Source organism: Echeneis naucrates, chromosome 4 (genome assembly GCF_900963305.1).
Source record: "Echeneis naucrates chromosome 4, fEcheNa1.1, whole genome shotgun sequence".
NCBI classification, from domain to species: Eukaryota; Metazoa; Chordata; class Actinopteri; order Carangiformes; family Echeneidae; genus Echeneis; species Echeneis naucrates.
Window position 1 is genome coordinate 1323158 of NC_042514.1, and position 143800 is coordinate 1466957.

The window sequence follows — 143800 nt, forward strand, 5'->3', positions numbered from 1 at the left end:
TACATCACGCCTTTAGAGAAATCACTATAAGTTTAATGTTTGTCCTCCCTCTCTTTGGACATAACCCCATGTGTCCACATTAACCATAAATAGGATTTAAATATTGATTACTTATCATAAATTATTAATTTTTATACTCACTCTTTGGCGACACAATCTGGGCAGAGCAAGAAAAAACTTTACTTTTATTGAATAAGACATAAATTGTATTATTTTCCACCCTTTGAGTGCAACATGGGAACAACTTTGTTTTTTGAGTGCACTTTTTAACATTTACCAGGTCAGACTGACCCTAATCGTTTCACTTGCCACAGTCAGGGCCATCAATAATATTAGGTCCAGATGACAGGATTTTTACTGCCTTGCCTGTAGACATAAAATCAGTGACAACTTGAACAAACTGTTTTGGAACCCCTGCTGAAGTGTAAATCACAGATGACACATTGGAAGTGATTACAAGACAAAAGACAACCTGTCTCCACTGAATAATGAGCACTAAAGCTGGTTTTTCTCTTACAGTAATACAAACAGTACTGTCTGCAACTGCTTCAGATTCAGAAGGCTGAATTAGATGGTAGCTCAGCAGCCAAATAATTCCAGCAAACTGATCTCACACTCTAATCTGACATCTTTTTAAATAAATGCCTCACTAATAATATAGCAGGTGCTTATACTGTAACGCAGCCAATGTGATGGCTGGTTGCACAGTAAGACTGCGGCCATCACTCCAGCTCACATTTACAGACATCTGAGGTCACTCAGACATCAGATGCTGAACGCCCTCACAGCTAGAGGGCTTAGCTTACTGGTCATCGTGCATATCAATGAATAAGCCGCGATAAAGTCTTCCCTTACCACACAGACACACATTTCCTGCTCTAATGACAGTGGAGGACTGAAAGATGTGGTCCTTCAGTGTACTCTGGTTTACTTGGGCTTTCAGTAAAAATAGCAATTTAACCTTTCCTCTTTGTGTGGGGAAGGAAACGGGCAGTGTTCACCTAATAGCAAGCACAGAGACTGTCGTCATGGGAGTATGAGCAGGGAATTTGTGTCACCATTCCCTTCCTGTTGCTCGGGCCAAGAGCAGACCTTAAATCCAAAGATAAGAACTCTAACCAGCCCCAGTTTGACTTCATTGCTGCAACTTCATGCAAAAAACGAAACATTTATCTGGACCATTGTGCACTCGTGGTACCCAGGCAGCTGGCCATTTCGCCTCTACCAAACGGCATCAACAACAAGTGACAGGATCAGAAGTTTCAGAGGAAATTCCTGGAAGGTTTGCCAAGGGGAGAGCCTCGGTCTGTTTTAAATTACGGATGTCTCCTGTGTGTTGGCATTTGACAACAGCAAAGAAGGAAGAAGAGACAAATAGTGACTTGGGATTCCAAAACAAAGGGGGTATACCCAACGTTCCATTGTGAGCAGGAGGGTTGATTATCTCATAGGTTTATGTTTGCTGCAAAAGTTCACCACATCTTGAGCCTCTTTGGTGAGTCATCAGTTACTCAGTGGATGGCAAAAAATGGTAACCATAAACAGATGCACGCTGTTTGGGTTCGGTCGGCGCATTCTTTTGTCACTGCTCCTAAATAACTGTACACAATCCTTATTTGATTGATAGTTGACAGTTTAGACACATTTGTGTGCATTAAACAGGGACAATGACAACATAGGAAAAATATTATGAGACACAATGTCACCAAAAAAAAAAAAAAAAAATCTAAACATGGAGAGTGGCCATGCATTGCAACGCTGCAATTCTTATAATCTTTCAACATATGGAAAATAAATATGTGGTGGATATATTAATATTCTCCTTTCTAATTAGATGCATTTACATAGCTAAGAAATAGCTATCCAATATTCTAAAAACTTGTGTAATATATATAGAATGTCTTAGTTTGTGTTTGCTGCTCTGTGTGTGATCTACAGCACAGGAATTATAGGAATAACTTCTCTGGGTCACCCAGCATTTCTGGCTCATTCCCAGCGGAGCACATTACATCAACAGGCACGGCAAATCTTGATTTTGAGTGATCAGGGTTAATGCTGATTAACTTTTCCTACGTAAAACTGAAATCTGGATTTGAGATTACAGGGGAGGAGTGTCCGCCACTTCCAAGTCTCAAGAGGACAAATGTGTAGAGTTAAAGAGCATGACTTCCAAAAGGGAAAATCTGATCAGATCCCCGACTTTGATTGGTTGCATACTAAGTATTAAAACCTACGTGGAGTTTTTATTTTGCATCTACCAATTCATGTAAATGAGGTGAGTTCTTAGAAGAGATTTAAAAGAAATTTCCAGACAGACCAGAGTCAGGGGGACCGATGACTGGGAACAGCGTGAAGGATCTAAGACTGTGTTTAGGCTCATACAAGGTTTATAATTCTGTCATGTAACTTGGAGCTCTGATCAGATGTGCTTTAAAAGTGATTAGTAAGCTTTTAAAATCAATTCTCAGACATACAAGGCACCAATTAAGGGATGCAAGGATTAAGGTGACGTGATGCTAAGGTGAAGCTAATAAATAAATAAAAAATAAAATAAATAAATGAATACAGCCTTCCAGTTTTGAGAAATTTAAGACATGAATGACTGATCATGGGGCAGATTGTGAACATAATTTAACGTTTGCTCTTATCTAATTATCTACCAATGTGAAGGATTGAAAACCATAAAAACATGGGCATACACATTAATGCAGAATTCACCAGTCAATATTACGTTGCACACAGGCTAAAGTTTAAACAACCACAATAATATTCATGAATAGTACTGGAACAGGTAGAATAACAAATCAATTATTTGAGTGTAAAGATTTGAAAAAAATAATTCAAGACTTAATTCAAGATTAAATGTATTCTTCAGTTAGCTGTTGTGAATTATGCAAGAACAAATAGCCAGTGCTATTAACTAGAATGGCAGCTGACTGATGTGAGATATTCCCTCTGAACACAATCAGAAGAGGGAAAACCTAAAAAGCAATGAGTCTGAGTTAAATTTTAAGTGGCTGGTGAATGTTGCCCAATGTGGTCTGCCGCATGTGTTTTAATATGGAGCTCTGAGGTCGAGAACAGCACACCTGGGACACAGCACACACACTGCTGGAGGAAGTGGTCCTCCGCCAAAGAAAGCAATAGAAATTTCCAACTAATTCACCAGTCTGTTGAGACCCCCCCACCCCCGCCCCTCCCTCCTTTAAAGCCTTTCCTTTGTAAAGCATGAAAACAATGTTCCTAATTCAACATATTTTTGATACCATTTTGATACAGGATAAAATCTGCATTTGCTTCTCTCATACAAGTTTGTTTGTGTTACTCTTGTGCTACACTGTGTGTTTTTGAAAAAAAAAAAAAAGTATATATATATATATATATTATAAAATGAAATCTGCACAATGTATATTTATCTGTGATCTTAAATCTTTAAAACACTAAAAAGTGTTTGGAAGTTTTGTGGGAATATTTAATTTTGTTATTTTCCAGTTTTCTCCTTCGGTCTTCAGATTTTGCCAAATAAGTCTTATGTGGCATAGAACAAGGAAAACCCCTTTTGGCTGTCACTTTGTGTTGCATTTGCTTTTTTACAAGTTTTTGGACCACATTTCCAACATCCAGCAAATGTGGGTGAAGTTGCTTAAAGATACTTTTTTGGATATATTTTGCATCTAAAAATAAACTATCCTGATTAACTTGTCATACATAGCACATTAAACGGCACGAAATGCACAACATAGTAGTAGTATAACTAGTGAGAGTCCTGTTTTAGTGACTAAATAGCTCCAGTAATTTGTTACATGTACACTGCAAGATTACAATTATGTCATACTTGTTTAAAAGGCAGAACAAACTGTGCAGCATCTGCAACTTAGATCGAGTAATCAAAAATGACCATTATAATGTGACTTGCAAAAAGCTCCATTTCATTGTTTTTCCAATATTCAGTGTCAAGCCACAGGAGAATGAACTCCAAGTGAACACTGGCTATTACGCTGCATTCATAGGGAAGGGGAGAAAAAATATTACGTCTCTTTGGCTTTTCTCATAGGAGTCCAAAGTCAGCACAGGCAGGTTAGTGAGACCTGCACTCCTCCCTGTGATTCCTTTAAAACATCTCATCTCCGAGACAGATTCTATCTCGTATAGTCCAGTTCCTTATGGCGACGCCTGCACCCACACGTAGTAACATTCACGTGTGATAACATAAACCCACAGGTTGAATTCTGAGTGAGTGCCAATGCTTTTAATGACACATATTTTGTTTTTATTGGTGGAATTCTAATATTGTTTAATGTCGTGGATGTGTAACCCCTCCACCCTAAAGATTTGCCAATTTAGCAGCATTAAGCTTCATTTCGCCATGAATGGTGTTTTGATATGGATTCTATTCTTTGTAAAGCGTGGTTTGTGTACGTGTCAGTTTGTTTCACTTCTTCAGAGGTTTGACATGTAAACATGCAGACACACCCAAAAATGGAACAACATGTATACTGCACATGGGTTTTGGTTGGTTTGACACATTTAGACTCGACCTGCGTTGTTACACTGAGTTTGGTTTCGACCTTAATATTTTTTCCTCCTAAGATATAAAGTTAATAACTTGTATAACAAACTTTTGACTAACTCTTATCGAATAACTGAAGAAAACAAGGAGGGGCAGGCTGAGGAAAAGGGTTATTCATCTTGGTAGGACTTATCAAAGAGGTCCAGGGTTCTCCACCTCCCCACCATTGTTATGGTTCCTTGTGTGTAAGGTTTTGGTGGAGTTTTTCCTGCACTATATCTTTTAAGGGAAACTATGCTGATTTCCTCTTACTCGGGCTTTACTCAGCAGACGGTCATCAAGGGCCTCTAAGTGGGATTCCAGGAACCCTTAACATTGATAACTGCAATGCACAAAAATATCAGAAGACCTTCGTATCATGGCGAGATGAATTCTAAATTTGAAGTAGACACTAACATCCGCATTGTTTGTCATTGCGAAGACAATAAATAAATGATAATATGGGCATTTATAAAGTCAAAAGCTAATTACAATCACATTTATCCTAAAATATATGACCTTAATAGATAAACACAGCTGTTTCCTCTGAAGCAAAACAATCAACCTCTTGAAGTGAAAAAGTGTGAGTGAATATTCAGCTATAGGGCTTTCTGTACAGGAAGCTGCTCATGCTGACATTTCCCTTCCACTTCTGCTTCATTTAAGACTTAACAGGAACACATGTCATGGTCTTTGTCTCTGAAATCAAATCCTCGCCACTCCCAGTGAGAGAGCTGTCACTTATCTTTGGTTTAAAAGTTTACCTCAGTTTCTATTTACAGACCAGTACGCCATTCCCCTGTAATCTTCAGTAATAACATGAAACATAATACTCTTTATTTGCGTCAGTATCATTTATTGTTTATTTATTACAAAACTGTTCAATAATATGAAGTGCAATAAAATTTGGCTTATTTACAGAAGTTATCCTTTTGCCTTAGGATAGCTTGTATATGATTCCAGTGCATGTTGCCAAGACATAAATTAAACCAAGATAATAGCATTGACAATGAGGGGGACAGGATGGTGGTTTTTGGGGAAAAAAAAGTACATTTTTAAGTGACAATAAACTAAGTAAGAAAGCACTAACCCTTCTGAAAGGGTATCACTTATGCCACCATTTGAAATTGCATGAATTTGAACTTACTGAGAAAGTTACCCATGAACTCTCAAAAACAGCCAGACAAGTAATCCTCTACCACATCAGTACCATCAGTGTGTGTGAAGGTGGAGTGTGGGGGTTGAATACAAGTATAATTGGAGCCGAGTACAGTTCTCTGAAGCACATTAGCACAGAGCCCACAGTGTACCAGGTTCCACAGAGGACAACACAGCTGCACAAAAACAGGTATGTGGAAAACCAAGCTGACAGAAAGCAGAAACGTCTGAAAAGAACATGGGGGGGTTCCCCATCTGTGAACGGGGACCACCATATATTGGATCCTGTTACGGCATGCAAGTAGAAAGCAAAAGATCCATCTTGACTCAGCGTTTGATTCAGTTGTCTTTGCCTGAAGAGCGTGCTGAGTGTCGCCATGAAAATCAGCCCCGGTTTGACCCTTAGTGTTCGCTTTTAAAAGATGGATAAGTTGAGTAGTGTAGAATAGTGTCCCATAAGAAAACGCTGCACAGATCAGTCCCAATCACTCCGTTATGACGAAGCCTTCAGTCCTGACTCTACAGATCCAGCAACAAATTGTTGTAAGCTGCGTCTGAAATCTGCATGGCCTGTCTACGAACAGCCAAACAATATGACGTGTCCATGTATGACTGAAGGGGCATTCACTGTTTGGACACTGTAAGGCTCCTACGACTGGGGACGTCATTTCCCGGAGACAGAAGCATGGCATCAGACATGAAAAAAAGTGAGCTGTCCACATAGCTTCTCAGATTATTGGGCTAATATACAGCTTTATTAGTTACTGATTAGTTAGGTTAAAAAAATACATCTCCAGATGTTACATGAATAAGACCTGCTGTTTTTTTGATACTTAAATTACAGAATCGGATTTGTCAGACTTTGTGTGTGACAACGACTTCAATAGATAAACTCAGATTTGGATCAGTCAGAAATACTTAAAATTTACTTCTGGGATGAAGGAACGGAAAAGTTTTAATGAGGTTCTAAAAGAGTTAAAGAACCCAAGTTGACTGTCAGAAGGCAACAAATCCTGAGATTTGTTGGTATATTCAGCTTTACAAGGGCTTCGTGGCTCATCACCCAACTTCTCTGCTTCAGACGGGCCACAGTCCAGCCTCTCGAGGCTCTTTGTCACCTGATCATAAAAAAAAATGTTGTTTTTGGACATTCACTGAAATGACTGATGCTGTTCCACTCCAGGCTTGAAATCATATTAGAACACTGAATGCCTCTCCAAATACTTCAGCTGTAGCCTAACACCTTAATCTACATAAATTTACATTCCTCTTATTCAGCCAGCGTCATTAAAGCCTCTTGATTTGTTGTTCTTAAAAATCAGCATGTGGTAGGTGTTTAAAGATGAATCATGTGGTGCAGTGGAAGCGATGTTCATGTTTCTGGCAGTGGTGGTTTCTTCTGAATAAACAGAAGAATATATAAAAAATAGAAGACCCACGGCTCTGCAGATCTATAGCCACCTACAGAAGCTACACTGGCATCACCAGAGAAGCTGAGGAAAAGACAACACAGCACAAGCCACATTGTTTGATTGACAAGTGAACTCTGGGAAGTACAGCACAGAAACACCGCAGCAATGAACGCTTCACACCAACGATGCTGCCAGCATGACAAAATAAGGCTCTTGTGGATTACCACTTGAACTTTTAACCAGATGAGCACAAACAGACACAAAAACCAAATGAAGTGCAGTTCTTTCAGCATGTTATATCATCATCACTGCCATAACCATATGGTCATGAAACCAGAGTGCAGCTACACATTTTGTGATTTAACACATATGGTAGCAATTAAGCTCATGCCAGTCTGGCTCGCCTCCTGTGGCTAGACCTCGTGGTAGTCACACCAGTTTCACAGAAGTCATAGTGCCAAGTACGGTTAGTGTCACAGCAGATGATTTGAACCTGACACAGCCATGTCTTCACAGGACGAGTGCTGAAGCCGTCTGGTAAACTGTACGCTTGTGCCGGATGACAGCGAAGTCGGATTAGTCTAATATCATTGTCTGAGTAACAGTTTCCAAAGATGTTGAGAGCAGCTTGATGAGCTTTTTCCTGCTGTCCGTTTTCCGGTCTAAAGGTTGTGGTTCACCACAGAGGGCGGGACCAGAGAGTTTGATTTCTTTGCGACAGGCACTGAGTCAAGTGAATTGATGCAGGCTGGCATACTCATCCAAGAGTGCGGTGGCTGGATACATGCTGATTTACAGAGGCACACTAACATTTCCCCTCCTAAAATAGCCTCTTTCAGAAAAAATTTACAGTCTTTCTTTCCCGATCAGTTTCAGTAAGAACCAGCACAGCAATGACCATAAAACACATTGATATTGAGTACACTTCGCCTCAGAATATGCTCTCGAAACAAAACAGGGAAGGCCATCTAAGCTGCCAGCAGGTTTTGTAAAGTTGAGACCTGAAGGAAACATTCGACTGAAATTGATTTACGGGTCATACCCACAGACCAGTGGTTCCCAGTGACAGTTTGGCAGACACTAGGTAGAGCTTAGGGGTAGCAATGATTATTACCTTGAAACCTTGAAATGTTTTACTCTGCTATCCGTAATTTATTGTATTATTTATCATATGTTAATTTATATTTTCATTACTCTCAAAAATGTCTACAGCAACCTTTTTTTCCCTCATTGTGTCGACATGTGTGTGTTTCATGTTCTATACTGTTGATTATAATTAAATTTATTAATTCTATTGTTGCAAATGTCGCTACAGCCCCTTAGATTTTTAATATTGTTTGACAGTGGTCTGTGCTTAATGTAGTGACAGCTTAGATATTTGCCTTCTTGCGGTTTCTCCTCTTCCAATAAATCCCCTCCCCCCTCTCAAATGAGTGTGGAAAATGATGAAATAACTAGAATATGGAGACAAAAGAAGCAGGTATCCTAAAAACAGGAAAAGGTGTCACCCTAATTAAAGACGTGTGGATTGATAATGACATTTTAAAACAGCAGGAGCTGGGTGCCAAAGTGCTTCGTTTAAGGCCCCTTCAACAGCTCAGGTAAACTGCATTACCTGACTCATGGTTTTGTGAGGCAATTTTCAGTAAAACAAACCTCAAACATTCTCCTTTTAAAGAAATAGAAAAGTAATGGAAAGAGCAGGGAAGAATTAAGTTTAATTAAACCTAGAACAAACCTGACAACAAAACAAACGGCTAAGAGAGAACATTTCCTGTGTCCAAACTAATCTTTCAGCTCCATGCCACAAACTTCCAGTGTCAGCTGCTGAAACACAGAATTGCTTTTGATGCTCTGTCATCTCACTCGTTCTTGTTGACTCATGCTGAAATTACTCAGCTGTAAAATATTCCAACATGCCCCAAGACACCTCTCTAAATGGCCCATTTGTTTCTTTTTGTTCTTGTGTGAAGTGGCATGATCGGATTTCTTTAACTTTTGTATTCAAAGCCCAAACAAGAATATTTGGTCCAAAATTAGATAATAGCAGTCTGAGCCTTTTTTCTTTTCATTGAATTGACTTACTAACAGGGACTGACCACTGTGGGTTTATCAGGGCCAATAATGGTGGCAATTATTCACAATCATGCAGACTGACAAATGATGAATGGAACCAAAATGCTTTTTCAGTAAAAATACTGCAAACTTTATCTTTTTGCAATCAAGATTCAGAGAAAAAGAATTACCTGCGAGCAAGAAGTAGCTTCATGTTACCACATCAAGGACCGTGTTCTATCCGTGTTCTTCTTTTATCATTGTTATTATAATTAATGCAATTGATATAACGTCTCATACTCTTCTCTTCACGTGATAGATTTTATTATATCTATTTAACTTCATTCTCACGTAATTTGTCTGTCAGCCATCTTGGAGGATTGATGGGTGGATCTTAGCTGCTCTGCACTCAATCTTTACCCTCAAGTGGAAATGAAAAAGTTCGCCATGTGCACTGGCATTTTCCTGATAAACTGATTATTTCCTTCAGACACCTTTAGATATTTTTCCTTTTGCTCATAACATAACATAACATTTTTTACTGTTTCCTGTTTTCAATTTCTTTTCTTTTTATTTAATCTTTTCTCACCTTTTTCTCTTTCGTTCTACATAAATTACGTGTCCTTACTGTGTGTCTGCACATCTATCACCAGATATAACGAGTAAATTTAAGTGGAGAGTTGATGCATTATGAAATTACTTTTGTTCGTCTATCATAGCACACCACTAACAATACCAACTGTACAACAAACCCCTCTATTTGCCGCGTACTGGTATTAATCAAAACTCTGGCAGTAATAATTTATTAATCAAAAATGCCCTTAAGATTAATGTTAATGCAGAGCGCTCCAGAATTACATTATCCAAACTACCAGTTGTGCTTTTAATCACACAAAACTTTTTATTCTGTGCCAAATTACACTAGTCAAATGTCTTTCGGGTGTTTCTTCCTACTCTTGGATTTACAGCCCTTTATTTAGTTCAAATCAACATCCCCACCCAGAACAAATGGCCTACCTCAAATGACTCTCAAAACAGATCACACAGGATGAGCCCAGGTCTCCCACTGTGTTTCCTATAACCTTTTACAGCCCTCGGAGGAGCCTCTCCTTGTCAAGTCAAAGGCAGATCAAATACTCTTCTGTTGTTCTTTGCTGCATGCTTCCTGTCCAGTCAGTTGACCAAATCACTTTGAATCAAAATGAGTGAAAATGGTAAATGAAATAATAGTAACACGCTTGGCACCAGAAAACAGGAAGTTCAGCAAATCCACATCCAAAGTTAACAGGTACACCCTGGTTTTTTTAAACGTAGGTAAACTCTAATAAAAACTGACTGACCCCTTTTCCACGGCCAGTCAAGTTTGTGTTTCTGCTTAGACTGACAACACACATCTGCAAGAAGCAACATAATCAGAACACACACACACAGACACAGGAAAGGCAGTGGACTACGAACTGCTATGCAAACTGGTGTAAACAGATCTGTCACGTCTCATCTCCCAGTTAGTGCTCAGAGTCTGTGAAATGCTTTGATCGGCGACAATGTGTTTTTTAGGTTATTTTGGCGCTCCAGCTCTGCCTCAGAGGAAAGTGTTTCTGGTTTAACAGCACCTGGACAGGTGACAGAGTGTGTCTGTGCTCTGAGATGTTGCAGCAGGGGAAGGAGCGAAAATGTTGTGTTTAAGGGGGTTAAAGGGGCTTTAGTAGTACTAAGAGTTGTAAAAGCAGCTTTTTATTTGTTGATGGAATGCCATCAGAAAATGGTTTTAGTTACACTAACATTTCTGTGACGCAAAACTGGAGCCTGCCATAATCTCTCTGGGTGAATTAAACCTTGAAAACACAGCAGGCAGAGACAGGGAACTAAAGTCAGCCAGAGCATTGACTACATGAATGAAGGTGACCTAACTTGATTCATGCAGTCAGGTCAGGTTGAAACTCAGGCAATGCATTGCCTTTCTCTTCTTCTCCTTTGTGCAGGGCTCACTGGACACTAATCTGACATTACTTAGCCAAAGATGTTTGCATCTATAACTCATAGAGAAACTGAGAGAGAGACAGACAGAGAGAGAGAGAGAGAGGGAAAGGAGTGGGGAGGAGGTAGGAGAATCTCCCCCAAGGAGGAAAGGAGGATACAGCAGGGCAGGAGACAACATGGCAAAGGCAGCAGGAGCGCTCCAAGCAGATGGCCGACTGCCAAGAGTAGTTTGGTGGACCTCGGCTGACACAGCACTTCACTGCAGCGGCCACACAAGCTCTCTTTGGTTAAGGCTCACAGGGCTTTGCGCTGAAACAATCTGCTCCTGTGTATGTAAACAGTGTGTGCAGATTAAGATCGGATGCAGTCCCACATGACAATGCTCTTATAAAACCAATACGTGCACACTTGAGAGGCCTATATTAAGCTTTTAAAGCACCATGCAAACACAAGGATCGTTGCCAGATAAACTAAATCCACGCCAGAACAGAACGTATTACACAGACCACACAAATACACAAAGAGCACACCCAGACTCATGATCTTGTCAGGATTTTTATGGACTGCATTCAGTCTCCAACTTCTAAAATTTCCCCTGACTCTTAATGAACCCAACCAGACCATCTTCAAAAAAAAAAAAAAAAAAAACTGTGTATAGACTACTGAAATAATGCTATGTCTATAATGTCTAGAACTAGTACAACAGGTCCAGTGTGTCCCAGTACAGGAAATCTACTGCTGTTATAGTCGGGCCTTTTCAATGAGTATGACAAGATGAGACAAACAGTTTGAATATATAAATCAAGTCTTAATCTCCATGTTTGAAGTTTGATGCCTGGCAGTTTATGCTGTCAGTGTTCGTAAACGAGGTTAAGTAATAGGGAATACTTGTGATGACAACCATAATTCCTCTGTGATAAGTGGTTATTAACAGGAACATTTACGAGGCCTCTGGTGACTAATTGTTCTGTTACTTCAGCTAACCTCCTAAAATGTACTTTATGTAAAAATGCACAAAAGAGAGGCTATTTGTTACTCCAGGTCAAATAACAAGGAAAAGTATATGAAAAATAATAACTGGACAGATACTCAACATTTTAAAAATCACCAATATTGTTATTCTTTATCAATAACTGATTAGTAGACAAAATAACCAAAACACAACTGTCCATGGGACTTCGTGCAGCAACATTAAACCACCTTTTCTTTCTCTCCACCCTCTGCATAAACTGAAGAAAATATACTTTACTGTAAATATTCGTTGATTACGAATAATTGGTAAGAGTCTTGCTATTAAAATGTATGGTTGTCAGCAGGTTTCAAAGTAATATGTGTCAACACTGTCGGTGTGAAGTTAAGCCCAATGACACATCAGGAGTCCAATGATTGATTGAGTTATTGAAGATCCCAGGCTGTTAGGTAACTAGGCCTTGAGGGTGGAAAACGATTGTTGCCGGTTCTTTTAATCGAAACAAAAGATGAATATGAACTGTATTACTTCTAATAAATCATTGGATCATCAAGATTAAAAAAAAAATGAACTTAACTAATAATCTCTGGAGTAAAGCAAGTTTAAGGAACAAAGCACTCACATTAATCAGACAACCTCTGCCAGGAGCCCGAAGTTGCTGCCAGGACATTAAAGGCCTGAGCTCACTCCCTTATATAACTTCATCGGCCGCTCAAACTTCCTGTTTCTACTGAGGCAACTCCTGCCCAAGACCTGCTCAAATCAGCATCAGTTCTGAAAAACAAAACCCAAACATGTAGGTCAAAATAACCCAAATAAAAAATAAAAAAATAAAAAAATAACAAGCCAAATAATGAAATTTTACTGGCTTACCTACATAAAACATGTGTTGTGACTTTAGCTGTGGAAGAAATGCACTCTCAGATTTTCCGAAAATGTATTGAAAATGTATCAAAAATCTTAAATGAATTAAAGCAACAGTGTTGAAGAAGTGTTTTTAGATCACTGATTGCAATGGCAACAACACTGACATGAATTTTAAAGAAGCCATATAAAAACACATCCGATGTCGATGAAACAAAGTTTCCTTTGGCGTTACGATCTGTTTATTGTCTTCTTTGCAGCAGAGTATTTTGAGATTGGATTATTACACAAAATAAAAAAAAGGGGGCTACACTGATGACTACTCAGGTTTTGCAAGTTTTTCAATATTGACTTAGAGACAGAGGTTAAAACTGCACAGCAAAACAAGATATATCTGAAATAATAGAGAATATATAAGTTCCTTACCAACAGGAAACCATCACACGGTAGATGGTGGACACAGACTTTTGTTACGTTAACGTGAACTCAAAAAGAGGTGAGATGGTGAATTTGCCAGTGAAGTAATGTAAGCCAATATTAGCTCACAGTGACAAAAGAGCAATGCTGTCACCAAACTGCTTCAAGGCTAATGACATGCCAAAAGAGCCTCGCCACTTCGGTGTTTGACAGAACCATCCGGCTCTGTGCTGTTTTAGGAAACAAACGTCCACTTCCAATGTTCTCTGCCAGCTGGTGGTGCAGCGACAAATGATGGCCATAATTTAGGAAAAGCTCCTCCCAGATGTGAGGGCAGCTTTGGGTCTTATAAAATGAATAAGGCTTGCTTTTACAGCCTCCCACTCAGCGTCTGTCCAAAGGTTCCGTTCTCCAAGTATACTGCTTATTTGGCAAACCTTATAACGATTATTCAAGGTGGCAGGTTTGCCCGGTGGTTGCAGTGATCGTCCCATCATGTAGGGGACAAGAGTTCAATTGCAGCAGCAGCCGTACATTCCTGGCCAAAAGCCCCTGTGCACGATGCTGCAAGCACTCGCTCAGTCACTGAAAGTCACTCTGGGTACGACTGCTCGCCACATGTTAACACACTCTGAATTAAGTGGTGTGTTTTTGATATTTTCACATTCAAACGTTAGGCCCTAAAGAAACACTGTGACTCATGGAGCACATAAACATGCAGAAAAGAATTTATCGCAACATGTGCTTTCACATAAGATTAATACCACATCTCATCGATGAGAAAGACACACTTTGTGGAATCAGAGTTCAGTTGTGAAGTAGGGGAAGGAATAAGAAAAACCATGTAGACATGAGTTTGAAAGGAATATGATAATGTCTTTATAATATGTGGCATAGCTCACCAAAAGTAATTAAAACAGGCAAGTTTTTGCTTTGCACTTAATGTAAATGCTGCTCATGTCTGAGTGAAAATTTTGATTTTCTTTAGTGAGCACAGGATACAACTATTTCACACAATCATTCTGGTGTCAATAGCTGTCATCTCTAATTACAGTAATGTAAAATGCATACTGTAAGTTATGGTCCAATTATGTAACAACAAGAGAGGTTGTTACTATCTGAACAGTCTGCTTGAAAGACAGAGGAGGAGACACTCCACTAATTTAGCAATGTCTGGAAGATAGTCACACTACTTCAGAGTCAGAACTTGGAAGTTTGTATAGAAAGAACGGCTCCCCTTTGCATTGTGAAAAAGGCCATAGTAGAGGCACCGTGATCAATCAGCATGCTGCTGCCTCTTTCACTAACTTTATCACCCAGTCATTCTCTGACTCCCACCATGATACATTGTAAAACAAAGTGGGAAAGTCCTTTTGACTGCAGGCAGACAGCCCACGTGGGCTGCACAAATCATCTAAATACAATCAAATATGGCCTACAGAGATGCACCAGCCTAAAGTTAAAATTTTCCAGATGTAAGGGAAAACATTTGATTAGTTTAGCCCCAAAAAATATTCTTTTTTTTTTATAAAAATATATCTTATATACAAAAAATAATAATAATAATTTCAATTGAGACTGTATCACAATCGCCAGAAAAATAATGCGCAGTCCTTTGGCAAACCTTTTCACCTGCCACCCTAAATATCGATGCAGGACTGGACCACAGGAGCGGAGCAATGCCACATTAATAACTGTCTTTTGCACCATTCATCCGCCCATTATCTATACTACTTACATGAGCAGTGTCGGGAGGGCGGGGGGGCTGGAACCACTCCCAGCTGACGTTGGGTGAGGCCGGGCTACACCCTGGACAGGTTGCCAGTCTATACATTCACCTGTGGGAGAATGGAGACAGCATACCCAGAGGGAAACCCAAACATGCCAAGTTCTCACAAAAAGGCAGCAGCTCTTGTGTTCAAAGCCATGTGAGGCAACAGCGCGAACCACTGCATCACCGAGCAGGTCTATTATGAACCTTTTGGCCACACATGACATGGAAATTATCTTGTACCACTCTAAAAATCTAGACGCTCACTAAACCTGAACAAATCAAGACAACCATCTAAAACTACGTTGGAGATCTGATTACCACTAATTATTAGCCTCTATTTTTCTCAATATTATTGCAAATTAATAAAACCTCCATGATCTTTGATGCTTATATAAATAAATGAGATATTCGCTCATGTGCCTTAGATCCTCCAACTCAAACTTTTCTTTGTGAGCTATCAGACAAGATCACCATTAATTACTTTTTATTAGCCTTCCTAACCTAGATTCCTATCAAGTGAAACTGTTAAACCATTCCCTTGTGCATGTATCATTTATTAAGTGTGATGTAAGTGTAATGTCCCAGTAAGAACTGGAAGAATGAGTGTTTGATTGCAGCATAAGTGTCGGGACTTTGCGGCTACTGCTGTACTGCCTTTAGGAAAGCATGTAGACTGAGCAATCAAAGCAGGGAGACTTGCTTAACTGCTATAACAAAGTAAACAGAGATCATATCTGCTGTTATTTCCAAGGGAATTCTGCAAGTCAGAATACGTGAAAGCCTAAACTAGACTGACAGGTGTTGAGCAAGAAAGTAATCATTATGGCGCTGATCTTACACATCAAAAGCCAGGCAAAGGAGTGTGGAGTACATCGCGCCAGCAAAATGCCACAATATAATTTCAAAGCCTAAGGGTCCCACAGAAAAGAAGAAAAAAAAATTATAGAAAAAAAGAGCTTTCACTATTTCATAAGCAGGAGCCTGGAAACATTTCAAAATTGTCTCTTTTTCATAATTGATATTTGAAGCAAACAATAATTCAGTGTTCACATGCCCAGTGGAGAGGGTACATAAGGATAAACTAACCAACCGTAATCACAGTTAACAGTTGATAATTCGTAATTGCATGGTGGCCATAGTTTACATATTAAAACTGTTTCAAATGCTCCCACATGGTTATTCTTGTACGAGGTGCCTACAATTGTTATAATGAAAGCAATGAATCAGCTACTGATGTTTGGAAGTGGACAAAGACAGCGGGATCCCCCACAACAAAAAAGGACATCCAACTTGAATCACATCAACATAGGACATTATTAGATTTTACGAAAAACAGCAAACATGAGGTCCATTCACGGAGGAAGAAGCATGACGTATGAGCTGGCCAATTATGAACATACTGTTGATTTGTGGAACATCACTCTGTCCCTCTGATTTGTGCTTTTTTATGTTACAAATCCTCCAGATTAGTTTTTAATGAATAAAAGCTGAAAACCCGCTCAGAAAGGGGGACCCAAGGAAATGCAAATGGGAAATGTGAGGCGGGCCCACGCCCCTGAGTATAATGCCTCAGACATGGACTTTATGGCCATTACAAGTCCCTAATTTGATTCAGCCTTACAATCCGGAACAATGAGGAACAAGCTTTTCTTTAAGGATGCCGGCTGGGTAAAACCCAGCCAACGGAAAGGTCAATCTGCATAGCAACATGGAGAAGATGCAAAAAACAAGCTACCTCAGACCCCTTGTGTGTCAGCTGAGAAAGAAAACATGACAATGCACACACCTATAGCCACTAGAATGGAAAAAGGACAGAAAAAATGTAGACCCAACTTTTAACCAGCCACTAAAAAACCCACTACATCACAATTAATGGGGCTATCTCACAGTGGAGGAGTCTATATAGAAGTGTAATATGTGAATCTCTTTGTAGCTAGTTAGAACATGATGGAAACTTGTTCCTCATCCTCACTACCAGGGCCATTTTAACAGCTTTTCCATGGGAACGCTCCCCAGTATACCCCAGCTGCAGGAAAGGAGCCAAGAGATGCAGGGTTTGAACGTGGGCTAGGGCGAGCCTCCATTAAACTGGTGATCCCAGCATGGCGGTAAACCTCTGTGTGTTTCACTCCTTCCTACTGTAAAAGCCTGGTTAAGGCGTCAGGCCTGGCTAGAAAAGAGACAGTCCCCTGCCCCTCCCTGGCTAAATACTGGACCTCCAACCTGATGTTACAGCAGCAAATGTTTCATTTTCATCCCAGTGCAAATGCTGGAACCATTAGGATCCTCAAAGACTTCTCACTCATACTGTTCATTCATTTCTCAAATGTAATTATAATGGATGTAATTGCATTTCACCCTGCACAGACTACCTCTATCAACAGCAAATGGTGCCTACCTTTCATTTTCTGTCATTACTTTGTCGACAGCACTGCTGAAAGCCACATCTGTGATGTCAGTCAAGTTTCAGACATTACGTCGTCGGAGTCGACCTGAGAGATAATGTTACACATGACAAAATGTTATTTTCCAGGGAGGTTCTTCTTTAATGATGAAATGTTTTTGATCTATCTATTCACAAATTCGTTTGTGAATTCGTTCTGTTTATAGACTGAGGAGACCTATTGTTTGTGTTCTCTAACTAGTTTCTACTTAAATATTTCAAGATAGTATTACAGAAAAGGTTGGCACTATGTGTTTAAAATCTACATCCTTATTTTATTTAAGTATAAGATAATCTAAGTGATGTTGTATAGCTTGTTTTTTGTCTCACCGGCAGTTTGGTGTCTCTGCAGCCGAAGGTTGGTCAGCAAGTTGGTTTCAAACACTGCACCCTCAAACTATTAACTGAACACATAACGATTAGTGCAAAATATAGTGCAGAATTTTATCGCAGTATATCCAGTTTCAGGAAATAAAGTCCAGGCTAACTTGCACATTTGATGATGTTGGATTAACTTTGTCAGTTTTATTTAATGGAAAATAAAATCTTGTTATGTCATGTTTGCAGTGTTTTCCTCCAGATTAAACAGTTCTGCAGATGGAAATATATGTTCAGGGCAGAAACGGATGAAACTTTATGTTCAACAACTTTTGGGATTTTTTTTATCATATAATACTTACCAAATCAGCAGCAGAGGACAGAGGACACGCTTTCTTTTCTGAAATTCCCCATTGAGATCTATTATATAGCAGAGTTTGTGCTGTCAAAGCCTCGGTGTTGTTTACCTTTGAAAGGCTGGCTGATCTTCTGGAAGGTTCTGGAAGGCGAAGCACTGCTAAAAGCTAACCGCTTCTTTCTAAAAGCTAACCGCTACCTTTTAAATGCTAACCGCTAGTTTGTGAATGCTAACCGCTAGTTTGTGAATGCTAACCGCTACTTTGTAAATGCTAACCGCTACTTTCTAAATGCTAACCGCTACTTTTTAAATGCTAACCGTTACTTTCTAAAAGCTAGCCGCTACTTTCTAAAAGCTAACCGCTACTTTTTAAATGCTAACCGTTACTTTCTAAAAGCTAACCGCTACTTTCTAAAAGCTAACCGTTTCTTTCTAAATGCTAACCGCTACTTTCTAAAAGCTCAGCGCTACTTTTTAAATGCTAGCCGCTTCTTTCTAAAAGCTAACCGCTACTTTCTAAAGGCTAACCGCTTCTTTCTAAATGCTAGCCGCTACTTTCTAAAAGCTAACCGCTACTTTCTAAAGGCTAACCGCTTCTTTCTAAAAGCTAGCCGCTACTTTCTAAAAGCTAACCGCTTCTTTCTAAAAGCTAACCGCTTCTTCCTAAAAGCTAGCCGCTACTTTCTAAAAGCTAACCGCTTCTTTCTAAAAGCTAACCGTTTCTTTCTAATAGCTAACCGCTACTTGCTAGCTGCGAACTGCTAACTTCGAACTTCAAGCTGATGACCATATTTGAGCTCATTCTGGTCATTTTGGTTTAATTTACAGAAATCTGCTCTGAGACCAGATACACAAGAGAGACGTCTCGTTCTGGTTTTCCTGGTTTTGGCCAATCCGTGGGACAGGGCCTCCTGCAGCTCACCTGTTGGGATAACTTCACCTGGACTTTCCTCCAAAACTCTGACTGTGACTCCATGTCAGAGTACTTACTCCACTCTTCTTTACGCATTTCACCCCCGTTCACCTCCACGGTGTCAGCCCTGCACACGTCCAGGAGGTGGATGAATTAAAGCAAGAAGAAACAAGCTAAATGCATCACATTACCAAGAAGGAAAGTCACACAACACAACTCAAAGGAATAAAGATGACCACATCTGCTGGGCTGTCCTCCCCGCTGCACCTTTACACTCCAGCTCACCTACTACACTTTATGGTGTGTTTGTGCTCATTATTATTCATTGTTATCATTATGAGTCAGATGAAATAACTTAACCTGTACGACCCCTCTGTGAGCTGGGACTTATAATGGAGGTCATTCACAGCCAGCATGTGACTTTGAGTTTTCTTTTTCTGTAGCAAATCGGATGCCGTTTCATGGCGCTTGGGTTTCTGCCTCCGTTGCTTCAGGCCCGGAAATGGAGGCGTATTTGGTGAAAAAAGATCTGTATTGAATTAGCTCCTTACTGTAAAGTCGACTGCCATTGAGCCGGAGACTCGTCAGGTCTCAGGCCAGCATGGTTTTTTCTCATCGGGTACAGATCCCAGACCTCGACCTCGACCTCATTGTTGTGCGGCCCCCTTTGTGTCACAGAAAGGTAAGCAAGGCATTCGCTTAGGGAAATCATGCAATTACATCAAACACGCAAGATTAAACGATGTTACGTCTGCAAGATTAAATCCATGCACATGAAATGAAACCTGAGATAAATGAGTTTATGAGCAGAATGCAGATTCCTAAACATTTTTAATGTGTTGTACTCATCAACACAACCACTTGTTCCACAAAAGAACACATAATTTAGAGAATATGCAAATTGAGCACATGATGTAAATGTTAAAATTCTGTATTTTGCTCTGCACTAACTTGTTCATTATAGACCTGTGTGGCCTTTGCGCAGGTCCACCTTACTTGACGTCAGAGATCACTTACTAAATAGGCAGCACATGGAGGTTTGGAGTGAGTGTTACTTGGCTAGGTTCGTCTGATTCGGGTTAGACCTCACGTTGTCAACCAGGTTTGAAATTATGCTGGTGTGCAAGTGGCGATCACAGTTCCAAGTGGCAGCTAGACTCCTAAATGCAGGTTTCAGTGAAAGGCAAAGCCACAATGGCACCTCATGCCCAGTCAGCCAGACCATTCCCTCACTTTTCCAACTTTTTTTTTTTTTTTTACTGAGAGAATCTGGCAGTGTAGGTTATGGTGACATGAAGAAAAATCTCCCAGTGGTATTATAAACAAAAAAATTAACTCTTCTGTTTTAACAACTGTGCAGTGAATGTAGCCTCAGAAGTTAAAAGTTAACAAGGAACATTTTTACACAATTTTCAGCATATATGATATCTGATAGTGGAGGTAAAGCCTAAAAGTGTGCATCTCCAAAACGGAACTGATGATATACAGATGCTTTATTTATGAAATAATACAGTTCCTCCAGGATATAAATATGTCCACCACACTTTTTTACTCAAACACACAGCACAAATGTATATTATCTGAGAGTTAAGAGCACAGGACTCTCCATTTGTAGCTTGAGCAGGTGCAAAATTGTGCAAAAAAAGTGTCTTCATTCAGAGTAGGTCAGCTAAAATAATTAAACCTGTAGCTCTTGGACTAGCTCAGATTTGAGTTAATATGGTTTTTTATTTCCAGTCAAAGACGGCAGAGCTAACTTGCAAAAGTGCCAAACTCTCTTATTTCAGTTTCTAAAAGAGGAACAGTTCCAGTTCTGTATTTGTCTTACAAGGCAGAAAAATCTACATGGTTTGTGCTGTTGCTTCACAGCAAGAAGGTTCTGGGTTTGAACTCTGGGCCTTGGCAAGTTTGCATTTTCCCCCTGTGCCTGTCGTAACTCTAAATTATCTCTATACGTCTCTGTAATTTGTAAATTAATTGATGGGTTTCAGACTCATGGAGGAAAAAATAACTTGTGCTGTTTGCTCTGTCTCTGTTTTCGAAAACATTGTGTCACAGTTCCAAAATGGTAAATAGGATTAAATGGGAGGAATAACTGATAAGATTCTTGTTACTCTCACAACTGGATGAGATCTTTACAGATCATTGATCAGGCAATAAAAGCCCTCTCAGGTGCACCTGTGACTACATGCACGCTCCAAATGTCAACCCACTGCGACCCCACCCTGCTGTTTGAGAGCTGCCATTCTGACACCTCCAGGTTGTCACTTGTCTGTCGGCCATCTTGGCTTTTGGAAACTAGCCGAAACTATATTGGAGCTGAGGAGTAGTTTCTCAGACTTCTTTTTACCACCAATCCAGTTGCCCCCTAATGGTCAGTAGGTCGAACTGAGGTTTAAGGATCTTAACATTGGATTCACTTTACAGCCCTGAAGCTCTGTCTCTGTCCACTGAGATGTAAAACTCTTATTTCCACTTTTAAGCTGCGGAGCTAAGTTTCAGCAAATGAGCCTTCAAGGTCATTGATTGTATGACTGAAATGGGCCTGAGCTCAGTTCGAACACCCATCCTTATATTTTAATTCCTTTATCGGTGCACAAGAATGAATTGTAACATGTGTTTGTCATTATTCAGTAAAAAACAATGGTTGATGAATCATTTCAAGGTGTCTGCTGGTAAGGAGTTTCAGTTTGATGCCCTAAAACTTCTTCCCTTTGAATTTCCTTTGTGGTCGCGCTGACACACATCCCTCAAGCACTGCACAGCGGTGACCTCACGTGAAGCGTCCCCAGCTTTGTATTTAAAGTTCAGCTGATGTCAGGTTACATCCCTCCCAAACACGCATGCAGTTTGACAGCCGACGTTAGTCAAGTAATTGTATCATCTGTGTCTCTCTGGATTTGATTTACACAAATTCAATGTGCAACGAATGTCAAAATTCACATCATTTGAACATTTAAAGATGACCCACGTAAACAGTTTGATATCAGGCAACACTCGCTTCGTATCAGTCAATAAAGGTGGTGTTTCAGAATAATTGCGTGATTCACTTACAGCAGCAGGTTGGATTTTGTCAAGTCCTGAAAATGACTATTAAAACTTGCAAAACCATAAATGACATATTTTACATCCTCATGACTCACTGCAACTTTTATAAGTAATTACTCATAAATTAGATATTGGGGAAACACTGTCTTCTAATAAAAAATATAATAAGGGAAACAGTGTGTTACAGTGTGTTTGTGCTGCAGCGTTCCTCAAGCAAAGAGGACACTTCATTTACAGTTGAGCAAATTATTTGGAGCCTTGAGCCAAGATTATATATCTGCGATGAAATGTCCTGTTTCCATGTGGTTTTGTCGCAGCTTGTGCCACCCAAACCCCAAACACGCATTTTTCCACATGGCTTGAGAAACACAAGTGACACACCAGTGTGAGAGTGGCTTAGAAAAACATCTCTGCCACCAAGTATGTGTGGCAGTGCTGTGAACACTGGAATAAATGCCCCTCAGAGGGTGTACTCTCCATAATAACGGCTCTGACGGTCGCATCAATAACAAAGAGGGTGATTTTAAAATTCAGATAATTACTATGATGATTGTTGTTATCTGCTAAAATGAAGCCAGCAGGAGAAACAAGCTGCCACATCGATTTCATTGGCTCAATATTTAGTGATGATGGCAAATTGTGTACGTGCCATTACAGCCGTTTCAACTGCTCAACAAAAACCCAGCGAAGTAAGAACCAGACAGCATCTCTTGTGGTCCAGAAAACAAAATATGTACAGAAATAGCTCCTGACCTAAGAGCGTCTTTCATATGTTCATTGGAATGGTTTTCCAGCTGAGACAATATGCCAAGAGAGCAATAAATTACACACGGGAAACAATCTGTGGAGCTTTTCTGTTCAATATACAAACGGCAGTGACGTGTGTTCACACATAGTGCAGCGTTGTTTAAACTGAAATCTCATCAGAGAAGAGTCATCTGTGTCCATGCCACCGTTTTTTGATGCTTGGAATCTCGGCTGTGATTTAATGATATCATGAAATGTCATGAGATGTTTCTGGAGATGACTCAACTTTTTCCACTTCTCAGTCATTTCAGTGTCTCCTCAGAAATCCTCTCACTACATTTTGGTTATGGAATTACAATAAAGTAAAAAAATACGTAAAAAAAATGCAAGTGCATGTTTTGGACTGGGCAATAAAACATTATTGTTCGTATGATATTCTACTTGTGGTCTCCTCGTCCTTTGTCTTTGGCTCAATGCATGACAGAGAGCTGAACAAAACAACAAAATTCTGACGCTCTGAGGAGAAAGTTATCCGTCACTCTGTTGCACCTGCATGACTTGATCCTCACGTGCTTCAAAAACACATACAGTGTGACGTATACTGGTTTTATAACGGGGATTCATCTGATATTTGAACTCCAATCCTGAAAACAGCGATTGGACGAACATAAATGATGATGTCACAGTCTTTGTCACATATCAATTCTTCTTCACTGCTCAGGAAACTGCACAGCAAGCTGAATTTAGAGCACTGATTTCACTAAATCATGGCTGCAGTTTAGATTTATTTAAGGCTATTTATATTTATTCCTAGATGCATTTTTAATGACCAACAAATTAGTTAAATACGAGAAACATTCTATGTGTTAGTTTACAGCTAGCACTGAAACTGAAGAAATCTGTCACTGTGTTTAAAATGAAAAATGATTCAGAAATAAAAAAAAATCTATCATTATGGAAATAAAATGGAAATTGAACTCTACTCACAAACCAGTTTTACTCTTGAGAAATCCTGCTAGTTTTCTTATATGTAAGTCAAATATTCTCATTCCAGTTAAATTTCATGGCTCGTTAAATCTGCCACCTAAATAAATTGGCCACAAAACTTAAAATGAAGAGGTCAGAGCTGACAGAACTTCCGGGGTAAAGTTCAGTGATGATCCTGGCGAGTGTGTACACGAGTCCTGACTAACGGTCGCTCTCCACCGAAGGTAAGCCTGTTATTGGCAGATGCGAAAGCCTTCAGAGCACTTATGTAAAAAGCATTAAAATTCCCCTCGCAATAAAACCGTTATTTATAGGACCATAACAGCCTTGTAGTTTGTCTTACGAAAACCCCAGAGGAGGAACCAAGACACTCAATCCTCCCATAGACACTCACTGCAAAGGCTACTGCAAACACATGGCCGCTCTGCTGCTTTGTATGATGTCCTGATGCAAACCAGTCAACTTGCTTCATTTGTTCTTTTTTTTTAGCCACATGAAAGCTACAAGAGCCATTGAAAATTAAGTGGATAAGACTTTGCGGCGAAGGCAGAGTGAGAAAAGGGAGGGAACAAAAGGATGGAGAAAATAGGTGCTCTCACTAACCCGTGTGATGTCATCGGGAAAAGCGTGTAACATTGTTAAACTATACAAAAAAAGACAAACTTGTGACACAACACTTGCGGCATTAAGGAAGAATGTGCCACTTCCTCGTTAAAATTCAAAATAAAGGAATTAGCAGTCAGAGAAAAATGTTTGTCGCGGACACAAAGTCGACAGAGTTCACCAGCTTGGTTGACATGTGAAGCGGCGCTCCCATGAGCCCCAGCATCCTCAGCTCCCACTCATTACAGGTACCTCAGAGTGTGAGTGGGATTTTCCAGTCCCAGTTGCTGAAAGGGGCAAACCCTCAATTAGTTCATATAAAGAGCTCAATGAGACTTCCTCTCGTCTTAAGTATGGGAAACAAAAGCATCTCTTCTGACGATAGCTGGCGTTGCGGCACCCCGCTGCCACAAAAAGCTGCAAAAGAGCACCAAGTCTGTTGTTTTTGGACACAATCTTGATGACAGGGCAAGCCCAGGTCTGGAAACTTGCACTTGAACGTATCAGAATTTTTTCATGGGCCTGCACACTCTGGGCGAGTGTCAGTAAGTGCATCAGATTTACAGGCGTCTCATGTGGAGGCTGATATTCTGTCCATTTTCAGCACGTTGTCATCACAGACGGACAGGTGATGTCACAGCTTCAGTTCCCGGTTTGTTCATTCGTTGGAAAGACGCCGGACTCTTCAAAGAGCTGAATAAACTAATATATGGATACAGTTTGACATCTCTGTCCCTGCTTCACAGGTCGGACAAGGTCGGGTCTAATGATTGGACGGGCAGAGTCAGCTGACTCAGTTCACCTGGCCCTCACTCGCTCTTCTACCTGCTGATTTTGTTATCACATCAACTTCTGCACATATTCCATTTATCCATGCACTTTATTTCCCAACGTTGCTGATTTCATTGTTCTCTTGTTTATCTATCTTATTTTTTATTTTTGAGAAATCACTGTCCTCTTTGTGACTTTTCATGGAATCGCTTCTTGTCGATTTCGCATGAAGAGACAAACAACGTTTCACATTTGGCCTGATAGTCAAAGGTGACTCCAGTATTCACACACTGATTCCACTTTTCTCAAAGTAAGAGCCGTAAAGGTCAAATCAAAAGAAGTGACATCTTCAGATCAAGAAGAGAGAAGAAGAAGGAAATTGTAATGCCCGCTGATGGTCAAAATGACCACGTCATCCTGAGGATGGAGTTCTGGATTGTGTCAAACTGTTAAAAGAGGAAAATGAATGGTTTAAAAAATGTGCATGTTCAGTCATCATCAGTAAATTCAGCTCCAATTTGCTCCTTTTTTGGAGTTTTGGAGGTTTAAATTTCCTTCACACTCTGTATTCTTTCTCTATCAGTCTGGTTTGCTCCGTAGCCTCCTGCTGTTGCTGGCTGATATAACACAATAGTATTTCCCAGTTCTTGAGAGGTTTTGAGTCTGTTGTTGTAGTGTCTGGTTGCTCTTTCCTGGGAAAATTCTGCATAGCAATTCCTCTATTTATTCCTGGGCATACAGGAATGAATAGAAGAGCTGGGTAATGATAATCACCGCGGCTAAGCAGAGGCAGAAGAAACGAGCACAAGCCCCGAGAGCTCAGACAAGCAGGGCGGCACAACAGTTCAATCAGGAGTGACGTCTTGGAGCCGCAGTGCAGAAACACCGACGGCTGGAACGCAACGATGAAGAGCTCAGACGAGAAAACAGCCGAGACAATAACGGGATTAGATTCCTACCACCAAAATAAAGACCTTACAGATCCCACTTATCGACGCTGTAGGATCTGCTATGCCTCAACCTGAATCCAAGTCTGACTTTTGGCTCTTGCGGCTTTAGTTTTTGTGACAGTGGTGCAGTGGTTAATGCGGCATGATGTTTTTGGCATTTCCCTGAGTTCCTCCCCAGCTTCCCTCCCCAGTCCTGAGACACGTGCATCAGGTCAGCTTTGGACTCTAAGGTGCCCGAATGTGTCCCTGTATACCAGATCAGACTGAGGACGTGTCCAGGATGTAACTCCCTCTCTGACCCTGCACTGAAGTCAGTTTGAGGGACTCTGGATTCTCTGGATCTAGGGAGGTGGTTAGCTCTGTCCTCAGTGGACACTGTGGCCTCATGCACTCTGGGTTACCTGGTGATTCTAAACTATCCACTGTCCAATGTCTCGAGATGTCCGCCCCTTGAAAAATAAGTCACCCGTCCAGGCTGAACCCTCCAATGGATTGAAAAATAAGTTCTTCCAAGTTACAGGCGACCCTTTGTGCTCTGTATCTGTGTTTCTGTCCTCCCGCTAACGTCAGCTGTGATTGGCTGCAGCACAATGAAGGATGGATGGATGCCTTTTTGCTGGATTTACAGTGTCAACATTTGTCAGTTGTGAAGCAGCTTTATACTCTTTGTTTGTCACAGTCATTCCCTGATGTGCGACCAAAGACAAAGAGCAATGCATGACTTCATTATGAAGTGCCAACATGAAGGGCAATGTCATATAAACTCCACCTTTGTTGCACAGTAAGAATTCACTGTAGAGTTATTGACTTTTGTTTTTATCCCATCGCACAGATCCTGCTCTGCTCCACACAGACACACACTTCTCCTCTGGATGGTATCGATCCAGTAAACATGGACGACGGCCTGATGGGGTATTCACTTTTCGGCACAGCAAATACTGCCACTCTGTGTTCCAAAACAGACGGTGCTGCCTGAGATCTAACAGTGTAGCTCTGCTCTTGGAGGAACCTGACGACTGCACACAATCATTCCACACAGAATAAAAAAAAAAAAAAAACTACTTTTGTTTCACATTAAAGTCTCTAGATCATTCCCGTTACACACTCAGTGGATCCTCAGTAAGGTGTCAAACACCACACCAGTCAAATAATTATATCAGCTGCAACCTGTTTTGACATAGTGTAATATAATTACACTGCAGCCTTTAAGGTTCTTCTGGACTGGACCTCTTTATTAGGGATTTTCTGAAACGCTTCATTTAACTTGAAAAGTGATACAGTCTTATACAGTGATATAATCTTTTTATATTTATATATTATATATATATATATATATATATTGTTTGAAAGATTATTCCACAAAGAGTAAAACGTGGATTCCTAAATATTCTGGTCTGATATTGTTATCAGACAATATGATCTGTTTGTATGATCTGTTTGGGATTACTTTGACTGGTCAGCCGGTTGCCTGGACTCAACCATCATCAGCTGAGTGGAGCCATGAAGCAGGTCTCAATGTCTCAATGTCAATCTGAACCAGTGCCACCCCCACACTCAGACTCATTAATGATTGTGTCTGAATGGTGGGGGGGGCACTAATTCAGCTGGCTGTGAATGCACCACACTGACACGTGTCACCAAGTCAGTTTTCCACTCATCCCTTTGCGCACAGATGGGTCAATGTGGTGCAGGAGAAGCTTCACCCGAATTTCTATTTGTGAGATTGCATGAAAACGAAATGACACTGATTGATTTGTGGTCCACTCATTCGGTCTGTGTGGAGTTTTTGCCTAATTCTGGAGGAAAAAGCAAAAAATCATCCCTTTTCCAGACATGAAGACGAAGATCAGTGGATCCTTTGAGCTTCACTGAAAGCTAAGTGGGTGTCTTTATTCCAGCTTTGTACAGCTCCATCAGGTCAACACGTCAGTCTCCCTGCAGCAGCGAAATGTGTGACCTGGTTTCTTAGAAGTCATTCATCTGCCAAAGTCGCTCCTCGGCTCTTAACGCGCAGCCTTTGAAAGCACCTTTGATTTCAGCTGCTGTGTCTAAAAAGTCCAAAGAAAGAGAAAAACATTTGGATTTTTGATAGCTCGCAGCTCGTATCTGGTTTCCCCCCAAAGCCCCGCTGACCGGAGCTTGTATCATCCAATTAATCCCTGGCATGACGCGCGCAGAGGCAGGTAGAGAAAACAGGCAGTTGGCGCGGAAGGAGGACCATTACGCAGGTTGTCATGACATCACCATGGGCTGGCTATAAAGCGCTGAGGACTCATACAGAGTTAGAGAAGCACTTGAGGAGCTTTGGAGTAAAGCACGGACTGTTTAACAGCTGACTGGCTGCTGATCCCGCCGAGCGCAGAGGAATCTCTTCCCGAACTCACCCACGCTTGGTCAAAATGAACTTGTCGTACTTGGTGGCGTGTGGACTTATGGTCACCCTGCTTTCTGTGAAGATGGGGGCAAAACCTTTATCTCAGGCACAGCAGAAGGTAAGAACTTATTCTTATGGCGGAGAAGTGAAGGCTGATGGGAGCTGAAGCTGCGTCAGGGATGAACAGCTGTTCTGTGGTTCAGCCGCCCGGGACTGTTTGTTTTACGCGTCATGTTTCATAATTTCAGTCATGCCCAGCATTTTCTTCACTCTCCGAATCTTACACTTCCAAGACATTTTCTAAAGAACATTTTACTCCTGAAGACACAGCATGTGTAGACATCAGCACCGCCCTGGTTTCTGCTCTCCAGCATCATGTCAGGTCTAGATCTTTAGCTCAAATTGAGATTAGGTGACACGAATCCAAAGACACTAAAGAATTAAAAAGCTCTGTTGCTTTTATAAGAAAAGACCTTCCAGGATGAAGATGTCCACGTTCAATCTTTTCCAGTTGTTTTCCAATTTTAACCCCGAGAGCTCAACGTCCTGTGCGTAATTCTCCCATGGAACCAATTGAATGGCACAGAAACACCACCAGCAACAACAATATTGATAATGATAATAATAATGATGATGATGATAATAATTTCACTGATTAGGTCAGGGCCAATGGAAGCACAGGAGTCGGATTCAGGCACCTGTCCTCTGTGGCTCATCTCTGAAACCTGACAATCATCAGAGCTGATGAATAAAAATCAAACTTCTTTTTTTTCTTTGTAGTTTGAATCGTGTTCATTGTTTTTTATTGTTTTCTCTGACCTAAACAACTACCCTGTCCGTCTCGGCCGTGAAGAAGCAGAAATAAACACAAAGAAATCTGGTTTCCTTCCTGGCCAGCGCAAGCGTGATTGGAAATGTTTAATTGCGCGCTAAATAGACGTTTAGTCAAAATCCGACGTCATTGTTCTGCTCAAACATGCACCAAACGTGTATTTCCATCATATCTCTTTTGCCTGAGGGAGACGGTTCTTTCTTTATCTCTGTTCCAGTCTCTTAGAAGTTTGCTGGGGGAGGAGCTGGCGGAGTTTCTGGAGTCGGAGGAGAAGGAGAGGCGGCTGGATGCTGTGCGCTCTCGGATACGGTTACTGAGGGATTTACGCGTGGACACCCGAGCCAAAGGGATGTGGGCTCGTCTCCTCAACGACCAGTCCGTGCCCAGGAAACACAAAACGGGCAACAAGAAAGGGGGCTCCACGCCGCGGAGTGGCTGCTTCGGGCACAAGATGGACAGGATAGGAACCATCAGCGGAATGGGCTGCTAGGCCGCCGGGAAGGTGAGTGTCCTTCACTTACAGCTGGAGCCTGACAGTCGGATACACAAACAGAGACAGGGGAGTGAAACTAAAGGAAGACAGGGTGTGAGGAAATGGATGGAGGGGAGAGAAGGATGGTGCAAAGGAAAGGTGGAACAGAAGGAAGAATGATACAGCCAAAATAAAAAATAAAAAAATTATCTGCAGCCTGAAAAGGACTACAGTGAGAGAAAAAGAAAGCGAGCTGCTTTCTGTGCCATCAAAGGTCTGTAACTTCTCGATGTAAAGATGCAGAGGAAAGAGGGAGGGAAGGAAAGGAGGAAGGAAGGGAGGGAAAGAGACAACAAGCAAGAAGGAAAACACGTTCAAGCAAAATTCCAGTTTTTCTTGGTTTCGGACAGTGATGACTGTCAGGTGAGTCATTCAAAGTCAAATGTCATGAACCACAGCCGCCTGACTCCTCCTCATCACAATACTGGACTGAGATGATTTGGTTGGTTTTCAGGACAGCAGGACAGTCCCACTTAGCCTGATGTTAACTGTTGTTTGGGAAGCAGCAAACAGTGTGTTTAGGAAGTTAACTGTTGTATTAACGTGGATCATCATGAGTGGCAGCATCTGCTCTGTGGAGAGAAAAGGGATATCTTGGGATTAAGGAAGGAGAGGACAGGGAGAGACGGAGGAAGGAAGCAGCACCCTGCGGTGGGCCGTGACCTTTCTGGGAAATCCGCTCTCTGACTTTGCAGAGAGCAGCAAACAGTCTGCGGCTGTGAGTGGAGTAATGAGGAAGCCATAGGTGGTGCACAATTAGTGCTCAGGCTTGAGGCCTTTTGTTGCGGTCGTGGCCAGCCGTGAGTTCCTGATGGGGGAGTGTGATGTTGTGACTAATGTTAATGAGTATGTGTGTTTTTCCTCTGTTGAGTCGGATCATTCCTCCCCGTGGAGCGTATCATAGTTTGTCAGAGGTGAAACGGTCGAGCGAAGAGTCACAGAGCAGAAAACCAACGAGTCCATGTGGAGATTCCCAGAGTGATCTGAGGAGAAGATGATGTGTTTATTGTGTTTTCTCTGAAGGCTCCGTCTAACCTTCCTCCTCCTCCTTGTCCTCATGTCTCTCCCCAGATCTCTGGACGATTGGTTTGGACACCACAAAGTTGTCCTCAACTGAGGAGAGGAAAAAAGAAAAAACTCATCAAGGGACAGATTTTCGGTACGAAAGTCACCATGACCAGCATAAACAAGGACTGAGACGACAACGCTCCAATATATATGTGTGTGTGTATGTATATATATATATATATATATACACACACACACACACACATGTATATATGTGTGTATATATATATATATATATATATATATAACACCACATATACATAAGACATAAGCAGGTATATATACATACATGTATACTTTAGAAAATGGTCAATGGATGCATACGACAAAATGGCAGGCAAAGGTGTAAAAACTACAAACTGCAAAAGCTGTATATTGTTGCTGCTGCTGTACATTCATGTACTTCATCCTCCCCCTGCATAAATGTATTTATGTTTAAAAAAACTATTTATATGTTTATAAAAAAGAGATATTTATAAATATGAGTTTTATTTATGTAACATTTTGAAAATGGACGCAAACTGCAGGTCAATTCTGTTTGTAACTTTTTTTTTTCTTTTGTCTCAAATCGTTGTAAATGTTTTCAAAAATGATAAAAAAGAACTTTCCATGTGCACTTAAATGCGTCTTCTCTGTCTGGGTTTTTATATCTCTGTGGATTTGGTCCCTCTCAGTGACTGAGTGTTTTCTGATGGCTCTCAGGGGAAAAGGAGCTGAAACCATTTCTGCACAGGGCAGGTTTTGAGAGCAAGTAAAGGTTTTACACCACATCTACCCATCCATTATCCATCCTTCTGTGGACTGAGGATCATCTCAGACTAAAACCATCAAGCTGAGGTCTTTTCATACGATACGACTCGGTTGTTCTGGAGAGTTCACTTCTTTTTCCCCAAACTGGACTTGAAGCAGCTGGAGATGGAGCCTGAGGTGAAACGTTTACAGCAATGAGCTTTAATCAACACAAAGTGTCGTACAAACACCACATCCTGCCATCACACTGTGACCTGCAGGGACCAAAGGACGATCACAGGAAGTCCGCGAGTCTCACAAATCAGATGCATGTTCATGTTCATCAGACCCAGAGGAAGAAGCTGAACAGATGAAGAGAGTCTTTGAGAATGGAAGGTTTTCAGATTATTTTGAGCTATTTCAGCAGCTTTACAATACTGATTATTTTGTTGCATGTCTGTACTTATATGGCAGAGTTTCTGAAATGAAAGGCATGAAATAAAACATCATTTAGATAATTAAGTTAATTAGGTTGAAGAACACAACTTTAAAAAGTTTTTTTATGTTGATTAAAATGACTCTTTCTTGTGAACGGGTCAGTGAAAAACCTGACACAGCTAGAGAAGCCAATTAACTGTGGGAGTCCATGATGTGGTGTTAATGGTTATCTGCAACTATTAAAGCTCCGAGCTACATTTACACTCTAAAACACAAAAGCAACACAAACACCTCAAATAGTTGGTGTGACCACTGAACAGTAGTCACAAAGCCCTGACAGGAGAGAGGAGACAGAATGGACAATAATGATAAGACCTGTCAGACTCAAATGAAAAGAGTCCTCCAACGGGAAAGTTGCTAAATGTACCAGAGCGGCACCAGCGCTCCACACTGTGAGCTTCACAAAGTCCATATCTGTTAAATCCATTAAAAGTTAAAGCACCAAAGGGCAGCGAACAAAGTTAAACCACCTTGGGAGAAAACACAAACTCATATAAGAGCTGTAAAGTCTGGCAATTGGTCTGAATGGCTGCATAACAGAAGGGTAACGTGGGTAATATTTTATGGGGCAGGTTTCTCACACACGGTGCAGACACAATAAAACCTTGAGGTTTTATGTCCCTTTCCTGCAAATCTGAAATATCTCCAGTCATAAATGTATTTTAATACCATAAATCTCTTATATGATCATATTGAGTGATTTCTGTGCTTTTACTGCATTTTGTAAATCCAATAGATAATTTTGAGCCCTATTTTTGAAGCGTTAATTGATTTATAAAATGCATGTTATACAAATGTATTATTATTTTAGTGTGTTTAGACTTCCTTTACTTCCCATTCCATGAGTAGATCTGCTACTTTTCTCTTATAGATGGATATTCATGTTTGTTTCTGCTCATCACTTGAGTATGTTCCACTGCTGCTCTTCTTTTAGACTCTCTGAAGCTCAATAAACACACCATAAAAACATTTTAGTAATTACCTCCATTAACAGGGAGGCAGATGCAGTCAAAGGAAGCATCTTCAGAAACATTATTAAGGATTTACCGCTGCGTGTTTAAATATAACAGTGGAACGCTTTGGGTGGTTTTCTTTCAGTAAAAATTGAATTTTCTGATGATAAAGGAAATCCCTTCTGACCTCACATACAATGCATTCATTGTTTTCTATTCATCGGATTCACTCATTTTAATCCAGCAGCAAACGGCAGGTACAGACAAGGCGGGAAGGAGGGGGCGTTCTGAGGAGAGGAATTGGTTTGTTCAGCTTACGAATTCAGCGCAGTTCATTTGAAAAAACAGCGGGATGATAGTATAATTAAATGAACGACTAGAAAAAGGTCTGCTGTCCCAAATGGGTTCATTCTCATATCCAATAAATAATAAAACACACCTGAAATAGGCTAATTTGCTGTACAGAGCACAGTGAATCAGGTACATGACCTCAGGTACGACTCAGGCGGGGTCCGGCTCATCTCTTTTGGGGCTCTGAAAAGATAAGTACACATTAATGGCTGGACAATGGCCTGCACTGTACTTGGGATGTTAAATCTTTTCTTATTTTAACATTGTTTTCTGTGTTGTTGCCTCACTGTAAATTCATTATTTTGTAGTTTCCATCTTTATAACTGTATGAGTATTCAGATCAATACATACTGAAATAATTTTGTGTGCATGTACCTTGTTCCTAGTATATGTTTCCCTGTTAGTGTCCTGTGAGGATGATGAAACGGACCCCTTTTTATTTCTGCTCGAGTGGCTGTCACCTGAAAATGTGCTTGTTGCACCATACAGTCAGATTTGCCCAAAAAGAGCAAGACTTCCTCTCAACACCAGGTTCAATCCACAGCTCAAAGACAGAGATGCTGGAAGAGAACATGATGGAGATGAATGTGCGTCTTCATGCACACGAGTGCTGCTTGGAAGTCTGAAGAGACATTCATTGGAAAGACCTTTCTCACAGCACTTCGAGCAATGACAGGATGTTGAAATGTTTTTTCATCTCTTCTGTCCTCATCATGCATTCACAGATTAAATTATTCAGAGTTCATTTTGAGAGCAATTCCATATTCACCTATCAAAGGAAGTCCCATCCCACCACAGTTCATGATCCACAAAATACTTTATACACCCAACACTTGATTATCAGCAGCATGGAGATCTCCATTGTTATAAATTCAATGAGATTGAACGATATATTTTTTTTTCCAGCTGGTGCCGTTTGAAATAAGTCAGGGATGTAAAATGCAATGCTGCCTCTGTGTGGTGTTGAAGGTTAATTACTTACATGTGCTGCTCAGTGTCTTCTGGGAATCTGCTGATTGGACAAAGCCTTGAGGCCACGCCCTCATATAAATTCAAAAACAGAAAGACTAAATCAGATTAGATTAGATTATGATAGATAGATAAATAAATAAGTAGATACACAAATATAAAACTGTTTGGTATTATGTTTAATGCTTTATGTAAAATTGTACGTAAGGATCACAAAGAGCTACACAAAAATACTAAATGGACGTTGTTATCAAATATTCCAATGTCCATATTAAAACCATTATATTTTAGAAGACAGGTGCTTCTAATGTTCAGGAAACTTGATGTACATCATCATTACTTTTTACTCAATAATGGATAAACATTTTTCATATTTTCCTGGTGTATAAATATTAAAGTTGGATTAGAAGAAAAGGGAATAAAAATGGAAACAAAGTGTGATTGATTGTGCTTATTTGGTGTTATATTACCTGATCTCCATGTCCTCCTGGTTTGGCTGTGCTCCACGTGGTCGTCCGCACACACACGTGGTTGACGGTTGATAGCAACTGGCCCAGACCACGTGGTTCATATAAACAGCTGCATGGAGCATAAAGCCTCCACAGAGAGGGACCAATACAACACACAACACAAAACGTTCAACACGGCCTCGGGTTAAAAACAAAAAATAATAATAGGCCTTTATAAGAGCAGCATTTCTGAAAAAAAGTTATAAATGACAAATCCAGTTTGACATTTTCACGTAAAATTATGGTTAATAGTTCAACAAAAAAAAGAATATTCGAATTAATTCGCGCTAAAGAAAATGTTATTTTATTTTTATTCATTTAAAAAAACCTGTGATTTAAAATAATAATAATTAAAAAAAAAAAAAGTAAAAAGTAAAACTACGTCAGCTGTCCGAGCGAGTGAGCGACGCGCGGGCACGATATTTAAAGACGATAAACTCTCTGGGCTGCGATTGGCCGAGCGCGCCGTGTGGGCGTGTCGGCGTGCACGCGCAGATCGGTGGAGTAAGCGGCGCCTCCCGGCTTCCGTCAGTCTTTCCTGTCCAATGTCCCACCGAGGCGGCCGAGCCACGTGCGTCTGAGAGCCATTTCGACCGTCGTCTGCGAACAGTCCGTTTTCTCTTTGTGCTGAAACACACGGCAGCACCATGGTGAAATTAGCCAAGGTAAGACAACACGTCTATTCCCGCTGCTTGGGGATTTTCTCTGTTTTTTGGAGTGGGGGGGGGGGGGGGTAAAAAAATGGTTTCCAGCCGGAGGCCTCCGCAGATAAGTTGGTGCGTTTGTGGAGGAAAATGAAAAAAATCGAAATGGCTGGGGCGGTGACACCGATACTTAACATCTCCATTTCATACTCAAATTCCCCTTCTCTTAATGGTCATGGTGCTTCTGTGCCGGCGGCCGGCTGGAGGGGGTCGGATCGTCCTCATGAACGTTTCTTCTCCGTGGAGAGCAGCCATGTTGGTGCTGCTGCTCCGGCCTGCTAACGTTAGCTCACTACGCAAGACGGCGTTCAGTCGATTTTCAAGCACGGTGAATAAAGGCAACGTTAACCACAGCTCGATTTGGGAAATTTTAACAGATAGTTATTAAATACAGGACAAGAACCGAAAGGTTTATGTCCACCCCCCCTTCCATCTGTGCTAGCACGTAGTTGGTTAGCCGTTAGCATTAGCACGCTGGTTGACGGTTCGAGTGTAGCTCGAAGCTAATCCCCCTCCGAGCTGTTAGCATGCTAATTAATTAGTTTTTCTTTTCCTCCGCCGGTGTGGAAAGTTGGAGTAGGAGCCTGTTGGTCTGCTCTCGTTAACGTCGTGTTTTAAAATGCTCGAAACGTTAAAAAATTAAAATAAAAAAATAAAATTGACCCCAACGTGTCAGACGTCCACTTCCTGTGCTCCACGTGGGTTGTGCGCCTGCTCCGAGACGCACGAGGTGACAAACCAAAGGCAGGTTAGCGCCATGGCTGTCTTCCTTTAACCTGGTTCCTGCAGCCAACCCTGATCGACTGATAAAATCACCGCAGCCTTCATCTTTCACGGGGCCTTATTTGTTTTGTTTTATTTCTTTTAAGCATCACATGGTGAACCAACCCCCCCCCCCCCCCTTGGGAAAAAAAAAAACGTGAGCCAGCATGCATGGATTGCTTTACATCCAAATCTTATTCAGAGGATAGGCACATGCTTTGAATGTAAATATAATCTTTTTTTATTTTCATATTGCTCCTTTTGTTGCAGGCAGCGAATAAGACTGCAGCCCAGAAGAAAAAGGCCCCACCGCCTAAAGAAGTGGAGGAGGAATCTAGTGAAGAGGAAAGCAGTGAGGAGGAAGAGGTACATTATGTTTGGCTGCAGTCGTTAATCTTTGTGTTTGCTCCCGTTGAGTAGCTTGACAGTATGTTATATCTACGATAGACTCCTCCACCTAAAGCCGTGAAGAAAGCCACACCAGCTAAAGCCGGCCCTGTTAAGAACGGCACTGCTGCCAAGAAAGCAGAAAGTGAAGACGACGATGATGATTCTGGTAAATAATGATTTTGAGATAAGAATTTGTTTTTTTTGTAACAGCTCACAAGTGCTGGTGACACTCAACTATTGCATTTCAACCTCTTACAAAGTCAGATTATTAGGAGGAAAATTGATCAGTGCATGTTTTTGGGGGAAACTGGGTTTGTAGTACTTTTACACGGGTGCTGAACTAGATATGATCACAATTGCTCCACGTTATTGTCTGAAAATGGACTAGTCCACCATTTCATTTTCACTGTGAACAACTGTGTTCAGTGATAGTACAGTGTAAGGATGCAGGGAATCTTTTTTTATCATTGAGGTTTTTGGTTTTGTCACTTGCAGAGGAGGAGTCTGAAGAGGAGGCCCCCCCAGCAAAAAAGACCCCTGCAAAAGCTACACCAGCCAAGGCAGCCCCCGCAAAGACTGAGGAGTCTGACGACGATGAAGATGATGATGATGGTATGACTTGAATATAGAAAACTTTTGTGGTACTGGATTTTTGTTTGCATTAAGTGTTTGTAAGAAATGACTAAAGCCCTGTTGCGTGATATCTGTAATAAAGTTAATGAAATCGTTTCAGTGTGCCTAATGTTTACATCATAAGTGAACATATCCACACACCCTCCATTTCTTGGCATGCATGTGTTGTTCAGTACTCATGTGTGTTATGTACGGAGGAAAAATAAATGCAGTGCTATGTCTTCGGTGCCGGTGTGTGTTATTGTCTGCCGGTTCTATCCTCAATCGCTGCAACACTCTGCTCTTTAGTGGCCATTGGTGTCTAAAGAGTTTTTTTTTTCTCTCTCTCACAAAGATAAACTAACATGAAATTCTTTACTTTGTCCAGATGAGTCAGAAGAAGAGGCCCCACCACCCAAAAAGGCAGGAAAGGCTGCAGCTAAACCTGCTGCCAAACCTCCAGTGAAGGCCAAACCTGCAAAGGAGTCCTCTGAAGATGAGGATGATGATGAGGATTCAGAGGAAGAGGCACCCCCTCCCAAAAAGGCTACTCCTGCAAAACCAGCTGCCAAGAAAGTTGCTAAGGCCAAGCCTGCCAAGGAGGAATCTGATGATGATGAAGACGACGATGATGATGAAGAGGGTTAGTTCAAATCCCTGGTTTGTTTATTTTGGTAATACTACGTTGGTGTGATTCTGGACCTGGAAACCAGCTGTGACTGCATGATGATCAACAAGGGACTTAATACTGATCTCGTATGATGTCACCTTTTTACTGTCTGATTTGGTCGTCATTTTAATGATGTCATGACGACCACCTGACACAGCTGACCATATTTATGCATTTTAGATTCGGAGGAGGAGATGGATACGACTCCTGCTCCACCAGCTGCCAAGGGAAAGAAAGCAGGCATGGTCAAGGCCAAGGAGGAGTCTGAAGAGGAGGAGGAGGATGACGATGACGACGAGGAGGATGATGATGATGATGATGATGAGGAAGAAGATGGTGAGTTTTTCCACATTGATCAGACATTTTTATATATGTGATCTGGCTGTTTGTATTTTGGCTTGAATTGGTTGCAGTCTCAGAATTAATCAGTGAAACTCTTGTGTTGCAACAGAAACCCCAGTGACCCCAGGAAAGAGGAAGGCTGATAACAAGAAAGACACACCACCTGCCAAAAAGGCCAAGTCAGAAGGTGAAGGTAAGGATAAGTACAATAACCGCCAAGCCAAGTTTCCACTCGTTATGATGACAACAAGGGACTTAATACTGATGTGTGATGTCACCTTATTACTCTGACTCAGTTAGTCAATGTGGCTAATTTAAAGATATTTTAAACATGTAATAATGTGACTTGTTTGCTCTAATTTTTCAGGGTTCTGTCTGTTTGTTGGAAACTTGAATTCCAACAAAGATTTTGAAGAAATCAAATCAGCTCTGAGGAAATTCTTCTCCAAGAACAGCCTTGAGGTTGCTGATGTTCGGTTAGGAGGCTCTAAGTAAGGATTCCTTAAAATACATTAAGAATTTATAGCTGAACAGTTAAAATTAACTCTGGGTTTAATTATTAGATGGCAAAGTCTGACTATTCCTGTTAATTCACATTGAGTAGTGAAGTACAGTAGAAAGGATATGCAGATTTTTTTATTTTATTTTTACAAGAATATGTAATTTTTTTTCTCTGACTTGCCACGGCAGGAAATTTGGCTATGTGGACTTTTCCTCAGAGGAGGACATGCAGAAGGCCCTGGAGCTCAATGGCAAAAAGGTCATGGGTCAGGAGCTGAAGCTGGACAAGGCCCGCAGCAAAGACAGTTCACAGGAGGGCAAGAAAGGTAATGGACACAATGGTTTAAAAGTCAGTCTGCATTTATGGGCTGTCAGCTGAGACGGTTTAAAGACTGTCCTAGAAGAGCAAACTCTGTCCCATTACCTGTACTTATGGTAGCTTCTGTCCCACAGAGAGAGATGCAAGGACATTGTTTGTAAAAAATCTTCCCTTCTCTGCAACTGCTGATGACCTGAGGGAGGTCTTTGAAGATGCAGTTGATGTCAGACTACCTCCAGGCCAGAACGGTTCAAACAGAGGGTAAGAATAAAATTCCTGTAGGAGACTGACCTCATCAGCATTTTAAAACTCATCTTGAAGGGTGTAATTGAGTCTAGATGAATAATTCTTTCTCTGTTGACAGCATTGCCTACATTGAGTTCAAAACGGAGGCTGAAGCAGAGAAGATGCTGGAGGAAGCCCAGGGAGCTGATGTACAAGGGAGGTCCATCATTGTTGACTATGTTGGAGAGAAGAGCCAGAAGGGGGCAAAGACTGCAGGTAAACTTCAACTCTGACATCTTAAATATTTGAGACTGGTACTGGGATAATGGACAGATCAGTATAGTCCTGCAGTGAAGAATAAAAGATCATCAGTTTACAGGCATCATGATGCAATCGCTGTAAAACAGTTAGGCATTAGGTAAGAAGAGCCACTATGGGTACTGAATACTAATGTGTTGCATAGAATTTACGTGTGCTTGATTGTGAGCAGAAAAGTTCTTAAATCTCCTACTTATACCAAATGTGGAAAAGTGTCATTGAGCCTCAGAATTCACAGAAGGACATTTGAAATGCGGCCAAGCAAACACTTTGTTTTGGATAACGATTTCAGGTGGCGAAGTATTGATCTGGTCCACAATCAAAGAAATTTTGTCTCATGAGATTCTTTTCTCCTGTAGGAGGAGGAGGAGCAGGAGCAGCCAGTAAGACTCTGGTAGTGAATAATCTCGCCTTCAGCGCCACAGAGGAAGCTTTACAATCTGCCTTTGAGAAGGCCGTGTCTATAAGAATCCCACAGAAAGACGGCAGAGCTAAAGGGTGAGTATCTGTGGACTGAACATGCTCATCCTCCTCTGGATTAAAATTAAATCGGTATCATACTTTGCATTAAATCTCAAACCACTACACCTTCTCATGAGCTCCACTTGATCTGACCCATGATTCTGCATGGATTCGCACGAGAAGCAGAGCGAGTGCACAGGTAGAACGGGCTCACCCTCCTCTCAATGGGTGGTGCCAATGTCTGCTGTGCAACAGCTAAAACTGTCTGGGGAATCATTTGAGTGAAATTGGTTAGGTGCTGTAAAATTCATCAGTAAATGATGCTTTTAGGTGAACTCTCTTTTCTTTTTTTTTCTTTTTTTTTCTCTCCATAGTTTTGCATTTGTGGAGTTTGAGAGCACAGATGATGCTAAGGAAGCCATGGAAAACCTCAACAATACGGAAATTGAGGGTCGGTCAATCAGGCTGGAGTTCAGCCAGAACAGTGGCGGCAGAGACAGTGGAAGAGGAAACTCAGGTGCTTTTTCAAACTATAATCCCAAATTGAATTGGCCAGATGTGATGAAAACTTGAAATCTCCTGAAATTCTGTGAGGATTTAAAGATAGTCAAGTCCTGATCTGGTCTGAATAAAATTCAAATGGGATGTTTTGAATAAAATCTGAGCCCGGAAAAGATTTGATGGCTTTTTTTTTTTCCTTTAAATCCAGGTCCAACAAAAACCCTCTTTGTGAAGGGACTGTCTGAGGACACAACTGATCAGACTCTTAGAGAAGCCTTTGAGGGCGCCGTGGGAGCCAGAATAGTCACAGACAGAGACACAGGCTCATCAAAGGGGTAAGTAAGAGCCGTTATTCCACCATCTGGCTGTTGATGCTTCTCGTGAGCACCGATCTGTCCACTAGTGGCAGCGTTTGGATTCGCATGAGAAGTAGAGCGAACTCGCAGTTAAACAGGCAGCTACCTTGGTGGCAGTTGCCCATGTCTGATGTGAAACAGCAACTATTTTTCTGTTGTTGGTGAAAACAAACCACGATAGTTTTTTCTTCTTTAGTTTACATGTTAGTTTTAGTGAAGGATACATTAACCCTCCTTTGTCTCGGTCTGCAGCTTTGGCTTCGTGGACTTCGACAACGAAGATGACTGCAAGGCAGCTAAGGAGGCAATGGAGGACGGTGAGATCGATGGCAGCAAGGTGACCCTGGACTACGCCAAACCCAAAGGCGACGGAGGCTTCCGTGGAGGCAGAGGTGGTGGCGGCGGCAGAGGAGGCCGCGGTGGGTTTGGGTTCGGTGGATTCGGTGGCCGCGGCGGTGGCGGTAGAGGAGGAGGAAGGGGAGGACCGCGTGGAGGACGTGGTGGTGGACGTGGAGGCGGACGTGGTGGCTTTGGAGGTAAAGGAAACATTTGGTTCTAAAATTGCTCAATGTACGATCTGTCAGTCCTGCTGGCAGTTCAGGAAATTCTATTGACGTAACTGTTAAATGAAATGCTCGCTCACTCGCTCGCTCTGCTGCTGTTTTTATTAAATAAACCTCGTTTATTTAATTTCAGGTGGAAGAGGCGGCGGTGGATTCGGATCCAAACCCCAGGGGAAGAAAATCAAGTTTGATGACTAAGTCCTTGGTCTGTTTTACCTTTTGAATGGACTCTGGTTTCATCAATCTACAGAGCTTTTGGACATTCCAGAAAGCGTCATATTTAACTGTTAACGGGCATTTTAGCCCTTTATTTAGATCCTTCAACTGTTCCCCATCCTTGTGTGCCAGAATGGTACTTTTGACCCTCTCAGCTCAAGGACTCTGTGCAAGTACTGAATGTCCTGAATGCAAACCTGCACCTCTCACCCTCTTTAGCTTACTTGCTTTTCAGAAGGAGTAAAATGAAATGGGTCTGGCAAACAAGTTTGCTGTGAAAGAAAGAAATGCGCGTCTTTGTCAGATACATTGTGTAAATTTAAACAGTTTGTATGATTTAATTTTACCTTTTGTAAAAAAACAAACAAAACAAATACACTTGTATCCATGTTTTTGTTTTTATTTTGTCATTTAGTTTGCTTTAGATGCCAAGTTTTACTGTAATGTGCAAAGCATATTTTGATAGGTTTGAGAGTTGGCTTGAGTGACGAAGCTGTTGTCATGTTTTGTTTTTCGGTGGGGCACAGTCAGTGAGTCAGGATGAATGACTTATCTATGTAACATAAAATATTTGTAGTGCATTGACTAATTTTCCCATCTGAGAATCTGACGATTTTCATGTGATTGAATAAAACCTTGTAGGTGGTGATTTTTTAAATGTCTCTCTTCATTACACTCCAGATCTGAGTCATCTGACTTTCGGATTGACTTTACTTCAAATCTGTCAGCTCTGAGATAACGGCCGAACTGAATTGACTCTGGTTGTTGAAGTGGGGGGGGGGCACGGGTTCACAGCAGGAAGACTCTGGTTCCCTCAAGCTTCCTCCCACAGAGTCCAAAGAATCACAATGGTTGAATTTCTACACTATAAACATGTATTTATGCAGCACCAAGTCATAAAGTTACATGAAGGCACTTTACAGATAGAGCAGGTCCAGACCAACAGCTCCCCCATGAGCAGGAGAAACTTCCTTTAAGGGGGGTGGGGGCCTGCTGGTCTGAGAGACGTGGGGGCCAAAGTTGGGTAGAGTAGTGAAAGAATGAGAGCAATATATTTTATATATACCTTAGGGGGGGTCTGCAACTGAAGGGACATTTTACCAATTGCAAAAAAAACAATCTTTGTTCACATCAACAGACGGACAAATGATCTGAAAATGGTTCAGCCGTCTGCTGGATGTCAAACCGTTCACCAGGTGGCAGCATCAGTCAGCAGTCAGGAGGGGGAACTGCTGGACACTGAACCTTCAGCTGTGTGAGCTTTTCTGGGGGGGGGGGCACAGGTCTGAAACATGGAACCCCCCTCAGTGTCAATGATTGTTATTATGGACCTACTGGATGCTCAGTCAGTGGAGGGAGGCCTGACCCCTGAGCTGCCCCCCACCCTCACTAGGTGTCTCATCTCAGTGACAGAACTGATTTGGAGGTGGGGGGGCTCAGTGTCAGCTGAACGGGGGCCTTTGTTTGTGAAGGTGGAAGGTGCTGATGATGGCCCCAGTGAATACCTCCATTTACAGAGCTGTTGCCCCCCCCCCCCCCCCCCCCCCCCCTGCGGCGTTGTGTCTTCCTACCTGAGTTCAGCTGCTGTTATCTGCTCGTTCTTATTAATCCGTCTAACTGAGGATAAAGAAAACAGTTTCATTCTGGAGTCAATCATCCATTTGAAGAGCGCAGAGATTCAGACTTCACCTCATTTGTTTGTGGGCTGCCCCCCCCTCCTTTAAAGGTACTATACTGCTCACAATGGATCTTTGTCAGCTACCTGGTGTCCTATAGCACCAAGTCATTCGGGGGGGGGGCTGGCTGCACCGCCTTCATCTGGACTCAAACAATAATGAAGTTTCTTCACATTTGCTGAATTTACTGAGCTGAGTCGGTAGCTGAGCTTCTCTCCGGTTCAAGTCCAGATCATAAAACTTAATATTAATTTAATATATTAATAATTTTATATTATCTTATTTTTGTTCACACAACTCTGTAAAAACATGTTTTTATTACATTTAGTTTTTTTTAAGTCAAATTTGATTAACAATATTGTTTTTTAGTTCTGTTTTTGTTGTGATTTAATCCATAATATTTTAAACTAACTTCTTTGTGTGACTATGTTCTTAAAATGTTTGCTTTTCATTTTGGTTTTTTCAAGTTCTTTCTGTCACTGCAATAAAATCTGCACTCTGGACTAATTTCATTAAAATTTTTGTGGTCTACTGGAACGTTTTTCTTGTCATCATTTTCTATTATTATTTTTTAGCACTTCTACTCTTTGTTTCTATTCTTGTATTTCATCTATACCTGTGCCTGCTGATGTAACGACAAATTTCCCATAAGTGGGATGAATAAAGAGCAATCTTATCTTTTTGCCTTTTATGAGGTTCATGTGACATAAACCATCTATGTATATTCTTCTTTATGTGTTTTATGATAATCATTCATAGAAACTGGGGGGTTTGGGGTTAGAGTCCGGTCCTGATTGGATTCAGGACTGGGCACCACAGATCAGAAGAGTCTGAGGTAAAATGAATCATCCCAGCAGTGTGCGGTGGTGATAACTAAATCAGGTGTGAAGAGGTAAGACAACTCCCACAGAGTATTTATTTACAGTTTCTTTGGAAAGGAAACTCCTAGTTTTCTTTTCATCGTCAGTTCCATAAAAGTTGATCAGTTCTTTCAAAATCCTCCATAAAGTTTAGAGTTTACAGAACACAATGTGTCTGGTAAAAGGCCACCAAAACACTGATTTCCAAAGGTTGTTGTCAAATCTCTTTTATTGCCTGAATGTGAAACCTGAATGTGTGGTTCCTCTATAAAACAGTCCTCGGCTGAGCCGACAGCAGGCCGCTCTTTCCCACGTCGGCCCGCCTGTCGTGGAGTCGGAGATGTTTCTCCAGACGGCCCTTTGAAGATCGTGGAGGGTGAGCGTGAAAAGCTCACAGCTCCTTTCAGCCGACCGACTGAGCACAGTGACTTCAAAAGGTTCCTCTAATTAGTGTCAGTAAACAGGCAGAGTGTGTACACACTCACAGATATTATCACTGAAGTGAGACATTTAGGTGAGACGGCCGCTGATGAGTCAGTTTACATTTCAACTGTGTGCAGATATTTGCAACACGAAACAAGAGCATAAATTAAACCTCCTGATCGACTCTAATGTCTGCTGTCTGGGTTTTACATCTACTGTCAGGTTTGATATGCAGAACTTTAAGGATCACCAAATCTTTCTTTTAAATAGGAACTTTCATCAACTGTTGAGGAACAAACGTTAAAAGCCGAAAACACTTCCACACAATGTATTTCAACCGAAACTAAACCTGAATAATTTCATGAGAACAAACACGCACACACATTCTGACACCATTCTCTGATTTCTGCAATGCTGATTTGGGGACCAGAAACTGGATCAAAATCACATTGTGTCAGGAAAGATTCTTTCTTCAGACTCTGGTCTGGTCTGGCATGAACAGACTCAACGTTCATCAGGAAAGTTGTTTCCTTCCTGTTGGTGGAGAAGACAGGGAGGAAGAAATGGATCTGGAGGCTGCATCATGGGGCCATCAGGAGGAGGAGCCTCACCTTTCCTACCTGCAGCCTTCAGGAAAAGAACGACGTTGACTGAAACAACATTTCTGTTAAATCACACTGTTAACACGTAATACAGGGTTCAAACCTGCACTTTATATTTAACCTCATGGTTTCTGCCTTTCAGTCATAGTTTGGGCTGTCATTTTTTCCGTCGGTTGGGCCTCCTTCATCCTTCCCCCACGGTGGTTGAACACTCATTCAAAAGTTGACACTTTCACACAGTCTGCTGCAGATGTCCAAAAGCCACACTCTCAGCTGCATGATGCAGTCAATGACAAATAACGCTCCAAACTCATTTCCACACAGAAACTTTCTCGTGTCTATGAAAGAATTAGATCTTTACGTTCTTTCTCACCATTGTTGTGTTTACTTTTGTGGTTTTGTTAAAGGTAGGCCCGTTCTCTGTCGGGTCATGTTGCATAAACTTCACTGATCAGCGACTATTTTCACAATAGATCCGACTTTGTGTCACATTTAATCGAACAAGGAGAGCAGATGAAAGCGTGTGAGCTGACAAAGAACCACCGTATTTGTTTTGCTTGGCGACGCCTCTGTGTTTTGTGGCAACTTATATTTCTACACAAAATCTTAACGCTGATGGAATAACACAAACGGAGTGAAATTTCACACCTCTTCAGAAATATGTGCAGCTGTTTTTGTGTCAAACAGATAAAAAAAAAAAAAAAACAAACAGTTGAATAAAAACCAAAAATGAATTATGGAAGAAAGTTTCTGTTTAATTTCTCTGGTTTGCGCGATCAATTCATTGCACGCAGTAATTGGGAATGTTGATTAGCATAAGTTGTTCACCGACCACACACGGCTCTCACGGTTCATTTGTGTAACTGACACCCAAAAGTTAACACAGGACACTATTGTTGTCCGACCTGACCCTAACCCTGATGATAAAGACAAAAACAGCAGATCTGGGACAGATTCCCAAAGACAACAACACTGTCAAGATATTTATTTGCAAAATGACATTTAATAGACATTTGTGACTTTTACACATATTTACAAAAATCATCACACACTACATTCAGCTTTCTAACCATTAGACATTTCATTATTATGATTTTCTGTAGGTTTAAATTACCCCCCCAGACCCGACCACCTTTTATTGGGGTTGGGCTATTAAATTAAACATGACAAAACCTCGTACCAACAATAGTATTTGTTTCACAGTCTCGTTGTAAAAACTTCTCCCAAATTTCATGTCAAGTATTCCAGCACAGTCACATCCATGAACAGCATACATGGAAAATGTTTACACTAGTTCTAAAACACAGAGCCCAGGAAGTCCAGATCAAGTCAGTCGCCCCACAAACAAACGAGTGCGCGGACCTCTGGGACGCAAAGAGTGGTCAAAATGTTTGTATAGTGTTTGTTATCAAGGTTACATTTTAAAACTAGAACTGAGATAAGCGTCTTTGAAACAAATCATGGAGGTAGAGAGAGTTTTCTCTTTCTCTTCGGTCCAAGTGAAGACAACACCGAACACAAAACACAAACTGGACACACTTGGCAGACAGCAGTAACTTCCCTCGGTTCACTACAGTAGTTCAGTGTTTTTGGCCTACCACTTCGTATTCCCGCTGATGGTTTGGACATTATTCATGATTTTGCGACACACAGCAAAAAACCGCCACCGTTTCAAAGCAGAAGGAGTGTTGAGCACAGGGAAAGTTTTAAATATTTAGCATCAGGGACCCGCAAACAGGTGGTTAATTCACGACAACACAAAGCCCACAAGCACAAATGTCCTCCTTCCTGTGCTCATTGATGCAGCAGCCTCTTCACATAAAGGAGACTTCAGTGTACCAGGTCCTTACCTGGTGGCTTCCTGAAGCTATAGGATCTCTGTTTTCTGTGCGCAGACCAGATCGCTGTTCACCAGATTCCACATGTGCATGAGTTCGGCTGGGAGCAGCTTGTGTACCACGATCATGCTCCTAAAGAAACAAGGTTCTCGGTTCAACTTGCTGTTCTTATTTTTCACCAAACCAAACGTCTTAAAGGCCTCGTGCTTGACGGGCGTGACCTGAAGCACCTCCAGGCACATGCCCATGAAGACGTCGTCGATGGGATAGAGCTCCACGCTGTCCGTGACCCAGTGGAGCCTCCTGGCCAGATTGGCGTCCATCAGGAATCCCCCCCCGCCTGGATATGGGGGGTACACGGTCTTGCTGTACAGAGCTTGGGGTACGTAGTATTTGCTGTCTATTCTGCGGATGGGTATCGCTTTGAAAATCACATCCCCCACAATCAGGTTCTTGTCGTGGTTGTCGCTCTCCAGAAACTCAAAGATGTTCTCCACGCTGACGAATACGTCGTCGTCCCCCTTGAAGACGTAGCGCACGCTGGGACAGTAGGTGTGGAACCATTTCAGGAAGTGAGTCTCCTTCAACGTGAGGTTGAAGAAGGTGTCCACAAAATCCCACTGGAGGATGTCCCTGTAGATGTAGTTCTCGTACTCCACCAGCTTCTGGTGGTTCGCCCTCTCCTCCAGGTTGGGGGACTTACCCAGAAGGAACAGGGTCTTCACCCTCTTGCCCCCCACCACCCGTTCTTTGCCCCAGGTTTTTCGAATGACCTCCCTGCGGTCGTGCTGCGTGGCCACAGATTTGATCACCAGGAGCAAATGTACGTCCCCCCTGCAGGTCTCCGGGTGGTTGTGGATGATGGGGAAGTAGCGGCAGTGCCGGTAGAGCATGAACTGCTTGACATTGTCCTGCAGGTCCTGGAACCAGTCCTGGCTGCTGAGGTTCAGGTTGGCACTGCAGTTGGAGCTGGTCACGTCCCAGGCCGTGGTTCCGCCGTTCTCCGTGATACTGGGCTCCTGGGTGGTGGGGGTGGGGGTTTGAGCCTTCTGGGCTTTGACTTTCCAGAAGCCAACTTTGGCTCCAGGCTCCACTCTGTCGGAGGCGTCTGTGCGGGCCAGCCGCTGCAGCTCGAACGGAGCCCCCACATGGATGCCACCTCTCTGGACGGCCGTCAGCGTCACCGCGGCCAGGAAGAACATGACGCTCACCCTCTTGTACACCCTCCAGCGGTCTCTACAGTTCATGCTGATGAAACACAAAGTGTGTCGTGTCAGTTTCAACTTAAGCTTTTTGAAACAGATGAAGTAGATTTGGACTAAGAGAAGCTGCAGGCGAATCAGAGACCTTCATTAAATAAGATTTAGAAAATGACTTTTCTAGACTCTGAGTTTAGAAAGGCATCATGTCAGTGCCCACTTTGGCCACCAGAGGGCCCACAAGAGGAATTAAAATGAGTTTGAATGAAATTAAAAAGATAATAATAAGAATTATTTTAATTTATAAATTGTAACTATACAAAAATGCAGTAGGATGTTAAAGGGCCTCACCACACAGAGCACGCTGGTTGTTGTGTTGGATTATTGGTTGTAAAGCAGGAATGGTTGTTAGCTGCCAGGTTATTGATGTTGGTTCTTATTTCTGATACAGTTACAGTGAAGAGCTCTTCCTCAGTAACTGCCCCGCCTGTTTTCAGCAGAACTACTTCTGTCTAAAAATATTCACGTTTCCTCTCTTTGTTGCTTTTTTACATGAATACATCAACCTCAGTAAAGAGATGAGGAACATGTTTGGAAAAGTGACCTCATATTTCCATCACGACAGTTTTTACATCTGCGGGTTTTTTTTTTTCATCTTTTTTAAAATAATAATAACAATAATCTTTATCATCTTCATGGAGTTATTAAAAACGGACTTCACTCACATGTTGTCTCTCCTGGTCTCTGTCTGCTGTGGTGGCGGAATTCAGCCCAAATGAAAATAATGATGATGATGATGAAGAAAGTCGAAACTCCTCCACCTCACGATGTAACGATGAGAAAACTAATCCGATTAATGATCATCTGATTGTTAATCCTCAGCAGGAGCCCGCATCGAGTCTCTGTGGCTGCAGATGGAGATGTGTGGAGTCTGATCGGAGCTGACCCGCCCGTTTGTAGGCTGACACACACACAGACACACACAGGAAGTTTGCAGTAGGACTAATCTTCATAATCATTACATTTCAGTTTAATTATTAATTATTATTATTATTACACATTTTTAAAGAAGGAAATGCAATTTAATAAGACTAATAAAAAAACGATATTCATATCCAGTTATGTGAGAATTATGTAATATGAGTTATTATGACAACCAACAATCGTTTCAGAAATCTGAGTAGTTTCTGTCGATTGTGCAAATTAGTGTTTTAGCTGACATGTTCCTCCTGCAGCTGGTAGATCAGATGGTGGCGACCAAAACGGAGCGAAAAGGAGAGTTATGAGTCAGTCTGGGATGTGAATCCAAATGAAAACTAATCTTGTTCCAAGCCTTTCCAGATGTGTAAGAAAGCATTTTACACAAACAAATGAAGAAATTAAGCAGCTGAACCTCCAAAAACGTAAAATCTGCCATCACGTCCAGTATGCTTGAAGAGTTGTGTTTGAATTTGATGTCAGTTTTCTGCTTCAGCACAATCGGTTTCTGTGAGGCTTCAGCCTTAAAGCCTGAAACATCCTTCTGTCCATACGGTGGACTTTATGGACTTTTTGTTCATGTGATATCAGCAGCAGATCCTGTTCTTAACGAGGTGTCACAGAACAAACTCTGCTCCACTTTATCAGCTGGCCAGCCTTTCACAAACGTGTAATGAAGGAATTTACGTATTTGACGGCTAATAAAAGTGAAACGTATCACTTTTTACAGGCATGGTTGAGTAAGACAGATAGTGCTCTTCCAGTTACTGGACGCTCCTGTCAGGTTTACTGTAATGCTGCTTCACCCTGAAGAACGAAACGTCGCCCTGTGCTTTTTCAGTTTGAACACAGCTGTGATCCCAATCTCTCCTTCCTTTCCCTCTCTCTCCACTTCCTGCATCCATCCAGCCATCCTTCTCAGGGTCATGTGCATCCTGCTGCCTGCTGGCTGTGTTTGTTCCTTTTTTGATTTTTTTTTTTCTCCCCTCTCTGTGCTGCTGATGGACGCCGCTGTCCCTCGGCTTTACCTTGGCTGGAAAGGCAACATTTGTCACTGATATCTGACATGCAGCGAGGAAAAGTGAGCCATGTGATTTATGTCAGGATGTGACCTTTGTTACTGCAGTTTTGTTGATTTTCAGGGGGTCACTCATAGTGTGATACCCAACTGAGACTGTTTGTCTGAAAAGGTTCGTGGTCTACGTCAGTTTCTGATGGAACTTGTCAGGTATGTGGGGGTGAGGACTCAGATGCAGCAGACACAGAACAAGGTTACGGTGAAAAAATAATGTCTTTTAATGAAAAAACTGGAAAATGGACAAGGATCAAGGGCAAAAAGACTAAAATGAAAACAAGACTTAAATACACAGTGAACTAAACAAGATGCAGGTGAACCACATCAGGGCAGAGGACACAATCAACAGGAGGGAAAGAGAACAAGGACAGGACATGACTTAATAACTCAAAGGGGAGACGAGACTTTCAAAATAAAATACAAACAGAAAACTCAATCTCTGACAGGACTCTTTTCTTCTGCTATTGATTATATCGATGCCCCATTAGAATGAAAAGGAGCATCACCATTTCTATCACAGGACGTTCAGAGAAAACACAAAGTCAGAAATGTTATTACAAAACAATTGATGTTTCCGACATAATGAGAAGAGGGATTTTTACAGAGCTGAGTCCAGAGAAAAGTCACAGAAAAGACAAAATAAAGTGACATCTGGCTTATAGGCAGCGCTGCTGTTAAAACAATACTCATGGAAATGTGTGGAAAGACCAATAAAAAAATTTTCTGACACGTGAAGTCCAAAGGCCAAGGCCAAGACTTCAGTGACTCACATCAGAGAGCGGGAAACAAGGTTGTGAAATTTGGACACAATGTGACAAACCTCTGACCCCCCGTTAATCTGTTAATCCAGTTAGTTGTACAAGGTCTCAGTGCTTTTTCCTTCAGAGGAAGTCTGTGTTTAACACCTGGAGGGCTGATTTACCTTTGGCCCGCCTGACGGGAACGAAGGAGTTTCCATCCCCCGTCTTTCTGCACTCGGCCCTTAAAAGGCTGATAGAACAAAGCTGACGTGATCTCGCTGAACGTCTGTCAGCTGTGGTTGGTGTTTCATGATCAGGACGAGCTGCCTTCGTCGCTGTCATCAGGTCCACGTCATTAATGTTCACCTTCACACTGATAGCAGCCTCGGCTGCTCTCATCTCTGGGCCCCAGATGGTGGACCAGAGTCCTGAATCCCAGCTCAGGTCTTTCTCATACGATTTCCTGCATTTACTTAATAGAAGTGTATTTAATATTTAATATTTAATATTTAATATTTAATAAATTATGTCACTTATTGTAACTTGTTTTGGATTAAATCTGGTTTTATGGATAAAAGCCAGTGGTGCTCCAAAGTTTTGCTCTTGTTCACATCAGTTGTATGTTTTCTAACCAAAGTTCATCTGATTGGCTGAATCGGGGCAAAAATGGAAGTTGAGAGTTTTCCAAATTTCTTCTTCTAAACTTTTTAGGAGAGTGTGGAGGCCATCAGGAACTGAGAGCAGCTCGGGGGGGTTCAGGTGTGTCATTTCAGGTGTTTGTTCAACGCAGTGACAAGCTGCTGAATGCAGCGCAGGCCGTTTCTGGGTCCGCTGGTGTCGTTGCCAGTTTGGCATTTACCAACAAACAGTTTTTGTACATAGAGAAAAAAGTGTCGCATTCACACTAAAGGTTAATGACAAGTTTGTGAGGACATTCCTGAGAAGGTCAAAAACATAAAAGGTGAATTTTAAATACGCTTTAGACTGCAGTCTGTTTAATGAGCAGCAGCTCTGACCTTAAACATCACAACGTTTTTTGACTAGAACCTCCTCTGTCAACTGAAAGGAGACGCACGCCGCTTCGACGGTCCGCAACAAAGAGTCACTTCAATCTGTCTGCTCAGAAGGACGGATCAGGAGGAAACAGGACACGCAGGAGACACTGTCTCTTGTTGGTTGGCGTCACCTTTTATCAGTTGTCCTCGTGGCTGTCTGATGATAAACGCATCTGAAAAAGGTGCCAGTGATCCTGATGACACTGCGGGCGCTTCAGAGGACGTCAGACGTACCTTAACGTCAAACTACATTACACAAAATTTAAACTTTATGGGGGAACTCTGAAGAGTTGACATGAGAAATAGTTTCAACTTGTCTTCTTTGTCTTTTTAAGTAGAGCCCGTCTGTGCGTTCCATCCAGCTTCCTCTTTGTCACTGCAGCCACCTGGCAGCGAGTGCGTCAGTGCTTCATGTGCAGCCTGTTTCCTCACATTGTGCTCCTGCTCACTGACAGCAGCCACCATATTCATGTCTGAATATGTCAACACTCGAGGGAGTGTGGGACTGAGAAAGACCTGCTCAGCCTGAACTCGCTGCGTCAGCCCTGCGGGCCTTTTTACATCAGGAGGAAATTGACTGTTTGTCTTTCACGAAGAAAAGTTTGTTGATCCTTGAGATAAACTGTGCTAGTGACTTAGCTCAGCTTAGACAGGGCAGCAACAGTCTAATATTATGGTGAGTTGTAAATCTTTCACGGTTAGATTTTATTTCATTCCTCTCAGCTTTCACTTCCAAATAGCAGCTTCTCAGAGTTTGGGTTCAGAATCGCTCCATTAGCATGAAGCGCGCAACAAGTTTGCTCTCCGGGTGAAACCATCAGGAGAAAAGTCATGTTAGCGCCAAGATCATTTCAGGCCGTGCCAGCATTAATAAATAACTGATAGATTAGGTACAGAATTCTTTAAATAATTCAATCACTAACGATCCATTCAGTCTAATTAATCCTTAAATGTCCTTCAGTCTGGACTTTGATACAGGACTTTAAACACAGATGTGCCTTTGTTCTTTATGTTATGGCAGCCAGTGAAAAATAATCTATCTTTGGGATCTGGGTGTGAAGTAAGAAGACAAGTATGTGGGAATAAAACACCTCTTATCTTCAATCCTAATAATAATTATGAAGCTCTAAGCGGATCAGTAGTAATCAAACAAGATGCCTTGTTCACACTGACATTTAAACATTTAATTAAAACCACTTAGAATGCATAAAGGTTGATTCCTATCAAAATGCATTACAATAAAAATGGATTTAACATAATACACAACACGACAGGTACAGGTACAAATGTAACGCTGCTGGAGAGACAAATCTTCAAGTTTCTTGTCGGGTGATATTCGTTTGTCGGCTGTGTATCATGAATAAACAGTTTTAGTACACTCGTCCTTGTCGTAAACACAACTGGAGCATAAATTAAAAAAGAGCAGCTGCTCTGAGCTGACGTTTTATGGCTGAAGTTGGAACACATTTATTCATGTTTGACGGTTTTCGATCAATATTTACAGAACGTAGAAGAGAATCCATAGATTTGCAGAATCACGATGAGGACTTTACAGATGAGATTTCGTATTGATATCGAGGTGTGAGGCACAAAAAGACGCACGTCTGGATGCTGCACATGTTCCAGGTGTGTCGACTAACCCCTGGGGGCTGGAGTGGGGGGGCTTATTAAGGCTACACGGTGCACAGAGTGGGGGGGTGATTGTTGTCTGACCTCATATTACGTTACAGAGGGAAGTCTGTGCTGAGGCCGAAGGGAGTGGGGGGAGGAAATACAGAGGTACAATCCTTCACATTGTCCCGGCCCCCCTCCTCCTCCCCCCTCCTCCCCCCGCCGATCCTCGACCATCTCTGTTGCCCTGACCCTGATAAGAACCGGGGGGGATGATGTTACAGGAAGCCTGATGCTCCAGAGGAGATAGTGCTGCTCCACAGTGACAGCTCCCTCTTCACCTCCTGTTGGACTGGCTGCCTGTGGGCGGGGGGACAGTACAAATTTAGACATCATCTCAATCTGATTGAACGATGACAATCCAATTACAAAGCAGCGGTGCTGCAGTGGATCCAAATACTTAATGAGAGTTAAAAATCTGTTCCAATTTTTATAAGCTTTTTTTATAAGCTTCTTGTTTTATAAAACACATTTTTTCTTAAAAACAAAAAACAACAACAACAAACAACTCATACAGAACAAATGAAATCCACTACATTCAGTGAAACTGGACAGCCTGCTCACTCTTCTTTGAGCAAAGCTGTAATTAAGTGGCCTCCCCATGAATCGATGTCTGACACTTGCCAGAACCTCAAAAGTACAACACACACAGGATGTAGCGGCTTTCAGAGATCATTAGGCGCCATTACAAGCTCTATGACGGGGGCAGCCAGTGTAGGAGCCGGAAGTAATCGCTCATCAGATACAGTTCAGATGCATCTTGAGATGTTATCGCCCCACTAAGAGCACCAGAGCAACCAACCGGGCCGTCCTCTCTGCACCGCCTCAACCTCTATGTTTAAGATGTGAAGCTGACAGCACAGAAACATGCCATGTTCTAGGATGGAAAGGGATAATTATCTTATTTCAAAAGATTCTTTTTTTCATGCTGCTGCAGTAAAAATGTATTAAATATAAATACAACTGGAGTCTATTCTGGACAATCTACAATTGTAGATTAGATAAAGAAGTTGTAAATTTCTCTACATGCAGTCGGTCTAACTGTTCTGCCCTACGCAGGCTTTCTGCAGCGATTACTAAAGCAAATGGCAAATCTGAGGAAGACGAAGTAAATGGAAATGAGAACTGATCTGGAATACGGGAGCAGACAGCAGAATCACCTGATACATGTTCTACAATAAAATGGGTTCAGTGTTTCAGTAACAGTTAGTAGCTAACCCTAACCCTTCTCACCATTCATCCCTCCATCCATGTTTAATCTGGACATCAGGAATTAAAAGAGATGGAAAATCTGTCAATAATTACACCTGCGAGTCACTGAATGAATAGTGTGACTGGAAGTCAGATCTCCAAAAGACCCCAGAAGTACATTTATTTGTGTCGGCTCCTTAAACTCAGTTCAACCTTTGAATTTCAGCTGCACCAGATTTTGTTACAGACTTCCAGTCAAAGCTGCCGAGATCCTCGCGTGTAACTGGAATTCTGAGCTTCGGAGAAACCAAAGCATGATTTACCACCATTTGTCTATAAAGTCGCTATGCTGGAGGGTTATGTTGGACTAGATGAATCACTAAATGGAGAATTATTAATACAATCTAAACAACAATATCAATATTTCACATACGTAATAATTAGACTGCACCTGCTGAATATAGTTGGTCTTTTGTTATATATATATATATTTTTACTATATTTTTAATAACATCTGTTCACTTGCTCTTTATTTTGTCTGTGATGTTATCTTGTGTTTGATGTGAAGAGCTCCACCCTGTGAGCTGCACTTCCTGTCTTAACAGTAATGATTTTCTGTAGTTAATCCTCCATGTTTATTATTGTCCATCCAAACATCAACGCTGGTTTCCCATCCTGAAGATATGCTTACTTTCTCCTGCTGCAGAGCTGGAAGAGCCCGGCCGGCTGCTGTGCAGTGGCTCTGACTGGGAAAACTGGGGGGCCAGGGCTCGACCCTGATGAGCTTTTTTCTGGCTGCCTGCCGTGTCGGGCGTCCGAGGGATTCTGGGTTGGCTCACGAATGCTGGGTTAAAATCACCGCTGTGGACAAGAAAATGGAGAGGAAATAAATGATGATTATGCCGTGTGATTTATTTTAACTACTCCTCATCTGCCCATTCATCTTTTTTATCTGAAGAACGAACTTAAGTCAAACAGATTTCAAACAGCTGCGAGAGGAGGATGTTGGCCAACCTGACATCCATCCTGGACGACCTCTCCTACAAGAAGGAGTGCTACTGCAGGTCATTCATCGCAACAGCGATCAGACTGTACGGCAATGAAATCTGCACTCAGGACTAAGCTACATCACATTCTTTGTGCACTACTGGAAAGCATTTTCTTTCTCACTGTCACTTTATCTCCTCCACCGCCACTTTATATTTTTTAGTTTGTCTTTTTTGTTTATACTTTGTCTATATTTGTTTCATTTCCCATATGTAGGATAAATACATAAATAAAGCACTCTTATCTTGTCTTATCTTATATCTTTTTAGTTCTTTGAACCCTGCCTGTCTTGGCTATAATATCAGACTTTGACAAACATCCTGTCTAGAATGTCAGTAACAGCCATTACATTTTTGTGGGCGTGCATCATGGTGTGTGTCTTATCGGAATATGGTTTAAAAAAAAAAACAAGAACATGAGATGGCTGTCAGATGAAAAGCTTGAGGTTTCAAAATGGCAGCTCTCAACCATAGAACACTGGTATGACTAGTTTGTAAATACAACACAGTTTTTCTTTTAAAACTAATTACACATTCAATACGGAAGTTAAAGTAAAATACAGATGAAAATGACCAACTATTTTGCAGGTAAGTCGTATCAGCTAATAAAATAGTTGGCTCTGAGTTTGAGAAACAGGATTACTCTTCAGACCAAAACAGCTGAATGAAAGAAATTGTAAACCACAGTTAATGGATGGGTTACAGTCAGCTCAGCCTGGAGTCTGCTCACAGTTGTCATGTTGGCTCCAACATCCCTGATATCACCAGCACTGCTCATTTGATATTTGCCCTTCAATTCTGCTTTCAGTTTAATGGTCCTATCTGCAGACGGGGGTGAAGTGAGGAGACTGAAGTGGGACTCAGGCTGTACTGTAGCTGTGTTTTAAGTTCCCTGTAGATTGTTGGGGGGGTCGCTGAAGTGATTCCCCAGGACTCATTACTGTTTGTAGGGCTGAGGAGTCAAGTTCCTCTGGGATTTTAAAGAAGAGGAGAAGCAGGGAGGATCCATTGAATGGGTCCCTTTGTGGGCACTTCTCGTTTAAACGCATGTCACAGTCTCTCTGAGCAGCTTGGCAGCACCTGAGCTGCCGCTCGGTCAGACCACACTCTTGCCAACTAACCCTAACCCTCAGTAGACACACAAACCTCCTTGTTGAGTAAGTGGTACATTTCATTTTTACACACCTTAGTCAACAGACTAGGACACGTATCTTACTCAAACAGAAATGCACCTCTTCTGAGGAACGTGACAAAAAATTTGAAATATGGAGTAACTTTTATATTGAATTCTTGCCCTCTATTTGTCTGACCTCATTTTTTCTTTCGCTGCATAAATGTTTTTCCAAACTTCTGTGCTTTCACCAGGGTGATGGGAAATCACTGAGTAAGCGTAAACTACTATCTATGCCACCTATTTGGTATCATCTGGCACTGACACACACACTCACACAGCCTTAGGACGCATGTGTGCACAGTTCATATCTGCGTATCAGTTTACCTGGCAGAGTGTCCATTGTGTTCCTTTTGGAAATGTCTTTTTGTCACCAGCTCTTCGTAAGGCCCGTCCAACTCTGACTCCTGGGACAACCGGCCGCACTCCGAGTCTGTGTGTGAAGGGAGGGAGGGCACATTCGAACTTCATCCCACTCATTTCAGAAGCTTTCCTAAAACAATGCAACTGCACTGTTGCACAATAACAAAGATGTGTGAAAAAACTTGATGTCATGCTGACAGGACTTATGTGGAAAACCAAAGTGAGTCATCAGTTATTCAGTGCCCATTCTGCTCAGTTTATCTCTCCTGCTCTCTGATTAAGTTTCTTCCTTCCCTGGAAGTGCTTTATGAGAATCACATCAAATAAACACAACACAACACACAAAGTGCAGCAGGTGGAAGGGAAATGAAATTCCACAAATAGTTGATTTCAAAGTCATGGTTGTGTTGCTTCTCTATTTTGAAATATTACTTCAATCAAACTTTCACAAAAGAGTCTGAAATGATAAAATTAGTGACAAATGGAGTTTGGAAGATGCAGCTTGTACCCGTGGACACATCGATCTTCCTACCGATGCTGTGATGCATGGAGTCGGCAGTGCTGGCGCGACTGCCTGAGCGTGTCGGAGGTCTGGAATTGTATCGGGAAGGTGGCAGACTTCTCTCTTCACTCTTCTGTCTGCTCAGAGGACGTTCCCTGTCCCTAACCGCCTCTCCCCCCTGACTGCCAGCTCGAAAATCACTACATCTGACACATAAACACAAAGAACACAGCTCATGTAAAGTCTTCCTGTTATCATATTATAATTTCTACGATTGGTGAGAAAATTACACAGAATAAATTGTTATCATAAAACACAATGGACAAAGTATGACAGATGACTTCTTGTTTTTATTGATTTCTCATGTTAAATCTTTACTACCATTGGTAAGCTGTAAAACCACTGTGTGAATTGCTGTGAGTTGATAATCTTATCTCCGGTGCCAGGTGAACTGTTGGGCACTGATCCCTTCCACTGCACTAGTTTAAATGGCAATACTGTCGGAACTTCATTATCCACATGGTTTAACAAAAGGGGCATCATTGTAGAAATGACCTCCACGTTGGGCTGTGAAATGGTTGTGCTGCTGTAGATTGATCAGCTTTGAGAGAAAAGAGGCCATCCACTGTCTTCCCCTTAATTTTGCATGCTTCAGTGCTAACTGGGACTCACTGCACAGAAAATGTCCTTGAACAGAAGTGAAACTTAACTTTACCCACATCCTGTAACTGAGACACGCACAGAAGCGTGCCATGTTCAGAATCACATGATGTGTGTGTGTAACTCACAGTGTAGTGATAGTGCGATGAGAACTTGGTGTAACTGGTCGCTGCAGGGGCTCATCCATGCTTGGCTGTGGCAGGGGTGTTGTCTTTTGCTTCACTTTTGCCATGTTGGTCATTATCTACACAACCACAAACACGACATTAGCAGCATTTTAGCAACACAGGTTTGACATAGAATATCAAGAAAAATGACTTAAAAGGTAAGATTAGCAATTCGTGTCCCAACGGACAGAAATATTGATGATATTTTCCCCGCTAGAATGGCAAAACATTTACTTTAAATGTTGTGTCATGGTACCAACATCTTTTTTTTTTTTTTGTAAAGTGACACAATTAGGCAACAATAACAATAAGTAACGTTCAGCACACTTCTCTGCAGGCCAAGCTTGAATGAGACACGAGCAGCTTTATTATAGGGAACTGATATTGCCCCCTTGGTTCTTGTTTAGCTGTTGACAACTTGTTTTATTAAGTTGTGCATTGTGAGTCTTACTCCCAGATACTCAGTGGTGAGTAGACTCTCCCCAGATAGCTCTCTGGGCTGTGGCTGAAGAATCTCTTCTTTGTCGAGATCCGCCTCCATTAAATCTTCCTGTGAAAAGATAAGAACTACTATTCAGTGTGGAAGATAAAATTAAGCACAGCCTCTGCCTTGTTTCTGCAGTTTGTCTGAGTGAAACCACTGTTGACGAGCTGTGGTTACCTCCATGCAGGATAAATAAATACTTGGTGCGGTTTTGGAAGTCACCAATAAGGAAGCAGTATTGTCTCCACTGTCAGACAAGTGGGTAAGATAATAGCTGCTCCCCGACAGAACTCTATGATCACAAGCTAACGAATAGAGACACTTTATTCTCAGACACTAAAACGCGCACACACACACACACACCCGAGGGACTCCCACTTTAAGTTCCTACCATATAACCATATCTTGATAACCCACTGTCCCACTAAATCCAATCTTCCAGGCTCATCAACCCCCACACGTCTGAACAATCACACAAGTGGGTGACACCCAATATCTGTGTCAGTCTGATACAGATCTGCAAGTTTGGGAAAGGTGTCAAAAATGAGGTTTTGTTTTCTTGACATGCCTCCTCTTACCTTCATTCTCTAAATTCCTGATGTTCCTGATGTTCCTGATTGTTTTGGTGTGTTTACTATCAGCTGAATCAAAGTGGAAAGAATACTGTGAATCTGGAAACTCACGTCGTTGTCGTCCTCTTCCTCTTCATCGTCTGATTCTGGCCCCTCTTCTTCACCTGGTTGGAACATAACCCCAAGATTAACAAACAACAGCAACAAAAACAAATATATTTACTCTGAAATATTACAATATGATAACTGATTGAATATTAAAACTGTGGAATTTGATTTGGTAAACAATGTTTTACTTGAAGAAAGCAAGTATTTAATTGTAATTATTAGATTTAAATGTCATTAAGCTGTTACACAATTATATATGTGCTTGTATGTGGACAGTCAGCACATTATGCTTGCCTTCAATATTCAATTAAATTGCTGTATTTTATGCTTCAGGATATTACAAAATATTAGTGAGAAAACAGACTGACTTGACTTACCTGAGTTGAGCTGTTTAATGATGAACTCAATCTGCCTGTTGAGGTCTGGATTCTGCTCTTTGCTGTAGCATCGAAGGATCTCCTCCACACTCTACAGACACGATGGAAACAAGTGACTTCACAGCAGACGTGCAAATCGAAGGCCTGTTGTGAGCTTCAGAATCAAATTCAGTGACTGAACATTTAGAGGGATTTTACACTGTGACAACATTCATCCACAGGCAAAAGTGCTCAACTCAAACCATACAAGTGAGCATGATCACATTAATGTCTGAAGATGGGCCATGTGATGTTTGTTTACCTCCCTGCCAGCAAAGTAATGACACAAATGACATGTATGTAAGCTAAGTGCCTCCAATGAGGCAGCACAGCAGGTATGAAATAGTCCATAGCGGCCTTAAAAGCCCCTGGTCCTTCTTATTTTTGTGGATGAAGTACATTGCAGACACTTTTATCTCTCCTGTGTGTGAGTCCCTGGAATGTGAAATTTAGTTCTGGTTGAGTATCTCACTGGATGAAAAAGGGGAGATATTGACTGGCAACATCTTACTGTGGTTTGGCAGGGCAACTTCACATAACCTTAATCTCCTGGCTAATGTGGTCAAAAATGCGACAAGAAACGTTGGAGTTTCACTTTAACCACTGCTAAATATATACTGGAAACGCAGCACCAAGACGGCATTCAATATCATGCAAGATCCTAGTCATCCTGCACACAAACTCTGCTTTCATCAGGGAGGCGTTGCCAGAGCTTCCCAACACGCACATCATATTTTAGGTATATTTTTTCTCCCCAGGCAATAAGGCAATAAATGATAGCACAACTGGTCGGAGGGCTGAGGTCTGAGCTCAGTTACTTGGATGTTTTTTAATGTTATTTATTGCTATCCATTGTTATTTATGGCTGAGGGAGTGCCTAAGCACACTGGAATTCATTGCTCTGTACTAATATGCACATGACAAATAAACTTGAACTTGAACTGTGTTCAGATAAATTGCGACACCACGAAGACACAAAACACAAAGCAAAAAAATACCTTACTAGCTATATCAGTTTCCTTTAAGCAGGTGAGGACATTTGTGTTATCTCACCATCTCTTTGGCTTCCTGTCTCACAGATGGGACAGACAGGATACTGTACAAGGCTCCATTCACATATGGTCGGACCTGAGGAAGGCAAAAGCACAGAGCCTTTATTTTAATGGCTTCAGACTACATGGGTAATACAAATGACCTAGTGGATATGACATCTCTGCACGTGTTAACGGATGTGTTCCTCACCTCGTGGTTCTCATGTCCAAGGAGGTCAGTTAGAACCTTCAGTACATGCTTTGCGTTTTCAGCACACTTCCACTTTCCTGCAAAAAGCCAAAAGCATAAATACATGCTCCAATTTCACAACAACCAATTAATACTAATTCATTTTAATACCATCAGTAATTAGGATTGTACTAAAGCCACTTTTTTCATATTTTATCCCCTGTGTTTAAATTAGAATGTTGTCTGCTTCATAAGACTCTTGATATAGTATTGCAGGGCCATTCAGACACTGTTTAAAGAAATGTGGCGATTTCTTTAAAGACATCGGACCAACACTTTGTATTCCATGAGAGCCAAACTGAAATGAGACTGTCTGGCCCAGCTATTGTGTTTGCATTCCACAGAATTTGTGAAATATGGGTACAGAAAATTAGTTTATAAGGAGATTGTTAGTCTTCACAGGGCATGCTTTTTTCTGTCATTTTAAAGAAGCTGCATTCATTTTTCTTTGAAATATACTTGAACTCATCCACCAAGTGGACGGTCTTGTATCCACTCATGTCTCGCCTTTACCTTTGGTGCGCAGACACAGGTTCATTAGCAGAGCTGCAGAATACTCCAGGGTGTAGTCAGTCAGGCAGTCCGAGTCTTGAAGTTCATCCACCAGCCAGCCAATCAGATCATCTGCTATCATAGCCGTCTGCTGGCTCCTCCTGCCAAGACAAGATGATTACTGAGAGATTAAAAGTTAAAGCTAATTAAACGCAAATATAATGTATGTTTGTTTTGGTTTTTGGCCTACTTTCAGTTCATTAATTAAAAATGCTCAGGTGTGCATTTTTCACTCCTGCACACTCAAATTATTTAAATTTAGCATGAATTACATTTTTTTTTTTTTATATTCCAGGAAGGTCCGGGTTCACTGAGGCAGGTTTCTGCCTCCTGGGGGATTTTCATAAAAAAGCAGGAAGATAATCTGGTTTATAAACCTGCTTCTGTTAACAAAGTTAACAGTTAACATGCTTCAGTGAGGTCAGCAGCAGAGACTGCTTACCTTCTGAGCGAAAAGGAAAAGGCAAGGATTAATAAATACATTTGTACAACACATTTAAATCATACCTGAGGCTGAGTTTCTGCAGGGCTACTAGTACGTTCTCTCTGGTTAGGGAGTCTTTGTCCTCCCTCCTGAGAGCTTCTGTCAGAAGCTTCAGAAGAGTGGGGATCTGGGAAAGATAAACCCGACCTGCAGGCATCACCACAAAATAAATTATTATAGTAAAAGGCTGGAAAGCATGGGCAACATCACACAGTATAATTCAAGTTACACATCTTAAAAGACAACAGAACAGAACTGGATTACAACATGAACAAAACCAAAGCATGACTCAACAATGATGGTGGAGATATTTCCAACGTTACAACCCCCAACAGTTAAATCTAATTCCAAGGAGTCCACAAATTACCAGTGTCATGTTTCCTATTTACTCAGTATTTAGGTTTTCTTTCAAATTCAAAATCTGGTTTCTGTTGTCCAGGTGAGGCTCCTTGACATTTTGGTGACCACTTCAACTTATTCTTCTTACTGAGAGTAAATGTTAGCGGTTTTGAAAATATAATAAAGGGTCTTCCATGAATCTACTTCTTCCTAAGCATTCAACCAGATAATGAGTGACTTTACCAAAGAAGTAATGATGCTTGGCCAAATGTAAAGGCAGTGGAGCACTTACCCTCTGCAAGAGAAGCAAATGCATTGATGAGACGAGCCATGTACTGGCGGACAATCTCGTTCTTCGATCTCATTAAATAAAGCACGGGCTTCTATGAAAACATAAAATATGGCAGAGTTTGAAATCAGATCCAGTGCTTTCAGAAATATTTTACTGGACACGAGTAGGCCTCTGTTGTAGAGGAAATGGGTTCATTCTGAGAGATGAATCCAATCTTCAGCATAGTGAACTTCGATAACTTCAAAGTTATAAAGATCCAAAATGAAGAACAAAAAAGCTATCGGAAAAGGTTTGTACCGGCAGCTGGTATTGAGCGGAACAAGCTGGAACATTACCATGTCAATGTGCATATGTGTTTATGTGTACCATCCTTCCTCTCGTATTCAGCTGCTTGATCTGGCTGTGGTAACAATTCCACAATTTTTTTCTCTGTGAGTATGGATGACTATTTTCAGTTTTATTTGAATTGAATCGTTTAACTTTCACTTTGTTTGACTCCTTGAATATGAATGTCAATGAGAGAGTGTTTTGAGCTCAACAAGGACAACTAGATTCATGTCCCACCTGTTTGCTGCTGTAGCGTTCCAACAGATCATTGCTGATGTAGGCCTGAAGTACAGTGTCTCTCTGTTCACCAGGAAGCGAGCGAGTCAGCCTCTAAAGATCATGACAAACAGACGCAGCAATGATGATACTAACTATAAATAGGACAGTTCTCTCCCTCACACTTACAAAGAACTGCACTTCTGCGGCACACTGAGGTTAAACTTGATATTGGGCTGCTGCATTAATGTAACACATACACACACATTAATGTAACACCAACTGCACCGGCCTCCAGGGAGGGACATGGTTAATGCAAATGATAATGTGCAACTCTCAAGGCCAAGAATGATTCCATTTAAGATTAGACATTTAATGGTTTTCAACAATTTTCCCTATCAAGATCGTTTTAGGAGACTAATAGCCTTAAATGTTCTCATTAACATACAACCACAAGAATTATGAATTCTGACCCAGCGCAGAGCCTGAAGCAGCAGGGATGCCAGTCTGTCTGAGCCTTCGATGAGGTCTTTCTTCAGCTTCTCGTAGTCCAGAGAGGGCAGCATTGGCACCTCTTTGGACCTGCTGGGGAAAAGAAGAAAAGATGATGTAATGTTTTGTCAGGGAGTTCCCCAAATCCTAAAGCCCCTAAAGTTTCACTTACTGTGGTGCAATGGAAGCTCGGAGCATGGAGGAGGCCTACGAGACAGAGCAACATTTTGGAGAAAAGCCAAGGAGCAAAATACATATTAGATATTGGTAATTCCAGATTTCTTTTATCACATCCTACTTTAAGGTAGTGACAACCAAACTCATGCAACTGGTGTCACCATACCTGTCTGGTCACCCTCAGTTAGCTACTGTCTGAACATTATCATTAGTATTTTTATGGACATGCATACGTCATGCTTCGTGTACATGCTGATCCCCGGACATATATTATAGGGCTGTTTTGGAAATGTTGCCCATGCAGTCAGAAACAAGTAGGAGATATTTCATCACTTTAAAGATAGAACAGATGTGATGGGTTAGTGTGTAACAGCTGTCCCTTCATTTTCAAGCCTCAGCTCACTTGTACTGTTGAACAGTGTGAAAAAGAGGACACAGGCTTCTCAGCTGTTATATATAGTGCAGTGAAACTAATTACAACTCTTTTCTAGTATTGAAGGGGTAGATGTTAAGGCTTGAAATCCAATCTGAATCCTGGGCCTTTCGATCTATAGCAGGAGCGGCCCAAGGTCAGGGGAGTGATCCATGTCTTCTGAGATATCAGGTGGTCTGGCCACATTTTTGCTTTGGTGAGCAGCAGGTGCTGCAGACGTGGAGGAGAACATTGGAACTCAGATTATTGACTAAATTCCTTTCTCACAAAATATCTCAGCTGTCCTGACGGAGGGGAAAATTTCAAGGAAACATATGACACAAATTTAAAGGTTTGATTAAGAATAGCATTTGACTTTGTTAGTCGAATGTCAGTTTGACTTTGTCAAACACAAATATATAATGGAAAACCATCTATAAATGATCTTTCACAGCAGAGGAAATGTTCAAATGGTGTGTTTTGACCAACCCATTCATTGGCAACAGCATAAAAGTGGCCTCCTATGAATGATTTTAAGACCCACCACAATCAGACAAGTGCCGTCCTTTTTATCTTTTAAATTGACTGTAATTTAATGCAACCTGAGCGTGGGAGACAAGCGTTCACAGCAAAGCACCTCATGTTGGCCATTCTTCTCCTGTCATAGTATCTGCCAGAATTCTTTCAGACATTAACCAAATGGCAAAGGGGAGAAACTGAAACTGAGAGCATTTACCTTAAAATAGAAGACTGACAGCCAATAAGGAGACTTGAGAGGAACAACAGTAAATGTGGTCTATGGGAACAAGTGAATGTAATAATGAGGCACTGTTGTTTGCCTGAACAAAGTGGGTCATTCTTACGGCAAACAAGGTCAACCTTTGAACTTAGATAATATAGTAGGAACCAGAGGGAACACAAAGGCAGGTGGAGAAATACATAACTACAGAAGAAAGGGAAGAGGAGGAGGAGGAGACGTGGTGAGGAGCAAGCAGGATGAGAGGTGGGGACCTGAGCGGAGACAGGAAGTAAAGATGAATACATATGAAACTTACATAGCCATCATCATAGGGACTCATAGAGTAATATCCCTTTGTGGACAAAAGTATCACACGTACACACACACAGAGAATAACAAAACAAACACAGAGAGAAGTTGTTTAGTTCAAAACAGAAAGCAACCAGATTTCAAAGCCGGAGTTCAACACCGTAATGGATGCCACTGACAGTAAGCGAGGTTGTGGAAGTATAAGAGTGAATATTTGTGTTTTGGTTTGGAGTCATTCACATTTTAACCGCTTGAGAAAGAAAAGAGCAAAAAGTGGACAGAGAAGCTGTTTATTCTGAGTACTTTTGCCATTAGCTGGTTTCGGGCAAGTTTGCCATCAACTATCAGGATCATTTTTATCCTATCTGTTATCATGAAAGGTAAAAAAGGTTGATGACCTTCAGATTGACGTTGCGAATCACTCCAGCTGATGTTTGGAGGAGTTCATTTCCTGGCTTCAGAGCTGTGTTTGTCAGTATTTAACTTTCCAACAAGCCATCCACGCAACTGTGAATTCAGCCAGGATCCAGTGGCATTCTTTCCAGGATATAACCTGAAGGCTTGGTCCTGTGGCTTAAAGGTGACAGGGCAGCCCTTCATGGCAGATAAACACACCTTTTCAAACATCTATTTATAATCCTTGTCAAACAGAAAGTGGATTTGACTAGTTTCTATGACATAAAGCCTCAACGGGACTCCCTGTTTGTGTTTAGGTGGAAGGCTGTGGCTCCTATCAGCAACCCCCTCCCCCCACACTTGACATTTTCCATGCTTTCACTTGAAAGCATTGTGCCTTGGGGACCCTGTGTTTTTTCATTCCTCCAGCAGAGAGGTGTGAGGGGAGGGGGATGTAGGGGGGCAGTTGAGAGTGACTGTGGGCTCTCACTCACTGTGCCAGGTCTGGTGAAGTCAGTGCTCTGTGCCACACTTTGCCTCATCTGGCTGCTGAACAGGCGAACACACACACTCTGCAGATACTCTGGGGAAATCTGCAAACACACAGCATGCCCACTTGAGCATTGTGGGAAGAGGGAGGAAGAGCAAGCTTTCTATTTTTGTGTCATGGAAATATTTGGTGAAAAGAAAGTGTTTTCAGACATAAATGTCTGCATAATGCATACACGAGAAACCCCCCACTAAGGGCTTCCTATGCAGATGTTGTTTTTTGTGTGTCTTCTTCATTAGTTCATTAGTGTCGGTGTGTGTGTGTCTACCATCTCTGTGTGTTTTGAGTCTGCAGTTTGTGTGTTAGAATGTGTGTGTTTCTTTGCCCAACAGTAAAGCTGACCGACCATTTTTCCGCTGACGGTGGCCTCCAAAGAGTCGACCAGCTCAGCAGTGATTCCAATCAGGTTGTGGTAGTCAGCCTGCATCTTGTTAAATTTCCGTGCATAGCTGGTGATGCGGCGGTCTGACTCAACCAGCTGGAGCTGGAGCTGCTGCATGGCCTCTGCACAGTAACAGACATATAGAAACATACACAGACAAAATGGTGGTAGGAAAGAATCACAAAGAAATGAATGATATCCACAGTGTGAGCGACATTTCCACAGAATCATGTATTTGTCATAAAATATTTACTCTTTCACAAATATACAAGTTGGTTAACGTTTAAGCAAAAAATTGTCAGTTGTCTTTAACTGAGTACTGACCTTTATAAACACGGATGTCTTAAGAAATGTTTTGTTTCATTACGGTAAAATTAGATTATACATATGCGTGATACCAATTCACTCCATCACTGGTGGTTGTGTTCTTTAGATTTCAAAGATTGAAGATTTGGAAATTGTTTGAGAGAGATCTCAAAGCAAAAAAGTTACATCAGGACAGGTACAGTCATTTGCTGTTTATGGATTTACCTTTAGTACTCCTTCCACCCTCCTTCTGCATGACGTCTGTTAAAGAACAAATACCAAAGCTCAACTGAACACTTGCTAAAGCACTTCTACTGCATTTGTTTCTAATTGTATGATATTAACAATTGTGCTGTCTGACTATTTGTGTTGTTTTTGCTGTTGTTGTTGTCATTACTTAGTCTGACATCACAATAAATAAATTTCAAAATAGTATTTTACTCTATTTTCATATCTGTAATGTATTGTGTACACTGTACATTACCAACCATGCCAAAATTAGCATTAGTCATAAAAATTAATTTAATGTTTTGCACTGGCACTATCTTAGATTGCATTGTTCCTATTGAACAAATCTTGGCATAAAGCACAAATATATTGAAAGACTATGTGAATGTCATTCTGATATCTGAGATGATGTAAGATAAACACTGTGGTGTGATACTTCCCAACTAAAGGGAACAAAATAATCGGGGAAAGTATTTGTTCAGAATTTAAAAAATATTTTTCACAGTCTGAAGAGATGAAATATTTTCAATTAAGATCTACTTCAAGAAAAACAACCATCATTCATTGTCTGCAAAGTACTATGCCACAACGTGGCAGCCTCAAAGCAAAAATCAAAAAGGAAAAATAGCTTTACACATATAGTACATGATCAATAGAAATGGGACAATTCAGTTTTACATTGCAATTATAGATAACAGGTATTTCCTGAGGTATATTCCTTATTATTGAAAATAGTACTTATTTCTTATTCGTTTTAGATTTGGTTCCCCCCTATTGAGGTTTAAATGTGCTCAGCCAGGACAGAGAATGGAATCTGTTCCGTTCTTGACTCAGTCTGTGTTAAATCCCCAGATTACTCTTTCCAGATTTGTTGTTTTACTCCATCAGCTGATTTACTATTTAGAGCCACTTTCGATAGACCTTTGGGTCTTTTATTGAGTTGACAAAACTTGAACTTTCTGTGCAGATTTATGGCCTCCCCTGGGAGGACTGTCAGGTGCTGTATGACCGCATGTCTTGAGACCTAAGAGTTCTGCCCAGAACATAATATAGATGCAGCATAGGCAGTTGAACACAGTATTTCATATATTCACCTACATTTTTTCACTGTGACTATTTAGCTGTGGTGTCACGTTGTGCCCTTTATATCACAGAGATACTGTTGTGCTGTAAGATTTGAATAAATTATTTGCATTGAAATCAACAAAAATATGATCTCAAGACATAAAGTCACACCCATCTGTAGAGTGATGATTGCCAAAGAATGAAATGTGAACAGGTCAAGATAAAGGATACATATAAATTCAGCAGCCTTGGGATGTTAGATGGCTTCAGTGTCACTAACAGAAACTGCTCCAGTTTAGCCTTCAAATGTGGGCTCCAGGAATCCTACATATATCATAAGATAGGTTAGAAGAAAATTAAGTAAAGATCATTCTGAATTTAATGCTTTAATCATAACATTGCAAATGGAACAAAATGTTTCACGGTCATCATTTTACCTGGAAAAGATCTTTGAAGGATGGATGGATGGTGGGGTTGGGGACAAAAGGCAAAGCATAGTAAGGAAGAAACTCTGTGGTCTGGCTCAGTGCTGCTCCTCGAGTTTCCAAGTACTGCTTGAAGTCGGAAATCCTATCCTCAAACTCAGCTCTGTCCTGGAGACGAATTCAGGTACTCAAATTAATAGATTTAATCAGGTTATATGTCAATAAAGCTCATTACATTACTTATAAGACTTCACTTCTGCTGAATATACAAAGTATCTTCAACGCAGCAGAAACAACAGAAGTGTCTCCTTTTTAAAAGTTTTAAATCCAAATAAATATATGAAGTCCGAATACAATGAGGTAAATAGCCAGAGGCAGAGGCACAGATGATATCTTGCATGGTGCAACATCGACCTACACAGAAAAAAGCCTGCAGCACAGCTCAGTGGACATTTTGCAAAATAGCACATAATGAGATTAGGCTTTGGGAACAGTCAGACTTTGTTGTCCTTTGGGAAAAGGTGATTTAAAAAGAAAATAAAACAAGCAAACAGTGAGTCTACATACATGTCTTCCAGGATGCCTCCTCAGTGGATAGATGGCGAAATGGATGTGAAGGTAGAACTCCAGGCTCTGGGCCTCTGCATCTGTATGCTTTACCTCAGATGGAATATTCTCTGCCCATAGATCGAAGAATACCTTGTGATCTCCATCATCAAAAGAGCTGAGGAGATCTCTCTGGAAAAGACACAGATTGAGAGGAATGGGTAGGCAAATTAAACAACTTTGGGAAAATGTCATCAACTGCCAATAACTTTTTGTAATATCATTTTTTTGCATACAACAAACATTGTATTTGTAGATAGTGATCAGAAATAAAACTAGAAAATCCCAGTTAAAAAAAAAATGTTTTACTGTTTGTGTCATGTTCTTATGGAACATTTAAGTCTGTAGTTTATGGGCTAGACTATAAACCCTCTCAAATTCATTAAATTCATTAAATAAATGCTTTCTGTTCTTTGCCGTTCTTGCTGCTAATTCCTGGTTGCGACCATATAAATCTGCCAGAAGAAAAGCTAATTAGAAGAGTATTATTTACCTGAATGACACGAGCCTTTGAGTCTCTCAGAGTACTTCCTTGAGGCTTTGAGACCAACTTCCCTTTGCTTTTGCACTCCTTGTCGAAGCTCTGAACGGTCTCTTCAAATTCCTCAAATTTAAGATACTACAAAAGACACAGAACAAAAACAAGGGGCATTTAGTCAAATTTAACCGCTGCAGAATTGAGATGTGATTGAAATCGCACAACTTAAAACTCCTGTCTGGCCATACTATCCTGTTATAGCCAGCAAGGTTTGTTGAAGAAAAGTTGTAATGAATAATGAAAAATTTGATACCTCCTTTACCATCCCAAGAAGATCAGCTTCATTGGCCAAGATGTCACCCATCTTGGCTCCTTTCCTGGAACTCATGTGAGAGCTCAGAACTTTAAAAACACCCCCTGGCTGAAAACACCTCTGCACTCACATTGTAGTGCAGAGCCTGCAGAGCCTGCAAAGACAAAAACATGACCGCTTATGGTACAATTACCAGACTCTCGTTATTTAGAGTTGGTCGAATATTGTGTTTCAGAGTCTAAATCTCATTTCTGTCATAGCAAAGTTCCCCCTGTAGCATTTTAAAAACAACACACATTTGTTCTGCTTTTGAATTTCAGAATTATTAACAGTCAACTTCACTGAGATCGGCGTTAGTAACAAAAGATAAAAACAATATTAAAGCAAACGGAGGAGATGCTCGGTTCTTGCTAATCAGTTGGACATACCTGAAGCCGAGGGCTGGGAATATCACCATCCTCACCTTGATCTGCATATTATTTACGTGTTGGTAAAGGTTTGTCCACTTTTGGCCACATTCATCCGCAAGGTTTACCTATAAAATGTGATTTTAGGGGAGTTTTTATACGCTCCGCTTGTGTTTAACGTTAGCCAGCTAGCCGTTAGCTGTTAGCTAGCAACCGTACACAGAAAGGACGCTGAGACACCTAGCAACCAGACGGATTGCCGGAAATCAGAAGGAGGTGTCGTAAATAACGACACCATGGGAGGAAGCACGCCATTTAGTGCATAAACTGTTTACGGCTCTATCCGCGTCGTAGTGTTTATTTCGATTTAGATAAAATGATCACAAAACAGTTTACATTTTTATATAAAACGTGATTAGTACTTCTCAAACTCCTGAGCGAACTTACCTTCGTGTCAAAATGTAAATTACACTAACGTGTCTCGTTGAAAAAGATCATTCCAGCTTTCTTCAATAGCGATACTTACATATTTTATTTATTTATTTTTACATAGTTTATTAATTTTTTTTATAGCATTTAGAATCTGGGAGGATGTTATATTTTGAACCGGAAGCAGTCTTCGTGTCAAAGGTCAAAGTTGGCGCACATTGTTCCTGCGCGCTTCAGTTGAGTTTGACAGAGAAATGAATGAAGTTTTCTCCAAATTGGACTTTTAGCACACTGCAACGGCAACGAACTGGACTGCGACCTCAGAGTGTCCACAGAGTGAAATAAGAGCATCACTTTATTTCCGGTAAGTTTGTGTGTGTAACAACGTGCTAAAGCTAACAGCTAGCCGGAGGACTTGGAGTAAACAGTTTGACCGCAGAGATCTGGAGGAAACAAGACCATTTCACTTCACTCTGATTATTCCAAGAGGCAGACTTCTCGGTTTAATGTCGACTAAGTTTATTTTATTAACCATAAAGTTTATTAAGTTTATTCTGGTTCGTGTTCCTCATCCTCCGTCTTACAGCCGTTGTTTTGAAGAAAGACTTTGACGATTTTTTTTTACACATTGCTTTAATAAAACAATTCATTAGCGGTTATTTTGCTACAGATGAACTTTGGCAAAGTGTTTGTAATCAAAGCAGAGATTTATATGCACAATAACCAATCAGTAATCCACAGAATCAACTTAATGTTTGAGGTCATTTGGACATTTGGTCTCATTCTTGGCAGGTTCAACAAGCGAAATGCTTCAAACATGGCATGTAAAGGCTTTGCTTATTTATACATGTTTCTGCTCTGTCCTTAAGTAATTGTACAACAATAGATTGGTTAAAAACGTACACGTGTAGTTTTTACTGTGATAACAGGTTTTATATTAATCTTGACTTGACGGAACTTTGTGACAGACTCATCACGTTGTTTGTATAATAGCCAATAAATTGCCGTTATTGTGAAACGCTTTTCTACCATATGTAACATTTTTCCTCTTTACAAGTTTATAGACCAGAACAAAGATGGCTGGAATTCTCTTTGAGGACATCTTTGATGTAAAAGACATTGATCCAGATGGCAAGAAGTTTGACAGAGGTTTGTGAAATGAATTTATTCAGCAAATGGAGAAAAAAAGTGTACATCCCAGTTGTATCTTTTTGGATTGTAATAGTGTCTTTCTAATTTATTAGAAATTCCTATTGCTAGAAATATAGGGGAAAAATAAACGGGGAAAATAAATCCTCATTTTTTGCAGTGTCTCGTCTACATTGTGAAAGTGAATCTTTCAAGATGGATCTCATCTTGGATGTGAACATACAAATCTATCCTGTTGATCTTGGTAAGAAAGTTACATTTTTGTCCAATGTTTAGCTTCTAGTTATTAAATGGTTGGTTTAGTTGAGTCTATAATAGCGTGTATATATTATAACCAGAAGATGTGGCCTCTTCTAATTTATATATTTTTCATATTTTATCTAATAATAAAAATAGAAATCTTTTGAGTAAACTCGCTGGCTCCCACAACAGTTGGCAACTGTGATATACATTTTACTGAGCCCTGTAATAATCCCATCAGCTTCCAACCAATAAAACATATTGAACTGTAGATGTGAGTGATTGTAACTAAGACTATATAACCCTCCTTCAAAACTTTTCAATGACATGATAAACCTTGTGTTGTTCTTATACTTCTTTTCATATAGGGGACAAGTTCAGACTGGTTATTGCCAGCACGTTGTATGAAGATGGAACACCAGACGATGGAGAGTATAATCCTCAGGACGACCGGCCGTCCAGGTGAAACATTTTCTCTCTATATGTTGACAGATGTAATGTTAACAATATATGCCGTATGATTTATTATTTTTTTTTCCTTTTGGCTGGTTTCAACTCATTTTGTTTACATTTTCAGAGCAGATCAGTTTGATTATGTGATGTATGGGAAGGTTTACAAAATCGAAGGTGACGAGACTTCAACAGAAGCGGCCACGCGGCTGTGAGTGATGCCATACATGTGTCAATACAGTGACTAAGCCAAGAGTACCATCAGTGCAATAACATTTAACTAACAATTAGCTGGGACAGACAGTTGATTTAGCATGTGTGATTAGTTTCAGCTGTAACATCTGTGAAGTATGTAAACCAGAAGTTGATTTCTAGATTTATTACCTTCTACATTATGAAAATGTGTAACAACACTTTACAACAGAAACATATAATTATAGGACCTATTCAGCAAAAACATAAATCTAAAAAGCCAAACAGCTCTTACAGCTTCCATTTTGAAATAAATATGAATAAAAACCACTGAGGTCAGATTTGATATTGCCTTAGGGGGGCACTATAGTTAGTTTGTATTGTTTTTCTTACTGTTATTGCAAAGCGGAAGAATGTGTCTATATATTGTTATTATAATGAGCCTTCTCCTTCTTCCAGATCTGCCTATGTGTCTTATGGTGGCCTCCTCATGAGGCTGCAGGGAGATGCCAACAACCTTCACGGCTTTGAGGTGGACTCCAGGGTCTACCTCCTCATGAAGAAACTGGCCTTCTAAAGCCCAACCCCTGGTTCTTCCACTGCCTCAGTCCACCTTAATGTTTGAATACTTAGCAGCACACCCAAAACATTTATGTGCCCAAGTCTGGAGTGTGTTACCTTCTACAAGAACATCTTAACAGAAGTCACGGAGGCTTAAGAAAATATATTTAGTTTTTTTATGCTATTAGTAATGAAATCTTCCTCAGTGGAGATGGACTGCAGACTAAAGACTGTGATGCTTAAAAGATACAACATTCATCTGCAGAAAAACTGTAAATAAAGATTTCTTTTATATAAAAGGATTCTTGGACGTCCCTGTTCAGTCTCTTTGGATCATACATGCATCATTATTTGTCTTGGCATATTTATCTGTTCGTTTTCTTTCTATTCCTCAGGGCCTGCTTCAGGGAACTTTATTACATTTAAATGTGGTTTTATTTTATTTATTCACAGTTTTTGGTGTTGTGGGTAATTTCCAATCAGGGACGCTCACAGGGCAGAAAATGGCCCCTTATTTACATTTCAAATTAGAAGTTTTCACTGTGGACGGTCTGTCCAGAGTAACGGTAACAATCAAGGCGCTGCTTCCAGTCAAAAGCTACTTTGAAATAATTATTCTAAGCTGAATCTTTATTCAATTAAATATTCTTTTACTCATTGCATTCATAAAGATCTTCAGACCAAATAGCTTTTCATTGCTGAAAATATTTGAATTTGGAAATGTCTTGATCCTTGAGGCAAATATTTTTGGAAAATAAATTTGCTCCCGGCTCACAGATGGGGCATCATTATCCGGGATGCCATAGGTGACAGTTCTGTATTTGCTCGTATTGCAACAAACTAAAATGTGCTCTCTCAGGAGACAGAAAATTGAATTAAAAGCAAAGAGGCAGTATTTGTGTGCAACACAGGCCCCTCAGTGTCAGAGATAATGGGTGTCACAGGACAGGCTCACTGACTCACAGTCTCCTGGTATGTGTTTAAGAAAGTTCTAGGAGGTCTACTAAGTTAGAGAAAGCTCTCAGTGGGGCATTTTATAAGGGACACACGTGCATCTGCTTATTATCACCCAGTTGAAGGGAAGGAGTGCAATTCTGCAGGCAGATCAAACACCTGAAGGAGGAAAGAGCTGAGAAAGGCAAGGAGGGCAACATGGACCCTAAACCATCTATTATTGTTGGCCTTGTGTTTTTGTTTTTGTGGCCACAATTTCCAATGATCAATCTAAAAACACAAAATGGTAATTATAAAATACACCATGTGAAAGTGTGCCAGTAAATTCAATAAGCCAGCAGATGACGTGATTCTCGAAGAATCTGAGAGTTGGTGTGGCTGTTTTAAGAAGAAGTGCTGTTCACAGATAAGCGCCCGCTGGCCTTGGTGGTACGTTGCAGCATTAATTTAGTCCCAGATCCCGTGACAGACTGCAACTAATTGTATTTCTAAACACTTAAAAGCTCCATAAATTTATATTTGAGCCTGATGAATCATAGACTCTCTGGGCTTTTTGTTCTCATGATCACATCGTGAACGGTCAAACATTTCAGGAGTGGTGGCAGCTCCTCTGATAACACAAAGTGAGAGTCAGCACATTAGCTGTGTCACGGTAGAACAGGTTTATAGCACATTATGTTACATTACAGTCACATTTATTTATTTGACAGATACTTTTATCCAAAGCAACTTACCAGTGAGATCAAGAGCTTGGTGTACCTGTGGACAAAATGCTTGTTAGACATCTTGGGAGCGGGGCCTCCTCTCATATGATGCCATTCCTCGGGGGAATGCAATGATTGAGAGTGACTGAAAAGAATCTGCAGATCTTGAAGTCTCTATGAAGGAGCAGCAGAAGGACAATGAAACATGCTCTCCTTTTGTCACCGCAGGACTTTCCTCCTAGACCTGAGGGGAGAGGGAAGCTGAAGTTTTCCAGCTGCCCTTTAACTAATATTCCTGTAGGTGTTCTTTTTATTTGTTGTTGCTGCAGAAAATCGAAACATATGACAAAGTGCATGCTTCCACTCATTCCATCTGCTGAGAAAATCAGATAAAATTAAATAAAATAAGATTGTTCTTGTGACAGAGAGCTCCAGTTTATAGTAACAATACGACGTCTAAGAAAAATGGTCTAAACCGGCTTATTTCCGGGTTGGATTCACCGGAAGTGACGCAGTGGATGTGGGTGGAGTTAAAGAGAGCAGGAGTGTGTGTGTGTGTGTGTGAGTGATTTCTGCAGAGGTGACAGCTGAGTAATCGGCCTTCCTGGGAGTCCTCAGCCTGTCTCTGCTGGGACGGACACAGCAACATGTGTCCCTGTCCCGGACCTGTCCCGGTCTGTCCTCTGTCCTCTGTCCTCTCTGCGCTCTAATTGGAAACACGGCGCTCAGGATTAGAGATGAGTCCTGGAGGAGATTGAGGGAATCCAGTCTTCCAGGAAAACGGCTGGAGCTGACACACATTATGGATGACAGACGGAAGAGGAGGCTCACCTTCTTCACCATCGGACTCATTTTCCTCCTGAGCGGTGTGGAGTACGGTGAGACCTTCCTCCACCAACACCGGAGTTTCATTTGGGGTTCATGTGCAGAAAAAGTATTTATCGTTGTATTGGAGCTTTAATTTAGAAGTAGATCCAGAAGTGAGTCACTCTTCACACACAGGTCAGCCAACCTGACAAAAACATTTGTCCTTTTGCTTGTTGGTCTGGCTGTTTAAAAGCTTCCTCTCTCTTTTTATTTTTAACTCGCTCCTCTCACCTGATCCGAGCTCTAAAGATTAAACCACCTTCTTTATACCTGGCTGAAAAATCCTAATCATGTTTCAGTCACTTCATTTAGCAGTTTGGCTATTTTTTTTATATCAGACCACTTTCCGCATTTGCTTGTACAAGGACGAGGTTTAGATTTGATTTACAGTTTACATGAACCTCACACCTCCACCTCCTCCTGGATTTATTCTCATCACCTCTCCACCGTCTCTGCGGTCTAGACAGATTTCGTTCTGTGCTGTTGTGTTTCACTGTGTGCGGGGAGTTCATGTTCTCCTTCTCCTTCTGGTCCAAACAAAGAAGGAAGTCTCTCAGTCAGGGTGATGCAATGTGGTACAAATGAACACTTGTTGGTTTCTCCCTGGAATTTGATGAGAATGTGTTTTTATTGTGTGTCTTTGTGTGTCCCAGAACTCGAACTTGGATGTTATTGGGTTATTGTGTTTGTCTTTGGGATAATAAGACTGGAAGCACACAGAGCAGCCAAAGCTTAACTGGAAACGAGCACTAAAGTATTAATGATTGAACATATGTGCAAACCTTTCATTGTAGGTAAACAGTTAATCATGACTGAGGAAGAAAGTGTTTATTTTAAATTGCAGTGAAGTTTTTTCTTAACAGTTAATCAGCAGCTACAGGCTGTAATGTTTAATGTATTTCTTTTTGTCTTAGATATACCTGAGACTTATTTCCTGCCACTTGTGTCTCCCCAGCTGTGATATTGCCTACAATATGGAGGTACTTGCAGACTCTGGATGCTCCTCCTTACTTCCTGGGTATGGCCCTATCAGCGTTCAGCCTGAGTGGCCTCCTGTCCGGACCGCTCTTCGGCCACTTGTCTGACAGAACCAGAACCACCAAGAAGATCATCTTGTTTGCCAACATGTTTGAGATAGTTGGTGAGTCGGCTCTCGGCCTCCACTGACGTCTCCCTCAGAGCGTCTGCACCAGGTCCATTTTAATGCCACGTGTGTGTGACCTTTTTTTTTGTCCTCCAGGTAACTTCATGTACTTCATGGGCTTCTCCAAGTGGCTCTTACTGTCCAGCAGGTTGGTAGCAGGTGAGTCCGAAGGGTGTGAAGTGTTCCTGAGGCTGATAATCCATTTAGCCAATTGGAATCCCGCAGATTACATCTGTCATACCAAACAACGGCGCTGTCATCTGACCAGACGCATGATGATGATGCGTGTCCTGTCCTTGCGGGATGCTGAGCTCCAGGTTTCAGTGCAGATATTTCCTAATGGAATCTGTTTCCCCTTCAGGCATTGGCACGGGTGCAGGCTCATCTATCTTTGGCTTACTGACCAGAAGCACCGCTCCAGAGAGCCGAGCCACAGTGTTCGCTGCCGTCATGGCATGTCGACAAGTCGGCCTCCTGATTGGTCAGTTCAACCCGGCCCTCTGATGCCAAATATCAGAGGCCGCCTGCTGATTATTTGATTTTTAAATGGGATGAATTGATGAGAGATTACTCCTGATACCTTTTTGTATGATAAATGTTCATTCGACATAATGACTCAAACAAATAACCTTTTTGATTGTAGTTTCTTTCAAGTCTGACCCAAAACATACAGAATAATTCATTTTCAGCTTTGATATATAGTTAAAATGAATCTTTTGACGTTGTGGTGCACTCAGGTCCGGCATTTAACATCTTCCTGAGGCTGTGTGATTTCCAGCTGGGTCCCTTTGTGGTCAATAAGCATACCGCCCCCGGGGTAAGAGTTGAAAAAGGTAATTTAACCTTTTCTGACATCTTGTTTCCCCACCAACTGACACACTCCCTCCCCCCCTTTGCAGTTGTTCATGTGCCTGCTGTGGATTCTCCTTCAGCTGGTGGTGCTCTTCATGTACTGGGACCTTCCACCTCTGGTGAGGAGGAAGAAACAGGATGGCTTGACAAACAAGAGTGAGGAAGAGGAGAAGGAGCGAGGGCTGATGGAGGAGGAGGACGAGGACAACGATGAGGGAAGGCCGTTAATGAGGTCCCAAGAGCTGGCGGGGTCCTACGGCTCGGTGGTGACTTCCAGCCCTTCAAGAGACGACGTTACTGCTACCTCCAACGCCATGTTGACACATCTCTCTCCGCCTCCGTCCCCACCGCCATCAGAAACTCACGAGTCCTCCGGCCCCTTTAAGAATTTCAGCATATCCCGAGGTAAGGGTCAGTTAATTAGCTTCTCCTCGGCCCAAAGCAGCTGTTTATGAGCTTTAGCTCCTTCCCTAAAAACCACCACGGCTGTAATTAACTTTCTTTTCTGGCCATTTTTATAAATTCCTAGCTGTTCTAGCAGTTTTGGGTTTTCTGGCTGTATTTCCCCAAGGTTGCCACATAGATCTGTACGGTGTAAAATTCATTAGCAGACTAAAGATTTGCGCTAGTTGAGTGGTTTATAGCAGCAGAAGTTTCTCTCTGCTCTGTCCCGATGATTGATCTCCAACTCTTTCCTCTGTTTTCCTCTTTGTGGCTGTAGAGTTCCTGAGAGAGGAGGTGGTTGTGCTGCTGGCCGCTCAGTTTATCACCCTCTTCAATCAGACAGCACTGGAGGTGAAATGAAGGAGCTCAAACAGAGCTCTTCAACCTTTAAGACGCCGATTCCTTGTGAAAATATGTTTCTGAACAAGAATAAAATTTGAGAATCTGAGTCAGACTTTAGCGGACTGTGCATCATTCCCTCCTCAGACGATGGTGACTCCACTGACGCAGAAGTACTTTGGCTACGGCGAGCTGGAGAACAGCGTGATGTACTGTCTCTGCGGCTCGGAGGTGATCGCCGGCTTCCTCTTTGTGCGTTGGCTGAGCCAGCATGTTGCTGAGCGTGTGGTCCTGGCCGTCGGTTTGACCATCTGCAACATCTCTGGAGTCTGGTGCCTCATCTTCCTCGCCAAACCACAAGGTGAGGAAATACCACATCTTAAGTTGTGTTGTTATTGTTGTGCTTGTTCTTTGCATTACAACTAGGGCAGGGCAGCAGGATGCATTATGGGAAGAAGACAAGCGGGTGGAGAAAGTGTAAGGCTTTGGAGAAAGTCCTGCTGGGAAGCCTTCAGTCCTTTCTTCATGTGGATTACTGTGGTTACTTTGACACGTAGCACTGAATCAGACCAAATCCAGGTCTTCATGGAAACAGCAGGTTCACCATCCCCGTCTCACTGCATCAACTTTCAGGAGCTCTGAGGAACAAAAACCAGTTAACTACTAATCCAGCATCTGTGGGATGAGCTGGACCAACAGGTCCACATCCACGAAGGCTGCCAGGACTTAAAGGATCTGCTGCTAATGCCTTGGTCCAGATCCCACAGCTCAGCTCCAGAGGTGTAGAGGAAAGGAGCCTCTCATATTAAAAGCATGCGGTCCTGATGTTATGGCAGATTGTGTAGTTTCCTCAGGATGTCGTAATTGTGTCACGCATGTGTCAAACTTTCTAACTGTAACTCCTGCAGGTGGGTTTCCTTGGCAGCTGACTGAGTTCATCATCGGGGTGTTTCTGCAGGTTTTGGGTCTGCCCTTTGTAGCTGTGGCCCAAGTTTCCCTCTTCTCCAAAGTCACGTCTGAGAAAACACAAGGTTGGAAACTCCATCTAGTGGACATAAAGACATATTGCATATTAAGTTTTGGTTTTTGCTTCGAGGAAGCTCATATTGGAGTTTTGTTTGTATGTGTGTTCACATCATCGATCTGACAATCTAAACGAGGTTTTGTGTTTGTTTGGTGTGTTGTGGTATTTCAGGATTCAGTCAGGGGGTGCGTCGCTCAGTTGGGGGTCTGGCCACCATCCTGGGCCCTCTGTGGGCTGGAGGGCTGACGGAGAACATGTACATCATGTTGGGGGTGATGATGGCTCTGCTGGCACTGCTGACGGTGAGTGACAGAAAAATGAGACTGAGACAGTGAGATGAAAAATAAAAATGGAAAGCCTGAAAGAAAACGACCCGAAGCTGCGATGATTTTAATTTTCACTGTTTGGGGAGTGGGAGGGGGGAGTGACAGTTTATATAATTTATATAATTATAAAAACGCAAGGCTGTCGTGAATTTCCTTTATATATAATTGAATCTGTCATATTTATTCCCATATTACAAAACTGGGTGTCAAATACACATTCAGTTCGATTCAGGATTGTTTTCTTTTATCGATTTTATATTTCTTAATGTCTTTCAGAAGGGTTAGAGAGAACCAGAGAATATTTTATGTAAACAAAGTTCTGTCTTTAACCCTAATGGATGAACTTAAATAGAGTAAAGTTTTTATTCCTCAACGAGGAATATAAAAAAGAAAAAAGCTACAGACACAATAGAGTATTGTAATATCACCAATAATCAGTCTTAAAAAAAACCAACACTAAAGAAAAACATTAAAATGATTTAAAATGATTTGCTTTTTTTTTTTTTTTTTTTTACACATTGTGGATTCATCACAACTGTAATGTAAATTTGAATTCAACATTCAACCATCACCTTCCCTAAATTCCCCTCAAGCAGATTCTAATTTGTCCTTTGTCACTATATCAAAGGAAGTAGCTGTCATTGCTCATGTGGCAGGCCTTAATATCTGATCCAATAATTGCTGTAAATGTGCATCTAAATTCCTGGAGAATCTAATTAAACCAATAGGAGATGAACAAACCACAGAGAACTTATGAATAAGAGGTACAAGTTGACATCTTTCAGCTTGCAGCTCCCTTTGGACTCGGGAACAAACATTCATTACGCTCATAATGAACTGAGGAACAACACAACAAGCAAATATTTCCACAGAGGAAGGGCATGTTGTTGGACCAAAACTGAATATCACTGCAAATATTTGGGGTTAAATATTTCACTGCTGATTTCAGGATTTACTTAGCAGCTTAGTGTCGTTCTGTTTTTCTAATTTGTGCTGCAGTGTATTAAATAATATTAAATAACGTCTTTTTTTTTTTTTTTTTTTTAAACTTGGTTTCACAGGAGCTTTGTCTTTCTGTGCCCTTAAAAAATCATTTAGGATTCAAATTTTTGATTGAATCAGCAGCATTTTAGAAAACAAATAGAAATGACCATATCTGCTTATTTAAACCTTTCTTTTGTCTTTTCATGCTAAAATGTAACTACAAGTCTGTCAACTGTGTCCTTTCAGCTGACTCTTATACTACTTATTCTGTTTTATCGCCATTACAAGTGCGTCAGCTGTTTATTAATTTAGCCTTCAGGAAATGCATTATCTCCACCACATCAGATGACGATGTTACTTTTTCATTTGTTCATGCAGATGATGCTGGCCTTCTCCTATGACCGTCTGGTTGAACCAGCTTCTGTGGAGGAGGCTGACAGCCCAGACAGCTGAGGTTAATCCAGCAGGAAAGGTGAATATAGAAGGTAGCTATTTGCACATCTAATTAATGCATTAGACAATAAAGCATGACAGAGCTGGTTTCAAAATGACAGGAAGGAGCAGCTCTATCTAATCCTTCGTTTTCCTCCTCTTCTCTCCACACACACCAGCAGCACGCACTTCACATCCTCCTGAGTGTTTGGACTTTTCAGCTTCTGTGTGCACGGGCAGATGAAAGCACCAGTTTGGTGTATATGCATATTTCCCATGGAAATATAAAAAAATCTTTGGGGCACCACATGTGCACACTTTGGCTCCAAACCGTTTTTCTGCAGCTGTTGAATTACTGCTGAAATGTGCTTGTGGATTTTGTTGACCTATTACTTTGTGCAATCAGCTGTTCAGACTTTATACTTATTCCACTGCAAAATGGACTTTGGAACATTTCTCAGCTCCCCCACAAAAAACCTGCAGATACATCGGAAGGTTTTTGATCTTAATCAAATATCACATCAATCTGCTTCTTGATGAACAATAATTCTATCTACCTCTGACACCGAGAAGGTTTCACTAAGAAGATAAAAGCTGAATGATTTCTGTGGCTGTATTTGTTGATTTAAAAATGTTAGAGCACTTTGAGTTCATCTCTAAAAGAATCACTGAAACGACACAAAACAATCAAATTCATCTGGGTTTTAATTTTAGTAAAAATTCTGAGGGAAACTTAACTTCCTGTCTCAGTTGTGAAAACGGTCACGTTGGGGGATTTTTCCACTTTGGCTCAATATCTAAATCTTTGAAGTGAAACTACAAATATTTGAATCTTCCTTTAAAAAGTCCACAATGAAACAAATAAATAAAATAAAAAACCTATATCTTAATAGCAACATGAGGCTTTGAAAGCTAGCTATTACAATTTGACATTTTCTCAATGTAAAGGTTGATTTAAATGATGAAACAAACTGCCTGCTTTGAAAAGAGCAGAGAAAAATAACTTGGATTTATTTTTCTTTGAGGTCGATGTAGTTCATATTTTCAACACAGGTGGGTGCTCTTTGTCTTTGGTCCAATGTCCAATGTCCTTTTATATTGAGTCTGTAGTGTTGATGTGCGATAAGTCAGAAAGTCCTTGTGTGCACTTTCACAGCAAACAATCTGGGGAAGAATAAATTGTAATTGTTTGAGGTGGCAGCACAGAAACACACAAAACGTCTTTTTTATTCACAGACACCAAAAATATGTAATGTACTGATATTTATTTCTCTATTATGTGCTTACTTCTCAGAACTTTTGTGGGCGGTTAACATGTACACAAGTTTTTTTTTTTTTTTTTTTTTTTTTTTTCCTTTGTCTCTATACAAAAAGAAAACGTTTGACCACACTTGACTGTTTTTGTGTTTTCTTATTTAGGAACACAGTAAAAAAAGAGATTGTCAACAACGATAATAATAATTATTTATATGTATATAGACAGAGTATAATTTACAGTATTTTATGAAAGACTTTCACTTTGGAAATTTACACACTGACCTGAGTCCCGGTTTATCAGGAAAGTATTTAATTTAACTTTTTCTAAGTTTTTAGGGGAATATGCTTTTCTGACATCATCTTAGGAATTAAAAAATATATAAAAATATGATTATCTAATTTATCAATAGATTTAATGGAACATTTATAAAATACACACTTAAATGTGCTTTCTACACGTGTATAAAATTAACTTTTTAACAATATCAGTTAATAATTTATTTTCAATTTGGTATAAAAATGTTATTGCAAAAATTATTCAGGGATTTTTAAGTATTTAATTATTTAAAGCAGCTTTGTATTAAATATTAGTATCATTCAGTAAATGTCAGAGCCTACATTTAATGTACAATTCTGTTGTTGAAAATATTGGGAATAATTTTAGTATTCAGATGTTATATGTTAATGATTAAATAAATAATTTTTTTATTTACATTTTAGCATGAAATTTAAATAGCAACGTTTCTACTAAATAAATCTGTTTACTAATGATTATTTAATTAAATTTTTGACTGTTGCAGATTAATAGGTTTATTTAGAAAAAAACACAAGAAACTTGTGCGACAAAAACATTTTTCATGCTTGCAATGAAAAAAAAAAAAAAAAAAAAGGTCCAAAATTTTTAGTGTTATTGATATTTTTACAGCAATTTTCTCTTATTGTACTAAAGAAATTCCTCTCTGGAACAATATCAATTTATCAAAATAAAATAATATTTTTTAGAATAAAAAAATATATAAATTAAAGTAAAGTCACTGTCACACTATTTGTATATTTTTTTTTGTTAGTTTTCATCATGAATAAAGTTCCAGAAACATTTCAGTATTTGGAAAATTTAGATTTGTGTGCGAATACAGAAAAAAATTCAGCTCAAGGCTAAAATGTACAACAAGTGGACATGGCCCCGCTGGAGGTCACTGTAACACAACCGCTTCATGCCATTTCTCACTCCTGACATCACGCCGTCGCTCCAGTGACGTGATGGCGAGGGGGCGGGGCTTTGACTGTGAACTCTAGTTGAACCTGTTTTGATTTCGTGACAGGCGGCTCAGAAATATTACGACACAGGGCCAGCAACAGAGGTATTTTAGGCTCTTGTTTAATATTCCCCCCAGTTCATCACACCAACCCATCTCACACACACACACTCACACACTCTTGGCCTGCAGCGGCGGCCTGACCGAACAGCGACCCTTCAGATTGGGGTCAGTGCAGAGCGGGTCATGTGTCGTATCAACAGTAGTTGTCGGGTTAAGTTTGGCGAGCTCGCTCCTCCTCGCCGCCATTTGCAGAGATAGGTTACGAGGCATACACAGCCAAATTCGGTGATGATAATGGACGTGAACTCTTGGTGAACTACGTTTTTCTTCGGGGAGGGTGGGCGACTCAGAGGGCAGTCAGAGTTCAGTGGGACTTCGGTGTTTTGGGTTATTTTTCTTTTTTTTTCTTCAACCTCGTTCTCGGGGCCTGATCCTGATCCCTGACTGACCCGGAGGAACTGGACTGGGGAGGATGTCGGGGATGAATTCAGATGATGCGCTGCAACACAAGGGCTCATGGGACATCACAGCTTAGCCCAACATATATATTTTAAGCCCGGGAGTGCGAACATAACTGTGGCGCTGTGTCACCCACCACTTTTCCCACATAGCTCCTTTTTCTCGTGCACGCTTTTCGGGAATAATACCTCCAACTTGATCATTATAAGACTTTCATGAAGCGAGCTGAGACGGGTAATAAAAGGATAGAAGTGCTCTCAAGCTTGAAGTTCTGAGCTGCTGAGCGTTTGAAATATTTAGTTGTGCAGAAGCGTCACAGATTCTTAATGTTTGTGTAAAAAAAAACAAAAAAAAAAAAAACTGCTCCGACCGCACTCAAATCAAAATGGTGGCACGGACAGAAACCTGTGAAAGTCCCTGAGTGTCCCTGCATGGATCCGGAGTTAATAATACATGTGTCACTGCTAAGAGGTGCAACAGCTCGAAAGTGAAGCGGCTATGGGGGGAAAAATGGGAGAAGCAGAGTGCTGGAGTAGTGGTATGATGTGGGGGGGGGGGGGGTAAAAAAAAAAAAAAATCAAAAGGGGGGATGTACGGGGGGGAAAGTTTGCCACAACAAGAAGAGTTAAGCACCAAATGACTCCTGCGCCAAAGTTAGACTTCAGCCCAGTTTAAAAAGTTTAAAAGGTCAAAAGTTTTGTCTGGTTTCTGCAAGAAATGGACTTCCTTCAGAAAATTGAACTCCATTTCTGTCACCCAGGGCTGTAACATGCAGAGGATTTTCTCTCTTCTTCTTCTTCTTCTTCGTTGGTGCTATCAACGAATGCTTCTTCTTCTGACTGAATGAATAATTAAGTGTGTGTCGCCTATAGCCGCGGCTCCCTGGGCTGTGTTGTGCGAGTTAGCCAGCTGCTGTTTCAGAGTTGTGTTTTGCCAAATGGGTCACGCTTCAGCCTCCCCCGGAGCTCAAAGTTTTCCTCTTTCATCTTACAGCACTCACACTCTGACTGCATTTTTTAATTCTGATGCTCTTTTTGACCTTTGACTTGGCTCAATTCTTGACCGGAGTGCTCGATGAGATGAGAGCAGCACATGAGGGATTAAGGATATTTCTGTCACTTTTTACACCTTTTCAAACTGTTTAATTAGTTCCAAACTCTGTGAGCAGAATACTAATTTCTACTTGACATTGCAGCACTTTTTTCCCTCTCAGTTATGTGTTTTTTAGACAGCTCCTCTCTGGAAGCATAAAAAGACACTTTAATTTAGTAAATGTAGTTTTTTCCTGCCAAGCCCCATCTGTGATATTTATTATATGATATATGGGAATTAAGGCTGCGGGTGTTCCTTCTCAAATATGTGGAACAGCAGCAGTTGGTTTGAGTACCTGACCGTTTAATGGCACCAAATATCCTTTTGAGTGTGAACTAAAAATACAAAATAATTTTTTTCCACCTCTCAACACGTTACACTATTAAGCTATTTCTTCCACACCTGTTTGTGAGCCCAACAGAATATCTAAACGATTTTCAATGCCAAGGCCTTTAATTCTGCATTTTTCATCATTATATTTATAATAATTAATACTGCACTTTCAATAGAGTCATTGGATCCTTTGGAGTTCAGGCCCTGACTATATTACTGCACGATGCTGTTAAAGTTTACAAAACTATCTCACAGATGCTTGAGAAAAGCAGGTCTTATCATCTATTCAGCCTTCATTACTGCAGAGCTGCTTCAGGGAGAAATCTGCATATCTCAAACATTCTTCGCCTTCAGTTTCCTTCTCAAACTTTTCCTCGTCCGGCCCTCGCAGTCTTAATTATGTCTCGTCCAGAACTATCCCCCAACGGCTCCCACCAAGCTGTCCACAATGAGCCTCCGTCCTCATGTGTCCCCGCCTCTGCTCCCAGAACAGAGATTACCGGCCCATCTGTATCACCAGAGCCAGGCCACGCTAAGCCGCCGGGAGCCCTGCTCAGCAAGGCACCGCCGCAATTGTTAACCCTGATTAACTTGATGTGGCGTTTGGTGGAGGGAACAGTGTGAAAATCAAGCCAGTGCCGTGACCCAGTGCCCCGCCGCTGAACCGAGAGGGAATTGGCCAAACTTGGGGAGGGTGCAAAAACATAAAAAAAAAAAAAAGACAGAGAGAGAGATGGGAACAAGAAGAGGATAAAACGAGATCCATCTCTGCGATGGCAGAGAGATTAAGGCTCTCAAATATGGTAACCGAGGAAGTGGCAGATGGAGACAAATAGGTTTTTCTCTCTTAGAGTGGAGAACGCGAGACGTCAGCTGAGATACTGACTCCTGCATTAAAACACAAATCAGTGCGACTGTTTGCGGCCCAACGAGCTTCGGAGGACATTAAAGATTTCCTTATATCTGCTATAGTGAGATTATCATCACAGCGCGGTATGAACTGGAGCATAGTTTAAAGATGACAACATATGGAAATACACACACTGTTGGTTTTACTTCAGTCATGCTTTGTCTCCAAGCCCCAACAAACCGATACGTCTGCTTTTTCTTGGACTTTAACCGCAATAAGAAATTCATATGATGTCTGTCGTTTTCTCAATATTAGTTTATTCGAATTAGATGCTAGCAATTCCCTGTCAGATAACAAAATGAACTCTTATGCAGCACATTTCTTATTAAATCAGTACTTTGCTCTGGATGCAATGTGTCTTTGAATCTTTCCTCTCAGACGGGCCTGAAATAGTTCCTACTTGCTGAGGTGCATTTGAAAATCTCAGATTTTTCTTTACCCAGAAATGCATGACTGCCAGTGGGCTCAGTCTGAAAGGTCAAGTTAAACTGTACGCCAGCTTTGATATTTCCTTCCTGACATACTGTTTGACCAAACTGGCAGAAAAACCGTGTTCAGACATGTTGTCTGGCAGAGTTTCAGCTTTCGCCTCCAAATATGATCTTAAAATGCAGAAATACCCAAAATAGAATATCGGCCAGCGTGACTTTACATCCTGACAGAAAAAATCTCAGTTCTTGAGCAAACAGATGAAGAAATCTTTCTCCTTATTTATTTATTTTTCACTCACAGCTTCAACCTAATGTAGTCATTTTTATTCCAGAGAATAGATTTGCAAGAAATAAATTTATGAGATTTGATGAGCTCAACACACGATCTGTTGTTCCTGAACGTGGCTGCAGGGTCGAGTGCGTCTCGTCCAGAGATGACGGACGTTTTCTGGTCCTCGGCAGCAGACGCAGAGTCTCGTCCTCCTCCGTTCGTTACACTTTAGAGACGAAGTGAGATTACCAACACCACTCAGACTGAATTGATTGGGACAAATTATTTACGGCCCTCTACTACAGAAGACTTGTGGAGGAAGTTTTTCCCTCCACTGTTGCCAAGTGTTTGCTCATGGAGGGACTTTAAAAAGTTCCATGAAGAGTTTGGTCTGGGCCTGCCCAACATGTAAAGAGCCCTGAAGTAACTGTCATGAATAAAATTGGATTTAACAACAACAATTTGGGAGGCGGGTGCTAAAAAAATACCATAAAACATTACATTAACTGATTTATTCTTCAAGGACTTGAACATGCAGCTGCTTTTTCAGGAGCTACATTTAAAAACTAAAATATAAAATTAAAAGAATAATCTGTGCCTGTCTATTTGATTTATTTAATTGGCTTCAATAAGTTTGTTGTTTTTTTTGTTTTTTTGTTTTCTGTGGCACAGTTATGAGAAACAGGATTTAGATTTGTGGATCAAACCCAGAAGATGTTCAGCGGTGGAGAGTTTAAATTCAAAGCTGTTAGTTTGAATCTTACACGCAGCGGTGTTGGTTAAAATGTGAATATTTCTGCACTTCAAATAAATGAATTATTTGGATGTCCTGAGCGATGGGAGCGGTGCAGGTGACGGTGTTATGGATTAGGCTGCTAGAATAGAATAATACAGTGAGCGCTGTAACGACCCCCCACCCCCCCTCAGCCCCTGGCCCTTTCTCCTTTGACCTAATAATTAAGCTGCTTTTGGTGTTATAAACTGAGAAACAGCTTTGCCAATCTGCAAAGACAAATCTCTCTCAACTCAACCTCAACTTTGGGGAGGCGGCTTCTGTCTTCCTCCTGATGCATGGCTGCTTTCTCGCTCTGAAATCTTTTATCATCCCACCGAGAAACATTAATCCTACATTTGGAATCTGTGAGAAGCAGCACTGGAACGTCACAAACAGCCAAGTGCTGAGCCTTTTTTCACAAACTGACCGCTGTGATTTAATGTCATAGATGTGAGAAGTCTTAATGAGAGGGGAGGGAAATCGCAGCTTTGGCGACGTGTCCTTGTGACGGTCGAGCTGCAGCAGCAGACTGAATCTACTGGAAGTCATTAAAACTGGAGCAAAATCACAGAAAAGCTGAGAAGATGGAAACGTGGACGACCTCGTGGTCTGATAGTCGGTGCCGTAAAGTGCAAACTCTGAACTTTGCATTAGTTTAGTTGGTTTATAAAGAGCCATTTGTGCTTGAAGGACGATTAGAATTTTTACATCAGTACATAAAGATCTTATCTTAAATACAGTTTTCGTTACAAACTGTCCTGTGCAAATGTTTTCCCATACAAAAGAAAAAAAAAATCTCTTCTGTTGTGTTTTTATTTGATTCAGCTAATGCAGTTTAACGTGGAGATTGGTTGGGAAAAGTCTGGAGTCAACTCAAGGCAAAGAATTAGTTGCAGAGCTGGAAAAATATTCCAAAAATCATAGAAAATGACAAAATGGCCAAGTGCAATTTCCAAATAGCAGAACCTGCAAAAAAAAAAAAAAAAAAGCCACTTCAGTTTCTCATGATCCTTTAAGTGATAAGTTATGATCGACTAGCTGCTTTACAACATTAATGAAACATTAAATATTCAATAAGAAAACAATATTCTTTTTTTTTTTTTTTAAATAAAAATGTACTTTAATTTAGATTGTTTGGCCACTGAAAAGCCTGAAGAAACATCTTTTAGACTGAAATAAAAACAATCACATTCTGAGAAAGTGATTTAGATTTTTGAAAAGTTCAGCAGCAACCCAAAGTTGATTTCAACCTGAAGATGTGATCGAGCCCCCGACTCCACAACAAACTTATGAAAGCATCGCTCGCGTTGTTTGGGGGGGGCTGAGTCTTGATGGCATTACAGAGCGGTGACCCAGGATTAAGTGTGGCGGACAGTAGCAGTTTGATTTGATGGGCCGATGCTGTGTTGTTAAATCGCTCATTAAATCCAATTAGGGGGAGGCAGAGGGAGACAGACCCGAGTGTGGGGGGAGGGCAGGAGAGTGTTACTGCTCCTGAGGAAGTTTGCGTGCCAAGCCAAGCAGGTGAAAATCTCCAACTCTGAACTCCTGACCTTTCTACAGCAGCACTCCCTTCTTCTCCGTGATGACGAAGCGCGATCGCCCGACAGGCCTCACGTGCAAAATGGACTGCCGAGCCAATTAGCGTCTCCTGAAATTAAAGACAAGTGTCTGAGTGTTACGCTCATGTGGTGCAATCAGCCCGAAACAAATGACACACAATTACTCCACATAACTGCGCCCCCCCCTCCCCCACCACTTTCCCCCGCTGTGGCCTAACAATCACCCCCAGCTAAACTTTCCAACAAAACAACGGGAAACTAACGTTCCTGTACTTAATAATCCATCCAGTTCACCCCCCCCTTTATCTTTTTCGTGGTTTCTAATGTTTTTGTCTCTGAAAATGCAGCATGATGGTTTTAGGCACAAACAAAGACGGATTACAACAGACTGAAGACTGAGTCAGCCTCCTCTGGCTTGTTGATCTGAGGGTTCGCTCTTGTTTATTTTGCAGATTGTCACAACACTGCTGCTCTAACGCACACTGTTTGTGAAGTTATCTGGGATTCATGCGTCGTGTCTCCGCGCTGTCTGCCCTCCCTCGTCCAGCTCTTCCAGCCTTCAACGTTTTCCTAAAACCTGAAACGCCGTGCTTCAATAGCTCAGTTAACTGTGGATTCAATGTTAAAAATATATGTCTGCATTTGTTACAGTCAAACGCAGAGAAGTAAAAACTCTTCACTTACACCAGCACTTATTCTGAAAACTGTCTGTTATAAATAACTTGACTTCAGTCTGCCTTTTTAATTCATCTAAATTCCTGCAGTTTGTCTAAATGAACTGATTTCTCCTTTATATTTAAACTGCATTCTACAGGGAAAATTATTCATCAGTCTGTCCAAAAATAAAGTCAATTAATGGAGGGTTGCGTCCGTGCGTATATTTGATGTTTTCCAGTTCGTGAAAGTGTTTGATTGTAGAAACAGGAACTTTTCAAAATAAAACAAATATGTCTTAACTGCACTGCGCCGTTAGCTTAGCACTCTTTTTAAATGATTCATATTCCTGATTCCTGCTCCTGAAACAAAAATCCATTTCCTCCCGGAGTAGACGTGCTACGCTGTTGCCTCTTGACCACTTTTGTAAATATTGTAAATTTACTTTTGGATATTCATTGGAAACACAAACTGAGTTTGTGGGTTCACAGGCAAAGTAAAGTCCATCTGATTTTGTAAAAACAACACATTCTCTGTCTCCAGCTGTCTCCTGAGTGTCTTTCTGTCCAATTTGGTTTCTATTTCTTCTGCTGCAGGCTGCACCGGCTTGCTCCACCCGTCTTGTTGCTTCTCCTCTCAGCCAGGCTTTGTGTTGTAAGCAAGCAGCTGTTGATGCTCATGATATCTGTATTACGGCTCATAACTGTGTGTCTCAAACTCAGTTGAACCTGGTTTTCCTTCGACAAATTTGTCTTTATTTGTGTCCTAGTTTCAGGCTCCGTGGCTAATTGTCCTTTATCTTTGTTCTGATCTTGGTTTTCTTGCATCACGTCTCGGTTTTACACATGTTGAGCCAACTCTGTTTATCACAGTCTGTAAAACTTTCCCTCGTGGTTCTCTTTAATCTTCCCGTCCTTACTTTGTATGCAGACATTTACTGGTTCCTTCTGGGTCTGTATGCAGATTATAGGGGCTCTTATATCTTTAAAATCCTTAGTTGAAATGACTTTTTATGTCCTCGGGAGCTGCTTTGGTTATCAGTCCCCGAGGTCAGACTGAGTTACTCCTGACAGAAATGTTTTTTTTTAGGTTGTCTCTTTTCTTCTATAGGAGCCACAGAAAAATCCTTTAAAACTGAAAGTGTGCTGAAGATGATGGACTTTAAACCTGCAGTGAAAGATTTGATAGCAAACCAAATGTTTTAATAATAACAATATACAATTTAAATTTACCTGATGATTATATTATTTTCTGACATGAGTACTTTTAATTTGGAGCATTTTAGCTGTAACTGTGTTCCAGATGAATTTACCCACTGGACATTTATTTACAATCTTCTGCTGATAATTTTGACTGTTTAGCAATATTATCAGTTTAAAGTGAAATAAGATCAATAATACTAATATTAAACTATAAAATCAAATATCCAAGTAAATTGAACATAACATACAATTTATTGTTCTGGTTTAATATAACTCATTGAGGCAAACAGGTTATTCAATCTATTGTGTTTTATTATTTCCAGTATTTGAAAAAATCTGTTAAAAACTAAATGAAATAATTTTTTCACAGCAGGTTCCGTTTGTGGCTACAGTTTAAACCTTTACTGCAATAAATCAAATCCATTTTATATTCATTTTATTACAAAATGATTCACTTAAAGACACAAATTAGGATTATATCAAAAAGTTGAGCTCTTTTCTTCCATTAACCATTTTTCTATGGTTTCTTTGGTCGAATAATAGTCTAGAGTTTGGATATACATACAAACTAAAGCTCATAATTCAGTGCTGTGTTTTACATGTGGCCTTTTGTTCTTTCCTCTGATGTTGCATCCTCATTCAGCGTAACTGTACATTTTTAGATCTGTCACATTATGTAGGACCTGATCACTGCCAAGTTTTGAAAACTGCGTCTTGGAGCCAGAAGGTGAAGGGTTTCCGCCCCGGGCTGCCAGTCGAAGGGCGGGACAGGACTTCCTCAGTCAGAGTCAGCAGGGCTGCCCTAACCTTTTCCTGACCTTTGACATTCTGGGCATTCTGCGTTCCGTCTCTCGACTTGTTCCGGCCCACAAAACCGACATAACAACCTACAAACTGCTCTTCACGTGTGACATCGCAGGCGACCTGGAGAGTCGAGGTTTTACGACACGTTCGGCGTGTCGTCTCCGTGTCTTCTCCTGAATATGTACAAGGATGGCTGAGGGGGACAGTTATGGCACAACTCTTTGTCGAGATCGTCTCTAACAGGCTGCGACTCCCAGAATAGATGACAACTCTGACACTGATGTATCACGTCTCTGTCGTTCAGACGTGGAAGGCGGCCTGGCAGGGCTTGATACAGCAGCTCAGGCGGAGGGCCGACAGGGTGCTGGAACATGGAGGGAGGGTGGGTGGGGGGGCTATTTAAAAACAATCCTATCTGTGAATTCACTGTGGACTAAACAAAGGATTGGGCCTCATTAAGTTAAGAGCGTCCACGAAAGCAGACCAGTTGTTATGTGAACATTCTGCCGGGGAGACCACCGCGAGGCAATGGCCCATTTATTCTCTCCCTCCCTGAGTAACTGCGTGTCCTTCCAGCACATCATACGTCTTTGCTCATAGCGAGCGTCTTCCCAACCCAACCCCCCCTCAACCCGCCTTCCCGTCCCCCTTCATCACATCCATATTGCTGCCAGTCATGTGTATATGTCAGGAGTGGCAAAACAATAATAAACAATGACAAACGGGCCCGGCTGTTTTCTGCTGCGCCACAGAGCAGAAATAATGATGGAAGGCTGCGTCGACCAAACCACCACAAAAAAAAAAAGCCTAAACAAAACAAAAAGCATCATACGTTCTGGTTAATTCAATAATCAAACTTTAATTTTTGTTTTCCAGGTCAGCTCACGCACGACACAAATGTCCTGGATAGTTTGTTCGGTCAGTAAACATCAACATTCTTTTGTTTGCTTGTTAGTTTTTGCATTTTGTTGTAGTTTTTTCTTTTTCTGAAACTTCTCATTTGTTTCCAGTAAATTCAACAGTGACAAATTAAAGGCAGAAAGAAAGAGGAACATCAAATTACTGAGCAGAGTCTGTCCCATAAATGAAGTTGACACTTGTATACTTAATGAATTAACTAAAAAAAGTTTTGTTATTGTGCAACTTTGTCGTGATTAAACCTCTAAAATATGTTCAAATTATATTAAATATGCACGACAAAGAGCGACGACACAATAAAGTCCATTATGAGCGGGCAATTGAAGTGCAGCTAATTTAGCTGATGGACATTTCATAGGAGTGAAAATCAATGTGCTTTATTAACCAGCAGAAAGCAACAAGTGACTTCACATAAAAATCAGGAAAAAAACTCAGAGAAATATAATTTAATATCAGATGTGTTATTAAGCCAATGTGAATTAAATTAAAAATTATTTTTTCACAAGATTTGCAATATTAATAAATAATGTATAACAAGAGCTGTTCCAAAATAAGGCACTTTTGGTGTAAAATTTATATTTTTTGACTGTTTGTGAAAAGTTTTAAATTTAGGAGATTTTTGATGTTGTATAAAACGCATTATACTATATTACATTTTGTTATATTATAGGGCTGTTGGATTTAAAAACTTATGAGCCATAATTCTAAACCTGATATGCAGACTTAGTAATTAAAGCTGCCTTAAAGGGTTTGGAACGAGAAGATGCTCTTTAAGATAGAATGAATTAAAACATGACTTTAAGTAGAAATGTGTGTCGTTTGTAATTTAACAAATATATATTTAAATGATCATATGATGGCTCATATTATATATATATATATATATATATATATATAATATGATATGTTAATATGAGCCATCATCACTAATATATGATATATATTAGTAATAAGGTTTGTTTAGATATTTTGGTGATAACATCTCTGAAGCAGCTTTAAAATGATGTTCACCATAAATGATCCACTTAACCCACAAATGAAATACAGATTAGTTATATATTAAGACCTGAGGAGGAATTTTCGTTGCCTAAATATTTTATATACTTTATATATTTTAAGGGGACCATGTAATCTGTCTATCTCAATCTAAGTGACATTTATCATTAATCACCACTAATATTTTTATTCATTATGAATCAGAAAATTGAGTGAAACTATTGTTGGCAGAAATGCGTGGAATGAACGGAGACAGAGCTGTGTGCGTTAAAAAACCCACAAAAAACAGCAGCAAACGAACAAACAGCAGCGCGTTTTAATCTTGATTATGAGAGAATAAAAAAGAAGCTTAGCTGTTTACTCAGACAGCGTGAACCCTGAGTGACTCGTTCAAAGTTCACCGGGAGGTTATCGCTTCAAATTAGCTGACAGATCTGCAGGCTTTCTGCTGTGTGGCAGACGTGCTCCAATAGGGGGCAGTGTATCGCTGTTTTTTTTCTCCTGGGGGGGTGCACGCGCTGCCGTTAAGGTCAAAGTAATGAAGGAACAGAGAGCGAGAGAGAGAGATATGACCCTCCGATGAACTTCCAATCTGCTGGGAGCCCGGCGAAGCTCTGCTGACTGGTTAAATGCCAACGCTCCACCTGTGGGAAGGAGAAAAATGACAATGATGCATCTGTATTGGAGTGAGCGACTGTGTTTGTGTTTGTGTTTGCATCCGTCTGTTAGTTTTCGTTTGGGTGCCGGTAATCAAGCTAACATGTGGCCAGCTGGGCAGGAAGTGTTGAACGTCCCACGTTTCAGGTTTGGTGACTTGGTCTTGAGTGCTGCAGATGAAATCCAGCAAACATTTTGCTCTGAGATTAAATTAAGACTATTTAAAGCTCTAGCTGCCAGATCGCTTCTCCAAACAATCCGGTGCCACCCCCCCCCCCCCCCCCCCCACACCCCCCCCCCCACTTTTTTGGCTCTCTCCCTTTCTTTTCTCCATCACTTTATTTCGTTTCCTAACAAAAGCCAGGACTGGGAGGCACATGATTAGGCCGCCACTAATTGGTATCAGATTCGCAGGTTTGGATCTTGCGGCGCTGGCCGGAGCCAAAGAATTGCTCACATCTGCACGAGGGGAGAGAGAGCGGGTAGCTGGGAACCCGAGTGTGTCGAGCCGTTTGGCCCACCATCAGATTCCCCCGCCATCACGCACAGCGCTTCGCGGGCCAAACGAGCTCCGAGCACACGCACGTACGACGGCTTTCATGTGCGAGCCAAACTCTGATCAGACGACTTACATATTGACACCTTTCACAGTTTGTTAGTACCTTGATAGCGAAGAAGCAGGACAGCTGAGACGTCTGCAGTGTGACCGAAACAACTGACTGGTCTGCCCCCCATATTTTCTGCATTCATGCCCCCCCGCCCCCCACTCATGTGAAAAACACAAACATAAGACGCAGACCTTCTTGTTCTTGTCAGTGCTAACTGGGGGGTCTTTGAAGGAGGAATTTTATGATCGGCCTTCACCTCTGAATATGTTTTGGGAAGTCAGCCCAGTCTGTTTCGACTTTAACGCAGGGACCTGAGTGGGAAGACTGGGGAGGGGAGGGGAGGTGGAGGGGGGGGCGGGCAGCAGGTGATCGCAATGCCAACAACAGATGACAAAGAAAACAAAAATCATTTTCGCTCACCTAACATGCCGTCCCTCCCCAGGGGGACGTCCCTGACCCAGAAAACAGCAGTAACCATTAAGCTAGTGAGGCGATAGCACGCCCACCACAGTCACGCACTTTGCCAGCAGCTGACACGTGGGAGGCTGCTGTTGGATATGAGACAGCAGCCACGAGGGGCTTCCTGCCAGTAGTCCAGCGGCGCTCCAGTTTGGGTTAACCCCTTATTTCACCTGACTCCCGTTTCCTTAGGACGAGCACCATGAGAGCACGGGGGTGACGCTTGGATTTACCCAGGTAGCATGAGTGTGGCGGGAGACCCACGTTTGTCCACGTCCCCTGAATCCAAGCATGAAGTACAGCTGGCTGATGATAATCAGCTCTAATGGTGTTTTATGGGAGATTTGTGAGTTAAGAAAATGTGATTAACCATAACTGCTCAGAAAAGTCTTGAACCGTCCACGGCATCACCTGTTGGTTCGTGAGCTGCTGTTTTATTGTCGGCCATCTTGTTATTTTTTGTTTTTTTTTTGGGGGGGGGCTGATCTGAATTTAAGACTTGAAAGCAAAGACTAAGACTATAAACTCTTTAAGGAAACTTTTAAAACAGACTCCAATACAATCTGACTTCTCTTTACAGCCTGATGGTCGTTAGATAGAACGCAGGTTTAAGGTTTCACTTTTATGTCCAGTCAGTCATCATTTCTCTGTTGTAATATCTTTACATGCGTCTGTACTAAAATATTACTCTATTTGATTTCATGATATGAACCAAAAACATCTTGCAACTATCATCAGTAAATGTCCAAAGCTGCAATTTATCTGAAGAAGAAACTAAACAATGCAGTTATGTGGGAGATTGATGCAGGCCATGAAAAGTTCCTTCTCTGCTGAAATTCTCTCTGGGTGAGAATGGTCATAAATAACTGAGTGTTCATTCATGAGAGCGGCTCGCGTTACTTACTCATCTGAACATTTTTGGAGTTGGCTGGCGATGTCGTTTCAAACTCAGCTCGTTAAAAACCCTGCTGGAGCTCATCTGGCAGCCTTCCACCAATCTGAAGAGCTCTTACTGTGTATCTGCCGCTTCGCGACGCCACGCCTGTTTTACCCCCCAAACCCTGCTGACTGCAGGTGGTGGCAGCCATCTTGGGGAGCAGAAGTGGAGCCATGGACGGGAGGTGAATCTGAGGTGAGCTGAAGGGAATGGAGGGTGAATGTGTGTTGATGGAGGGATTATAAATTTGGTGATAAGAAGACTTTTGGATCCAACAGCAGAAATCAGACAAAATGTTATTGAGGGATTATTGTAGTGGTCTTCAGCAGTGCAGCGTATCTTTGCCTGACTTTTGTTCAGCCTTCAGAACTTTTAATCTTTTTTTTTTTTTTTTTTGAATCATTACACATAAGCTCCTTTCCATGTCGAACCGAGCCCTTCAGGGCAGGACAGCGTAATGTCTGTGGACTGCAGCACCACATATTTTCTCTACCAATTAGAAACATTAGAAGAACATCTTAATTGGCTTTCATATTTTATTTCCATCTTCATATTTGGCAAACAATCAGCCTAAAATTGCAGCAGTGTGTACAGATATGAGGCATGTGGTGCCTTGCAACTGCAACTCACTCCAGATCAGGATCGGCCAACTATTAGTAGACGGTCTTTTTCTTCCAGCTCTCCATCAGATAACAGAACGCTGAAAACCGGGAACTTTGATTGGAAGGGACAATTTTCCTGCTGCATTTACACATGACAGTATAAAGCAGGAGGGGGAAAGGCTTTCAAATCGTATCGTTTCCACTTGTCCAAACTGACATTCATCTGGCTTGCTCTTTAATTAAACCAAAAGTGAGGTCAGAAAGATTGTTATGCCACTTTCTTGAAAAAGCTTTTTGTGGAAACACAATCCTGCGACCATTTTACAAAGCCGGAGTCACCTTATCCGTCCGCAGCAGCCCGCTCACGCTCTGAACCTCGTCCAAACGCAACAACCAGGGACTGTACACAGCATGAGGAAAAACTGATAAAATGTGATCCCCCCTCCTTGTCACTCCTTCTCTCCCATTGTAAGTCTCTCCCTCCCCCTTGCTGGCACATCCAGTCAAATTAAAACTGTGGGGATAGGAAGGGAATGGCGGTTTCTGAATTCCCAGAAGAGGGAGATTGGAGACGGGAGCTCAGAGCCACCACTTCACCCCCTTTTTGCTTCTTTTGTAATCCCGGGTAGAAACCGAAGAGAGGAAGAAAGGCCAGCGACTGCTGCCCACAGACGTTACAATAACAGAGAGTAAACCGAACTAAAACCCCGTCCATAATCTGGGCCACGGAGCGAGGCCTGAGGAGCAAGGGACAACACCAGTCTGTGTGTGTGTGCGTGGACCGTCACTTCCACTCATGGGTAACAGATGGCGCCTTATCATTGGCCAGGATCGGCCGTGCAGCGCACATTCCTAGACATGCCGGTAATGCCTCTTGTGATGTTCACTTAATGCTAACTTCACGTGGAATTACACACCGAATTACCGTGAGAGTGCACACTTTACTGTCTGCGTTACTTCGGGGGGGGGACGGGTTGAGAAAATTGTCTTGTAATGATTGGACAAACTATTACGCCTTTTAAATTTCACATCCAGGATCCAGTTTGTTTGTTACCATCAGCATGAGTCCATTTGTGCACAGACAAGCCATTTCACCTGGTCAACCAAAGACCTGCCCCCCCCGCCCCTCCCCCGCCTTCCTGCACCCTTTTAATAATGCTCTTTTATTCCTGAACACATAATTAAACACTGTCAATCAGGCTAAATACCAGGAATAGTTGGACAAGTGCCTAAACAAGGATGGGGGGGCCAGTACATGGAGTACTCTGAGTGATGGATCTGTTCGAGTCCATAAATGCTGCTGTGAAGAGAGAGAGAAAGGTGAAAGCTGGGGGGCTGAAGGAAGGCTGGATGGAGGCCAAATGTGCAATGGTGGATTGAGGAGTTCACACCGGAGTGCAGCAGGTGGTGGGGGGGTCTGTTGTTCACTGTGGCTGCGCTGTGAGAGCTGGACAATGAGGAAGATGATTGACAAAAGAAGGAAGGCCTGTGCAAAGGCGGTGATGTCCTCCAGGTTTGGACGAACAGATGTGTGTGTGTGTGGAAGCTGTCTGGGGTAGGAACATATGTCCAAGCCCCGTTTATTTGTCTGGGTTCATCCACAAAGGTTCAGCTTCTCCCAAACACATCTGGATTTTTAACGTTCCGGTGATGCAGCTCGTCCGGCAGCAGCTATTCTGGAGTTTTCTCGACAGAATGGTGACAGTGAATGTTTCACATCCATCACGCTCAGAATGGAGAAAGATTTTCCGAGAGGAGTAGCTGTTGACATGTCGGGAAACGGGCTCATTTGCTGCTTGAGCAAGGGAAGGGAAGTTCGGCGTCACTGTCAACACAAGTACGCTGTTATAGCTGTTAATTTGAGGAGTTTTAGATACGAGCTTGTTAGTGAGCCGGTCTGTGTTTAATGAGCAGACACACACACTAACAAAGATCCTCCTGACCTTTTTCAACACAATGCCAAACAATGGACGGACCAACACACCACTCGCTGGGAAAAGCTGAGCCTCTTTTTTTCCATTTAAATAAATAAGTTGGTTGTATTTTTCAAAGAAGCCGAGACTATTCTCAGACATTTTAATTCATCCTGTTATCTGAAGATAATGAGATATTATCTGGAGAAAAATATTTTTATACTGCTCTTACAGTTCCCGCCCTAATCATGATCACAAATCTGCGGCTGTTAGATGCAAAATCACACACACACACACAAAAAAAGCTATGAAATTTTTCCCTTTTGTGTTTTTTCCCAAATGGAATTAAAGTTTCATGTCTAAAAGGCTAAAAGTTTTCAGCCTCTTTGGGATAATGGAGTCCAGATTTGACAAGCTTTGTGGTTTTTTTTTTTCTGGACCTGGTCTGATTTGGTCTCGATGTGGAAAAAAGGAGAGAAATGACCCATTTCTGTCACGTAGAGAAAATAAAGGTTTCGCAAATTTGAGGTTTTGGTTTCAGGCAACGCTGACGCTTCGCCTTAAATCTGTAGCAGGATGAGCCGCAGTGAGCAGAGGAGCGGTTTCCTTCTCTTTGTTTGGCTTTCTGCTGATAATATCTCATTATCCTGAGATAAAGAAACATTCAGTCTCTCGGCTTTTGTAAATTTTATGTATTGGTAACTAGTTAATGTGTATTTGAGTCAGTTTAAAAAAGAACAACGCAGCTTAAGTGCTTGAACTTGTGTAGTTTATTAGATATTTTGGCTAAACTGCAAAGCCTCTATAAACACTGCCCTTGTTTTGATATTTAATAGCCCTATTGCCCCCCCACCCCGAGAGACAAAGCACATGATAAGGCTTAACTGGGGCTGTGACGGGCTTAGGCCACTGGTTACTGTGAGGAGTGACGGGCTGATGGGAAAACGAGTTTCCGATGGATTGTGAGAGCGGCCGCAGTTTGCTGATGTCACCGGAGCGCTGCTTGGCACGACGACGCACGAACACAAAGACACACATGGATCACCTGCCTGGAGACAGGGTGGATTATGGGGAATTAGGGGGGCACTGTATGACTTGGCACCAAAACTTGGGGTCCTGTTGTTGTCGGTGCCGGATCTGATCTTCTGCCAAAGCACGCTGGCACGCCGGCGAGTGCACGGATGACCGAGGACACACTGATGCGAACACATGGACAAGGTCAAGACGGACACGCTGTGCACATTCTCCCTCACACACACACCAGCAGTGTAAGTGTGTCCCCTGTCCAACAGTAGCAACTGTAACAATGACAAGGCTTAGCAATGCAATACACCCTCCCCCCCCCGCAGATTGACATATGAGACTGCTGTTCATACAGTGCGACCATTCAAAGCCCGATAACTCTGTTTTAGCTTACACTAACCTGCAGCTGTGCACGTTCATAATTAACAGTGAGGCCTTTCTACTCGGGCTTTTAGCCACAAGCATCTCCAGCTAATGTAAACTGTGACGTACCGCAGTGGATGATGGGTATCAGCTGACACAAAAAAAAAAAAAAAAAGAACCGGCCACCATGTTTAAAGATCAGCTCTGTAATGACTCAACACGCAGGTGATCCATAACAACAAATTCAGTTTCTGAATCTTCAGATGGGCCCAATTCACTTACAGACAGATGTTCTGGTCTTCATCAGCAGATGGCGGAAATGTGGTCGCACAAAATGTGGTTAATACAGAATTTGGGTCACATGCTAAGAAACCGAGCAGATGTCTCATTAACTGATTCATAAAACTGGACTTTGACTCCAGTCTTAACTCTACATCCTATCTAGTTTGTTGTATGAGGAACTAAGGCTGTATTGAAGTCTATGGGAAAATGTCCCTCCTCCTCCCTGATGAGTTTATGGTCTCAGTCTCTAGTTTACCGTGTTCAACTCAACATGATGTTCATTTTTTAAATGATGCTCCATTTAGAGGGAAACAGAGCAGGAAGGAGGGGAGGAGTTAGGGGGCGGGGCTACTGAGTGACTGACAGACCGCACCACACATGGTGACCAGTCTGACAATCCAAATCCAGTGGGTGACATCGCACTGGATTTCTATTTTGTTGTTATATAATATATATAATGTCCAATATATCAAACTTTAACTGTCCTTTAACTGTCGATCGCTGAGCACATTTTACATCCGTTAATTACACCACATTGGGGGGTTTCTCTTTTAAATTGGAGGGAAACTAATGTCAAAGAAAAATGAAGATTTCACCTCATGTGCTTCGATATGAGCCGAATTGTCATCCATCTCTGCACGGCTGTAAAGCACAGATGGCATACTCAAGAGGGAACTCAAGAATAATAGTGTGCTCGTACAAGAGCACTGAAAGCCTCGAGCTGCTGGGTGTCAGACACACACACACTCTCTAACCACATTCATGTACGGATTAAAGCAAAACAGCCTGACACACTGATGTTTACTGATGGGCAGAATGTAGAATCACACACGCACACTTGTGTAGAAAATATATATAGGGAGTAACACTTGTGCGCACACACTTCCAGTTCACGGAGTCATGCATATTTCTCACACCCCCTGCCAGTTGTCAGTCACTGCCTTTGAGCAGAAGGCCTGAGGGACTAGATTAAATCCTTGTGGAGACAGGATGACGGGTACAGAGGCCTGTGCTGAACACACACACACACACGGGGTGAATGACAGCATGACCTCTGCTAACTTTCTCTGCGTGATGAAACTCAAACATCTTTGTCGAGATCTTCTGACAGATTTGCGAGACAACACGGCGTTAGTTTGGGTCAGGAGATGAATCGGCCGTGCAGGAACAGAACCATTTTGAACCTGATTAATTCCTTGAACTGTAACAAGCTTCAAACAAACTTGAATGTTTAGACTTGTGCTGGAAAACCAGAGCGGAAATTAAAACCCACCAGTAAATATTTTGTTGTGATTGCCATGCAAATAATGAGAGACAAAATAATGTGTGCTCGTAAACATTTCACGGCCTTGGCCTTCAGGGCTATTATAGCCACATGGCTGATTTAGACTTTATCAGTGTAATATAACAAATCACAAATAAGTGGCTGAGAGCTGTGCGGCTACCATGCTCTACTCCCCAGTTAATTATACTTTCTCGAAATCAGTTTCTATGTAGTTTCTCCAGCTGCTTTAAAATGCATCTCATCCGTATGTGGAGATTTTTGGGGGCGGCAGGATGCTCAGAGCCGTCCAGTTGTTTTTTTGTGTTTTGCTCGGTGTGCCCCCGCTTGATGTTTGCGTAGTGTTGGCAGCTGCTGATGACTTACAGGCGTATTTTGGAGGATGCTTTGTTTTTGCTTGTCGCATCACGAAGTGGCAGCAGCTAGGCAACCGTGAGCTGTAAAAGCTATGCAGAGGTAAACTGATGGTGATGAGATGGTGAAGTTTTTTGGCACGGTGCTCCGTCTTTTTTTTTGTGTTTGTTTTGAAGCGTTCTTTTGTTTGCTCTTGAACGCCGACGTCAACTGTCTCTCTGGCTCTGCTGCAAGTGGCTGCAGCAGCTGTAATAATATCGTAGTGACAGAATCATGGAGCGTTTATGGCCCAGTTCCTGCAGCAAAAACGTGGCCCGTTGAGTCGAGGCTGTGTGAGGCAAACCTGACTTGAAGTGATTGCGTCTAAAAATATTAAACAGTTTTCTTGTGTAATGGCAAAAAATTGCCTTGTGTGCACGTGAAAATTGGTTGTTATCGTTTGCCTCACTCAAAACAGCTGAAAGAGCAAATTTATCAACCGCATACTCTTTGCATTAGGGGTAAGACGATACACATTTCAATCTGCTCAAAACTGGATTGTACTGCACGGCTGCTGTGGGAGCAAGAAAAGTATTTTATTGACAGATGACATAACGTTATGGCTGCCCCTCCCCCAGCTCCCTCCATCTTCTCTCTCCTCAGATGAAAACCATGCTGTGGATTGATGGAAGCAACATCTGAAAAATCCTCCATTTTCTCACCCAACAAGCATTAACTGAACTGCTCCCCGAAGAGCGAACTCGCTGTCAGAGGTACTTATGTGCCAATATATTTATGGCACTTATGGCAGTATATCTCTCCTGGGGAAAAAATAGTTTGAGCATTCAAACGTGCATTTGTCTTTAGTGCTGAGTGTCTAACAGTCATCCAGTTTCTGAGGAGACCTCCGTCACTCCGGTGTCCTTGGCTCTGGAATCTCTATGTGCGAGTCCTGCGGTGCAGCTCACCTACAGTATTATTATGTTTTTGATGAACAGGCCATGCCGGCACAGTCCGGACTCAAGGGGACGGCCCATCTATCTGCCATCTGTCAGCGCCCTGTCAGCCGGCTTTAGTAATTACAGCAGCATAAATACAGGCAGGAGACAGCACTTTGATGGTTGAATGGGATCTATGTGGAGCTTATTCTTGTGTCTTTGGTGAGTTATAAAAATGAAAATAATAAAATAAAAAAACAAGTATTCCTCTCAGGAAGTGGCCACAACTTTTACAGGCCAACTTGAAAAGTTGCTCTGACCTCTGGACTTTCATCTCACAACATGGCTTGTTGGCCTCCAGTGCAGGTTCAGATACTAACCTGAGAGAATTCACGTCTGAGATATCTGTTTCAACCATATTTGATTTCTTCTTTTTAGTCTGAAGTCATCTGTGTGTTTGACAGATGGTTGGATGAATTCATTTAAATGTTTTTTTGTCTTTCTTTATCCTCTGTCACGGGAGCAGAGGGGTCACACTGGCAAGGCAATACGCCAAAATAGAAGGGGCATGACGAGGCTCATTTTATTTAACTTTGATTTATTCCATGACGCTTGACTTAGCACAGCCACGGCTCATTTTGCAGAGGTCGGCTGACAACAGCCTGCTTCCTGCATTAGAAAGTGTCTCGCTAAAAGATGCTGCAGTGTCTTGCAAAATGATGCTCCTCTTCAGGTCAAAGACTGTTTTATTTTTTTTCCCCTCTCGCTCTCCTTTTTCCAGATTTTCCTTGACGTATAATCTGACATATTTTTTTGGTTTCCTTCAACGATAAATTTCTTACTGATTCCCTAATTCAACAACTGGCAGCATCTTTTTTAATGAAAATATTGCTCCTTTCAAAAGAGGCTTTTACTGCCTTCACAAGGCAACCAAATAGTGAAACAGCCAATGAATAAAGATGAAGAGAAGACCGTTTTATGCATGAACATCCATGACCAGATAACCTCGGAAACAATTCGTGGAAGCAATAAAAAAGAGGCCTATAAAGCAGTTGAGAGAGATCAAGGAAGCAGACATTTGACTCGGAGGCTTGGTTGGGAGAGTAAAACACCTTAAATCTTCCACCCTGAACTATCCACTTTACACTGCAGATAGATTATTTATCTTTATGTGTCGGCAGTAGTAAAAGATTAAAGCTGACTGTGTGTACCACGGGTCAGTTCTTGGTGGTCTGGCCTCGCAGACCTCACAGACATTTGGGAGCACCGACTCATCCTCCCTGTAGAAATGAAAAGCTCTCACAGCGTGGGGGTTTGTTTGGTGTATTGATCATTCCACAGCAACACAAAAACGAGTGTTTAGGATCATCGTGCAGATAAACTACCACAAAAATGTCTACAATAAAGTCACTGAGACTTTTTTTTTTTTTTTTTTTAATTTTCACGACAAATGCTCTGTTTTCTTATCATGAAATGGTTTTTCAAGGTGAGGCATCCTCTGCTGGTGTCCGTGATTCTTCGTCTGCAGCTGGTGGTCGAGTAAAAAGAATGCAGCTGGTGAAGTGCGACGGCTGAAGCCGACTGTTTGTCATCGACGGTGCCTTAGGGAAAGCTGAAGTAGTGAAGTATTTCACATGTTGAGCGGCGGGCGAACACCACACCTTCCTCAGCCCGCAGCGTTGCTCTTTTCTCAGCTCAGTGACGGGAAATGAGAGGAAATGTGAAGTTTACGGTCAGACGGCTAATCAAGAACACGATACTCACTTTTGCTTTGTAGATTAAATTTAGGTGACAGTGTGAAGAGTGTCGAGCTGAGTAATATTAGCTCCTATTTACGTACCTCTAACTGAATCTAATTGAAACTTGAATTCTATTTTACACAAGTCTAAATATTATCACACAGTAACACGTGGGTGTAAATTATCCAGCAGTAAATCTGTGTATGTAGTCGAGCCTGACAGCTTAGTCCTCTGACTTTTGGTGGCCGAATAAAAACGAGGATGTGGACTGTGAGTCTGCGGAGACAGACAGCAGACTGCCAGGTTTGAGGACAGACGGCTCGAGTAACCACCAAGTAAAGAGTGAGTCGGCAGGAGGAGCTCGGAGCTTTTGTCAGTTTGGACTTGAGGGAAGTTTGTTCCTGCGTAAAGTCAATTCATGTTGAACTCAGAGATTCAGTCTGAGAACAAATCTGTACTGACACAACTCTGTGTTTCACACTGGACTGTTTTCTGCAAAACTTGCTTTGCTGACTCATTTGATGCTGCTGCAGATTTTCTTCCTCTTCGTCAGCCCCCCCCCCCGCCCGCCATCAGCGTGCTTCCAGCCTCCCCCTCCCTCAGGTTCTCAGTATTTACCTTTATTTCCTCTCACCATCAGCACTCTATCTCTTGCCTTGTCCTCCTCCTGCGTTTGTTTACTGCCAATTGCTGATCCAGCAGCCCTGCTGTCTTTCCACCACCTGCATTCTGAACCGTGCAGGCCAAGGACGACAGGCAGAGGAAAATCTGACGTTGGGACTATGATCTGATGGAGGTTTTCCTTAGACAGTTATTCTGTTTGTTGCACTGCTTATCTGTTTGAGCCTTCGTGGTAACGGAAGGCTGACTGGTCAAACTCGCGAGCTCTGTCTGAAATGCAAATAGAAACCTGTGATTAGCTGAGTCTAATGAATTTAAAGAGCCTTATTCTAGATGTGCAGCGCAGAGACTTTTCACTCATTTATTCACTTCACACAAGAGGAGAGAACTTCTGTGGTGGTATGTCAGCTTTACCAGAAAACATCTCAGTTTGGATTCACAGCAGGAAAAAAAAAAGAACAGACTTCAGGTAAAACACGTGGGACTGCAGGTTTTGTGTTTGTAGCCTACAACACACAACAATAGCTGCTGGTGCACACACACACTGAGCACAAAGTCATCAGGAGGAAACAGAAAGGCCTGCAGTCCTCTCCTCTGAAACAAGGACGACTGTATGAGCAGAGAGAACAGCTCAGGGGCAGAGTCAGAGTCGCATGATGGCAAACAAAAGAGCAACAATAACAACAACCGCAACCCCTGAGAGCCTTCTTGTATCCCAGCTGAATTATTCATGAGCCCGATACAGTGAAAATAAATACGTATACGGAAAGATTTAACAACGAAACGACCAGAAAAAGCCTCTGGTGCCCATCAAACATTCACAGAAGTTTTAGCGGCTTTGCTTTTGAGCCCAACAACATGCAGATCAGGAGATAAGGCGTGTCCCGTCGTATTCATTGCAGCTTCGGGATTGCAAGAGCTGATAGGTAGACAGCCTGTTTTTATTTTTAAATCTGAGAAATGTTCCTATTCTGCCCATTCAAAGCATTTCTCCCCAAAAGATAGCAGTTTGCTGTACATCTCACCATCTCTGCGTTGTTTATTCGAATCAAGGCTGTCAGCTGTGTGCTGGAGAAAATTTATCTTTCTGACTGAATGAACATGTTGACTTGACTGAGGTCATTAAAACTGTCCCAACACTATATTTCTGCTTCGGCTTTTATAGACTTTTATAGACTTAAACATCCTGCTGCTGTGTGCACAGAAAACCTTTTGGCCGTACATCCAAGCTGCGACCTGCAGCTTTGGGTAATGAATTCTATTAAACCCCCCCCCCCCCCCCCCCATCCTTTCTCTCTTATGAAGTCCGCGTTAAAAGAGGCCAAGATCTGGAGCAAAGCACACAGAAAAGGAGGAAAAACAAACCACTCAACACAGAATGGATCGCCTCCCCCCCACCTCGCTTTTTTTTTTTTTTTTTGGAAGCAGAATCGGGTTGCTCTTTTTATTGGCTGTCAGCTCCCACCCCACTACAGCAGGCAAACACAGAGATGAAAAGAGGGGACGGGAAAAGGGACATTTGGACATCGAGAAGCTGGAGAGTTTCATCCGGACGTCCCGGGTGAAGCATGAGAAAGAGAGAGGGAGAGCTGAGTGCGGGGTTCTTCAGATGTGTATGCATTTCAATGAAGGTTTTGTTGCCGGACTGTGCACATGTATGGGGAGGAGTTCTAAGTATGAGGTGTGTGTGTGTGTGTGTGTGTCAGAGTGCGTTTGTGAGGCAGACTTTGTGTTCACAGATGGGTCTTTGGAACAAAAAGCAGACCTGCTATCATCAGTTTTCACCCACCGGCTGCCAGGAAACTTGAAGTGATAGCCTGTCTCTGTCGAACATTTCCCAGATTAGACGTGAAAGACGATAAAATGTGTCACTTTTAATGTTCCTGGACGAGTGAGTGTGCAGCGTTTTGACTCACTTTTGGCAGGTTGCGTGCGTGCATGGGTTGTGATGTGGACTTAGCACGGGTTTTCTCTGCGTGATTTAGTGAGGTTCGCTCGGTTTTCGGCAGGCAGAGAAAAGTGGGTGGCCGCGGCCAGAGACTTGTCATGCTTCAGCACATTAAAACTTTTTTATTGTTTGGGAAGAAAACTGCGTGCTTCTGTGCATGTTGGTTAACAGACAGAAGCAGTGAAGTTAACATATGCACATGTGGAGCTGAAGAGCCAGCTGCAGCAGCCAGCAGGAAAACAGCTCATAACTAATACGCTCAATATATCATCAGGAATATCAGGCCCTTCCTTTGTCAGTACGCCGCCCAGTTCCCGGTCCAGGAGGCTCACAGATGACCCAGAATCCACATCCTTTCTGGTTTTTGATCAGCCCAATAGAGCTCGTTTCGCTCATCGACCTACACTGGCTACCTGACGAAAATGTTGTGGCTCCTTCAGAGACTTGCTGGTCTGCACCTTCTACTTGGCCTCAGTCATTCAGCCCTTTGAATCCATGAATGTGGTCCGTCGTGACCGTCTGAGTCCAGCTCCTGAATCTTATCAGATCAGGGATGTCCTTACACTCTCTTATACGATCTTCAGTCTTACACCAGGAGGACGTGATGTAACATCTTCGACCTTCGACCACCATCATGGAATAAATTCATTACACCTGCGATGAGATTTCACCATCACCAGTCCAAGACCATGTTTGTGAGGTGCTTTGACCTTTGACCTTTGGCTGTTGACTACCAAAGTCTCATCAGTAAAAGAAGCAGATGAAAGAAGATCCTATTTATACATGAACATCGTGGTGGAAAATCTGCATAATTATGGTCTCCTTCATCTTTCCCACCTCTCACTCACGACTCAACGCAGGCTCGTATTGTGGCGTAAAGCCGTAATACCTCCTCAGATTGAAATGCTGCGCCTGACTTCCTTTCTTCAGTCCTTCTAATAAAAGTAGGATGAGACTGCGACTTCAGTTCAGCCCCAAATCACTTCATTGATCTTCTTCCGTGACACTTGGATTCGATCGTCGTATTAGCTGTAAAATTTGTCTTCCATCTCAGTTATAGTGTGCTTGATCCGGGCTCTCTGCAGACGTGTGACAGACTTTTGTGTATTTAGCTCTGCAGAAGGAAAGCCTTTTCCCTCAGATTACATAGATTGAGTGTTCCGGTTTACAAAGCAGCCGTGAGGAGAACACAAAGGTGATTCCTGTTCTCTTCAATTATCTTCCACTCCTGACTTGATACTGAACGTCTCTCTTCTTCTAAACCTACAATCTCTCTCACAGCTTTTCATCTCTCTGCTGCAGACAATAAGGTCTCCTCAGTCCGAGTGCTGTTTGATGTTGGACTCCGAGGAGCCGAGGCCTCGCTCTCGTTCTGTCCCGTTCTTTATCCTCTTTAAAAATTCTCCCACCTTATTTGCGTATTTGGGTCTAACTGAGCTTCACTCATCGCCTGCCCGTCTAAGCTCGCCCCCTCTCTGGCCTTTTTCTTGATAACGGGAGCTCGCTCAGGTCCATCACCACCTCTCACTCAGGCATGGCCTTGGGCCGTGTGAGCGACACGACCCCTTTTCGGTCTGGTCCCACCCGGGCCGGTCCTGTCCTTTCCACAGTCCACTGGTCTCCTTCCATCATCTGCAGGAGTTTCATGAGATTCATTCCTAATATCTCAATTAAAACCTACTTTAAAGTTGAAGTTGGAGGCTCATTGAGCACAAGTAAAAAAAAAAAAACATCTCCTCTGGTTCTGTCTTTCTTTGAGGTTTAGTCATCAAGCATTTCTGCTTTCTTATCTTCCACCGCGATAACCTCTTCTCATCTGAGCAGACTCCTCAGATTTTTTTCTTACCAAAGAAAACAATCTTCTGTTGAACAAAAGCAGCTTAATGTCTCACTGAGATTGAAAAGAATTTTAATTGCACAGAGCAGAGTAAAACTATCTCAAGTCAGACATCATTGCTGCGGTTCAATTAACACGCTTAGTGTAACACACCATTTCATTCATTGTCCAGGCTGCTGATACTCTAGATTCATTTTAGTGAGATTCTGCTTGCAGAGAGATCTGCAGCTCAACTTAAGATTGATGTTGCAAAAGACCATTTCATCCAAAATGCGAAGTAGTTTTCACCTCTAAACCAGAAAAGCTGAAACTACAAAATACGACCGAGACAAACAACGCAAATGCAACCGGGACCAATTCCACCTGCGTGCAAATAGGAACTCCATCAAAACACCGACATTATCAAACATCATCTCCAGCCTTAAGAGCCTCTTGAGTCTTTTTGGAGCCAATTTGCTTTTATTAAACTCAGCCCAAAACTTTAAAAACGAGTCACAGAAATTCAAAACAGCAACTTTTCAACTTTCCCAATAATTATGATGATATAATGTCAACATGAACACACAAGACAAAATTTGCGCAGGCTAAACAAAAAAGCTGATGAATAATGAATGTAGCTGTGTATGTAGTTGCATTCGTGCTTTAAAGGGTCAAATAATCTTGTGTTGCTTCAACGGAAATCATGAAGTATTGTTTTATGAAGGAGGAAGACACCTCCACTCTGCCGTATCTCTCAGCTTACAGCCCGTTTTACTGTTTCTCCCCCGCACAGATAAATAGTTTCCCTCCTTCTCAGCTCTGGGGTTGATCCTTTGGTCGGCTCGCTTCGGCCGTGAGTGATGTGTTTACGGTGAGGGCTTCAGCCCGCGGCACTACAGCACACAGATATTAATTCTACTGACGGCTTTATGTGTTTTGGGACTCCATGTGTGTAGCTACGTAGGCGAGTGCACACATGGGTGTGTCTTGTATGTCTGTGTGTGTGTGTGTGCATGCATGTGTGTTTCTGATGCGCAGTCTACGTTGCCATCCATCTTTCACGGCGGAGCCAACAACACACTCTACTCGTCTCCATCGAACATCTATCTCATGCCGATTGTCCACCTGTGCTCTGCTTATATTATGTGCATTTGTATGCGGCCTGCGATCATTTCGGTAATGGCCAGCCATTCCACGTAGATCAGCAGTGACATGTGTAATCTATCTGTTCGGCGGTGGCTCCCACAGTGCACCGCAGCACATTTACAGTCCATAGGCTCCTCTACAGCCGACAGAGCAGAGCCAGGATGATTTTATTTAATGTTTCTTCCATGATGGACTTCTAAAGATGTCAGTCTGCACCTTAGAAAACATTTTTGACCTTTGATGAAAACTAGCTGGACCAGATGTGGAAATGCAAACTGTAATATTGAATTTGAGATGGAGTGCTGGAGGTAAATAAAAGCAGAGGATCGGCTGATGTCACTCCATCACCGAGGAAGTGAACGCCCGCAGTTATCACTAAAGGAGAATCCCATTTTCTAAATGTCCTGACAGATTGTTGATTGAGTTGTTTAGTCACAGAAGATGGCACCACTTACAATAAAAAATTGAGTGCCCCCCCCCGCGCTTTCCCTCCATTCACTCGCCAAACATTTCATACACTGACTGTTTTGCGGCCTCATAGGAACTCGTTTCACTCAGCAAAATGTTTCATTCAGTTTCAGATGACGTGAAGCACCTCCTGGTCCGAACGGTTAGCAGAGAGTCTTACCTGTAATGCAGCAAATATGTGGCGATGAAAACAATCTATCAGTTGTTTTGTCTGGGGCACGAGGAAAAAAATAAAACTGGGAAAAAAGCATAAAAGAAAATACATAAACATATATTCATACGCCGCCAAGCTGCCTCCACCCAGACACGCCACTCCCAACAAAGCTATCTGGTGACACCCGGGAACGATAATGTTTGTTATTCACGCTGGAGCTTCAGATCGGAGGAGACAGCTGTTCTCCTCCCAAACACTTTTTGATACAGCAAAATCGGAAAGGTCACAGATCGCTCTCTGCCGCGGTTGTCGTCTCCGAGCTGTGTTCGTTATTCTGAATCTTTTGCTTCCTGCAGATGACTATCTCTCCGCAGCCGTAGACACACAGACAGAAAGAAAAAGGGCGAACCTCGGCGGACTGAGCCGCAGAAGCCTTCTCCTGGCTCGCCAACGACTTGAGCAGATGTCTGTATCAAAGTGCTTCTAACTGTTGCACCAACTGAATGTGAATGACCGTGTTTCCGCCGTGCAGTTACTTGTTGTTCCACTAAATTCAATCCAAGTTGTAACTGCTCACTCTATTAATCATCCCCCTCCTGTACAAATTGGTCTGTTGTTTTAGCCGGACGGCTGCAGCACTTGGAAACACTATTGAGTTGCATTGACACAGGTTTTGTCCAGAGAAGAAGAAGAAGAAGGAGAACCAGGGGTGATGCCTTTTGCTGTTTTGTCCTTTTTGGTTTGTTATTTTCTTGAACAGTTTTCTCTGAATTGCCAGTAAAGCTGTGAAACCACCAGGTCAGACACACCGATTTAACATGACTGTGAGGGAAGGAAATATATCTGCTCAGCGGTTTCTAATAATGCCCATAGTCAGACGTTATGGATCAATATGATTGGTGTCTTTATTCCATTCATTATATTAAAATGAATGATGTTTGCTGTCAGTGTGATTTAAATTTTACCTCTGCGGGGGACAACGGCTGCAAAGTCTGCCAGCGTTCTCATCCTTGACTCTGAATGAAGATGGATGAAGCGTTTCTGAAGAGGACTGTTGAAGCCCAGAGTGGGCTCTCCCTCTGCTGAAATGTTTTAGGGCTTTTGGTGCCTTTATTGTCTGACAGAGGGAAGGAATGACCTGCACCCCAGTCAGGTCAGTTATATAAACCTTTGTCATCTAAATAAAACACAACTGTGGCCTCTAAATATGTTTATTTCTGCTCTGGGGCTTAATGATGGAGCTGGACTCTGTGGACTGTAGAGGAACTGCAGCTTCTCTTCATTTTTTGATGGGTACGGTCCTTTTGACCTCCTGGAACCCGAGCCTTTATTTGGTGGGACTTGTTGACCGTTTTGATTGTACACCGATCATTGTAATGTGCTTTGCCAACCACGAGTGTTTATGATCCTGCTTACATGTCTAAGTTAAGCAAAATTAAGTATACTGGCAAAGAAAGCCCAAAATGTAACGTCCTCATGAGGATGCATTCTTGGTGCAATTCATCCTACCCATTCCAATAAAAACTCTTTCCCAGACTCATGAAAAATGCCCTAATTTCCATTCCTAATTTTATGTTCAAGGTTTATAAATTGTGTACTTGAGTTTTTATTCTGCGAGATGCCCCCCCCCCCCCACCAGATGCCTGTCTTTCAGCTCCAACATCTCGACGGCAGTGTTAGCTGTGCAGCTAACATCTCACATTAGGACGTTTCCATCACGGCTCAGCTGACTGAAAAACATCGAGACGGCTGACAAGCTGTGAAAATGTTTTCTGTAATTAACTGGATGGTTTGTTGTGCGTTTGTGTCTGCTGTTTATTAAAAGTGTGACTGTGATGTGTGAGCTACAGGGCTTGCTAGGTCCCTCTCTGTCTCCCTCCCTCTCAGATCTCCTACGTTTGAGTCATTCATGGACTTAATTGAGGAGAACATTTGATTTACAGTATTTGAATTTACTGGAGGTGACGTCACCCTTTCTGTGTATAGAATCATGTTTTTTTTTTCCTCCTCAGCTAACTCGTGTTATTTCTGGCCGTAGAAGCTAAATTCTCGTTTCTGTTGCCAGCTGGAAACTCAAATATGAAAATACATAACGAAAACTTAATCTGCTGGACATATGCACACACATTACACATGACGTACACACAAATAGGCACACACAAACGCACACTGTACGCACGCTCACTAACTGGCAGTGTTTGCACATTTGGTCTCCTACACACTCACATACACGCAGACACCAAACAAAAGCCCAATTCAAATCAGCAGACGAGGCAGATTGCTGAACGGAAACCTGTCACTTGTGAGGAACTCACAGCTCGAGGCGGACAGACGGACGGACGGACGGATGACAGTGTGTGTTTGCTTCCCAGCCTTCCACGAGCCGTATAGCTGTCACTGCCAAGCTGGAACAAATGATTTTCAAACCCGAAAGTGAACCGTCAGTAAACAAAAAAGTGATGGATGGAGTGAATGTGTGTCTGTTTGGAAAATAACAGCCGTCGTTAAAGACAGAAAAGACAAACAGATATGATCATAATTTAACATTTAATATGTCGCCACACGACTCCAACTGGAGCCACAGCACATTTGTAGATGTCAAGAGTGGAGCTCCAATAGTATCGTGGCTCTTTATTGTTTAGGAGTAATAAACAGAGATGTTTCACGTGAGCCGTCAGTTTGTGAGCCACAACTCTGGTTTGTAATTTGGTAATTTAGTTTTTCAAATTATTTTAAACCATAATTGAAGGAGAGGGGGGAGCTGAGAAGTAGTGGGGACACGAACTACAAAAAGTCTTTTGAAAGTGTGTTGTTTCTGACTAAACTGACTACAGCTTTCTACCATTGGATGGAGGCAGGTAACACACATCCTACAGCAGCTTAGTGACGGGGAAATGTACCCAGAAGTACCCCAAAATGTTTGAAATCTGTGAAAAGAATCATGAGCTTCATCAAATGACGGACAGACCTGAACCATCCAACGAAACGTTTCCAATGTAACTGTCGTCAGACACGGGACATTGAAATTCTTTCAAAATAGAACATTATGATGATTTTAAGACAAGAAAAAATACTTTTATTCGATAAAAACTAATGACAATACTAATAATTAAACATTTTCAGCAGGACTCGAAGATGCTTTACAGACAGATAACAGTGCAAAGGTACAAAAGTTAGGTGCAAAAGAACAACCTAACATTTAAAATAGCAGTGAGAGTGTAAAGGGTTGCAAACTAAATGCAGAGCAGGACTGGTATGAGTTGAGTTGAGGTCAGTGCAGTCATGTATGTTTTGCAGGAGGGTGGGGGCAGGAACAGAGAAAGCCCTGTCCTCCCCAGGTGGAGCACTCGGTCTCAGGGACAGTAAGGAGGTCTGTGTTCGAGGAGGCTGGAGCAGGTCTTTAAGGAGGGGGCCTGGCTGGGAAGCAGCAGACTTCTGGATGGGCTGAAGTTTATTGAGGAGAGTGGAGGTTGTGCCGTAGATGGTGCTGCTGGTGGAATGAGAGCATGAATGAGGGTATTAAAAACAGGAATATTTTTAATATCTATAGAATTCTAATCAAGGTCACATAAAAAAGAACGAAAGAACTCCGAAAACGAGCAAACGCAGAAGATTAAAGTGAAAATAGCGAAAATATTCAGCCCATTTCCTTTCGTGTGAGATCAACTGACCCCAACAGATGCTCGCAGTCACTGAAATCTGTTTCAGAGCTCCAGATTGCGGAGGCGTCGTTCCCTCTGCTCTCATCTGTAAATGTTGTGATACTGAGAGAACTCCAAACAGGCACGTAAACCTGGTGTCAGTCTGATCTCATCGGTTGATTTTGATCCTGTGATACTTGATATTATATTGATTTTTATTGATAAATATGCCTGGTTTCTGCTTTCTTTACTTTTTTTTTTTTTTTTTTGCAGATACAACGTGCAATCTTTTTACTGGAACATTTTCCAGTAGGCTTCAATACAGGCTGACTTCTTTCTCCTGCCCCCTGATGGTCATTAGATAGAATGCAGATTGAAAACTCTTAAATTTTCGGATGTCAAAGTCTATTTACATTTAAAATTTTTGTGCTTAAGTCTTTTTTTTTTTTGAGAACAAAACTTAAAAACACTTTTTGTGTGTGTGTGTGTGTGTCTGTGTGTGTGTGTGTGGGGTTGTTTCCTCGAGCAGACCACTTCATTGTCCGGTGCCAAACTGCCTGTTTGAATTACGTTAGCTCTGCTTCTTGTTTCACTCAATTTGTAGAATATCATGCAGAGTTACGGTCCATTAATTTTTGTGACTGTCAGTATGAATTCAATATTAAAACAAGCTCACAAATTACAGTGGGAGACTTCACTGGTGAAACTGGGTATTAAGGGTTTTTTTTTTCTCCCCCTTTGTGAGTTCACAGTCTGGTTAAATAGATTTTCCTACACTCTGTCTCTCGGCCTCCACACACCTACACCACATAAGAAAGCTTAATCTCCCTAAAGTCTTACCATATGCCCCTGTTTACTCTCCAAATCCCACTTTTCTCTTGATACGACTGGCACGAACCGAATCTGGGGCTATATTTGCTCAATTTAGCAATCTACATGTGACATTTTGGAAACGCACACAGGCGGTTTTGTTTCAGTACGGTATGGCTAAGCTAACATAATGTGGAAAAAGACAATCATTTGAATATATATACAGTAAAACGAAGCTGTGTCGTTGTTAACTAGGCACTGAATGTCTGTCCGATAGAACCTTCAGATGGAATAATTGGAGCCATTCATTAAGCCAGAGCCAAAGCCAGATTGTGTCAGCTCTCCCTCGATCTGAATTTAATCAGGAGAAAAAACTCCCAATCCCGATTTACCCCCCCCCCCCCCCGCTCATTCCACCGTCCAGCCAAGATCTGAGGACTTTCAGTAAACCCAGTGTGGAGAGCCTCGCCTTAATTAGTCCATCGTTTCTTATGCGGCCCAGCATGCAACTCTCTCGACGGAGAGTTTGTTCAAACTGTCACCTGGGGCAAACTTTACTTACCGTCACGTCACCCCCCCCCCCCCCCCCCCCACACACACAGACATATTTCCATTCCTGTCTGTTTCTCCTCACTTACAGATGTACAGTCAGACAGATGGTACGCCGCTATTGAAGGCCTCGATCACTTTTTTCAGCATCCAGGAAGAAACCAAGAGGCGAGAGGGGGATCAATTCTGACTTTTGATTGCTTTAGGCTGCAAAACAATCAAGCAACAAGAAAACTAGTAACAACGGAACGTTTCACATCTGCTTTTGCACCGACATGTGTTTCCATCGAGGTTTGGTTGTGATGTATGTCTGGAAAAAAAAAACAAAAAACAAAAAAAATAACCCAAACTCAGCAGAGATTCCAACAGTTTTTAGTCAATAAGATTTACTTTGTTTATGTTTATGGGAACACAGAGGAACATTTCAAGCTCAGCTGGATGTCACAAGATTCATTCCATATCACTCCTCTGTGCAGCTAAGAGGTAATGAAATAAATGTGAGTCTGTACCTTTATCCTGTTTGTGCTGATTAGGAAACAGACCTGAGTCTCATGCGAGCTGGAAAAAAACTGAACTCCTCTCTGAATGTAGCATGAGGTGGAGGAGTGGCCCTCATCTGGAGCTTTTCAGGAATTAGGAGGAAGGCCCCAAAAGACACAGAGCCACTCACAACTCCATCTATTGCTCTCCAGTTGTCAAACGAGAGGCATCAACCTCTCATTTTTCACAGGAAGGAACGCGTCGAGCATCTCCAATGTGTCGCCAGGCACTGCTGGACAAAAAGAGCTCGAGAGCGGAGCACTTAAGATCCAACTGTTAAGGCAGAAAGGGCCGCTTCTGTCTCAACAAACCAGTAATTACACTGCAGACTGAAGGATTTCCGCTGCTGTTTGATCTCGGTAATTTGATATAATTTTGCTGCTCAGGAAAGAAAAGTGAATGATTTCAGATGCGGTGCAGAACGGGGCGGTTATTGATGACATTTGAGATCAAGCACGCCGAATTAGGCTGCTCATTAACGCCTTAATGGCACGTCCAGCGCCGCGCTGTTGACCAAACTGTGGTGCAGAGATCACGGGTGAAGATTTCCACCTCGAAGTGTGAAATGCTGGTCTGGAGCAGCTTCCTGGGCGGCGGTATCCGTTACACTGCAGAGCTGTGTTTGATAAAAAAGGAAAGTTTGATCTCTGAAGTGCTCCCACCGAATCCACGTCAACAGGGGGAGCTGCAGTCTTTCTGGTTGCCTCAGTATCAGAGAGAGAGAGAGAAGGAGGAAATGAAAGAGGCTTGACCTCTTAGTGAGTTTGTGTGTACTTGCCACGGAGCTTTTAATGTAAATTATTTGTGAGCAAAAAGGCAATATGTGATCACTGCCTGAGCTCTTTGTCTAAATGCTGCTTTAACATCATATTACAATAAGTACATTTGCTGCTCAAGCTCTGTTTCACAGGGTTTTAATTTCTTTTAAAACCACTCAGATTAATTAATATTTTACACACAGAGGGATCATGTAGTGGTCCAGAACTTAAGTCTATCAAAAAGATATTTAAAAACTTTCCACATAATTCAACATCAAGCATTTAATATCTGTGTGCTGGCAGGATATATGTGCTAAAACTGGACGGCATAAAATTGAGTATGATTAAATTTAATGAAATGTAGCTCATTCATTTATTACATCTTGATCACATTAATGGCTATGGACAGTTAAATTCTTAATCTCCCATCTATTACATTATTAATGGAATGCATGGATCATCAAATCAATTAGTGATGATAACGATAACATTGCAAAATGATAGTTTTTGATCAATTACAGGGTGCACTGTGCAGATGAATGTAATGAGGAGCTGGATGTGACGACCGGTGACGGGGTGGGGGGGTCAGAAGTTTAATACCAGAAATAGTGAATATCAGCTGCTGATACTGAAACCTCCAGTTTAGTGGCTGTTTCACTGACTTATATAAGATTGTTGTCTAAATGGTGACAGTTTGAACTCACATTATTGTGCAATTCCTCCTTAAATGTTCTTCAATAGTTTTTATTTATTTATTTATTTATTTTTTCTGGCTCAGTTAAGTAAAAAGTAAAAACATATGCGCTTATTTCATTTATCTATTTTATTATGACTTTTTAAAATTACAATTTACGGTTCCATTCTGTTTTGTTTCTGAATGTGCAGTTTCCACTGTGTTGTTATTTTGTTTATACAGATAATTTCCATGAATGAAAAGTCCACAGGAGGAATCATTTTAAGGACTTAATGAAAACTTAAACCATTTATTGAATGTTTTCTACTGCATTTAGAAATATCAACTTATTTTAAAGATCAATGGAATAATGAATTAAACACAGCATACTCTAAAATTTCCCAAGTTGACAGGAAGGTCATATCAAACATAAAGCAATAATTAATTAAATGTGTTGAATGTGTTGAAAATGACCATGAGCTGAATTTTTATGAAATGTAAATTGATTCTAGATTACATTACAGTGCGAGAGAATTGGCATTGTGTGTGTGTGTGTGTGTGTGTGTGTCTAATCCTGAATGAACTTCATGTGTCGATGTCAGGTAAATGTGGCGCCGGCGCCCCGGGCAAGACGCCTTTTCTCACTTCCTGGCTGAGCGGGAAAGAAGGAGGTGAGAAGTGCCACGAAGGAGGAGATAAGAGAGAACAGAGAACACCAGCGCTGAAGGGCACCTGACAGGGATTTGTCTGAACCACAACGTTTTGTTATTGGCAGCCAAGTTATTTTAAACTCAAAGGGGATGTCTGGAGAGAACTTCTCCGACTACAAGGACGGAGTTTTGTGGCGAAGAAAGTCTTTTGTTCTGTTTCGCAGCCAACCCGACAGGCTCATACAGTAGTTCCCCTTTTTCTTCAAATGATCTCATTTGTTTGGACACTTTGCAATTTGTTGAGTATGCAAATTGAAATGAACTGTAAGATCGGTTCATCTTTTTTTCTGTCACAGGAGTCATTTTGGGAATAACTTTGTCTTTTGAATATTGCATTAAGTGCTGCAGAAGACCCTGAGAGCTGCAACAAGGGAGACTATTTTAGCATTATTCAACACAATTAAGTCTTCCTGCTTTGTTTGGATGTTTTACATCTCAGATTAATCACACAGGTTTCTCCTCCAAATCTTCCTCTTTTTGGATTATAATATTAGCATGCAAATGTGTTAAATTACTCTAATTCTTCAGCTACTTTACGGTTATGTCTTGAATAGGTAATTTTCTCATTTTAAATTGTATGTGATACAATTTGCTCCGACAGCTTCTTACACTAGAGAGTATTTTGTGAGAGTAACTAGAAAATGTTAAATAAAGTTGACTGAAGAGCAGCTGTGAAGTGGAAACGGTGACAGATCAGCTTTCAGTCGGAACAGTGCGAGGCGGTCGTGTGTTTCAGAAGGAAAAGGTTAGATCACGACCTCGTGTAGCTGAAACATCTCACTTTATTCAAAGCTGATCTTTAATGTGTAAGTCTCAAATTAATAAAACGTATTAAAACAGCTTTGAGGGATTGATAGTCGTTGTTTGGTGGCGAAGAAGAAGCAGAATGGATATAAATACCGAGGCAAAACAAGACTAAACACTGACAGCTCGCAGCGAAGGACAGAATGATGTTTGGTGCAGAACAAAAACCGTTTCTGCTTGAGGGCGAAGTAAACAGAAGCTAATGCTAACGCTGGTTGTGTATCTTTAGCAAATACTTCTCTCTAGCTCCTTTAAACATCACGTCAAAGCATCGAGGAACTCACAGGGAACTCTTGGACAAAAGATGAAGTTCAGATGAAAGAAGCTGCAGGGTGGCCCTATTTATGGATACCCCCACCCCCCCGCAGCACTGCAATGTGTCTCGCAACATTAAACCTCAAGTCTCACAACCAAATATAATAGCTTTGTGAGACTGACATTTTATTCTTCACGCACATGTTTATACCTGCGTCTCATGCTGGTGGCGGCCGGGGGTAGCTCCTGATGCTACCTCATCAGCACAAACCATTTTCCACCTTGATCTCTCCCCGTTCCCCTCAGTATCACAGCTCTATTCCCCCGGTGCCACAGTCTCTCACCTCACAGCTACACCAGGATCATAAATCTTGGCCGCCTACCCCCGTTCCCTCCCCGCCACTACAACCCTCCACATCACCAGCGCCGTTGCCTATTTCACCTCCCCTACTGCTCACTGTCAGCAAAAGCCCTATTAACCCCTTGCTAGGCTCTATATTGTTGTTGAATAATTGAAGGTGCCTCCCAGTGAAAAGGTGCCTAAATAATGAATCAGATGGGGCATCTTTTAAAGGTGGAAGAGCCCGCTGAATTATGCAGAAGGAAAATCTGTAGTAAAAGACACCTGTTGCGTCGATAGAGATCTCCTAAAGCGGCCCTGCTGTTTGTGGATGCAGCGGCTCTCTGAATGGGCACCACGATGGGGACTTCAAACTCCTTCCGCTTGGTAAAAATAAAAATGTTTCAAGGGTGAAGTGAAATCACAATACACACGCCAACGGCAGCAGCTTTTCTGCTGCGAATTGCTTTGCAACCCTCCAACTAATTCAATCTTATGCTCAGGGGAGAGAATGGAGTATATACAGTCGTATTCATATTTTATGAATAGAATTTTACAGCAGTATAAATTTAATATCACTTATGATATTAAAAAATCCGCTAATATTATCCGTAGTCAAACAAGGTCACGTAATACAGTGTTCTTCATGCCTTTGTCAATACTCTTAGATAAATACCTCTATATTTTTTACCGCCAGTATCCAGTTTTAGTAGAAAACTATAAATCAGTTTGACGCTGCTGTTGTCTTTGCAGCTGATTGAATTTCGTACTTGTTCAGCTGTTGCTCACGCTGTCGGGGAGCACAATTACATCGCTGTCTATTTGCAATGTATCTGCGGCCGACTCCCTCCTCAAACCTATGGGGGGATACTGCCGTCGAGATGTGCAAATTTCCATCGGCGTTGCAGTCAAGAGCAGTAAATGTGACTTAAAAAAATATGTTTTTCTCCAGTTGTTGTAACAGAGATGCCATTCTTTATTGCTTCAAGCTATAAAATCAACAGGGGATTTAAAGACAGCTACACTTTCTGCTCCAGCAGAGATGAGATGAAAGACTTCAGCACATAGAAACCGTCCATGCACGTCATTTAAATGTATATTTCTGTAACACTAATTAAACTTTCAGTAACAGATCTTTTTGCCCATTTTGGAGAAACCTGTGAATGCAAGTATTTTGTAAACGTGTTAGCACAGCAGCTTATTTACACATCCAGCAGTTATGGAGCAACAGTGCGATTGATTTGGAGTCATGTTTTCTGGCAACATGATAAATGCACGTCCCCAAATTCACTCTGCTTTTAGCTGTCTTTATTCTCTCAGCTCCTGCTGTTCGGTGCTGCTCAGCCAGTCTGCAGTTGGGTTTTAAAGCGCTTTCTGAAAAACAAAAACAGCTGCATGCAGGTGCCAAAGTGACTATATGAGAGCGAACAAAAAGAAGTTAATTGTCAAGTGGGGTAACTTTATAAACCCGAGTGGAGTCGGGCGAGCTCATCTCTATCGTTGTTATTTTGAAAATATTTTTTCTATCTGCTTTTACTGAATTTGCATGAAAGCAAAAGTGCTATTACCCACAAAGATGTCTTTCATGGCTGCAATGAAATGTAACAAATGTGACAACAGTTTTGTGAGAGAAGACAGATGAGAAAATAAATGTTTGGAGCGGCTTTGTCTCTGTGTCCCCCCGTGGTGTGGCAGAAAGCAGATCTCTGTCTGGGGTCAGCGCCACCACTGAGAGCACACCTGGCAGCACTGATACACACTTCTCCAGCACCCAATCGTACTGTGTAGGTGTGTGCGTCTGTGTGTTTTGTTGAATATTCAAATGTAGGAAAAGCTTTTTTTAAAAAAAGTAAAAGATGACAATAAAGGGAGAAACAGCGGAAACAGAGACATGATTTTGCTGGAACTGTATCACAGCTGAAGTTCTGCAAGAACGTTTCATGTTTGTTGAAATATTGAAATTTTTGTTTCGTTTTTCTAAACAAGAGAGCACCGACTCCTCCGAGTGTTGAACTGTCAGCTGTAACATCCTTTGTTGGGTTATCTGAGTGTAAAGTCATAGAATCTAATAATAAATAATATGTTTTAGTTAAAACCAACTTCCACCTCTAACAATCACTGTGTGATTAACATTATTTATATTCTGTTGTCACATTAACAATGTGGGATATCAATAACTATATTAACCTCCAGCCTCGACTCAAGCGAATCAATTGACTAAATATCAGTCTCTCTGGAGATTTCTGGGCTTCAAGGAACTGATTGATTTCACTGATGCTGTCTCCCATTCAGCAGAATATCAATTAACTACGACTTTTATCTCACTGAAACTTTTCTAGTCAACTTGGTTGGTTGGTTTCACTTTAAGTGACATTCTTCACAGCAATTCAGGTCATTAGCATGGCTGCTCCTGTGTCATGAAGTGGATGGGGCAGGTGGAGCGTTTGGAGCAATCTAGAATCTCACCCTGATCCTTTTCTTTGGTTTTACGATTTACAGTGTTTTTTATGGAGGAAATAAGGAAAATGTCAATATCTGTCTTTGTGTTTATTTCCTGTTTTCCGAACGTCTCTCCGTTATTAAAGTGAGCAGAGTCTTTATTGAGTGACGTGTATAATTAGCTGAGGTTGAGCTGATTCTGAATATGTGGCGACTCTGTGACATTTTGAAAAGGAAAAAGTCTTAATGATGGTTTAAGAGGGTTAATTCAGGATTCGTTCACTCATGAGCTACGTTTGTTTTTACGCCTGAATTCCAGCGTGCTGTTCGGTTTGGGCTGTAAGACCAGAATTCTTCCTTCTGTTCCTGCCCCAACCTCTTTGGCCGGATCTAAATCAGGAAGCACTTAACCGCAGTTGTTGGACTCACTGTTGACATTAGCGTGGGGCAAGTGCAAGAGGGCCCAGTTCAGCACCTTGTGGCACTCCGCTGTCACCAGCTCCGGCACCAGGTCAGGCGTCACAGATGTCAAAGGACATTTTAATGGAAAAAGGTAAATGATTTATAGAAAGACGCTTCAGGACCTCTGAGAGGTTCCTTCTTCTGCACTGAAAATGTGAATGGTCATTGTGACCGTACAAAACAGTGGCACAGCTAACGGCAGAGTCACACACCTTGACATTTTCATCCTGTTTAATAAACTCCTAATTGAGTGGCTAATGCTTCTCATTTAACACTGAGGCAGAAAAAAACAAACAAACCCACATATCTCCTCCAAATGCCACAGGATTTCATTAACATTTTTCACAATTCACAGTTTTGCGGAGAGTGACATAAAAAAATATAACTGCATCTTTGCTGATTGTATCTGTATCTGCTTTGCTAACTGGGTATTTTCCTCACACATTATGGAGGATGGAGAAACCTGTCAAGGTTTTTCTTAGACAGTACCAAGTGTGAGCCTGTCAGAGGAGCTGAGGCTGGTGAGTATGCTGATTATCTGTGTGACCTGCATTGTTACAGCCACAGCCTTGTACTGTTTTGCAGCCCATTCGGAGTCTTCACACTTGTTCTCATTCATAATGAATACCGACAGAGCTGCAATATTAATAAGCCTCGCAGCCATGGGTGCTGGGTTTATTTAAGGATTCAGATTAAGAGGACAATGGAGGTGATGGGATCAGTGTGTGTGTGTGTGTGTGGATGAAGTTGTGCTTTCTCTCACATTTATTTTTCATAATGGAGGCAAAAAAAAAAAGTGACAAGCTTGCTGCCCCAGCTGCTGTGGTTCCACTGACTGGCCTTGGGCAGGATAGGCTACCGAAAAAAGCTGCCAGTTCAGGCACTCAACCCGGATTCACAACCTGACAAAAATGTTTTGGACTCAGAGAAACCGTTCACACCTTTGGAACCAGAAAGATAAAACGATTTGGAAATGAAATTCCTTTTGACGAAAAGAAAACGGAAACAACTGCTGAAAACTCCTATCATACTTTTCTTGTTTCCATGGTAACATTTAAAGCGCCCTCCATCGGTACTTCCAGACTGAGCAAAGGGCATTTCACAACATGCGGGGGACACAATTGACACATCTCCATCACATCCACGCCGAACGCCGCCTCCCGTCGCTGCCTGAGCAGCTTTTGTGACCAATCGGTGGCGAAGTTAGAGCAGCACGAGACCGTCGGTTGTTCTGAAGAATGTCAGTCAAATTATGATTTGAATGGACTGATCAGAGGGATTTTTTTAGTTGTTGCCTCTTCAGCTGGTACTTTTCCCAGCCACATGTGGTGCATTGGTGATAAATCATATTGGATAAGGGGCTCTGACAGCGCCAAGATAGTTCAAAGTGGGGAAAAGTGCGTTAAATTGAAGTTGATGCAACTGATGTGTGGAAGTGAGGCGGACCCTGTTAGCCGATCTTATTGGAATTTAAGCGTGACCTATCTTTGTAGAGCGTTGAGAAAGTGTAAATAGAATGATCTAGAAAAAGCACATATAATGAGCTAATGGATGAATAATGAATGAATATGAAGAGCAACATCAAATAAACAGTTGGGCATGCACAAAGACTGAGAAGCGTTTCATCCAGTCCGAGGTCCTCTTGTTCAGGCAACACTCTCCTCAAGACTTTGCCTTATTCTGTATATGTACCATCCCAACATAGGACTGGCTGACTTTGATGGTAGCCCCTACACTGGAATTCAATAATTCAGTCTGTTTGAATCCAAGACATACAGCAGAGACTGCACATCAAAAAAAATCCAGAACAAGATTTTTTTGACTCACTTTGATGAAGCACAACTTCAGATGTTGCACAAATCCAAACAGACGGTACACCAACAACGGACTTTAAGACTCTGGCTGTACTTGGCCAGATGTGATAATCCAGCTGCGAGAGGCCAATCTGTATTAATCCCAGCGACCTGACAAAATGTCCCAGACTGGTCTGGCTCTCTTATCAGGATTCAAAATCTGCAGCCTAAAATGCATAAAAACCGCACAGCGCATCTCAGGATCACGTGTCAGCTCCAGTAAACGAGAACAAACTTCCAGATCCATTATTTTGGAGAGAATAGAGTGTACGTATCGAACAGAGTAGCAAATCATTTTCTTTCTGAGTTGCTTTCTCTTCTTTCCACTTCCCTCAAATCTTGATTCAATTCAAATTTGCCAAGGTCAGGAGCCGAGCCAGGGAGAAGTATTGGTTCCAGAGATTAGCCAGTGAGCAGAGCTGATGTCATGGCCTTTTCATTCAATGAACTCTTTTTGTTGGACACAGGCTTATTGCAGACTTAACCGAGATGTTACAAACACTTCTCAGCGGGTATTACAGCTCATGTGTTAGTGGTTTAAAAAGGAAAAGAAATGCAGGGCAGGAGTTTATCCCCTCCGCGATATCACTGCTAGATTTTGTATTAATGACTCGTTGACTTTGGGGCAGATCTGTAAAGATATGGGAACTCTTGAATTAGCACACAAGCTGAAAACAAAAACTTTTTCTGTCTTATGAGCTTCAAACTAAAAACAATCCGTCCACATTATGACGCCCAAACACACAAACATATATGAGCGTTCACGAGCACTGGGCCGATTCAAACAGGAAGCACATTGTCGAGTTCAAACAAGGAACATAAAGCTGGTTGTAGCTTTAAAATGTGGAAAGAAACAGCTGCTAGGAAAGACAGAAGTCAGTAAATCTTTCTCCATGTTGCCTTCCCAGCTGCTGATAAGACCTGATCAGGGATTGGCGGTGGGGGTCCATGTTGGGGTTTCCAAAGGTCTCAGTGAGTGTCTGTCCAGACAAAAACACGACCCTGGAGTCCACTCGGCCTTGTTGAATGCTGATTTTTCCAATCTAGAGAAATATTTTGGCTGAAAACATTTTCGGCTGGTCTTGATCTCCCAGCTTTGGTCAGAATACAAAAGCAGATGTTATGAGATGAGATTATTATCCACTCTCATCATATCTCTTGTTCTTGTTCCGATGGCACATTGGCCCTGGCCGACAGTTGGGGTAATGCCAGAGTCTCAGTTTTTGTAAAATACTGAAGCAGACGATGGCATCAAACAAATCCACGTCTGTCAAACTTAAACTCAGATGAACAAATATTTTGTGCTCTGAAACTCTGCAACCGGCCAAAAAAAAGATTTGTAACTTGAAAGCAAGATGCCCTATTTTAGGGACGGGATGGTCTGATCGCTTGTCAAAGACCAGAGATGAAAACATTAATTCCAAATCATTCATTTAAGGCATCTGAGACATCAAAAAAGGTCTGTTGTGATTAACGGTGGCTTGGATGATTCTGGAATGGAGAGTTTTCCACAGTTAAAAGGAAACCAATTGAATGTTCACAAGTTCATCAGGAGATCTAAAGAAAACAATGCAGCGATTCCCCAAAGCTCCTTCAAAGTGGATCTTTGATCCGCCGTCTCTTTGCCAGCAGATCGATGGCGGTTGAAGAGTTCATTATCCAAGACAAATCCATATGCTTCTCTGCCACGTCTCCAGCCGTTCTTCTCATCCCTTCCTCGCTCTGCCTTTTAATTGGCCCTCAGTCATCACTCATCTCGCTCGCACTTGTTCTTTTACCCACTCGGTCGTTCCAGTCTAATGACACAAAGGCTAATTTTACACCCACCAGTCGTTCTGTTTAATTACTGACTGTCCAGACTCCTCTGGCTCAATCAATAAAAACTGTACCGAGATGGAGAGAAGCTTCGGGGGTAAGAATGTCCATGGGGCACTTGATTTGGAGGAGAAAAGATGATTCTTCATGTCATCGCACGAGGAGAGTTAGCAGAAGCAAATAGCAGGTAGGTAATTGGTCATCAGGGATGATTTGTGCGGTGCCACTTTGGTGCTGTATCATCAGCATCACATGTTATCAAAGCTCCGTGTGCTTCAAGGCTAAACTTCAACAGCGTGGAATTAATGTAAGAGATTTAAAGTCTGTCTCATTTTACTCTGTTTCAAATGCAAATAAGTCTCCGTCTCTTCTTATTCTAAATGAGGACCTATTTCTTTAGTCAGACATGATGTTACATGAACAGATAGTTGTGGTGGATGTCATCCTTCATTTGCATCGGGAATCCACTTGGGAAAATCTAGTGCTGGTGGCTTTCAGTTATTACTGTATTTTATGTAATATTGGTCACAAAGAATTTACTGACTCTGAGCCTTCATGGTTGGGACAGCAGCCGGCCCTCGTTTGACATTAATAAAGACGAACAGGATGGAAAAGAGCTGCAGCAGATCTGTGAGTTTTAAATCTGTTCACCAAACACGCCGAGTATCCTCATTTTTCTCAGTGGATGTTGGACTAACTGAAATGACCTTTGACCTTTGGGACTGCAGCCTGTTGGATCAAGCAGACGCAGATGATGTTGCATGATGATGATAAGATACTGTTATAAAGGCAACACATGAACGCTCGGACCAATGGGAGGCGGCGTGCAGGGCGGGGCCGCGGACTGATGGTGGAGCTGAGTGGCTGTGGCAGAGCTAATGGGAAGTGAGAGGTAATTAGGGAGAAAAGACTTGTGTGCTGCTCTCCATCCGGTGAACAGAGCGGGGGGGGGTCCCTGCCTCATTTATCATCATCTGCTTAGCAGGCGGCTCAGAGTCAGGACAAACAGAACAAACCCCCTCCATCGCTCTCCTTCTCTTAGTCTCTCTTCTTCTTATCCTCTATCATTTAAATCCTTCACTGCTAATCCTACATATGATACTTTTATCCTTCCATCTAATCTGCTTTTTTTTGTCCATGTGTGTATCTCGTCTCACAAACACACTTCCTCTCTCTGCTCCTTGTCGCCTATAAGGCGTCTCTTACTTTTATTCTCCATTCCATTGTTATTGCTCTATTTACCACTTTTCCTTTCACTTGCTGCGTTCCAGCCTCCTCTCCTCTTTTTGTCCTCTTCTATTTATTCACTGTGCTTCACCCTCATTGCTTTGGCGCTTCCCACTCTCTGCTTCGGCATTGTAATTTTCCTCTTCTTTTTTCCATCCTTCCCATCACCACCTCACTGTGACCCTGGATGTTTTTCATTTTTCCGTCTTTCTACTTCAATTTGTCTCTTCATTCTCTTCACCGATGTTATTTTTCATCATGTAGATTCTGATCTTCAGATCTCGTCTTCGACCGCTTTTGTGTTTATAAAAAAAAAACAAAACAAAGAAGCAAGAAATGTCACAAATACTTTGGAGTCCATCATGTTGATCTTCACCACTTGGAGGAGGACCGCTCTGACCATCAGCATCGCTGCTAAACAGCAAAAGGCGGGAAACAAGGAGAACAAATAGAAAACAATTAACTTGCCATCTGTAACTAATTATATAAATAGATTGTTTTGGGCCTTTGGCGGCTCCGCTGCTCTCGGGTGTATGAATTTACAACTGCTATGATTTCACAGCAAAAATTTGACAATCTCAGTTGAGGTCAAATCCTCTCCGTAACCCGAGAAAGAAAACTCCAATATTAATCCCTGCAGGGATGAGTCAGCAAAATTTTTCCCGTCTCGTACATCATGTGCGCGGTTGTCATTAATTAACGACCTCGCTTGTTGTGCGACGGAAACAACATGTCAAGACCCTGGCAGCGGTACAGACAACAACACGGCCTGTATCGATAATTGGCTCCGAAAGGTGACAGAGAAAAATTGAGCAAAACAAGAAGATAAAAAAAAAAAGAAAAAAAGAAAAAGAAACAACACTGAAGTACAAGACATGGACATAACTGCAGGGTGTAACGGCCAAATAGAGCTAATTTGCAGCAGAAAGTAATTTGTATCACTCACGGCGAGCGACGGTTGGTGGAGTAACAGCGAACAGATACTCTCAGGAACCCCAATCTATCACTTCAGCACTCACTTCCTCCACCCCGTGTCACCGGGCGCTGCCGCTCTCCTTTTCTGAGTGAGAATCATTTCTTTTATTTTATTTTATGTGAACTAAAAATTTTCTGACACCACACTTTCATACTTGTATTGTACAGAATTTATAATCCTGTCCAGTATTTTTCAGACAGCTGTGACAATAATTCAGTCAACAAAAAAGAAATAAAATAAAAACCAAAAGATGGTCCAGGTCCTGGTTCCACTCCTCGGACTCTCTCCTGCATGTCGTCCCTGTCTCCTATTACAAAATTAAAGGGATGAATTGGCTAAATTTAGAAAGTTTTCTCTCTGCACTGATTATTGTTCTTCAGTGTGTCTCAAACTTTGTAGGTCTATAAAACGAGAAAATACTGACCCATGTGCCGCTCACATGTCAGAATGCTGTCCAGATGTCAGTGAATGCACCGCAAGTCAAGTCTCAGTCTTGGTGCCGACATCATACTAAAACTTCACACTTTTTCATTTTCAGGTTTCAGTTGATTGACTTTAACTGACCCGGCCTTCAGGTGTCGGTTCTGCCTGTCGTAAAACGGCGTCCAAAAAAACATCAGATCTGAGTTAGCGCTGAAAACAGCATGTGGGCTCTGAGATCACAGCTTCAGAAACACCACACCAAATGTGATGTTCTCACGACCGACCACCCCGCTGCTGCACATCAATGTGCATCCTCTCTTCTGTTACTACTTATTGAAAAAGATGAGCTCAGTATTTAGTGAAGTAATTTGGACTTGTCGTAATAATTCATTCTCTTCACATCACTTTTGTTCTCAGCTTTAAAATTTTAAAGTGCCTGAAAAGCTTTTTCGGAGTTGGTTAAATGGATTTTAATGCCACTTTGTTTCTTGTGCACTTTTGTTTCCCTCTTTCAGAGAGTCCTGTGTGGTCCTGCTCTGCTTATCTTTGATTCCACCCACATGCAGTGATGTTTTCTGTTCAACCCATTAGCTTCAGTCTGAACGTTGGTTATAGTGGAGCTCCAGACGTTCCCTTTGACGGAGAGATGCACTCAGTATTGATTGGAGCCACAGCTCTGTGACAGGTCGTCACCTCCCCCGACCGTACAGGAGCAGGATTAGGACACCAAAACATTCAGCCACTAACCCTCACTGTTGACTAAACAGTATGTGCTTCAGATTAAGATGCTGTAGCAACAGATGCATGCTTGTTCACACACACGATCCTAAAAACTGGAGTTTTGAACGCATCTGTGCAAAATTCTCCACTGACAGTAATTGACCTGGATACCATTCAGCCATGTGTCGGCCGGCCCGTCTGTTTAAATATGTATGCTGTCATCTACCTGCTTCAGCATGCTCACCCGCACCTGGATAGTTGAGGTGACACAGCGAAAGTCAGATTTTTGGGTTGTACGAGGAGGCAGGATGGCTGTCAGCCGGTCTGCTGTCAGCTTGATCTCTGGCTGTCTGTCGGCGAGGCCACAGTTGATGTCTGATGTGGTGAGTTAATGACACAGCCTCCATTTCTGTTCCCCTTTTCACACCTCAGGTTTCCAGTACAGCTCTGAGTCCCGCTGCACCTGAAAATACAGCGACTGGAAAACGGGAATCACGGGACTTTTCCTCGTTCGCGTCGTCTCCCTTCAGGTTGTCAGTGGTGAAGAACCAGAACCAACGTTTGTGAACTAATACCACTACCACGAGTATCAAGTCGCAATTTTGACGAGGTTTTGATAAGAACCACAAAGAGTAAATTCATCATATTGCTGCACGTCAAATTCTATTTGTCTGTGACGACCTCTATCTCGCACACACTTATCAGCCTCCCCATCACGCTGCTCTAATAGCTACTGTAAATTTGCTCATATCAGATGGCAGGCGTTCATTTGGAAAATGACTCTCTTAATCTATATTTCATCAACTGGACAAGATATTAATAGTAGATATTCTTATTAGGCCTTAAACCTCATCAAGACTCCTGATGTGAAACTCATGGGAGTTCTGAAAAGACTTAAATGATCCGCAGAAAGTATCCGCCATGATGTATTTCACCACATTCCCTTTTGTCTGCAGCTTGGCCCGCCGCGCTCTGTAACTACGTTCAGCTGGTGGGCACTCTCTTTCTTCTGCTGCCTCTTTTACCATGCACTGGGACACATAAACAAAACTATTAAGTTGTGGAAAGTTTATGGAACACACAACCGCCCCATGAGTGGAATAAGTGCAGATGTCTCTCAGATCGAGGCCTTAAGGTATCACACTGTGGTCGTGGATCCAAGAACGGCAGCCTGTTCCAATCTGGCTGAAACTGATAAAGTTTTTGAGTGAGCGGAGTGACTTCATAGTCTGCAGGAGTTTAATCTGTGTAACGTGCTGCAGTGGAAGAATGATCCCACACTTTTAATTGTCAGATTTTTGCTTGTTTGTTTGTTTGTTTTTTTTCTGTGTAGAAGGTCTGGCTGCTTTAAAGCCACGCAGAGCTCTGATTGACTCAGTCAGCAGCTTGGAGATAAATTACCGTCAAACTCAGATAACAAATTTAACATCTTCAGGAGATCAGGAGAAAAGAGTGCCACAGCTGAAGCTCACGATGGATGACTACGCAGCAAAATTTAGGACAGAGTAACTCTCCCTATCTGCTGGAGTCTGGTCTATCACTTTCCCCACCCCGTCCTCCCCTTCCCTCAGCCTCTCTTGCCTGGTCTTATCTGCAGTCACACCTCTCTCCCATGTTGAGCACTTATCTCCTGCGCCAGTGTGCGTCACGCATCCCTAGGCTAGTTGAAGATAGGACATTACACGGCAAGATTCTCCTGTTTACTCGAGATCTCACAGGCGGATGATTCCCTCAGGCCCACAACTCGCTGTTTGGTCCTCGTCCAGGACGAGCCGTTCAATCCCATCCCAGCAGTGCGTTTACCCAGGTCTGTTTGAGCAGCCTGTGCCGGGACTTACGCCGACATGGCAGAACGGCGGCGGCCCGATGTGTTGACAATAACAACAAAGACAAAGATTTTAGCGTTGATGAGAAATCAACAGAGATTGCTCCACTGCTCCTCTAAACTTTTGGAAACTTTTCCTGAGAAAGATTTGCTTACAAGATGTGGCATTTTGAAAAATTGGGCCTCTCCAGTTGAAATTGTTTGTTTTGTTCCAAACGCCTGAATTTTTTTGTGGCTGCTTTTGAACCCGGGCACAAATTTTACACTCATCTCTCTTAATAAAGGTGCCTGCCAGAAATGATCTTCTCTGTTACCTCAAGAAATAAAGAAACAGTACGCGCAGACCCCACAGCAGCTTGCCAGCTAAATAACATGGACACAATGCAACTGAATTTGCTCTTAGAGACTTGGAAAAGCAAACCTTTGCAGGACCAGCAAAGCTCCATCTGATAGCGGAATGACATCGGAATATATCAGTGTGGTACATGCTGTGAACGCTTGCTTCCCCCCGCACCTATCCCAGAAGATAAGGAAGTGATGACACTCATAGGGTAACAAAGGATAGAGAAAAGGAAATTGGAAAAGGGAGGGGGAGCATGTCGTTGGAGATGAAAATATCTCGGATGGTCCTCCTTGAGATATTGCTCCGTGGTTTTCTGGGAATGTGATAAGGTTGCATCAAGTTTCAGATATTCATTTTGTTTCTGGGTGCGTGGTTGTATTAGTTATGCCTTTATCACTGTTACTAATGTGTCTCGCTCTCAGCTTCCTCCAGTGCGTGTGTTTTCTTTACCTGTGCCACATTTATGGACTTCACGGACACGGTCATCCAACGAAAACCACAGACCTCTGGACATTTCCACTGGAGCTATAGGCGGGGGAGTAAATGTCTTGCTCAAGGGCACCAAAATTATTTGTACAGGGAAAAGAAAGCATGACTCACTCACTCACTCACTTTCCCAGCACACAGTTTCCCAGCAGTTCTGCGGTTTCAAAGTGAAAAACCCTTCATCTCCAACGTTTGTGTTCCCATCATTTCTCGGTGCATCGCACATATCAAAGGATAGCCTTAAAAAATAACTTAAACTGTGCTGTTCTCACAAACCCATTACAGCTCCAAATTATACTGGGCTGTGCCAGCAAAAGCTCACATTGTTGAGCAAGGAATTCCTTTAATTACATCACAGCAAAAGCAAAGAAAGTGAAAAGTTTGGCACAGTCTCTAAATGGGTTTTCCACAATGGCTCCTTTGCAAAGTTTCTGCTCTTGTTTTCTTAGTCTCTGGAGGTAATAGACCTGTCGCCGCAGTAATAGTGATGAATCTCCTCTGTCTGCCCAACAGAAGATGGGAGATGGGAGATGGCCCCAAAATATGGATGCGAGCGGCTGGGGTATAGTGGAAGTGGGTTTGACTCGGTCCGAGGGCACACGGAGATTATGACCACGCTGTGGAGTTATAAATCAAAGGGAAGCATGCCAGCGGAAACAGACTGCCACAGTTTAACATGAGATACAGTCCCATTATGTTGAAAATAGAGAATTTAATTCCAAAACGCCTAAAACATTAAATTAGAAAAGCATCAGCGGCTGAAGGTTCTAACGCCAACATTTCCTGTGGAGGTGTTGTTGCACCAATCATACCTCCTCCCTCCCCTGTCCCAGCATCACAACACTTAATTACTCCTCTTCCATTTTAATAGCGTCTGGGTAATGTATGTGATGGTGCAATTATTCCTCCTTGACAACATCACAATTCATTTAGGTTTTTTTTAAATAGAACTCAGGAATTCTTCATCCTTGGGGAGGGGAGAAAAAAAAAGAGAGAAGGGCTGTAATCATCAGATCTTGGATCTATATGAAGTGCACAGCTGTGTCCCATCCTCGACCAGCAGTTTTTCCACTTGGCCTCAACTGTAAATTCATGCCTCCCCTGCTGCAGTGAAGTGTCACCAGAGTTGGTGGTTTATGCCTTGAAAAACAAACGATTGTTCTCTCGGAGTCGCGTTGCGTGTGTGATTTCATCAGGAAAGCAGTTGGAGAAAGAAGGCGGACAGTAGAGGTGAAAGCATTACGCCTACTGTGTGTTGCCCTTCCATTTACCTCACAGGGCTTTCTGGATGCATTTAATATAAAGACTTTTACCCCAAAATGTCATGAAAAATAAAAAAACCACCTATTTTCTAAACCTGCTCATCCTTGACAATGATGTCAGGTCATTTAATTCTTGATGATTTTTATTTCTAGTGTGTAAACTTCAGCACCTTATGTACTATAAATGCAAATGACAATATGCCAGAACTAATAAAAAAGAAACATGAAATAAGTTTATTATTGCCTTCTATCTGGTTGGCACCATATTTTAGACACAAAACAAAATCCTCCTCAGAGCATCTATAGATAAAACCACGTGTAGCTTTAAAAATCTGCCATAAACTTTAAGAGGGAACACTTGTGAATAAAATGAAATAGTCGCGCTGTAAAGGCAGAAATCCCTTCATACTTCATCCTCACACGTTTCTGACAGCTCACATCTGATATTTCACACTTTCATTAATGCATCTTTAACTCATGTTCCCGCCGTCTCTTCTTCCAGGGCTCAACTTCCTGTCGTAATAAATCGTTCTCCTTCTCAGCCTTTTCTATCCTCTAACCCAACCACGTAGGCGGATGCATGCTGCATCAGCCCCCCCCCCCGCCCCCCCGCCCCCCCGCCCCCCGCTGCCAGCACCATGACTTTCTGCTCACTGTAGTGCACTGACCCAGAACAGATGCAGTCGACCTATATACAGTAAACTGTGAGTTAGCAGCTTCCATCTGCAGCAGAAATCTGGCACGTTGGGGGTGTCCACTGAGCTCTGCTATCTGGCCTCATCTTGCTCCTGTTGCTTTCACTCTGTTTCTCACTTTGGACGCTGGACTGCAGTTCAACTCCCAGAATTGGCTTTCTGGCCGTCTTGTGGGCTGGAAGCTGAATCGCCTCAGGGCTTGACCTTTCTGGCGGGCAGTGAACTGTCGACTTTGGTTACGTTTTAGTGGTCATGTGTCAGTGTACAACACACTCCTGAGTGTGTTGATTGGGACATTGTCTGGCAGACACCCCGGGCGTTGGTGTCATTGGAGGTCTTCAGTGCTGACCTTTACAGCCAAATCATCTCAATTAAGATATCTGGCCTCAGAAAGCATCCAAATGAATTTGGCCTCCCCGGACAGAACAAGGTGGGGCAGCTGTTCCTAAAACAAGAGCTCACAGACAATCCAGCGCTTTGGGTACTCAAGTGATCATTAACTTTAACTTGGCACAGCTTTGTCATTCTGTTGCGAACCGGTTGCCCTGCAGGCCACCGCTGCTACAACCGGATTAATAAAGGCAACTGTGCAAATGTTTGCAGAGCAGTCCACAGATAACACACTCCCATCTGCTCTGGCGGTGAGCAAGATTTAGCTAACAAGCAGAAAGTTGCCAGGCTCCGAGATATGAGACCCGATTAGTAAAGTAGCCTTCAAGCGGACGACTCTGGAATCCAAAACGGTGAGTGAATGTGGACCTGATGCCAAATCAAAAGGTGGGTTGGCCACTGATTCAGGATCAGCTCCACGCCCGAGGCAGCGGCAGGTATGCTGGGAATTTTTGTCGGCCTACAAAGCGAGCACGGTGAACATTAGAGCGTGACCTGGCTTTGTGATAGGATCTGTGTGTTCACTGTGAGTAATTGGGCTCCAGGGCTACAGAGGTAGAGGAAAAAAGAAATAAATAAAAAAAGAGAAGGATGCAGGCTGTCAGAAGACGGCGAAGGCGTGAAGATGAGAGCGAAAGACTGGACACACACAGGCTGTTCTGTGATACGTCCATGCTCGTCTTTGAGGGAGTGTCAGAACAAGACAGACACGTCCCGGTACCTCTGTGCATGTTAGAGATGGAGCGAGTCCATTAGTGTGTGTGTGTGTGTGTGTGTGTTCGAGTGGGAAGAGAAGAGTCAGGGAGTTTAAAGTTTTACGAAGTTGTCACTGGACCAAAAAACGAGCCCGAGTAAACGCAGCGCTGCTGTAACGCTTTCAATGTGGGGCATCAATATTTCAGTCAGACCTATTCTCGAGGGCAATCACGATGAAATCCGACTGATAAAATAAATATTACAACCACACCGACACATACATATGCGGGGGTGTAATGATTAATTGCACCATCCAAGGTCTAACCTTTGTAACCCCGAGGCTGCAGCTACAGAGCCCTGTATTAGGCATGCAGCCACATAACCTTCAGCAGTTCAGCCGTCCTCCCGGCGAACCTACTCACCTGTCTTCACCTGTTCTGCCATTCTGGGCATGCAGCTTTCTCTCCTGAGTCCCCTCACATCCTGCTGTAGTGTGTGCTTGTGAGAATACATATATATATATATATATATATATATATATATATATATATATATGCTGCAGAGATGGGCAAGGACAACAACCTCAAAAAAACAAACAACAACAACAACAAAAAGACAAAGCATGTTTACAGCTTTCCTCTGGGCTCGTTTAAAAAAGCGTTTCGCCTCCAATCTAATCTCCATCTAATATTGCTGAAACGGCCACCCGCCTACACAATCTTGCATAGCTGCAGTGTCCATATGGCCCAAAGGGAACTCTCATTGTTTTATTACAGATCAGCCAATCTGGGTCCCTTTTCTCTGGCTCTTGTAACAGCCGGTCCTTGGGTTCTCTTTTTCAGCCCTTTTTTTTTTCATTCATTCAAGCATGCCACAAAGGCCCCATTGTAAGCCAAATTGGACAGGAGGGTGGATGTTAATGGGTCATTAATATGGTGTATTAAAATGTTTTGAAAAAAATGTTTGCCTGTGCATTTATTATATATTGAACAAAAGAAAAGTGCCGTTTGCAGAAAGCTCAGTGGCTGACAGGAACCAGGTAATGTGGAACAAAGTATTACATCTCATGGTGGGCAAATGTCCAACAGCAATCTCCAACTGGTTATTTTATCATTGTGAGGTATTAGGTCTGTCATCCCATTGGCCAATATATGCCTTGGCCTGATTCCAGCCTGATATGCTGGCAGCGAGTTGGTCTAAGGGCTCCATTCGCTGCTATTTAGGTAGCACTCTGCCTGGCAGGTCTGGCCTTTGCACCCCTCCTGGGGCATTACTGTCAAGGGCAGCTCAGGTCCAGGCCAGGGACACAGAGAAAGAGGAGGAGCTGAGCGAGGGCTGTTTAAGAATGCCGCTCAGGTTTTCTATTGGTGCAGGGAGGGGCCTCTTTGGGGATGACAGAGTGTCTAGCCGATCTGGCGGGAAAGCGAACCCAAATGTGTGGATGGGATGGTTGCCGCGGTGCTGAGGGAGGATGCGAGTGATGGATGGCGGTTGTTAGACGCAGTAATTGTGTTCAGGTAATTGACCCCGCTCCCTCAGCCTTGCTCGCTCTCCTCCTGGCGAGCCGAGCCCTCCATCTCTCTTTCACTTCTGTTCCACAGATGGGAGAAAACATCAGCAAAAAGAGGCCAGTTTCCAAGACTTGGCAGCTCACTTGTTTAGGATTTTCAAGCTTTTACTTTAGTACGTTAGTGGATGCCTCTCATCTTGTTTCAGTTGAAGCAGTTATGTGATCTTAGATTTTAAGCATTTTGCAGTCAGTGTTAACAAGATGGGCTTGAAATGACTGCAGCTGTACCGAGAGCTCAGTAACCAACATTGCATAACTCCGTGTTTGTTCAAAGAAACATGTCTAAAATAATAATTGTGCTCGTAAGGCAAAAAGTAAATAAATCACAGAGCTGAATAATCAAGCAACACTAATAACACCCGGTCTCGGCAGCGGAGACAAAAAAACAGTCCTTGAAACAGAAAAACAAGCCAAAATATTACACATACACAAACTTTTATCTTTAGCAGTTTGGCTTGTTCTTCTAACTTCAGCTTGCGAAGGACAAAATCCAATTTTTGGTCTATATTTTATAGTTATCCAAAATAGTATGTTCTGCAATTGGATCTAATCAATAACAAGTCTAGTCTAGCAGACGTCCTCTGTGGAAGAGACAGAGACACTGTGTCCTCCAATCAGGTTCCAGTTTCAATAAATACGATTAGCAGAGATTATTTTCAGGAAGGATTGTCACCTTAAAGTCATACCTCTATGACTTTATATGAGATCAGTGGTCAAATTTATAAAATCATTTACATAATGAGGAAAAAAACAAAAAAATATTAATATAATCAATCACAACAAACGTTTAAGAGTCACCATTTCCATTTATCACGATCTTGTACAAGAAAAACATTTTTCTCCGCTCACCTTGTGTCGCGCTCTGATTGGTCAGTTTGCCGGCTGCGGGGCTTCTGATTGGTCATCTGGGCCAATTAAAAGTGATTGGTAGCTGCCATGTTTTCTGCTTGTTTAAAAGAAACACACAAACGCACACTAAACGACCGTCGCTGTATAGACTGCGGCAGTTTTGCATTAATAATAATAAAAATAAACGGAGAAGATGAAGTGAAATGTCCAAACGACATATTTCCTCAGAGCTGGATAAGGAACTGGACTAAACGAGCAGAATTAATGAACATTGGCTTCAAAAGGTAAGAATTTACCTTCATGTTGGTTTTACGCTGCTGTTCAATCAATCATCAAATCAAATGAGATTTATTTGTATAATGCCAAAACATAACAAAGTTACATCAATATGAAGTTAGTCTTTATAAAAGGAAGAATAGCAGAAGAATAACAGGGACAACACACGAGGTGACACAGAGCAGAAATGACGTTGAGCGCAACCGCAACCAGCGTCCAGAAAACCCTTTTGAGTTCATAGCTAATGAAAAATGATCAGAGAGGTTCAGATTTTGTTATTTATCAGGGCTGAGGAGCTTCAGCAGGCCAATATTGTCAGCGTTGTTTTGCTGCTTTGATGTGATCCGGTTGTTAAGTTAAAGGGTTGTTTGCTTGAGTCTTGCGCGAAATGCAGTATTGAACTGTACATGGTTTTTGAAGCAGTCCCTGAAGTGCACACAGGGAAGAGTTTGGAGCATTTGGACAGAATCTGGTGGGAAATGTATTCCTGAAGTCCTGGTGATTCTGCAGTTTGCAGCTCATTCAACGTAGATTTCTGCAGGCTATTGAGAGCATTGTCTTTTATGTATGACCATAAAACAACAACAACAACAACAACAAAAAACCCACAAACCTTTGTTGTGCTGCTGTGTTTTCACACTAAACCTGCAGGAAATGTCCAGCTTGTAGAAGGTCGGCACTGCCGGACAGACTGACATCAGTTGGTCCAGAAAATAAATCACCCAAAATGTGTTTGATGCAAATTCAACTGAGCTTTTATTCTGTTGAACTTTGAGCTTTGTGACTTTGTGTACGTATAACTGCAGGTGTCTTGTGTCAGCTTTTTTTTTTTCTGGACATGTTTAATAGGATCAAAGATCAGCCTACTTCAGTGTGGACCAGTTGGGGCCCCAGCATTATCTGTAGTGATGGGCCCCGTACTCATGAGTGAAGCAGGGACTAAAACTGGGAGCGATTGTCAGGGCTTGATGTGGAGGAAGTGATGAGGTACTTCCCTCTTCATGCATCAGCAGATTATGGCGGCATTCATCACCGGTCCCAGACCCCGGCGCTCATAATCAGCTGGGTATATCTCAATCTACAACCTGTGATTTATACCGAGCTCTGCCGGGCGGTGACAAGTTTTTAAACGGAGCTGCGCAGTCTAAATCATAACCTCGCTCGGCGTCGAGTGGATGGGTTCATGCTGAGAGTGAATGCGAGAGGATGGAGGCATTCACCTCCATCTGCAAACAAACATGAGCACATCTAATGCTGCACGAGTGGAGAGTTATAAAACTGTCTGTCTGTCTGTCTGCGGCTCACATGCTGCAGAGAGGAGATGCCTCTTAAATAATGACCCTGCAGCGACTGATCCAGTTTGGATTAGAAATCAGTTTCTAATTGCCTGTTGACAGCTAATCATCTACCTTTGGCTCTCTGTGATGTCATTACCCCGACAGTAAACATGTCGCTCCTTTTTTTTTTTTTTTTTTTTTACGACACAGTTCAATCTCACCTTTTAGGATCAGGCTGTAAAGCAGGCCAATGTCACCCCACTAACACCGGCCATAAACTACCCCTCCCTGACTTTCTAATCCAAAGGTTTGTGAGACCTGGAGCATGATGACGTCCCCTCGTCTCCTCCAATCGGGGAGTGGCTTACACTCATGTCTTCTTTGACCTTGCTTGTTCTGATTCATTGTCTTGATGCTGAGAAGTCTTATATAATGTCCATGACCTCTGGCAGTTCAGATTATCTTGCCTTTGTCTGGGATGGAGCGGCAGAAATGGGAAAGATGATGTGACATTTTGTTCTGAGCAAAGTCCTCAGCTCTGAAGTTAAGTATTTTAAAAAAGGAGGGTTAAAATGAGTATTGGAGTGGATTTCCCTTTTTACCTGTAGAGGCTGTGTTTAAAGTAAAAGATGAGTTATTATGCAACTGACCTGAAGGGTAATATTATACAGTACCTAGTTTACTCCTCGTCCACCAGGCCACGGCTCAAGAGCCATCAGTCGGTGTGAACTTAAACAATAAAAACCCGTTCAGTGCCCTTTAACTCTGCCGGCTTAATCCAAAAATGGAGCTGCACTGGAATTGCTGAATGAAAAATGGCTCATTTGCAGCTTTCACCAATTGAATTGACCCAAGAGTGGACCGACCTAAAGTGAATCTCCCCGAGCTGGATTGAAATGTGATTAGCATCAAATCAGGGACAAGTTGGGAATAATCAAAGGTAGATAAATCTGAAGTCTTTCTCCCTCTTTGTCCAAGGTCAGTGATTGTTGAAGGCCTCATCAAACCTCCATCCTGTAACGACCTGACATGCAGCCCCCCCCCCCCCCCCTTTTCCCCAGCACTTCAGCACCTCTAAATGAGGTCACATTAAAGACGCCACTACAGATTCTCCAAGACAAAGTGAAATTCAATGAAACTCGCAGGACGTAACATTCAGCAGTCTGCTTTGTAACAAGCTTTTTATGCCACCATCCCAACAGCAGATCTGTGCATTGTCCCAGGAGTATTAACTAGAAACCAGGGCTCAGTTACATGATCTAATGATCAGCTGGGCTGGCTAATATCTGACAGTTTATCCAGGCAGGCCACCACGGCGGACTTCTTTCCATCTGACATTGCTGTGACTCCATTAGCCAAAGTGTTGGAAGTAAATGATGGCAGGCAGCGCTTGGCAGTGATAGAGCCGGCGCAGATCAGCCGGCTGCTATCGATTCAATCACGTTGTAAGAGATGGAGCGGGGAACGGGGACCACAGTTGCTTTTCGTCCACCCAAGCTGCACCAATGTGACTCAGGAAGCTGTTCGTCGGTCAAGTGTGCATGTGGCACGGCACAACATGACAAACAGCTGCACGAGGCCATGAATGAAATCAGTAATGTGATCATTATACAGCACACGTTATTCTGCTCTCTCACACACACACAGACACAAAGCTGAGATCTCAGATCACGTTTAGAGTGACGCCATCGAGGGTGCAAAAAAAAAACAACAAATAAACAAAACACCAGCCTGCTAAAATTTGCTTGACCATCCCTTTTTTTTGTTGTTGTTTTTCTTTTTATAGGTACAGTAAATTCCCCAATGGCGTTAACTGGCTGAGGGAATAAAAAAGAAAAAGGAAAGAAGGAGCGAGTGAAAGAAAGACGCACAAATACTTTCAAATGACCACATTTATCGCACAAAGCTGCTCCAGGCCAATTCTTTAAGTTCTTTCTCAGTTGATTATTTTATTACAGTGTAGAAATAAATATATATATGATCAGCTAAATTAAAATGATCATTATCTATCATAAACTGCTGAGGTGCTTAGTGGATTAACTAAAATGGGTTATTTCATTGATGACATCACTTCCACCATTCTCTCCTGAAATGACTTTTGTCTCCAAAGCAACGGTAACAGTTTGG

The 143800-nt window shown here is 41.9% G+C and overlaps 6 protein-coding genes and 1 non-coding gene across 17 annotated transcripts; 5 read left to right on the forward strand and 2 right to left on the reverse strand.

Annotated features, from left to right (window-relative positions):
* The first annotated feature begins 28659 nt into the window (after window positions 1-28659).
* On the forward strand, window positions 28660-31645 carry nppc (natriuretic peptide C). Its single transcript, XM_029500710.1, has 3 exons — window positions 28660-28809; window positions 29741-30025; window positions 31127-31645. The coding sequence occupies exons 1-2, from the start codon at window positions 28717-28719 to the stop codon at window positions 30011-30013; spliced, it is 366 nt and encodes a 121-aa protein (XP_029356570.1). The 5' UTR covers window positions 28660-28716; the 3' UTR covers window positions 30014-30025; window positions 31127-31645.
* Window positions 31646-35646: 4001 nt separating this feature from the next.
* Window positions 35647-42722, forward strand: ncl (nucleolin). 2 transcript variants are annotated; one of them, XM_029499739.1, is made up of 16 exons: window positions 35647-35797; window positions 36869-36964; window positions 37046-37154; window positions 37484-37600; window positions 37989-38243; window positions 38451-38606; window positions 38722-38805; window positions 38980-39103; window positions 39303-39439; window positions 39567-39693; window positions 39797-39933; window positions 40335-40473; window positions 40812-40954; window positions 41147-41273; window positions 41547-41830; window positions 41991-42722. In XM_029499739.1, exons 1-16 carry the CDS (start codon window positions 35780-35782, stop codon window positions 42053-42055), a joined length of 2118 nt encoding a protein of 705 aa, XP_029355599.1. In that variant the 5' UTR covers window positions 35647-35779; the 3' UTR covers window positions 42056-42722. The 2 variants fall into 2 exon arrangements, with proteins under 2 accessions (XP_029355599.1, XP_029355600.1); XM_029499740.1 differs by having other exon boundaries at window positions 40350-40473.
* On the forward strand, window positions 37763-37899 carry LOC115042668 (small nucleolar RNA SNORA57). Its single transcript, XR_003840705.1, has one exon. It is a non-coding gene; the product is annotated as a small nucleolar RNA SNORA57 (small nucleolar RNA).
* A 3940-nt stretch (window positions 42723-46662) lies between the features above and the next one.
* Window positions 46663-49590, reverse strand: b3gnt7 (UDP-GlcNAc:betaGal beta-1,3-N-acetylglucosaminyltransferase 7). The gene is made up of 2 exons (XM_029500590.1): window positions 49397-49590; window positions 46663-48720 (listed from the first exon to the last, which is right to left on the reverse strand). Exon 2 carries the CDS (start codon window positions 48717-48719, stop codon window positions 47502-47504), a length of 1218 nt encoding a protein of 405 aa, XP_029356450.1. The 5' UTR covers window position 48720; window positions 49397-49590; the 3' UTR covers window positions 46663-47501.
* Window positions 49591-53687: 4097 nt separating this feature from the next.
* armc9 (armadillo repeat containing 9) lies at window positions 53688-71846 on the reverse strand. 6 transcript variants are annotated; one of them, XM_029500729.1, is made up of 26 exons: window positions 71668-71846; window positions 71240-71393; window positions 70942-71067; window positions 70410-70580; window positions 69855-70010; window positions 69649-69741; window positions 68350-68374; window positions 67783-67940; window positions 67381-67479; window positions 66498-66533; window positions 65026-65060; window positions 64835-64943; window positions 64383-64475; window positions 63819-63909; window positions 63211-63334; window positions 62665-62804; window positions 62113-62189; window positions 61924-61998; window positions 60832-60922; window positions 60458-60510; window positions 59742-59840; window positions 59252-59367; window positions 58470-58669; window positions 57926-58031; window positions 56073-56242; window positions 53688-54490 (listed from the first exon to the last, which is right to left on the reverse strand). In XM_029500729.1, the coding sequence occupies exons 2-26, from the start codon at window positions 71312-71314 to the stop codon at window positions 54468-54470; spliced, it is 2541 nt and encodes an 846-aa protein (XP_029356589.1). In that variant the 5' UTR covers window positions 71315-71393; window positions 71668-71846; the 3' UTR covers window positions 53688-54467. The 6 variants fall into 6 exon arrangements, with proteins under 6 accessions (XP_029356589.1, XP_029356590.1, XP_029356588.1 ...); XM_029500730.1 differs by having other exon boundaries at window positions 58494-58669; window positions 64835-64946; XM_029500728.1 differs by having other exon boundaries at window positions 64835-64946.
* A 262-nt stretch (window positions 71847-72108) lies between these two features.
* polr2h (RNA polymerase II, I and III subunit H) lies at window positions 72109-74957 on the forward strand. 2 transcript variants are annotated; one of them, XM_029500248.1, is made up of 6 exons: window positions 72109-72439; window positions 73140-73224; window positions 73385-73468; window positions 73833-73926; window positions 74042-74125; window positions 74566-74957. In XM_029500248.1, exons 2-6 carry the CDS (start codon window positions 73152-73154, stop codon window positions 74681-74683), a joined length of 453 nt encoding a protein of 150 aa, XP_029356108.1. In that variant the 5' UTR covers window positions 72109-72439; window positions 73140-73151; the 3' UTR covers window positions 74684-74957. The 2 variants fall into 2 exon arrangements, with proteins under 2 accessions (XP_029356108.1, XP_029356107.1); XM_029500247.1 differs by having other exon boundaries at window positions 72113-72439; window positions 73133-73224; window positions 74566-74956.
* Window positions 74958-76893: 1936 nt separating this feature from the next.
* mfsd8l1 (major facilitator superfamily domain containing 8-like 1) lies at window positions 76894-84057 on the forward strand. 4 transcript variants are annotated; one of them, XM_029500424.1, is made up of 12 exons: window positions 76894-77203; window positions 78148-78333; window positions 78433-78495; window positions 78698-78817; window positions 79074-79153; window positions 79236-79593; window positions 79910-79983; window positions 80119-80332; window positions 80880-81002; window positions 81167-81297; window positions 82684-82790; window positions 82917-84057. In XM_029500424.1, the coding sequence occupies exons 1-11, from the start codon at window positions 77128-77130 to the stop codon at window positions 82756-82758; spliced, it is 1500 nt and encodes a 499-aa protein (XP_029356284.1). In that variant the 5' UTR covers window positions 76894-77127; the 3' UTR covers window positions 82759-82790; window positions 82917-84057. The 4 variants fall into 4 exon arrangements, with proteins under 4 accessions (XP_029356284.1, XP_029356285.1, XP_029356286.1 ...); XM_029500425.1 differs by having other exon boundaries at window positions 82920-84057; XM_029500426.1 differs by having other exon boundaries at window positions 82684-82777.
* Window positions 84058-143800: the final 59743 nt, after the last annotated feature.

Excerpts from the sequence above, each read along its gene's own strand:
- nppc (XM_029500710.1), top strand. The coding sequence starts at position 28,717 with ATGAACTTGTCGTACTTGGTGGCGTGTGGACTTATGGTCACCCTGCTT. Across the intron at positions 28,810-29,740 it reads TATCTCAGGCACAGCAGAAG|TCTCTTAGAAGTTTGCTGGG; the intron begins GTAAGAACTTAT and ends TCTCTGTTCCAG.
- b3gnt7 (XM_029500590.1), bottom strand. The coding sequence starts at position 48,719 with ATGAACTGTAGAGACCGCTGGAGGGTGTACAAGAGGGTGAGCGTCATG.
- polr2h (XM_029500248.1), top strand. The coding sequence starts at position 73,152 with ATGGCTGGAATTCTCTTTGAGGACATCTTTGATGTAAAAGACATTGAT. Across the intron at positions 73,469-73,832 it reads AATCTATCCTGTTGATCTTG|GGGACAAGTTCAGACTGGTT; the intron begins GTAAGAAAGTTA and ends CTTTTCATATAG. Across the intron at positions 74,126-74,565 it reads ACAGAAGCGGCCACGCGGCT|ATCTGCCTATGTGTCTTATG; the intron begins GTGAGTGATGCC and ends TCCTTCTTCCAG.
- armc9 (XM_029500728.1), bottom strand. The coding sequence starts at position 71,314 with ATGAGTTCCAGGAAAGGAGCCAAGATGGGTGACATCTTGGCCAATGAA. Across the intron at positions 65,061-66,497 it reads GTCCCTATGATGATGGCTAT|GCCTCCTCCATGCTCCGAGC; the intron begins GTAAGTTTCATA and ends TCTGTCTCGTAG. Across the intron at positions 56,243-57,925 it reads CACAATGGACACTCTGCCAG|CGGTGATTTTAACCCAGCAT; the intron begins GTAAACTGATAC and ends TCTTGTCCACAG.
- mfsd8l1 (XM_029500424.1), top strand. The coding sequence starts at position 77,128 with ATGGATGACAGACGGAAGAGGAGGCTCACCTTCTTCACCATCGGACTC. Across the intron at positions 78,496-78,697 it reads GTCCAGCAGGTTGGTAGCAG|GCATTGGCACGGGTGCAGGC; the intron begins GTGAGTCCGAAG and ends TTTCCCCTTCAG. Across the intron at positions 81,003-81,166 it reads CACGTCTGAGAAAACACAAG|GATTCAGTCAGGGGGTGCGT; the intron begins GTTGGAAACTCC and ends GTGGTATTTCAG.
- ncl (XM_029499739.1), top strand. Across the intron at positions 37,155-37,483 it reads AGACGACGATGATGATTCTG|AGGAGGAGTCTGAAGAGGAG; the intron begins GTAAATAATGAT and ends TGTCACTTGCAG. Across the intron at positions 40,474-40,811 it reads AAAGACGGCAGAGCTAAAGG|TTTTGCATTTGTGGAGTTTG; the intron begins GTGAGTATCTGT and ends TTCTCTCCATAG.